Source organism: Vanellus vanellus, assembly GCF_965231255.1.
Source record: "Vanellus vanellus genome assembly, chromosome: 16".
Taxonomy (NCBI): Eukaryota; Metazoa; Chordata; class Aves; order Charadriiformes; family Charadriidae; genus Vanellus; species Vanellus vanellus.
Genome location: NC_138921.1, coordinates 15871515 through 16007391, shown reverse-complemented (window position 1 = coordinate 16007391; position 135877 = coordinate 15871515). Strand labels below are relative to the sequence as shown.

The window sequence follows — 135877 nt, the reverse complement described above, 5'->3', positions numbered from 1 at the left end:
CCCCCGCTCACCAGTCTTCCCGTCTTCAGAACCATTCTGCAAGACCCTCGCTGCCAGAAACGCAGACCACAACCCCGCGAGGCGCAACGAAGCCGGAGGGGGACCGTGTCGAGCCTGCTGCCTTCACGAATGGACTTGCCAAAAGATCTTCCGAATGACATCAGCTCCCCTGCTTCAAGGGGGGGCTTCGTAACGGAGGAGGAACGCGGCTGGGAACGGGAGGGAGAACGCCGTACCGGTAGGCAGCAGAGAGACTTTCCCCACGCCTGCTCCTCTCCAGACAATCTGGGGCCGCGCTGGGAAGCCGCCGGCTGTCGCCGCTGTTGGCGGCCCCGTCTCAGCCTCAGCAGCCAGGTCTGCCCTGCTCCCAGCGCACCCGCACAAGGCGCCGCTGGCTCTGGGATCCCACCGCCTGCGCCCCGTCCCGGCCTCTTCTCCGGCCGGGAAACAATGCGGGAGGTGAGGGAGCCGCAGAGCGCTGCCTAAGGAAGGATCTGGGCTGGGCTTTATTGGAGTACAGGCAGGGTTACCATGGCAACCAAGGGAACAGCATCTGCTTGCTGCCTAAGCAGGCAGGAGTCGCACAGATCTATTGGAATGATTCATAGTTTGCATATGTCACGTGTACTTACTGATTTTAACCCTTCCTGGGGAAAACGAGAGCGACACCTCTGCCAGGGAGCGCTTCGCACCCACACCGAAAGGCCTCTCCGTTGGGCCGGGGCGCGCTGGGGCACAGCCTCCCCCGTTCCCGGCGTCCGATGGGGCACTGGGCCAGTGCCATGCCTACAACTGTTTTATGCAATAGCCAAACTCAAACAAGGTGCTTTCAAGGCAGTGACTATGATCTCAGGGCAAGATAATGATTAAGCCAGGAGCTCAAAACGAACCTGAACAGGTCTGACGATTTAAAGCATATTTTTTTTTTTCCCCACTTTGACACACTGCTAACAACTTCGGCTGTCACCCCCCAGCCCCGCTCCCTCCCCAGCAGCCGGGAGACCGTGGGGTCGGTACTGCCGCTGTGAAGCCTGAAATGGGTGGGGGGAACGAGAGGAGCCCACGGATGAAAACAGGTGACACCGAGCAGTCGCACGTCCCCGGCCATGGAACTTGTTTGGGAGGACAGCAGAAATAAAAGCTAAGGTTTGAAATCAATAAACGTAAGTAGGTGCCCAAAGTCAAGACGTGACTAGTTTAGAACTGAGGGGAAAGAGGGGGAGGTACGAAGGTAAGAAAGGCATGTTGAAAGCTGCTCCCTTTCTTGTTTATTCAAGAGGGGGTTTGTTGCTGTTGCTTAATTTGCCATACAAAGTACCATAGTCTTGCATCACCCTCTCCTGCCCTGAACCTTTCAGGAAGAGACTGAATGGAATGAAAAATTTCTAGATAATATTTTATGAAATAGCCCCCTTGTGAGGTTTTATTGTAGCAGAAACTCTACTTACAAACATGCACAGAAGCATACGAGGCTCTGAGGAAACGGGCTGTCCTGCCTTTCAAGCACTGATTCTAAGAGTTGAACTCTACCAACCTGTAACTTATCGCCAAGAAAAACTTTGGTGACAAAATGCAGCTTTCCATATCTTACTCTTCATTTCTGAATACATTATATGTCTTGAACATTCTCAAATTAGCAGTCTAACAAAAACTCTCAGTGTTAAAAGGGAATCCAGCCAATAGAGAAAAACCTTTCCTCACATAGTTCTTCTTTTAAAGAGGTACAGAGGTGGTTTTGTATGGAAATGGAAAGATACTTTTGACCAGATGCCCCCAGAGCTGGATGTTTCTTATATTTTTAAAGAAACAGAAAAAAAATTAAATTTATTCTGATGCAGTTACAGATAAAGCTTCACGAACAATGGAGATCCTGCACCCAAGGTTGGAATTTAAGACTTACTACACATTTTTATGCTGTTTAATCTCAGATCTGTATTTCAAACATCTGCGCATTTGCAAGTGCAGCTCTGCGCTTGCTGCAGCACAGGGATTCTTCATGAGGCACTTTGCTATTTTAGATGGTTTCAGGCTCTGTCTGATTCAGCGGCCCCCCAGAATAGCAATGGGAGCGCTCTGGACTGTAGCTGCCATGCCCGTTAGTCAGCAGTCCCTTCACCTAAACGGGACAGGCACCGCAGAACTGAAATTTAACCAAATTTCTGGTATATCGCCTGTCGCAAAATGGGAGGAGATGCACGACCAGATTCAACCCAACATCCACAGAAGGCGGCTTCCTTACAGCTTGTGCGAGAACTTCTCACACACGTATGTGACTTGAAGGATCTGAAAATCCACTAGAGAACACATTCCATTTTTTTATTAGACCTGCCCTGAAAAGAACAAAATGTTACACCCAAGTTACCATTTTCATCCTTAGAAGATTGTAAAGCTGCTGATTTCAGTTTATCTGCAATGCTAAATTTAGTATCTTCTGGCTACCACATGAACATACTGCTAGGTATTTAAGTGTACTCAGCATCTAAATTATTGCTTAGATTTACACTTCAATTAACATCATGGTAAAACGCTTTAGAAGAGAATCAGATGCGCTTTCACCATCGAATTCAAATGGTTGAAGATTTTTCCACCCCTTCAGCTGAAACGCAGTGACTGCATGTTCTCCCGCTCTGTACCAAAGCCGGCCGAGTTCAGCAGCTGCCAGGAGACTGACAGACTACGCAGTCAAACTTAGTTTCCTTAGAAAATCCATCTAAAAATAACTGAGGTCTGAAAAAAGTGGATTAAGTTTTAAGAAAATTTGTAGGAATATTGCTTTATTACAATGCTTCTGCATAGCAATTACACAGACGCAGTGTCCTCAAAAATACCTCTCACTGGACACTGTAAGGACTGGATAGATTATTTCACAATACATAATACACCAAAAGCATAACATGGTGACCTCTGCCTTGATCTATGCAGAGTGTGTGAGTGTGTGTGTGCGTAAGGAGGGTTATTCTACTTTATTAAAACAGACTGCTTCTATCCCTTCTATTCTGGTAAGTAAAATAATCCACCGAAACCTCAGAGGACCCCGTTACATCAGCCAATGCTGGAGAACACTTGGAAAGTCTAAAGGATGGAGTTTTCAGAAGCTGTAAGAAACTGAGTAGCAAATCATGTTTCGGGCCTTTTCTGATTCATGCAAGGTTTCACCTGTATGAAAAACACAAGCCACTATTAAAAATAACTTTGAAAGACATAAACTTCACAATAGATTAAGGGCTAATTAGCCATAGAAGAGCACCAATTTCAAAGAGCACAGCGCCACGGCCAAGATCTCCTGCCTGTGGGCACACACACAAGGTATCAGTAAAGCCTGGGCTCCCTGGGGAGCACACCAACTCGTTCTCTTTATTTCTTTTCTAAGGCTCCCCAGAATATGATGTTCTGGAGGGCTGAACACAAACTTCCCAGCTGGCAAAAGCTCACAACTGTATTTTAATTCAATAACAGCATGTGGGTTACACACAGGCTGTATTTACTTCTTCTTTGGTGGATCCACGTATCGTTTTCTAACTATCAGCCTACAGAACATGGCTCAAACCATACAGATGTTCTATAGTTGTCTCCCAGTCACTTCAGTCCAGCAGTCTTTTTGGCTGAGCGAGGGTTTGTTTCTGAACAAGAACAGCACAAGACGATCTTCTGCCCTTGAAAAATACTAGTGATTATCTCATGCTGCAGCCACCCTGGATCCGTCAAGGGTCTGCAGCTTCAGAAAACAGAAAGCACACACTGCTAACCAGTACTGCATGACTAATTACCACAGCAGCAAGTGTTATTCAAACATTGCTGGATACTTGTATTATTAACATTTATTCCACCTACAACTCAAAAATACAGTCCTGCACAAAGAGGTAACAATCCCTATTTTTCCCTTCATTCAGTAGAAAACAAAATTCTATGGTTACATTATGGTTTCCAAAAGCTTCTTTCAGCTCATTTTGAGCTTCACCTGTTCTCAAATACATCTAATTATGCTAATGACTACAAAGGCTTGGAAGGTCAAATGAAAAGCAGGCCTGCATGTGGCACAGCACATAACGCACCCCGTGAGGGGCAGGTGGAACTGCGGCACAGCCCCACCACAGAATCAGAGAATCGTCTAGGTTGGAAGGGAGCTTTAAGCTCATCGAGTCCAACCACCAAGCCCACCATGAGCATGAGCTGTTCACAGGGTCCACAGGGTGCTGCGCAACGGCCGGGTCCCCCCATCACTACCTCCCTGCTGTGTGCATGGAAGCAGGAAGGCACTCCAGCTGGAGACCTAGCAAAGGATATTGGGGATTAGTTTTCACCTAGACTGGATCCCTGAATGACACTTTGTCGGCCAAGCAGATGTGACAGAAGGATGGCCAACGTTAGTTCAAAGCAACTGCAAAAACAAAGTCCCTGCTTGTCCCTTGTGGGACTCTCCATCAGAAACCCATTCTCCTGATGCTCACCTGCCTCACGCCCCATCGCTCCACGTAAGTTAGCAACTGTTAATAATTCACGCACTTCTGAAGTGTTTTCTGCGAGTCATCACCCCACATGCAAACAAATATCATGATCGAGTACTTGCAAAGATCATGACAGCTTCAATTCCATCTCGGGCCTCTGCGTGTGTCCATCTCAATTACGCTCAGTCTTCAGCAGCCACCGAGGAGCAAAGCCTGCCCTTGTAAGGCTGTTCTGGGCTCGCATTCCGCATCGACTCTCTTTCTGTTTCATTAGTAAGAGAACTTAATTTAACCTGTTGTGTTTGACATTATGGACTATTTAAAGACGCAGCACTGTGCTGAGCTTAGCTACATGGCTCCAGACTCAATTACTTCTTGGGTTCCTCAGACACTACAAAACAACTTTTTTTTATATCCTCCTTATTTTTGCCTCTGTATTCTCTATTTTGCCATCTGAATTGTCACGTCCAAAGAAGGACTAGCAAGCATTCCTCGCTACCGGCTGAAGTTCTTACATGTAACGTCCCATAATAAAAGTTTTTACCATGTCACCTTCAAATTCTCATTTGAAGTAAAAAAATAAATGTTTTGCTACTCAGCCATCTGAGATGCCAAGTAATATTCTCAAGGTTTCCCAACAATCTGCCAGTTTGCAGCAGTCCCACTCCCCAACCACCCCACCACCCCGGCCGGCTGGAAGGACCCCGGCCCCACAGCTGGCACCCACACAAAAGCCCAACGGCCGGAGCAAAGGGGGGTGGCTTTTTCTTTCATTCCAAACCAAGACCAACAGAACTACTATAAAACAGGTCCAGAGGGGGCCATGAAGATGCTGGGAGGGCTGGAGCCCCTCTGCTGGGAGGACAGGCTGGGAGAGGTGGGGGGGTTCAGCCTGGAGAAGAGAAGGCTCCGGGGAGACCTCAGAGCCCCTTCCAGTGCCTAAAGGGGCTCCAGCAGAGGTGGGGAGGGACTCTGGATCAGGCAGGGGAGCCATGGGACGAGGGGGAACAATTTTAAACTAGAAGAGGGGAGATCGAGATATCAGGAAGAAATTTTTCCCTGTGGGGGAGGTGAGCCCCTGGTGCAGGGTGCCCCGAGGAGCTGTGGCTGCCCCATCCCTGGGGGTGTTCAAGGCCGGGTTGGACGGGGCTTGGAGCAGCCTGGGCTGGGGGGGGGGGTGTCCCTGCCCAGGGCAGGGGGGGGACTGGGTGGTCTTCAAGGTCCCTTCCAATCTATACCATTCTATGATTCTATGAAAACAGTCTTAACTTGGGAAAACACATAGTTTGGCAAGAGCCTGGGCAGATAGACTCTGTGTTTTGCTTTCCACATAGAAAGAACAAACCAGTTTGTGTATCAAGTTAGTTTCTTTAAAATGCTCCTATCTACTTGCCAGTTCTCACGCCCCCCTTTCTCTTCAAAATGACTTGCTGTTACACAAACAAAAAAAAGATATATCCCCTGGGTACATTTGGTAGAATATCTGGATTTGGGGAAATGTGAAAAATGCACAAGTTTAGATCAGGTTATCAGATTTATGGGTAAAACTGTCTAAGTTTGCCTGCCAGGTTAAATCTTACTTCACTGGCAAGAAGTCAGACTTACAGAATTAAAGACACTTCCTCTGTTACTGTCAGCGAGCTGTCACAACTGTTCATAGAACAGTCTTACTGCACAGAGTCTTTAATTTTGATCTTTGTTCACAGCACACAGCAATCTCTTTCATTTAAGCTAAAAGAAAAATGAACACAGAGCTTACGTTCGACATTTAGGTCCATAAACAAAAGACTGGAATTGTTCAGGCTCCTGCACCTGTTTATACGACGGAGTTCAAAACACAGCATAATTTCAAACCCGTAACAAGCTGCTTGGTGCACGGGTGCAGAAGAGTGCTGTGACACGCATCGTCTGGGGGAAACAGAAAAAAACCCCAAGGTGTATTGTGAGAAAGAAAGGGATGATGCGATTCACACCGCAGCATCCATCTCTATCGCAGAGCCAGCAGTCCAGACAACCATCTGCTGCCGGCCGGGCACCTTGTCTACAGCACAGCGTCCTCCAGACTCACACCTTCCCCATCTGCTGCCAACGCGCTGGGCGCCATCAGCCCGGACACAGGTACCTCGCATGCCCACGCAGCAACAAATTTAGGACACGGGCCCCAACAAAATCAACACGGCTGCGCAGGTGCTCCGAAGATGACAAAAAACTTGCTTCCCCTCTGATTTTCACACAGTATCACATACAGCATCACGAAATAATTGACGCGACATGGGCTCAAAGCCAACCATTGAGGTAAGTTTGCTTCTGACTCCATACTTTTTCCCCATTTGCTGTACGTACCTTTCCCATCCCTCATATCCAAGATTCCCCATGAAATTTAACGCAGCCAAAGATGAAAGTGCTTAGTGGTTTTATCTGGTTTGAGGTTTTTTTTTCTTTTTCATGGCAGTACAATAAATACAACTCATTCAGACTGTTTCATCTGCCACAGTAACCATAAGCAGTCTATGGTCAGAATAAAAAGAAAAAAAAAAAAAGAAAAAAATAGTTGAATGGATGGAATGATTTCGCATGAGGACTTTGTACAGTGAAATCTCTTTTGTAACCTGTAACACTGGGTATCTCAATATTTACACTAAATATTTGTTTTCTATTCCTACTGTTGTTTCCGACTGAAACTAAGCAAATTAAACTCACATATACAGTTTTAATTTATACTTATCCAGAATTTAAGACAAGTTGCACAGAACTTGACATTACAGGCATTCCCCTTGTACACATAGCCAACTAAAAAAGAGACTGAAGTTCCACTTCCAGAATTTTTTCTTATATTAGTTTATTTTAAAAGCCCACAAAGGCCTCACAAACTAGTGGGCAAGGAAAGACCGCAGTAGCAACAGCTTCTGGATCAATGTTTGGAAAGTTTACACAAGCCCACATTAATACAAGAGACTTTTAAATAAGGGTGCTACAGTAGCTCATGAAGTATCTCATCAGTGTAGTCCGTAGCTATTTTTAAAATCTTTATTTTCAACAGAGGCAATAACAACTTAAGAGTAATACTAATTTCTTAAAGAACTAATGCATTTCAACCGTGGGAAAACAATTGCATTTTGAAATTCAGTGCCAGTAGCTTTGCAGACAGATACTTTAATTTATTCCTTCAGACTGAAGAGCAAAATAAGATTTCTTGATACTTATGCACCATAATTGCAAAAAGGCCTATATAATAACACTGTCTTTGCAATTTGCCTATTAACGGTTGGACTTGATGATCTTAAAGGTCTTTTCCAGCCACAATTCTATGATTTTATGAAATTTGAGTCTCATCTGATCCAGAACAGAACAAAAGAATTCTTTATTTATCATCCAGTCAAATTTGCTTCAGGACAACCTTTGCTAAGAAGCTAATTTGTGTTCCTTTGAAGACATCACATTCCCCAGTACCCACACAGGCCATGTGACATCAGGACAAATGCTCATCGTGCTCTCATCTCCCACCCCGCAGAGTAACGGACCTGTGGTGGCTCTAGGAGGAGACCCAATCACTTAGCCAGCCAACCGCTGAAAACAGAAACGATGCCACCCGCGCGCTGCACATCCTTATTCCACAAATGCCTTTTTCTTGAAGTTCACCTGTGATATTACTACTTTTATTTGATAACTGAGAGCTGAACCCACTTGGCTGCCATCATGCTATCCTGCCTACTCCAGGGGAGGCGTCCAGGGTAAGGAGAAAACAATGATCCCAAACAGCCCAACTCCCGGGCACGGGAGGGCAGGGGAAGGCTTTATTCTCTGCCGTGCTGTGTGCTAACCTGGTGATCTTCTCCAAGCACAAAAAGCATTATAAAAATAATCCTGTTTTACAGCAAGCACAGCAGAGTCCCATCACGCTGGGGCAGAAACGCAACAAGAACATTCCCTGCCGCAGAAAGGGGCTTCAGGGAGGAAACCAGCGACTTCCCCACAGGGCTATGGCACAGCCTTCGCCACCTCCCCAGTACAAATGAATACACTCTGCCAAGGGTACAGCAACAACCAAAGAGCTCGCAGTCACTGCACGTATCTTCTCGAATATCAGCTAAGAGAGGACAACAAAAGGGAAACAAGGAAAAACAAAATGAGAAAAATATACCCTTTCTCCAGGTCTCACACAGAAAGAGACTTGGTTGGACTACAGCAAGCACAAAATGGCAGTGAGTTAAAAAAAAAAAGCGTAAGAAGAAACAAAACCCCCACACCCCTCAGGTACAAGTGTCACCGTACACCATCAGTGGAATGTTCTGGCCAGAGGAAGGAACAGGTATGAGCTGTTCCCAGAGCAACACACAAGGGGAAAGCGGACACCCCGCTCCCGGGCTCGGAGGGGCTGAGCGCTGCTGCCCAGCGCGTGATCAAAGCGGAGCTCGCACCGGCCAGGGCTCCCGTCCTCGCTCCCAGTCCAGCTCCTCTCTCCCCCAGTGCAGAATGGGAGTTTTGTTTCCCAAGGGCTCCGCAAGCAGCACATCGCCTGTCTGGGGAGCAGGAAGGGAATTATTTTTCACTCTATTTTGTATCATTTGTCTTGAGTGCGGGCACTCCAGCCTTCTCACTCCACATACGGGTGTTTGCAGTAAGAATGGCTTGGGAGTTAGAAGCATGAAAACAGGCAGAAACACACATCAGCTGCTCAGGAAGTAAAGGTTAAAATGGCCAGCTCGAAAGAGAATTAGAGGATTCGGAAGCAAGTACAAGGGAGGTCCTTGACACTGTAACCCCAAGAAGGTGGCAGGAACGTTAAAGGGGTAAATGTCTCATCCCTATCTAGCGGTAATTTATTAAAGCTGAAGCTTATGCCTGAACATGGATTCCATCTCACCCACATCTTCTGACAAATAAAACATTCTCCGTGGCACACAGTGAGAATTGTCCAACAGCACACTGTGAAACCAGCAAACAGCTGTTGGAAGTGTTGCGTATGCAGCTGATTAAACTTCCCCGTGCAAGGTTCCAAACCCTTTTTATATACAGAGAGCTACCACCTTTAATGTCTTCTCTTCATCAATCTCTTAAAACAAAAAAAATAGAGTGACCCAGTCTGATCAATAAATTTGAAACACACAGTCAGACATCCACACACTTCAAATAGGACAACAAAAAGATTAGAAATTTTGCTGGGACATCATCTTTCCCCCTCTCACGCAAGAAGCACATTAGCGCCTATGAAATGAAGCTTTTTATCACAGAGAAACGTTTTGCAATGTTTACTAAAGAAGGTCAGATACAGAACATGGCTAATCTGCCTGCAGGTCCACCCCACAGCCTGACTCTTCTCCCAAGGAACTCTTGGTCCCCGCCGACACACACTCTGCCCGCTTTGGGAAGCTCTCCTCCACGTCCCCCTCTCCGCTACCACCGCCCTTCCCGACACGTTTCACGGTAGCACGTGGCTTACATCCGTTCTTTAGATGACGAATCTTTGAGGGTAGACTTGTCTTACTGTTTCTGTAAAAGATACGTAACACTCGTGTACACTGTAACAACAACAAAACAAACAAAAAACCCCACAGCACTATCACCTCAGTAAGATAAAATTCCGTACCTCATATTATTGTTCAACAAAAGTCACATTTAAGTACGGTACTGACACTTCTTATGGATTTATATCAAAGAATGATAACAGAAGGGGCAAGAACAGGGGAAATTAGAGGCACAGAGCGAGTCATTAAGTTCCAAATGCACTTGAAAACTGCACACAATATTAGAGAAAACAGATAAGAAGGAAAAAAAACTTAAATTTGCATTCCTGGTTTTCCCTACAGAACTACACTTGTGATAAAACACATTGATAATTTTCATGACTGAACACTCCACATACTTGTTTATACCTGCCAAAATAATTTTACCATTCTACTGCCATGGTCTTCCTTGATGGGATCAGTGAAAAACAGCAGTTTCCCAATTCATTTCTAATCTAAGTAGGAAGTCAGCCATCCTTTTCTCTGTACAAAATTCTGTGTAATTTTACAGTAATTATTTCATGATTAATAAAAACCTGTAAACAAAGGTAATTGTGAAATACAACTTTGAATCTAAGTTTTTAAACAATTTAAGTTTAAATATGATAACCAGTAATAATTGCAACAACTAGAGGGCCAAAACAGTTTTTTGGAAAATGTTAATTTTTTTGTTCCCCAAACTGTGTTTCTCTTGAACTTAAGAAAGGCCCAGTTAAACATCCTGAACACGCATAGTTTTTGTACCTTGAATTGTTTCAGTATAAGACAAAGCTATCAACGTTAAAGCTGAGGGAACAAGCTAAAAATATACTGTGTTGTTGGAAAGCCCATGTACATAATCATTCAGCACTTCCCTTCCATCTCAATGGAGGAGGAAAAACTGAAAAACAAAACAGAAACAGGAAATTCCTACAGCACAAATATTCTGGAAAGTACTAAAAACATTTTCTTTACATTAGTTTATGTCAAAAGGATCAAGCCAAGCAAAAGGTGGATTGTTACAGTTTTTTTCCACTTATACAAATAAAAATCCAGATGAAGAAAGTTTTTTTGTTGATAAACATTACCATACAACTACTAGACATTCCCTTCAATGTGGGCTGTAAAAATACACACGAATTAGCTAGAAGCTTAGCAATAAGCTAAACATTAGCTTTTCTATCACCTGAGAAAGATGCTATGGAAAACCAGGAGCTATCTTACAGCAGGGGAGATATCCAATGTCAACAAGAAACACAATGTGAAACTCATCCCTAAGAAAGCGAAGCTATTTGCACAGCGAAATGAAAATATGAGCATGTAAACACACACAAAGCAGGCTGAACACCACATGCTCCCTGCAAACGTGCCCAAACCTCTCAAGAGCGGTTCTGGTGTTTCGATCAAATACACGATCTCAACACGCGACTGATTCAATTTTCCCCACGGTCCCAGTCCTCAGGTCGGGAATCTCCCCGGCACGCCAGGCAGCCACCGGGCAGAAGCTCCCGCTTGCGCAGGGCCTCCTGGCACCGGGGAGGCAAACCAAAGCCGTGCCAGAGCCGGGGCTCAAATATTAAACCCAATGGGGGAACGGTCACTTCTCCACCACTTGATCCAATACACTCTCACACGTTAAGCACAGGTAACTGCAAAACATCTTTAACAGAGACATCCTGAGGACAGAACGTGGCCTAAAACACCTCCAACGGCTAAACTTTTCTCACAGGGTAAAGGCGGCAAGTGAAGTGCAAGACAATAAGCATGGGAACATGCTACTTCTGCTCAAAACGGTAACAGGAAGAAAAGGAGTTGGGAAATCTTTTGTTCCCATAAGAGTGAGTCAAATTACAAGCAAACAAGAAAGGACAATCCGATACGAAGAGACGTTTAAATTATTTCCTTCTCTTCGACAGATATAAAGTTTTACTGTCGATTCAGACCTGCCCACGAGCAGTCATTTGAACCCCCTCTCACCAACACCCTCTGCAAAGGCATCAAAATCCAACTCCAGGGATAATGCCATATTCACCAGTTTCGTTCCATCTCCTTAACATTTCGCCATGAAGTTCTGATTCATCTCGCTGAATGTGGTCTGAGCCGTTTTGTAGCATCGCAGCTCAGCCAGCATCTTGCTCTCCCCCCGAGGCAGTCAGCCCCGCTGCATAGGCTGGATGGGGTTTGTCACCCCCCAGTAACGCAGGAACCACCTTACGCGAGAAGAGCTCTTTTCTTGCGCACAGCGGAGCTTTCGGGGAAGCAGAACTTGGCCCACACATTACCAGTATTAAGCAGGTTCTAGCAGTCAGAAAACGTTCTCCCCGAATCTCACGAGTTTTAGCGTTTCTTGGTAATGCAAAACCTAAAGTCCGGGCCCATTTCAGCACTCTCCCCGGCGTCCAGCAGCGCGGGCAACTCAAACACAGCAAACACAGGCAGGCCAGTTTGAAGAAGTGACAGCCAGAGAGCCCGCATGCTACGCCGGGGAACAATGTGTTCTCTGAAGTGTTAGATACGGTCCAAAGCACACTGCTTTCTTAAATCAGTCAGCGAATGTCAAGTTTACTATTTCTTAAATAATGCATTTCTCTCATCCTTTTCAAAGTGATAAAATACAGAACTTTTTAGTACCGTCTGCCTGGAGAAATTCGGTAGTATTTCTCTTTCTCACAGAGGGTGCTCGGGTAATCTCCAACTACTGAAGGTTCAAATCTGACTTTCAGAACTCAGAGAACACGCCGAAAGCAGAGCCTGCCTTTTTGTGCGAGGGATTTCCTTCTTCAAAGAGTAGTAACAAGAAGCTGGAAGGTAAAACTGCATCTTAAATCATTTTGGCTATTCTCAGCATAATCCCATGCTGCCTAACAACTTACCCACCTACCTACTGCACAGCTGGGAAGCGCTGAGCGCCTGATTGTTCCTTCTATTTTCTCCCTACTAAACACTTCTCCACACATCTTTCATTTATATCAACCCCTGATCGCAGTAAGTAGAACAAATATCGGGTAAAAGTTTATACAATATGTCCTTCATCCATTTTATCTTGCAACATGTCATTTTTATGAAAAAACGCAATAGCATTTATTTGCCATCGCTGCGTAACACTGAGTGCATACACAGTTCCATTATTTCTTGGACTCTTTGCTCTTACTGCCTCCTCCTGTTCCTCCTCCCAGGCTCAGCACGTCAGTCCCACGTCACCGGACGGGAGGGTGACTGCACAGCCCAGCTGCACAACAGCCCCATGCTCCCACGTCCCCTGGGACACAGGCAGCGCACTGGGGGGGACCACAAGCCACCCGGTCTCATGCCTGCACCGAGCTGCACCCAGCCAACGCGCGTCTCTGCCGCCCAGGGCAGTGCCACGGTACAATACCCCCACGACGCTGCAGGCGGCTACATCTTAAATCGCTTATCAGGGTCACTGTTACAGGTGTGGCCTCTGCTTACATTTTTTAGATTAAGTGCATTATTTTCCTGCTAGGTCTGGAAGTTCGTGGAGCTTAAAGGTTGATTTGCTGACATTCCTTCTGCATTCTCAACTAGATTTCCTGCCCTGAACTGTGAAATACTGCCGAATTCTGGAATAAACGCACAAGTAAATCCAGTCTCATCCGACATCTGCAATCTCCAACCCCAGCAATCAAAATTTGCCAAATATGTACTGTGGTTAGCAAATAATCTATACTGCCTTCCTTAATGTGGCAGGTATTTATTAGCCTCAACCATGAATCACTAAACCAAATACTACATTTTTTCCAAGCTTCATGCAGCCTTGAGATTTACCTTAAGTTACTTTTTCAGAGCAGCTTTGCGCTGCGGTACAAAGTCCTGTCATACCTTGAGGAAAGGCCACTACAAAGAACTACTTTCACCATGCTCAAGTTGCTCTCTAAAACGCCGTTTCCTTTCAGTACAGTAAACACGCGCTGGCCGTATGAACAGCTCACGACTGCTGAAAGAACAGGAACAATAGTGGGAACTTGGCTGGCTCCCAGCATCAGCGACACGGGCAACAGCATGGGAAAGCAGGAACTGAGTCAAAACAACTTTACATCAAAATATTAGTAGGGAGGCAGCGAAGTTACCTCTGCTTTGTATGTATAAATGAGGTTTACCACTTCACTTTAGCCTCCTATCGGAAGCGTACTCATCGCTTCAGACCCAAATTAAAGGGGAGGGGGGCAGGGGCAGATGGTCCCCCAGTTCCAGCTGCTCCGAGCCCGGAATGACACGGTCAATCCCCCCAAAATTACCAGATCTACAAATGGTTACATCTTACTGAATGCAAACCTTATTGCCCTGAGTTAACCTAGAATGCACTATTTCATAAAAGCATTTTATGGTAAATTAAACTTAATACCACACCTAATTATAACAGACTGTGTTGGATCCTGCAGTGTTTCCCTTGTGCAAGCCCTGAAGCTGTGGGGACGAGTGGCCTCGGGCAGCACATCGGCCTCCCGCGGCAGAACAGCACTCTCTCGCGTTCCCGCCGGGAACGGGCTTCCTCGGCCACGTTTATTCTGTCTGCTCGCTCTGGACAGTGACACAAAAGTTAGACTTCCTCTGCCACAGCAGCATTCAGGAATTAGGAAAATGCCTTTCTGAACCGATTTTTCCCTGCAACAGGGCTTCGTTTACTCAGATTATTTGAAAGGAAGATTTCATCGCTGACACCAGCCCGGCACATACACCTCAGACACTACCTGGGTGTGAGGGATTTTTACGTCTTTGGGAAAAATATACAGCTGAAATGCCATTGCCCCATCGCCAAAGGTAAACCCCGTAACAAAACGGCAGCAGACAGCATCCAGAGGAAACCCCCGGGCAGCGCACACAACGGGAAGCCACACACCCCTGACACGGAACGCCTTCCCTCCCTTAAAGCAGGGTAACCGTCACCTGTGGCACACAGCAGGCTGATGATTGAGGTTTCCCTCCATCACCCATCAAAATGCTATCGCAGTGACATGCCGGGACAGCGTGGTTATTAACGAGCTGCCACTTCCTCTGGAGTCACTGATAAAGAGGTATCAAAACCAGTCTTAACAGGCAGCACTAAAACCTTGTCAAAACAAACTTCAGCTCTTACTTCTTAATTAAATGCCCCAATTTTGTTTTGATTTTGTAATTATTGTTTAATGACTGTCAAAAAAGAATAAGGTGGTCTTTTTAAACCATAACCATGCTGCAGGGCAACATTTTACATAAAACATGCCATTTTCTTTTGCATGCTTTCAGGATGCAGCATTTGTTTGCTATTTGAACAAGGACAAGTGCCACACTGAGAAGAAACAACTCATCAAGAATGGTACCTGGGAGACTCACCACCATCGTCCACACCAGAAGGCCAAAACTGAGCGATGAATCTGGAGCCCACTTTCATTTCCACTGTGTATCAGAGTATTATGTATGTATACCACAGAGCTACAAGATTTATGAGAGATTGATTCTCTGCTGCTAACAGGACACCAGTCTCCCATAGGCTTTTTGGACCTTCATTCTGCTAAAGTGGAGCCAAGGCCACTCTTAGACCATACCTATACTGTTTTCACGTTCTCAAGGCACCGTCAGCCACTCACCTGCCCCAGATGCTTCTCCTGTCCCACTCAGCTGAAACTAATGAAACTATGCATTTTATGAGGTGTCAGGATTTATGCATCTACTACCGGCACCCTGGGGGGATCCAGGCTGGGACAACATCTGGCTGTCAATAGAAACATCACATATTCTCTAGAGACCACAAAGTTCTCATATAAAGGGGTGCACTGGTCGCTGCCCTCAGCTTTTCCAGCTGTCTTCTCTCATCTACTGACTTTATCTGTCTTATCCGGATTGAACGACAGATTACATAGCTCTCCATCGAGCCACAAGGTTTTGACCGTTGGTTGTCTCAGCTACAGCCACAGTACAGCTGCAAGTCCTGCCAGAACTCTGAGCTGGGTCCCTCACTAACCATCAAACCGGCCAGGACCATTCTGAAGGCAGCTGTGACCGAAGTCACAGCTGGTTCCTGACCAAAGTACTAAGAACTGCACCTAGCACAGTTCACGTCCTGACACCAACCCTCTTCTCCCCTGCAGCGCCTGTTCAAAATCAGCCAAGGCTCCTATTCTTTTCCTTCAGCACCTATTCTGGAACAGACCCAGAGCTTTCCTACCCCTTGCCAGCCCTGCCCACGCTGCGAGAAGCCTGGCCTCCACACGCCGAGCTGGCTTCTCTTACCTGGTCCTACTTGTGACACAGAGCACTCATCAGTGCGCTTCTACAGTGGCCTCAGAGATTGTATCATCGAAACTGAAGCACCCCACAAAATACCCTGGGGCAGAGCAAGAATTGCTCACAACTTTGAGATGGCAAAGGACAGGAACAGAACCCAACTAAGAGTGTCCACAAGCAAGCTAAAAAAGCTGGTTATTGGACAAAGGGCATTGCAAAAGAACAGGAAACCTCACTGCTGTGGCTGCATACCTGTCACGCTGACCAGCGCAATGGTGAGACTGATGCAAGCAGCTGGACAACAGACTTAAGCTGCACTTAAAGGACTTCTTATGCAAGTCAGTCCTAAAGATGTCTTGTATCAGCTGCAGCAAAGCTCCTCGCCAGCTGGGAAAGGGATGATGAACACCCCATGTACCCTGGAAAATACTCAAATATAATACACATAGTCACATGGTCACTGAAAGACTGGCACTTGTGTACATAATTACAATAACTAACTAATTAAAGATGATGACAAGATCACAGCTGGGAGGCAGGTACATGGCAGAGCAGAGAGGGAAGTCATGACGTGGAACAGAGCTATGATTCAGGCTCTGAGTTGCAGCTGCTGAACTACAGATGACCACAAGGCATTTGGCGACTCCTGCTCAGGGCTCTGCTGTATGCTTATCTCAGTAAGTTTGTATTGCAGGTTGATGGAAAAGGCAGCAAGAGGAGTCAGTGCTGACACCAGCTGGACGGTAAACAGCAGCACCAGCAGCCTACAGGAAAACACAGGTAAGGCAGGACCAACCACCGGCAGTCCTACCAAGGGCTGCAGACAGGCTCAAGGGGCAGCCTGCACCCTTCTTCCCCTGTCACCAGCAAAACCTCAGTTGTATGCCATGCAGGTTATAATCTAAATGGTCAGAATCAAAGGACTGATATATTGCTGGACTCACAAACCCACAAGCTTCTGAGAAATTTCACCCAACGACAAGCATGTTTACAGCATGAAGAGACAATTTACTGAGAGTGAACCAAACACAGAGTGGCGTTCAAGAGTCCTGCTCTTCCCCGTGTCAGAGAAACATCAAACAATTTGACCAAAACCAGACTCTGTTATCACACCAGCCAGGAACTTCTGCATTCTTCAACAGCCATCCTAACGACTCATAAAAAGAAAAGCATTATACAGCAATCTGCAAGGCTCCATCAGCACTCTCAGTTTTCTCTTTATTGTTTTTTGGTTTTGGTTTTGTTTTTTTTTTTTTTTGCTAGTTGGTACAGTTGCAGCAATAGTCCTCAGTAGCTCTCATTAGTCTATCTTCTGTCATCAAAAAGTCTGATGCTCACTCTTCCCTTGGAACCTGCTTCTAAGTAACCCCTGTTTCCGCGTCATGTGTTACACTAAAGAAAACACCAACCAGGAGTGAGCTGCAGTATTTCAGTCCTGCAGCGTGCCTCATTAAGAGTGCAAATGATTCAGGTTTGATAAGCTCGCTCTTCTCCTCATTATTACAACTCAAACTGAAAAGGGAGCTCAAGGTTGAATTACAGGACGGAACTCTGCCTGCATCTAATACAACCTGCTGAACAACACACAAAGACTACTTTTCAGAAACTCAGAACTGTCACTCAACACACCTGACTACAGGACACAGACTTCTCGGTGGTCAGTCATCATTTCACACATACTCGGGCACACCACAAACTATGATGTGCTCAAAAAATACTGTGAAGATTTCTTTTGACAACTTTCCTACACATCACAATATCACATATCCTATTCGAAGATCAGAAGAGGAATCAGCAAGTAATTAGCCGATAGCTGGCACTGAGTGGGTCCACTGATGCCCAACAACTCCACCGCTGCGTAGGAGTAAAACAAATACACATCAGAAGAGATGCAACACATCAATAACTCAATATAGTAGCTTTAAAAATTGATTTTCATTATAATATTTTTTAATTAAGAGTTACAGCTTCTTCAGGTATGTCTACCTAATGAAGTATCTTAGCTCCCCAAGACAGATTAAATAACACAAAGCGGGACAACTAACCCCGGCATCTCTGGTTACTCCTGATTATAGAGAGAGCTGATTAATATCTCCTCAACACAGAAAGTGACAAAAGGCACAGCTGTGCTCTTCCCTTAAAAACTCTTTTTTTATATATATTTAATATCATGAATATCACAATTGTCTTTCCAATATTTTCTTGCAACATATCAGGAGAGCGTACACTAATGAAAACACCTAAGAAATACTTCAAGGCCTCTACAAGAGCATATACACACAGAAAATAACACGTACCTGTTCTGCCAGACTAAAACTGCACAATATGGGATATCATCTCAGTGATGATCTGGACAGATCAAAAAGTTTGTTTTGGTTTGTGTTTTTTTCTTGGCCTTATGGAAAATAACCAGGTACATGCGAAAGCAGAAGCGTTCAGAGATCCCTTTCAGAGTTTGCACTAGCAAACCGCCAGGAACATCCGCCCCCTCATCATACTAAAGTCTGATATATCTTGCTAAATTTTTAGCGTGCAATTTAAAGAAAGCTTGCCTCTTAAAAATCTAGCTAATTGAATTAAAAATCTTTAAGAAATTTCCAAAGACTTCCATGTTTTACAATACTGCAGGGTCCAACAGGAAAAGAGTTTTTTAAGAAAATGCCAAGTTCTTCAAGTACTATTTTCTCTCCCGGCTGCAAAAAATTTACAGGAGGGAATCTCATCTCACTACTACTGATCAAAGCACATACAAGGCAAGGATTGTAAAATTAAACTCTAAACGAGGGAAGCCAACTCTTTGCTACAGTTTCAAAACGCGCTAGCAAACAGCCAACATTAAAAGGTTTAAAGTGTCAGTGCTGATTACATGCTGAATTCACAGCTGAAAATTGCTCGATTAATGCAGACAATGCCACAAACAAAGCAAAACTGCTATCTGATTAGCACAGAAGAAATTAAAACATTAAGTAATAAGGTTCAAAGCAATATATTATCTATTCATAAAGGCTTTAAAAATCAAACTCATCTTTTATAAATGTGAAAGCAGCTGACAAATAGCACTCGCTGTGCAAAAGTAACCCTCCCAAGCTGGCAGCCCCGCACAGTCAGAGCGGCCCGGTAAAAAGAGCTTTTCATTGAAGGGGGCCCGAAGGATTGTTTGAAGAAGTGCTCACTGCGACAAGCGAAACCTGTTAACACAGTCAAATTAAAAATAAGTAAGGAACTGTAGAAATCCACACTCCTAAAGCCATTAGTACTGGCCACTTCACTTAGAGAGCAGTGCTTCTGGAAGCAGCAGGCTCCAGAGCCCACGGACAGCTTTGAAACAAATGGGAAAGGATATTTCTAACACACAGTATGCAAAACTACAACTCCTATGGTTAGGCATAAACAAGGGAGACATTCCAATTACCAAGAGGGTTTTCTGGGGCACGTTCAAGTAGTAGCCTGCAGTCACCTCATTTTCAGTGAGTATTAAAGATAAAAATAGCTTTTCTCACTCAAAATAAATCCCACGTTTAATGTTACTATTCAGAAAGAAACCGCAAAGTAAAAAAATTGCTACATATGAATGTTCTCAGGATTTCTGAAAACAGTTAAAAAGGTCCAACTTGGTAAGCACAATTACATTAAAGAGTACACTTACCCACAGATATTGCAGCAACTTTAGCAAACGTGGACAGTAATAATACTCCATCTTCCACAGCACAAAGTTAACGCCAAACCATCTTCGTTCGAGTCAGCCTTCCCGCTCCTCCCCGCCTCCAGCAGAAGTTAAAAGCAGACCGGAGCAATTAAAAGCAACATGAATAATGTACGGCGCGTGTTTATCCGGCCCCACGTCACCACGCTGAGCTCTGTGCCTTTAACGGATGCTGTGGCTACTTCTGAGCAGCAGCTGAGCTACTGCTGAGCTACCGGCACCGTGGGACTCAACCACTTGTTATTTAGCATCTAACTGCTCGGGCTTCTCCCATCTCGGTAATCCGTGATGTGTTAGTCGAGAATTAATAATAGTACTTAGGGTTTCGCACTAAAAAGCCCTTCATCTGGACAGAAACAGAAGCTTCTAAACCCACTCTGTTTCGCAGGCTGGGTTATGAAACGCTATTAACGCCACCACAGTTGTTGGGGTTGCGAGCTGACCTTATTTTTTGGTAATGTACAAGAAAAAGAAAAAAAAAACAAAACACACACATGAAAGAAAAGCTCCTGCTTTTAATATAAAAATGTCTTTTGTGCACGAGAAGAAATAGACACAACAAAGTGTCTTTTTATATACCACTGGAATGCTCCCAGCAAACGAATATTACCAAAAAAGGAAGAAAGCCTGGGCAACCCCAGTTATTAACCAACACTGGGTCGTCATCCTCCTCTGGGCTGTTTTTAGAACTAGGAAGCAGAGCTGAATGACCAAGTGATAAAAGGTATTTTGTGAAAAGCAAAAATAAGAATCGTAACATTTCTATCTGTTCCTACTTTTCTGACCCATGTCCTTTTTTGATGGGAAAAGGAAAGACGAGTGACAGGAGCCAGTCCAGGGAGGACCCCGACGGCCTCGCCCCCTCCCAGCACTCCTCCACTCTCACCTTTCCCAGAGGGGACGACACAGAGGTGTCACTAAACAGCTTCCAGGAGCCCACAGTCTCCTTTGATTGAAATTTGGGTTCTGGATGGTTAAGAAAAACACCCCCAACTTTTCTAATCGCCACCTATAAGACCTCGTACAGCTGACCAATGCTCTTGTTTTCCCTCCAGGCTGATTCAGTTTTTAGGCTAACAAACAATTCACATATGATGATTTTTTTTGTATGTCTGTTTCCATCTGGGAAGGAGTGAAGCTGCAACATTAGAGGCTTTATACAATCAGAAGATGAGAACACTCGCTTTTCAATGGGCAGAGACAGACCTGTCACGGCCAGAACTGGAAACAACTGGTGAACTGTGACAAGCCAAACTATAAATTCATCTGTACGTGTTTCTAAAATATTTATCTTCTCTTCCTTGCAGTTAATTTCCAAAATATTTTTAAGAGTCAGCTCATGATTTTCTTAAACAAGTCCTTCTCCACCCACACATCAGAGTCTCAAATAAGTACATCTTTATACGGATACCATTATGGATACCAGATTCTCCTCACCAAAGGAAAAAAACAAAGTTAAATATAAAATAAATAAACAAAATATATAACCAGAGGCTTCAAAATAATTCATGCCTATGCCAGTTCTACTACCAGAGTGCTTCATTTCAACTACATAAAGCAGCAATTTTGGTTATAAACCATAGTTGCATCGAAGCTGCTCTGTTTCCAGATGAGGGTGCAATCCCTTCAGCCCAACAGAGCAAGCGCAGTCACTTCTGTTTTGGGGATGAGCCACATCACACATTCCTCAGTTTTTAATTCATAACACTCCTATCAGTCTCGATGACTTCATCAGGAATTGAGGTTTGTGACCAAACGTCAAGAGAATTAAAGACCTGTGTCAGCTGTGATGGCATCACTACAAGTTATGAAAGACAACACATGAAAACATCTTCTGCAACTCAGGTGGTTTACCAGAGGACACTGCAGTTACAGTGCCTTCCGAGGCAGCACGGAACGCAGAATCACCTGAAGTCTTACCACAGGCTACACAAACCAAGAGCGTGTCTCTTTTACAGGTTGTCACAACAGACTCTCACAGTCCCTCAAATCGCACTGCGGGTCTGAAGGAAAAGGCCTTCAGCTTGCGTCCATTTAGAATTGTGTTCATCCATAAGAATCTAGTTATTAGCTGTCTTGGAAAATTTCAGTCAAGTAGTTGTTTATTATCATAGGCAGATGGGAAATAATGCAACAAATGCCAATTAATTTAAGTTGATTTGTCAAATATCAAAGAATACAGGATGGCTCATTACCCTAGTAGTGAATGTGAATGGAAGTGAATCTGTTATTCTACAATAAACGTAGCAAGTTGTTACTTCGAGCACTACAGTCTAATTAGAAAGATAACGATATCGGATGACCAGTGATATGTACTGTAGCATTTTTTCTGTCACTATGCCACAAGAAAAAAACAAGTAACTTCACAACTAAACAGATAAACTAGAAACTGTTCAAATAAAACAGTGGCAGTTCTGTTTCCTTCTAATCCTCTTTCAAAGATGGACTAAGCAAAACACAGATTGCATTCAAATTCAGAGGAAATATGTCACTTCGCTGTGATTCTCCTGTGGGTTTATCTTGACCTCTCACATCCCTCACACTCAAACACAACTACAGCACATCTCTCCACCAGAGGGAAGTATTGAAACGCACTGATGAGAACGGCGACTGCACAGCAAAAGTCTCTACTTTCTCCAAATGAAAACAAAGGTATTAACCCTGCTGCCAGAAGGAATGATTCAGTTCTACATAATCTTCTGCAACATCTATGTGGGGCTTTGGAAAACATGAAAGTATGGTGAGTTTTCCACCTCCCAAACGCATGTAAAAAATCGCTTCTCTGCACCTGCTCACTCACAATTTATACACACGAAGGCCAGACTGCCCTTCGTGCTACCATGGCACTGCAGAGCAACAAATACACCACGATTAGGCCTTTCAAAGCAATACAAAGGAGTAAAGCACTTGGATCTGACTGAATTCCACTGGATGCTGGGCATGGGAGCTTTTTAGTGGGGCTGACAGCCGTCTCTCCCTGCCTCAGGCTACACTCGATGAAGTCAAAGGTTTATTCTCAGTAACCTCACACTTAAGGACCAAGTTGGAGAACAACAGTCACATATTTACCCGAGTGCGCTACCTGAAGAGTTCAATTATCCCAGCACTATTTCTGACAGCACTTTCCTCCCACCTATTCTACCTTGTCAACAACATCTTTACGTATTTGCACTATAAGCTGATGGCATATGACAACTTTTAGGGACTGAATGATAATTGCCAATTCTGTAAATAACCTAAACTCCCCCTATGATGACCATTCAACCTCAAGTCCATGCTAAGAATGGGAAAGACAAGGGGATATCAGCCCTTGGATACCTTCCATGAAGTTTTAAGCCCAGAATTGGAACGATATGAGCCTATTTCCAAAACTGCTATTGGGAAACTTGTTTACAAAATCCTTATAGGTTTGGGCGTTTTCTTTTTCTTCACTAGAAGAGGGGGAAGAAAATCTCCCTCAGTTCCTTTCGTTTTTTATCTTTTTGTCTATTAAAGGGCTGTAAATAGCTGAATGAGCAAGCGCAAACCCAGGATCTCTGCAGCGGGCAATACGCTCGGTCACCACAGGAGTGTGCTAGCAGACTAAGAGGACAGACGAGATTTGACCTTGGGACAGCATAGTCACATCTTTCAGTCACCCCTTCTCCATACAAGTGGAAGAGTTTTGAAAAGACGTGGGACATCCATACGTTCAAAAATTGCAAATACGTATGTGTAGAGTTACAAAAAAGTGCACTCTGAAGTGACTACAGTACTGTTCCAGCGTATCAAATCTGTTTCCATGCACAAGGTTAAACAACAACTAACCCAAAAAAAAACCCCCCACAGCACTTGCAGTGGTTCAAAACAAGTTCTTCCAGTAAGGAAGGATTTCAGTGGCAGCAGCAATGTCTCTCTTAAAATTGTAGAGTTCTGTGCTGTTGATGTGCTCTTCAAATCCTTTATTTTCTGCAGAAAATTCTGATATTTCTTTTATTATGTAACTTTTGGAAAAATCCAGATCCTTGCTTTTTATTTCAGAATAACATCTGGACATAGGATGCTAACTATTTCCCAACATAAGTTCATCTGCGGACTGAAGTCCAGAAATCTTTCTGTAACTTAGGAGAACATCACCCAACAACTTTAAGTGGGAATTTACCCCAAAATTATGCATATTAGAGACAAATCAGACTGCCAAAAAAGTCAGCTGTGATTCTCCACTGTGTGTTGCCTACAGAAAGAAAATTAAACCCATCATTTTTCAGGCTATGACATGGTTCTATTTGTCTCCATGATTTTCCAGAAAAAAAAATTCTGGAATCGAAACAATTTTAATTACCAAAGCTGAGAAACAAACAAAAAGCATAATGATCTAGACCCATCTTAAGAGTTCAGGATGAAAATTCTTTGCTGAGAAAGACAAATGAACAAGCTGCATGGTTCATACTTTCTGTTCCAAGATTTGGCAGAAAGCAGTGTGGTGGAATCCCAGGGAGAAGCGTTCTCTGCCAGTTAAACTCCACAGAAAGCGCATCTGCTCCTTCTGCTAGGAAGACACATACTTTCTTTCACAGCTATTTGCAAAAAGGAAAACAGTGCAGACTGGAGTAAGCCAGGCTGCATCTCCCTTATCTCTTCCCTAGCCCCTGCCCAAGAACCTCCTCCAAAATAACATACCGTCTCGTTATCTGCCCTTCTGTCCTTATAAAAACTGTGGCGGCTTCTGTGAGTAGAAACCAAGGAAAAGTCTGTGCCGTCTGTTTTCTCTGAACTCTGCTTGGTCCACTCTTTCCTAGAAGCCTGTTAAAACAAAGTTATGTATGTTGTTACATATACATGCATACACATACATATGTATATAAAATACCCTTTTGAAAAAAAAAAAAACAAAAAACAACAGAGGAAGTTCAAAGCTGAAAATGTAAAATGGACAAACATTATAGCCATCAATGTCCAACTGGCTACATATTACTGCATTAACGTGTCACTGTGTTGAGGGAATCACTTGCATTTCACCAAAGTCAGTATCAGCAGTGAAGTTTCACATGCAAATGAGGGCCATTCACCCAGTGAAAAAAAAAAAAACCACCACCCAAACAAAAAGAACTCTGAAAAGATCACTGTTGACAATTATAAAATAAAACCAAACTACTACTTTTCAAATAATTATAAAATTGCAGAGTTAACTTAACATCCTAGGTTCATAGCATTAATAAAGTAACATGCACGCGTTTTAAAGCGTTTTCAAGCTCTCCATGGAAACATCAATAAATATTTATACACTTGAAACAAAAATCTAGTCATCTAGTACAATACAAATTCCTCAAGAAACTACAACACAAAAGGAAATGAACTCTCTTGAGAAGTACGTATCTGCTCACTTGCTGCACAGTCAGAGCTGACACTGAAAAACGGTATAGAGACGTAATAAAAGCTTCTCCCCACTTTCCATTTTAGTTACAGGGAACACATAGATACCATTTGGTAATACCTTATTATCCTCATGGAAGAATGATTCTGATGGAGATGATATCTTTTGTTTCCACCCATTGACTGCACTTTCCAATGGGAAGCTGTGCGTGGGTCGGTACGGATCCTTTTTTCCCCTTACTTCTTGCAGATGCAGTAGATTGTCTTTTCCTTGGCAGCTCTTTTCTGAATACGATCGTCTTAAATCTGGGGGTCCACTTGCCATACCAGACGTATAGTTCTTCCAATCAGTTTTACTTTTCACATTAGAGGAGTCATTCTCACACGTCATCTTATTTGCAGTGTCTTTATTCCTTGTTATAGAGCTCCTTGCTAGGTTTTTGCTCCAATCACCTTCTGGAGTCACCTCCAAGAACTGTTCTTTTGTGACCAACTTCTTCTGTACGAGGCCATCATCTGCCTTTATAGACAACTTGGAAGCAAAATTAACTTCCAGCCTTTGGTCTGTACCAACTGCGTTTATAGGCTGTACCTTATCAATTACACATTTTGAACTTTGGTTGCTGGAAGTTAAGTTCACTTCTTCATCCTCATCAATGATGAAAGTTTTCTTCCTAATGAACTCCACAGGTGAATTTACAAACTTATCTGAAAAAAAGCTGCTAGGATTTCCCCAGTAAGGAGGGCTGAACTTTCTGTCTTTGGATTTTTGTTTATCAAATTCAGGGCCATGTGATTCCAGTTTCTCTTTGCTCTTTTCATTCAGAATTAATTTCTCTGGCCTGTGGTACTCTTCTGCACAGTCACCTTGTTTGTTATTAACGGAATAGTGATCTGATCCCTTCCATTCTTTCCAGCTATAGGAAGAAGTCGTCCTATCTGACACATTTCTTTTGTTCTTTGACTTCTCCCTACTAAATGAACTGTGATCTCCAGAGAGCTTGTCTTGAACGTTACTGGCCTTCACTGATTCTTCTTTATATTCTGCCATAAGCGCATCAATATCAAGAATTTGGGATCTGTAACCATCCTCAGCCTTCCTTCCAGATAGATCATAATTATTTTCACCCTTTTTCTGGGGGACTAGTTCACTGTCTTTATGTAACTGTACAAAACGCAAGGGGGATCTGGGTTCATGGTAAGAAGAAACATTTCTTCTGCTACTTTTGAGCTCAGGCTGAGCTGTATTTTCCAGATCCTGTTTTAACAGGAAAGCATCAACATCTATAATTTTCTCTTTACAATGATCCAGACCTCTTTCATGATACTGTTGGTTATCTTTCCTAGATACGTGAAAATTACCAAATGCAATGCTTTTGGAAAAAATATCATCTTTGTCTTGTTCTTTGACCCAATCCTTGTTAATATGCACTTCCCGTGAGTCTCCTCTACAATTTGTACTTGTCAAATTTTTATTTGGTTGCTGCAAAAAAGGTTTGGACCTTTCAGGAAAAACAGGGTCCAGATTAATTGTTGCTCCCTCACTTGAGCTAGAAATTGTATTAGTTTCACCTGCACTAGGAGTACCAACAAAGCTTTTTTCCTTTTTGTTACCAGGAATTTGATAAGTCACTGCAAAATAAGTTGCCTTTGGCTCAAAGGCAGAACTCTGATTTTTCAAGTACTCAGGACTGCCAAGAACAGTTTGGTTTGCCTCATTCCCTTCCACCTCGTCTTTGCTTTTTTTGCTTCTCTTTTTAACTGAACCTTCATCCAATTGCAATGAATCTGTCCGACTCAGCCTTTTGGTATTTTCAGGAGTGAGCCAGACAACTTCTTCTGTCTTGAAAGAATCCTGAGGCAAGGTCCTCCTCCTCCACCTTTCAGAAATCTTCAAGTCAGAAACGCTACTTCTGGTTCTCCTGACTTTTTCTTCTGGATCTATTAGTCTGATTTTTTCACTGTTTTCACGAGCTGTACTACCTAAGCTAAAGTCTTGTTCTTTGCAATTTAAGTCTAGGCTTTTCCTCAAACCAAAGGCCCTAGATTCCTCTTTATTAGCGGTCAGCAGTTTTGCATCAGGATGGTAGCTACTGGAAGATTCACAAAATTGTCCCCTTGAAAGCACTGAAGAGGACTGGGCCTCATGTTTGCTTACACTTGTTGAAATGCCTTCACCATCAAAGTTGGGTCTGAATTCGTAGCTGTCTGTCCCACCTGATCTGAAACTCCTTTTCTCAGAGGAGCATTTAATCATATTAGACCCCTCTGTCTTCTCCATGGAGGAGACTTCACTCTTAGCATTTTTAATTTCAGAATGTGGTTTGTTTACTTTTTCATTCATACCCAAAAATTTACTTTTGTTTGTAGAATAAGTTATTTTCTCAGCTATTAATATCGGTTCGGTTTCAGTTTTATTAGAGTCTTTTTTCTGTTCAGGTAAAGTGCATTCACTGGAGAAAAAATCAGCAGGTTCTCTCAACGCAGACTTGCTTGTAAAAACTTTTGTATCTCTAGCTTCTGAAGTAATGTTATTTTCTTTCAAGTAGAGAGTTTTACTACTTTCTCTAGCCGACTGACCAGTGTGTAACACATCCTCATCGGTTTTATTCTCCTTCACAGACGATTTTCTAGTTCTGAGTGTCATGGCCTTTTTTTCAGGAGCCATTGTAATGGCTTCACTAAGAGCTCTTTCACCACACGTTTGAAAGATCTCATATCTCGGCTCTATTCTTTGGTAAATTAGAGAGTCTTCTGCACTTTTAGGAGTGGGTTTTTCATTTTTCTCAACCAAAGATTTTTCTAAGAGAATTCCTGGAGTGATTTTCTTGTCTTCACTTACGCAAGCTGGTTTTCCACTTTTTTCTACATCCACTATATGTTTTGATGAATCAGATTGCTTGTGATACTCCTTCTTTATACCAGTGGTTTCCTCCACTTCTGCCATCCATGATCGTCTGTTGTACCCCGAAGTCACCACATCGTGCTTTGCTTCAAGCTCGTTATTCATTTTCAGTGCAGAATCAGTTCCAGGATGATCAGCAGCAATATTATGCCTCTGAACATTATGGTCAAACATGGTGGCTCTGACAGTTTTAAAGTAGGTCTTTTCTGTAAGTGTGGTTGGGTTTAATTTTTTTTCTAAGTTGCTTGTGAATGAGACAGAGTTTTCACTTGGCTGAGAAAAATGCTGACCATCTCCAAGGAAGCTTCCTTTCCTCTCTACCTGATCTGGTTTATTATTTGTAATTTTTAAGATCTGCCGTGATTTCCAAGGGTTCCCAGTAGCGTGTGCTTCAGTGACATCCATGCCACACGCAAGCTTCATCTCCTTACTCTGGAACAAGAAAATCCAACAGTTAAAATAGTTTATTTAAAAGATGCATAACAAAGTTTATGTTAAAACTTACTTGCACCTACTCTGTGCAACACACTCTGCACAAGTTAAACACATCCATGTTCCCTGAACACAAAACCCACTGAAACCAAGGTAATCTAAGCAAACGTGTGGCTCCAGCTCCTGAATCTTGACTATAACAGAATTATCTCATAGCTTAATTTTCACTTTTAATACCAAAAAAAAAGAAAAATGTATGAAGTGTTGATACATGAGATATGCATGACAGTCAGTTCCTGAGCTCAGGCTTTACAAGACATTTTCACCTGCAGTGCGTTTACATCCACATCATACGTTGTGGGTATACCCACATCATCTGAAGTGCAAAACTTCAGAAGGTTCATAACCCCAGCTACCACAGAAACCCTTATGAACATTTACGTTGCAAGCCCTACCGAAATTCAAGCACAAAAGCAAAGCATAGAACAGCACCACAGGGACGTAGGCACCTTCAGAGGAGGTCTAAACTCCCAGGAGACACCAAATATACTGTACTTTGTCAAAACTGCCTTTTCAAAATGTAGCTCTTCACTAACTAGTGACATGGTTAGTAACTGCAAGGAATACGAAGATCTGAATAAATATCACTGCTGGAGCTACTCAGCCAAGAATAACGTTAAGGATGAGCTGAAGTAAAAAGAGAAAGTGGGAACTAATATTTATTGCCAGTTCTTTACTATTATCTACTTGCAGGAAATATAACTAGCATCCTGACAGCTGTTATTTTTAATAACATTCACTGAAAAAGCACAGCAATGCAAATAATAAACAGAATCACAGAACACTCCTCGGTTTACAAGAGGTCAATCTTTTTTTCAAGTTTTAAAAATGTAAAATTTGGAATTGACTTAAGTTTCTCTTTTAAAAAAAGCTGAAGAATGTCAGAAAGCGTACTCTTCACTGGACAAAAAACTGGCTAGAAGGCTGGGCCCAAAGAGTGGTGGTGAATGGAGTTCTATCCAGTTGGCGGCCACTCACAAGTGGTGTTCCCCAGGGCTCGGCGCTGGGGCCGGTTCTCTTTAATATCTTTATCAATGACCTCGACAAGGGGATCGAGTGCACCCTCAGTAAGTTTGCAGCTGACACCAAGTTGGGTGGGGGTTTCAACCTGCCTGATGGCTCTACAGAGGGATGTGAACAGGCTGGATCGATGGGCCGAGGCCAGTGGTGTGAGGTTCCCCAAGGCCAAGTGCCAGGTCCTGCACTTGGGTCACAACAACCCCGTGCAGCGCTACAGGATTGGGGCTGAGTGGCTGGAAAGCTGCCCAGCAGAAAAGGACCTGGGGTTGTTGGTGGCCAGCTGGCTGGATATGAGCCAGCAGTGTGCTCAGGTGGCCAAGGTGGCCAACAGCATCCTGGATTGTATCAGAAACAGTGTGGCCAGCAGGGCTAGGGCAGTGATCGTCACCCTGTCCTCAGCACTGGCGAGGCCCCACCTTGAATATCGTGTTCAGCGTTGGGCCCCTCACAACAAGAAAGACACTGAGGTGCTGGAGCATGTCCAGAGAAGGGCAACGGAGCTGGTGAGGGGTCTGGAGCACAAGTCTGATGAGGAGCGGCTGAGGGAGCTGGGGGTGTTCAGCCTGGAGAAAAGGAGGCTGAGGGGAGACCTTACCACTCTCTACAACTGTCTGAAAGGAGGGTGTAGCGAGGGGGGTCGGTCTCTGCTCCCAAACGGATCTTTTTAAAAATGGTATTAAACTACAGAAACTTTGTATCTAGCTGCTAGTTTCCTTGAAATATATTCCTATCTTAAATCTAGACAGAATAAAAGCACAGCACAAGAAATACCCTTAAAACTACATTAAATCTCCGATACTAAGAAGCGTCAGTGGAAAAGTTATGTTTTGCAACACCAAAGTGTTGCTTAGAAACAAAGACAGCCCAACAGCTTTTGCAGCAAACCAGAACTTTCTGCATAATACTTTATCATCAAAACTTTTAAGTTAAATGTTATTTAGGAGATTGACACAAAACATACAGCATGTATTTAATAAGGAGTTGTGACTGAGGTGTCGAAATGCACTACAGTAATGCTATGCTTAGAGAAAATAAAGGACAATCACTGCACAAAACCACAACAGCCATCATCGATTCACTATGGCTTTTCATGCCTTAAAAGTCCCTTTAAAATAGTATATAAAATACTTTTCACCTTATACTACTGCATGCGTTTAACAGCATGCATATTTAACTTTTAAAAGATCAACAGACATGATACTTCCATACTTTATCACTGTGTCCTAAAGACAGACAAGTAAACCTATTTGGATTCTGTCATTCTTAATACTCTCAATGCCCAGTGTAAAGCCACAGATCGATAAAGACACACGGGACACGGGAGAGTGCTCTCTGCCTTCTAAATGCAAACCTAACTGGAGACCACATCAGCTGATGCCATTTTCTTACTTTTGGATTTTCTTGCATTTCATAGCCAGAGTCGTTTCTAGTTTCAGCAGGTTTCTCAGGCTTTGCTTCACTGCTTGATGTCGGACTTGAAAACCTAAGACAAAAAGACTTCTGTTACTTCTTTTAGTCCAGTCAGTTAGTTAGCAGGTACACTTTCCTACCAAAGCAGACTGGTAGAAATTATCAAAGGAGGAACAACACTATTTCATATTAAGTAACTGTATTGGGTAGTATAATTGTATCTACACCAAAGGATTGTTGTTTCCCAATAAATGGTTAGTCGTGCAGCTTATTGTATAGCGTAAGATTTTGAGATACATAATAAGGTATAGTGAAAGAGATACTAATACTCTCATGCCTCAGTTAAACTTCTTTTATTTTGATTACAATGTTAAAAGACCAAGGTTTGCTGAAAAATTCTACCATTCCACTGTTCATGAAGTAGGTCCTGTCAGCCAAACATCTGCTGCATTTATTATGCAAAGCACGCTTCCTTTAAACTACCAAAAAACATTCTCTTTCTTTCCTTATCCCTTTGCCATCACATACGGAACATGAACCATCCAGGCGAGCACCAGGCCCTGCAGGACAGCCTCAAATAGTACTGCAAAGTGCCCAAAGCGCTATCTCATTCCTGTCACAAAAAATTGTTATGATTTTGAATGATCAATTACCCAACTTTGTACTGAGAGAATACATTTTATCTTGACTAAATCTCTTTATAATGGACAAGATTTTGTTTGTTTGTTTGTTTTGGTATGTAAAAATTAGCAGATCTCGTATTACTCTTACAACACTGCTCATTGTCACAGCTTAGGCAGAATAGACATCATAGATCTTTACGCTTTAATATCACAACAAAATAAGATTCCTGTCTGACTGAAAACCTGATACTCTACACCACTGTCAAAGACGTGGTACCCATTATTCTGCTTTCTCACAAATAGCTTGCAGTCTACAATGCTCACCTCAAGATTTCAAAATGCATGAAATTTTAGTAATAGATAAGACAGTTACAATAACATGCAAAGGCCACAATATTGATAGCATTTTCTTTTTCAGCTGTTGTCAGAGTATATTTCATTAAATTTCTTCTTTGGGGTAGGAGAAGGTGGGAAAGGGGCTCGAGAATAACAGTATAAGAATAAATTACATTTAGTGGAACCAAAATGATCAGTTATTGTACTGTACTGAGAGAGCAACTTTTACTGAATGAGATGAAGTTAAGAGGATTAAATAGAATTTCTCTGCAACCTACATCTTTGTTAAGTCTGCAGAAAGTGGTCGTGATTGAAGTGACCTGCGTAGATTCCCTGGCTTAACATCAGCATTTTCTGTTGTCAGTTCTTTGATTCTCTGTTGGATGGTCACACATCTGTTTTCCTTCTCAGCAGTTGATGGCAGAAGTTCTGTATCCACTGAGGTACTGGGATTTTCTGAAGTGAATAAACTAATGTGTTTTTTAACACTACCTCTTATGATACTATTCTCTTTTTCCGAGGAAGCTGCAGGGCTTTCACAGCCTAGAAACATATATGTTTCCTTTTGATCCGTTTTTTTTTCCCCCTTATTAGTTCTGCTTTCACTAGTGGTTTCATGACTTCTTTCAGAACCTTGCAAGTTAGTCGTTATTTCTGGTTTTGTCTCAGTTTGTTCACTTCTAGATTTAAGTTTTGTTTCCCATATGTATTTTCCATTATTTAGGACACCAATGTCCTGACTACTGTACTTCAAATTTGCTTTAGCAGAACTGCCTTTATTAAATTCTGTTTCTTCAGTTTTTGGCCCCATTTCAGACTGACTGTGACAGCCCACGTCAGTAAAAGAAATTATCGATACATTCTCCTTGCTTTCATGAGATGAACAAGTCTTCTTGCAAGAAGAAAGATCTTTATGTTCAAACCTAGCTGTCAGGTCCATGGACAAAGGCCTTGGTTTTCTGACCCAGGATTTCTCTGTAGGAGATTTTTCCTCAGAAGCTTCCACGGTGCGATGCTTTTGATCTCGTAATGATTCCAGAAAAATAGCAGATACTGGTCTATGTTTTGGCCTTTGCTGCACATCAGTAGAGAAATCAACTTTACTGTTAACATTATTTGAATCATCATTGTTTTTCTCCCCTGGATGAACTTCAGAAGCATCTTTTTTTTCCCCGCTTTTGAGGGAGTTCCAAGAGATTGGTCTAAGACTTGAGGAAAGCGATATTTGCCTATGAAGAGACCCTTCAGAATTCCTGGATGTCTCAGATGGTTTCTCCAGCTTCGCACTGCACTGAAGCTCTTTTGTTTGCATACTACTAAATACTCTGCGGTCATCAGCAGCCCTTTTCTCTTGGGCCAGGCTTACCTTTGATTGCTCTGTGCCTGCTGGCTCAAAAAGAATGACAGTATTCGCACTGGGACCAGTGTAGAAAGTCATGTTTGTGACTACTTCACTGCCAGCCTTATTTTCATTTTCAATTACTTTCTGATCTACTAACGGAGGAACATTTCCACTTAATACCTTAACAGATGATGTTTCTTCAGTGGCCTTTCTAATAAGACTACTTGATCTGAAAGCCGGAATAGGTGGTTTGACATTTGCAAAAGTATCTGAAGCTTTCTCTTTAGAAAAAGGCTTTGGGAAAAGTCTTGGCCTTGATCCTAGCGACGGCATTGTCGCTGATCTCAAAGTACTCCCAAACTTGTTCTTCTCTTCAAGAGTTAGTGATGCTGAAGCCTCCTTTGTCTTGTTACTTGCATCTGAAAGCACACTTACATACACACGCTGTGATTTATCCTCATTTCTGATTTCATTTAAGTCAGGTACTGTCGTCAAAGACGCCAAAGTAGAATTTATTTCTACTCTTGTTGCCATAGTTGTAATTACATATTCAACAGAACTGAAAAAATCCAACAAGGAAAAAGAATCTGCAAAAAAAAGAAAGAAAATGCAAGTATTGATGTAGAGTCAGCACGAACATCAAATAACATCATTCTAATTTAAATTCATAAGGTAGCTAAACTCAGATTAAGGTGCCTTTCAGATATGCTGTTTACAGAGTGTATCACATAATGAAAGACATAGTGTTCCTCCTCCTCTAAAAAACAGCAAGAAACACCATTACTCATTGATTAGACCTAACAACCAGAGAATAGATCACAAAATCTACACGAGCATCTGCACAGCACTGAGTTCCCATTAGTCAAGTCAGTTTCAAGGGCTGAGATACTTAAAAATAAAGAAATTAATTTCTTTTTTGAAGCTGGCATCTCAGTGTTGACAAAAAAACATCAACTCCTTTTTACAAGATAAATAGCTGGCCAGATGCATTGAGTATGTACTTTCAAACTAACAACAATACCAAAAGTGGTGCGACTGAAAGTGCGATTTGTTAGCTATTAGCTAAGGCCTACAATTGCACAATGGAAATAAACGCATATTCTACAAATCCCCAAAAGCTTTGCTACGACATACCACAATTTGCATTTTCTGCTGCAACCAATCCATACAACCTGATTCACTTCCCATAGTGAAAACAAGATCTGGGTCACCAAGATCACATTAAGAACAGGGGAGAGCGATCACTTCAGCAACACTGCTGCAAATCTCTCCTGCAAATAAACAAAGAGTGTTCAGAGTCAGGTATGGCACATACCCAGATCCACACAGGTAATAATACCACACGAGACAAAAATCCTGAGCATTTCAAGGAAAAAAAGCTGGCTCCTACGCTGAAGTATAAAGCCACCTGATTTAGCTGTATAAACCAAAAGAATGTTTATTTTTCATACAGTTATTAAAGAATCAACAAGAAATTATCACCTGAAGCCTGAAAGGTGGAACTGAAAGGTGAAGGGTAAATAACTTGGTCTGCACAGTAGACAGACCAAATTTGAACATAGTTAAAACCACATTTCAATGAGTCCTGTTTGCAAATTCAAGTGTTGTCAATCACTGGTTAAACACCGAGCTCCGTATTATTGTAATCTCAATTACTGTAATTTACTTTCTATTGTAAATCTCCTTTCTGTGACAACAGTATGTGAAACGCTACCTGAGAAGCTGACCTTCAAACGGCTGCCTTTCAATCAAAATATGACTTTTACCATGACAAAGCAGTTCTTCCAATATCTCGCCAACAAAGGCGGGAGATTGGCTTTGGCTTTAATTATATTCTTACTGCAGAGATGAGGGAAAACCAGCAGTAATTAGAACTCCAGCAACAAGAAGTAACCTGAATATTTCCTAATAAAAAGTATATTTCATCTTTGTAGCAGATGCAGATGGCTATGTAAGGTTAGCTGCATTTTTTTCTTTTAAAAGCTGTCATAATCTTAATTTTTAGGAAATTCATACTCTATTTCAGTCATTTACTCAGAGGCTCAATTTTGTATTGCCTACTTTTGGGCAGCCTTTGAAGGGGCAGCCTTCGGAATCCTCTCACCCAATCTATCTTGGCATGTATTTACCCTACAAATATGCCTGTTTGTAGATTCTGTGGAATATGGAGCACTCTGCATCCAGAATATTGCCTTCCTGAGTCTGCAGTCCGCAGAAACGGTTATTTCACCTTCAGCTTCCTTTGAACAGACCAACACCACACTGGCACCAGAAGCTGCAGAAATTTATTTTTGTCCCTCGCGTTTCTGCCTTCCTCTCTCAGGCAGGCTAATGAACTCTCTTCACCTTGCCCGTTCCCTTTCATCTTTCAATCCACTTGAAATTCTGTCTCAAGTACTTACATGGTATGCTGGTCCCCTTCGAGTCCACGACCTCGCCTTTCCAAAATAGTCACTAACCCAATCAGCTTATCAGCATCAATCTGTCCCTCCCACAATCTCACAGATCTTAATGACATCTTCTTCCCTCTCCCATTCCTTATTCTAAGAAACACCAGCAAAATCCGATTAAAACGCTCTCACATTCCAAGGATGCAAAGGTTTTGTGAAGAGCAGTTATGCTCCAAAAGTAAAATAGTAACGTTTAAATAAGGGTGATGCTCACAGAACATACAGCAAAGCAAAAAATTAAGCTGTAAAAACAGCAGCTGTGTTGCAGCATTTGATAATATGTTTGCTCCTATCATTCTGTAGCTCCTTTTCTTTGGAAAAGAAGAAGGGGGCACAGAGCTTCTTAAATGGAATAAAACTTGATCCTCAACGGAACGCAAGGCAGTGAGTATACAATGCGGGACATAATCCTTGCTAACAGCATACAACTCATTTCTCCAGCCAACATTCCTAAACCACAATTCACCCATTCTGATGATATTTATTCCTTAGTTTTATCACCCTACACTTCACCTTTGCAGGATCCCATTTTTTTCTACATGATCTAGCAAAGTTGGCTTTCAGGTTTTAAACTCTTATTGCTCAGAGACTCTACAACAGGTATGTGACCCATAACAGACAAGTATTCTAAAAAGGAGAACAAAATATTTCGGGGAAAAAATATCACTCAATTTTGAAAATTACAAAACTCCTGGAACTTCAAAAAGCTGTATGTTTGGTAAAAAGGAATTTTATTATCAATGCCATGTGTAGCATACACTAGACATTGGGTCTCAGTTTTGAAATACACCCCTTGGTGTAGGTAAACATGCTTCTCTCTAATAAAATACTACCTAGTCAAGTTGGCAATGTACAAGATTTTGGGCAATTTAAAAAAATCAACTGTAAACTAAATCACATGAGAATTTTAGAGGCTATTAATATTTAGTATTACTACTGTAATTGTACTATTACAGTTGTAAATCCCTCCTCATCAGCTACAGTACGTTATTCCGTCCCTGACCCGTCTCTGCCTAGGGACGGCCGGCCAAACTGCACGTGCTGCCGAGGCCACCGAGAGGGCTGCGCCGCCACTCTGTCCTTTACACGTCCCCACACTGTTCACCAAAGCACCCAAGCCACGCTGTCCCCTTTTCTGGGCAATATTTCTCTTTGTGCTCCCTAAGCTTCGGTCACGCCCCGCTCGGCTGTTCTGCGGTGCATTCCACGTGCACAAATGAAATTATAAATGGCACTGAAATAGCTTTTGAAATTCTTCTTGCTTTTAATGGAAAGAATGGCGCACAAAGGCCTGGCTCTTCCCCCGCTGCTCTTCTTCCTCAGCGTCAAAATGACGGCAACTGTGATTTTTCCTGGGTCAGGCCAAACCACAGGGTATCACAGAGATGCACACACAAACACCGCGCCAGGCTCAAACTGAGTCTTAAAAAGTTCATGTCTTGAGGTGTTGTTTGTATTTTTAAATAAACAATCTATCTTTACAAAGATTGTTAACATTGCTTATTAGAAATCAAAATGGATTATCACTTCACAGTGTTATTTTTGCAAAAATCATACAGGAAGGGCTTTACCCAAAACACCCCTTTTATATTTAGCGTTTGCCTGCCCTGCCTTGCCCACCAGCAGCACACAGAACTATTATTTACATCAGTGGTAATTCCTTTAAGCCTATTAGGACGACAGAGCAGCAGCCTGCAGATAATTTTTCCACCATGAGTCACGTGATTATCGCCAACTTCCTTGCTCATAAATAAGAATGTTTTAAATGACACAAGGCAAAATAATCTATGATCTGTCCCTGAACCTCACAGCAGATAAACAAGTCCATCTGTCTTTTGTAAGGATGGAAAGCATAAAAATTCTGCAGAGAAAGATCTCCTTGCTATTAAAAAAAACTCAAACCAAGCAAAACAAAAAACTCACCCAAAAATCCAGTTTATAAAATTGAAAACAACCAGAAAGCACAGCTCCAACAGTGAATTTCCATGTCTGTTTATACTAAGAATACTCCAGTAGATAACTACGAAATAAACACAAGGTTTTCTTCTTTAGACACAACTTTACCAGCAAATCTGCTACCCATATAAAAAAAATACTCCTTTAGAGTGTAAATACAGGAAGAGATTTGTATAGCTACACATATCAGCAGCTTCTGAACACACAGCTTTGCCAATGACTGGACATCCCTGTGTCCTGCAGGTTGTCACGGGTACAGGAAGCCACAGGAGCTACTGAAAACAAATGCAGTGACCATACAAGATTTATTTCATTCCTTCTACAAAGGCTTCCCCAATGCCTCAAATGTTTCAGTCTTAAAAAAAAAAAAAAAAAGGGGGGTTCTTTTTTTCTTCCTGTCCTCACTAACCATCTACTGGCATCAGCCTGCAGCAGTTCCTGTCAGTTATCCTGAGCGATCATCCTCCCGCTGCTTCTGACCACACTTGCAGAGTTGCTGATAGGATCCGCTCTGCTAATTCTTACTTAATCCAGTCACTCACTGTGCACATATGTAAAAAAGAATAACTTAACCACATGTGTGAATATTGTCATGAAAATAAAGATTTACTATAGCACAGTCAAAATAACATGAAGGGAAAAAAAACCCTCTTCTGAAACTTTTATAACTACATAGATCATGCAAATAATTCAGTAAAAAAAGGCTTTTTCTATTCTTGGATTTAAGCCTGATTCATGTTATTAGTACCGTCATTCACTGAAATGGAATCCATCAGTTGTATTTAAGAGGACATACAGGGCATCTCAAAGAAAAAGATTAAAAAAAAATACTGTCATACTTGCTCTAATTTTTAAAAATATTCCTGGACAAATTTATTCACAAAGTAAGAACAAGCAATAAAATGCATTTAAATTACCTTTTCCCAGAATTCACAGTGAGAAGTTCAGTAGAACAAGGCGCTTGTTCTGCTCCTCAATAATCAAAGTTAACATGTTGAGAGCTGAAAATACATATCCCAAATCTCACAACACAGGTATCTTGTAACCTGCGAAGTATCTTTAATATTAATATTCCACAGCACTGAAAAATTTAAAATATTCTTTCTCCATTCTCCACGCACAAGCCTATTTGAAGTCTCCAGTTGTCTGGGTTTTTATTTAAAAAAGACAAAGTACTGTTCTTTTGGATATTATAGTCCAGTCCCGTCACAAGGATGAAATACTCCACTCTGACATTTTCTCCCACTGCAGAGAAAGATTAGCGTTTCGTTAAATAAAGTGCCCATCCTATAAATAGCAGCATTTACAAGCACTTGTAAATCTCTAATTGCTATTGCCAGTACAATTGCATAACTCTCATCACTTGTTAGAGCTTCCCCGAGACCTAGACATGCACTAAAGAACAGAAATATTTTCAGCTATCCTTTTGATTGTACTGGCATCTCAGCACTCGAATGAAAACTTTACACCTTATATTTTAATACCCGTTATTTTAATAATTTAAATATTCTAACCCATGTTACAAGTTAAGATAGTTAAAAGGGTAAGAAATTATAAAGCACTACAGGCAATTAGCTTCAGTAATTCAAACTGGCCCCACACAAGCTATAACATTTATAGCAAACCAAAAATTCCATGTTAAATACACTGGTGTGTCCCCATATGGACAACATAAATCTAAGATGACATTCTTGATGTAGCAGGACAATTAATTGATTGAGATAATCATTCAGGAAAACTTGTTAATTTACGTTAAAATAGGATTCCACAGCAAAATGCAACTGTCCATAACTGAGATGGAAATGTACTGTGACAGCTGAGGGGCAGAGGAGTCATCCTCCAAATTTCCTTGAATTTGTGAGACAAAGCTTGGTCTGGAGGGAATGACTTGTGAAAAAATTACATGTAATTGTCTGCTTCCACAGCTGTCAATCCTATAGAGTTTTCATAACAATGTTTGAGTGTCACGTATAAAAAGTAACCAAACAGGATTAATTTACAAAAACCAGAGTCACCACTCACGAGCAGTAACATCCCTGGCCCGTGTCTGTCCAGCAGCGCGTCTGCACTCTGTTCAGAAAGAAAAGGTTCTTTCTAGAAATCAGTTTCAGAATTTCACCCTTTAAAAACATCTAGTTTGATTCTGGATTACCAGCCTGCTTGTTCTGCTGCTCTTTCCCCTCACGCAGCACTGATGGACACAGTGCCCACCACCCCTCCTGCCCAAAAAAACCGCACTTCTCCCCAGCAGTGCCAAATGCTTTCAAAGGAAGAATCTGTGATTCTTTCCAGCAAAGAGAGATCCCTCCAAACATCAACCACGACCATACTTTCCCTGCATGGCCATTATGATCAATCCTCCCCATTTTCAGGGTTTTCAGCTCTGAACCTCACCCATTTTCAGGGTTTTCAGCTCTGAAAAGATCTCCAAAAATTTCTGCACTGTGATTTTTTGGGGGACAAATCACCATCGTTCTACAGACAATTAAGGGCAACTACTTCTCTGTCAAGATAACCTTTGTCAAAACCAGACTCTTGGCCTGGGTTTCTCCTCTTTGTACATCATTGCCGGCGTGTCCTCCTCAGAGAGAGATCCACCAAGAACACACAGGCTGGAAGAGCACGTTAGGCATTTCCTCTGACCTGTACAACTCCCTTATTACATCTCATTCTTCCCTAATTTCATTCTCCGCAACCCTCTCATTGACAGTTTCAGAGTAAACACTTTTCCAAGTTTCACAGAGGGTCTAATTTGTTTTGAGTCTCATGAGACCTAGCTAGAACAAACCCTAACCAAAGGAAAAATGCTTTGAAATGTTGGTGACTCATCATTTTTTGGTACCAGATGCCATGCATCCTCACTCTCCTGAGTGAGTCATCTTTTATTTCCAGCTAGCATTCTGCATGAGGGGTTCCACCTGGCTCATTAGTGGGTGGGTATTTTCAGAAAATCCAATCCTTTCAGCAGCTAAAATAGAGAATAAAAGCAAAATCCTGATTTCTGCCAAGGGAGGATGACATTCAGCAGGAACAACATGAATTACTGGGTAAGGCTGAAGTCAGGCTAAGAGCATGTTTGTGCACAAGGTCGGTATTCCCAGCAGGCCTCAGAAAGCGCTGTTTTGTTTGCTTATGTCATCAAACATTTGCTTTTGTGGTCAGCTTCAACTCCTGTTAATATTCTTTTAGGTTTCATCCTCATAAATGCGTTTCACCCACAAACAAGGCCTGCAAATTACTTCCCCCCATTATATGCAGTTCAATGCGAAAAAAATAAATTCCAGAAGCAATTGCATTGCATGCCAGATGAAATATTAATGATCAGGTTTGACTACAAGCAAGAAAAATTAACTATGGAACTGCAAAAAGAAAAAGAAGTCAAACTAAGGCTCTTACAGGAAGATATGCAGTTGTTTCAGGTAGAACCCTATTCTATATGCAGTTCCCAAAGGTCAACAGGGTTACATCCCCAACACAACGTAGGGGGGATACTTTAATTTGCAACCTGGCAAGTTTATCCTCAAACCTTTTCAGAATCATTAGACTCCCTCCTGGTTAACTTGTAGGAACAACAGTTGTCTTGCTGCAGGAAGCTTAACTTCACTTTTAACTGTATTTAAAATAAATTTTGATTAGAATACATTTTTCTGCATGGATTCTAAGGAACGGGGCTAAATCTCCAGCTATATCTTTTTTGTACTCTTATGCTGTACATCACAAATACGATGAAATTAATCACATACTAATTTATTTACACCTCCTTTGAGCGTATGGACCTTGCTTTAGAAGAGGTGAAATTTGGTTCATTACCGTTTCAGAAATATATCAAGTAGCTATTGATCCCTCTGACCTCCAGCAGGCAGCACTTTGGACCATCCCCTTCTCGCTGGAGCCCACGGAGGCGAGGCAGGGCTATAGCTTCTCTAGAGGCTCCAGCTCCCAGGGGGAACGCTCTCGTTTGGCAGACACACCATGGCCGCGGCTGGGGGAGAGCAAGGAGATGGATGAGCCAGCTGCCTGCAGCACAGACAGAACCACAGGACTGAAGAAACACTTTGGCATTCTTCCATTTGATACTCCCCTACAGAATACCATGCTCAATACCAGGTTTCAACAGTAAAAGGAGCTTAGAGACCACCCACACCTGAAAATATTTACTGTAATTGCACGTACTTCTCATCCTCTTGGCAGTAAGGGAAGACAAAGGACAACTGTCTGTGATCTCAGAGCTGACAGGACACAGATATTGCCACTGGATTTTCTGTTTGGCTCACCCCACTGCTGCTTTCAGAGGTACCAGCTGCTGCAAATGCTCTATAAGCAGCAACAGTATCATTGGGACAGTTTCCTCCAAAAACACTGATGAAAACTACAGGGATGCCAACACTGAAACTATTTACTTCATGGAGCAAATACAAAGTTAAAATACCCCTCAGAAAATCCGCTCAGTGAAACGCCTTGCTAAGCTTGCCAGCCAGTATGGAAACCAGCAGAGAACTGCAGAGCTGCGACACTCCCATGGCTTGTGAGAGATGGGTCTGCCACTGACCCGCAGTGGCATGCAAGTCACCAATCCGTGGGCTTTGGTTTATTAAAAAAAATCCACCTACTTGTTACAAAAATAGGCAAGTGCCTTCACAGAACTACTGCTTGCAAGCAAAGGCTACGAAGCCTTCCGAAATAAACCTGACACATCACCCCCTGCACCCAGGCGGGAATCCGAGGGAACAGATCATTTCATACAAACCGAGCTTCTGAAGGTCACTATATTACAGAAATAGCGTGATGTGAGAAGACATTTCCTGCTTGCCTTTATGCGTGGCAGGTGCTTTTGTGTCAGAAGGGACTGTAAGAAAGGACAAAGCCCATAATCCTCTGATCTTCCTCTTCAAACTCTAACAGGATTTCCAGCACTGGGAAACGCATTTGTGACCTGGCCCGGTAAACCACCTTCAGAAAGCATAACCAGCTTGTGTTGTTCTGTGATTGACTTGGAATCTCCAGTACTAATTTTTAAATGCGATAGCTTTTATATATTTGTCTGATTGCTGAAAAAGAGATTAAGGTATTACCATACGGAGAAAAGAACAAAGTAGTTTCATCAGGACTTTAAGAAAACCTGAAGCTACTGGCCTTGGAGCACTGCCTTCCACACGCGAGGAGATGACTTCAACCGTTTAATCACGTGAAGAAAACCTGAACCCATAAAATGGAGGAAACAGTGTGATGAGATAGAAGACCAAAAAGAATCACGACAGGTTAAAAATTATATGCGTGTGTGTATATTTACATATGCATCTTTTCCAAGACAGAACATCTGGGCAAAGCTAAACTGCACAGTTTCCATAAGCAAGACAGCTTTCCTTCTGTTCTAATCCTCAAGGTTTGTTCTTACCATACTGGTTAAAAGCAGCTGTCTCAGGCCACAAACAGCTACTGCCAACAATTATTGAAGAGCAAAAACTAACTGACCCTGGGAAAATGTCTCTTGTAGTAGTTTTACCGCTGTACTTGTCTTGAAGGATAGACTCTGAGCTACACAATCACTAACTAGAAGACTCATTCACAAAAAGCACATGCCACCTACAGACGAAATACTTAGAACAAAGATGCTGTAATAGATTATGCTGCTTCTAAGCTTTCACCTAGCTAAAAAGAGACTTTTCATTGCCTATTCTTGTTCCAAGTGGTTGCTCTGCTTCAGCTCTTACAGCTATACCATTTGATGTCTTCACAAGTCTATTCTCATTTCGTTTCTTAAAAATAATACACTAAAAAGCTCTATGTTCAACAGCTTTGGATTTTGCTGTTAACCACATGTTTTCTTTCAACACAGCCAATATTATCTAGTGGCAATTTCCCCACTCAGTCCACCATTCTACTTTTCAAATATTTGTGTTAGTCATAACAGAAGCATGTAGCCTAGCTTGGTCAACAAGAAACTAGACTCAAGCCCAAAATACTCGTCCCAAGGACTACTCTAGAAATGAACTGCAGCGTAATGGGAGAAACACACTCTGAGCTGGCCCTGCTCTAACCAGGGGGTTGGACCAGATGATTTCCAGGAACAGATTTTTCTGTTCCATGAACAAATGATCAATTTCTAAGCCTGCTCCTCCAAGTTGTAGCAACCTTTGTCTTTAAGATCAAGCTTGCCACAAAGCTGCACCATGGCGGTACCTATTTGAAGTGGACAGTAATGATATCTCAGTGTTACCATTGGAAAAGACAAACGCTATGAGAACAGACTGACTGAGTTAGCATTAATAAACAACATGACTCCATCTCGCTACCCCCGTCCACATGCCGTGGCCGGCAGGTGGTCCCATGGCGCAGCTTTCAAGGCACTGCCAGCAGAGACACCGACTGCCGACACTGGAAACCACCACTGTGCACCAAGCTTTGCTTCTCCCAGATTCAGCTCAGAATTACCACAGAACGCAAATAAGTGTGATGGCTACAAACACTTGAAAAAAAAAGCCGTAGGCACTATCTAGTAAATTTTGCCTTAACAACATTCCTAATAGCTGACATTAACAACGGGGGCAGCACACAGACCACCAAATCGCCTGGAAAAGGGGCAGCACCTCAGTCCTGAGCCCCGGCTCCGCAGGCACGGGGCCGCTGGCACTGCCAAGACAAACCCCAGCTTCACCAACAAACCTCCTTTTGTGCGCCAGCAGATGCAGATCCCGACACGTCCCTCTTGCATGTGTGAATACAGAGGAGTTTTTATGACTGACCTTTTTATGCGTGGTCCTCATAACCCCAAAATATGTAAGGCAAAATGGAGGGAATAGTAGAACTGAAATTGGACTTGGGTTTACATGTCACTGGCATCAGCTCTGGGGGAAATTTTCCAGTGCACTCAGCAATGGCCTGACCACGTTGAAAATCCAGCTTCAGCACCAGTCCTGGTAGCCCAACACCACACAGCACAGAAAATACTGGTCTCAGCTGCTTTACCCAGCACTAAGTATGATGCAGGACAGGTTATCTGATAAAAACCCTGCTTTGCCCAAGCTGTTGCTCTTATAGCAGCAATTCAAATGCTTTACGTAAAAGATGACCCAATTTTGAACAAGCCAATTATCAACAATCTTCAACTGGATTAACTTTACTCTAGTTATGCCTTTCAGTATATAGATAGAGCCATTAAAACTCATTCAAATGGACACAGACCATCAGATTCACAATTTACAGTCACGTGCCATAAATACTGAAAAAATTACTAGCCTAGCGAGAGATGGGTGGATCTGTTTCGAGTCAAATAAAGTATTGTTCTAAAAGCAAAACACTTGATGGCATTTATCATTCTGTGGGCAAAAATCCCTTATGTCATCCTCTGCTCTACCAAACAATTACATACTTTGAAATTAATCTTTTTGCCTCTCAGGTTGTTAACAATTTTCAGACAGCTCGTTGATCTCTTCCTTGTATACTCAACACAGCACTCAGTTGGGCAGGACACGTTACTGCAGCAGGGTGCTGCCTCCTGTCAGGCATCAATAATCTGCCCCGAGCTGCATACCCATAAAAAAGCTGCTATGTCAAGAATGTTTTATGTGCCAGAGGAGCTACTGCTGCTACTGTGATGATAAAGCTCTCATTTTTCCTCCAGTGGCTACATCTAGCTTTGCACATATGCAGGAAATAGCCTATCTCCCCCAATGCAATTACCCATTTCAGAAACACTGGCTGGTTTTGCTAATTTGTACGTATTTTTCTTTTGTTACCTGCTAGCAGGTTCTTGTTATCAGCAATCCACAAAAGAGTTTCCTCTTCCTCCAAAAGTGATATGAATTGAACAGAGCATCAGAGAGTTCTGTATGGCTATACAGAATCAAAGCAGTGACATTTCTTCCCGTTTCTGAACTAAAGTGTGTTTAAACCAAGAATTCTGACAGCACAAAGCCTGCACGTGCACGTTAGCCATCGTTTACTACTGTGTTCTTCAGAAACATGATGTTATTCAGCAAAACCAAGGTCTGTAATGAATTATTGGTCAACACACTGTCTAGAAGCTTTGTGACTACAAAACAATCCCCTCCATCTCCCTATATGCTTGAGAAAGCACAGAAAGGGAAAAAAGGCCTATTAATTAAAAGACAACAGTTCAGACACTTAAAATGTTAACATTTTTATTGAGGGGGGTAGAAGAGAAAAAAAAATAGCAGAAGTGCAAGAAAACCAGCACTGAAATCCAAACTGTGGAGGCACCAAGAACCTGGAAGTGCATGGCTGTGAACTCGAGCATGTGCTCGAGTGGCACACACCCCGCACCCAGCGCACCGCGCTAGCGGGGGCACCGAGGGAGGCGAGGGGAAGCCTAAGTGGCTACTTAAGTGACATTCACAAGCTTTAGCACAGAAGTGCATTTTTAATCACAAGTGAACAGCGTTTTTAAAGTTTGTGATAAGTTTTAAGCCAGAAGCCACAGAACCACTTGAACACATTAAAATGATGATAAAAGAGTAACATAAAAACATCTAAAAAAACCCACAGACACTGTCAAAGAATACATGGCACAGTGTAGAGATTACCTACATTTTGAGGCAGGATAATAATGAATCGCTGACACAGGCATATTTTGGAGCTCATAAAAATTAGCAGGAATGAAAGATCACAGATATGTTTTCAGCAGTTCATCTAAATGCCAGAACCTAGGCATGAGCACTCACTTGCCTGGGAGCATCTAGACCGAGACGCTTCCCCTCAAATCACACCCACCAAACCACACTCACACCAGTATTACAGCAGCTCCAGAACCTAAACCAAATTTCTCAGGGCATAGCCAAAGAAGGGATTTTAATACCATTTTAGTGACCTGAGAATGATCTCACAGTGTACGTAGAAACATCATCTTTCCAAATTTATTACAAAGAAGGACGCTTTGACTGCAATCTGATCCAAAACAAAACCAGAATACACCGACTTCTCCCAGCTCCCCACCTCTGTCCATTCCTGCCCCGAGAAAGCAACACAACAAAGCGTGACTAATTTATCCTGGGTTTAGCTTCACTGTTAGTACCGCTGGATGCCTCTGGAAGGCACGAGGCACCTTCACCAACTTCAAGAGGCATGGTAAGTCCTGCAGCTACTGGGAAATCTGCTGAGCTGACAACTTCACTGGCCTTTTTGTTGCAGATCTGAAAGTCCAAATAGTAGCACGATGCTGGCATGAAAACAACGGGTAACTGACACTGCATCCAGAATTTCTGCAGGAGGAATTCCATCTGAATCAAATCATTTACAGAACAGGAGCCTTGCCAATCCAAGGAGCTGAATGTTAAGGCCAAACGTATCTTCAGCTTCCCAAAGTCGGCGGCAAACTTGGCAAGTGAAATCAGAGCATCCCAGCATCTTTCCTGAGATAGCAGCCAGCGGAGGATGCTTCAGGAGCAACATAGCCACAAAAATATAATTTCTTTCCAGTTTCCAGTAATCTATAGTGTAGAGACCTGATGAGCCAACATTCTGTTGACCGGGTGCCTGCTCAGTGAAGAAGACTAGGTGATTTTTTTCTTTTGTTTCATCAGCTATGCACCAACCAGCATACCATGGACAAAAGATACATCTGAACTACGGGACACAAACTCTGCCCAGGAACCACACTGATCAACCCGAGTTCCCCTCCCCAGAACTCTTCAGGTTCAAAAGCCAAAGTGGTAACAAAACCGGGGTGAACGAAAAACATATAGAGGTTGGGAGAAGAGATCTACCTAACCAAAACTGCCCACTGTTGAGACATTGTGTGGCCTGTTTGTTTTGCAGCAAAATGATAAACCCTACAGATTTTGGTGCCTAATAGAAGCCAGTCCAACTTATTAACACTGTCTCATACATTGGTTTAAAGCCAATATTGGCTAAATAGTTATAAACAACCTTCTGTTAATTATGTAGTTTAAAATATACACTCATGCCTCAACAAGTTCTTCACTCCAGCCTCCTCTCCAGTACACTCTCCAGATGTAACCGAGAGCAGAGCCACTGAATCTGGCCAACAGGACATTCTCTAATTACTCTTTGAAGACAAGCTCAGGTATTGACTCTCCAATGCATCAGCAGTCACTACCCCTGGGCTCAAACACAACCGACAGCTCCACAGCCAGAACCCGCCGAGTGCTGGCAGTGGCCACTGCATTCAAATCAGTGCCAGGGACTCGGACTGACCCCCCAGGCAGGGGCAGCTGAGCAGGAACCTGCCAGACGGCCAAGTGTCCAAACAGCATCCTTTGCCTTCCAATACGTGCTGTTACCAGTTTTAAAGCTCTCCAGATGCTAACCTGCCATCTGCTTCATTACCTCCTTCTCCACACTCCTGGAGATGTTCTCAAACTGCGGGGTTTAGGTGCCCCTCCCATATTCACAGGCTTTTTCCACACTCCCATCAGCAATTGAGTCCTGGTAGAACCAGTGCAATTAACAGGATGAGAGATGGAGATCTCCAGAACAGAGTTGCCTCACAGTATTTGAAGGAGCCAACATAAGCAGAAAACGGAGCAGGCCACAGTTTACAAAGGTTTTAAAGCAGTAAGAAAAATCAGACTACAGCAGCCCCGAGCAGGAGGTAGGCAGGAAAGTGGAAGTCTCCCTGCCCCGGGAACTTGTGGGAAGGCTCCAACTGATCCAAGGTATAACGATGCTTCCAATTCATCAGGAGCAATACCACTGAGTTCAACTCTCCAGTGTTATCAGAAAGGATGTAACAGACATACAAGCACGATCATTTTTAGAGCTAAGCTAAACAGAAAAGATGGCAAGATCTTTAACCTCAAAGCAACCATTTTCAGCATCTATAACGGTGTACTAATCTGGAATTAAAGCTGTTACATTAAAAAAGAAAAAAAAAAAAAAGAAAAGAAACTTAATGGAATCAAGATGAGACTTTTGGAGACAATTTGAAAAATATACTAACCTGCTCCTTACAAAGCCAAGCTTGTGCAAAAAACATCTTAGTCAACCATAGAATCATAGAATGGTTTAGATTGGAAAGGACCTTGAAGATCATCGAGTTCCAACCCCCCTGCCATAAGAAAGGACACCTCCCACTAGACTAGGTTGCCCAAGGCCACGTCCAGCCTGACTATAGTACAAAAAAACTAGATTCAAAATTAACTACTTTTTACATTGTGTGCAACAGTCCAATATCAACAAACATGACACTCTGTGTGATCATTACTTAACATGTATATCACATACGCTTTAACACATCGCAAATAATCTCTAAAGATAATACACATCCTGCTTAGGAAACAACAGTAATACACATTCTTAGTATTCAAGGCCAAATATGAGAGCAAAGGCTTAGCATTGTTTGCAAGAGGTGTTCGTAATGGGGCCTAAGTTACACATCTGCTTCAATACACACTCTCATTTCATTTTTGCATGCACACAAACAATGAATTCAATCATTACAGCTGCTGGTCCACCCTAGCTTTTTAGCCCAATATAAATGCCTTCAGGAGAGGAAAACATGTATTTCATCTTAAATAAGGCTTCAACCTCTCCATCAGGTATCATCTCCTTGGAGTTCATCCACAAGCACCAACATGACAGCGACACTAAGCAAGTACTTCATGTAAAGAACTCGATTCAAACAGATCTGCAGACACGCTTCTTGCATGTGATTACACTACAGCGTACAAGAAAGGTTCTCCCTGCCTAAAACTAACCCTCTGTACTCCAAGCGCAGAGCAAAGGCTCTGATGGAATCTGCAAGCACTGCAGAAGCAAAAGGAAGCGCAATTCCAATATGTTTAACGACTGAATTAGCATAATGCTCACCATGCAGAAACCAGTTTCCCTGACCTTCTTGAAATGCTGATCTGTAACTATTGATGAGTCTTTCCCACGTGTACTGTGATTCAACCATATTGAGGTAGAAAACAACAAAACATCCGTTGCCACCTTGTCAAGTTTAGTGAGAATGGGTCAGACACGGGGAACCATCTCCTGCAAACCCACACAACCACGTAGCAGTAGGGAGCACCTTTCCTACTAGGTAAAACTGTACTTAGGAGAGTAACAAAAGATCTGAAGCTGTATTAGAAACTCTATCGTAATCACATCAATTCATTTAATCTCTCCTTCGCAAGGCAGTAACCACAGAGAGATGCAGTGATTTGTTTTTTAAATACTAATTTTGTGAAGAACCTAAATTGAACATTATGATGACTAGTAAGAATTACAAGATACATAAATTAAAACATGTTTTAGAAATATTTAATATTATTTGCATAAATCAAGACACCTATTTTCTTGGACATAACTGTTATTGTAGGCTCAAACATGCAAAAGAAAAGCCCCGTTTCATTTGTACGTGTGTACTGCAAGAATAGGATGATATTTAGGTAAGTCTGCAACCATTATGTTGCTAAAAACATTCGAAGGGCAGATTATACTAATATCTGACATTTAATAGTGCCAATACAGTAAGAGCACTGTCTGACAACAAATACTAAAAATGACATTTCTTGTAAGGTCTCCAAGTAAAGGAACGAGCCAGCTGAGCTGCACAACTTTAGCATAAATACCCATTTTAGAAAGGCATCTGTGCTCATGTTATTCAATGAAGAATTTTGAGTGTTCTCATGAAATATCAAACACAATTATGGTGGCCAGAAATTCCAACCCTGTTTAGAATGTATCATGGCTTCGCTGGGCCGAATGCTTTCGTTACGGATGAGACAGCTTTGTCCATCGAAAGCCTTGTATGGCTGAACATATTTGCAGCAGATAAACATCCCTCTTAAATTTTGGCACAACTCACTCCCTACCAAGAGTTACTGATACTATGGCTGAATTGAAAAAGCAGCCAGACTTAATCCAAGCTGACTTCTGAGCTCATTAGCAGAACGGAATAAAGACAAACTTAGATTACATTCCTATTTATGTCTTACAAATTCTCATCACCATTGTAAAATAAAGATCATCCTAGTTTTACAACAGTAGGAATAACAAGTTTTAGAACTTCACATTCGTTAATAACACTTGTTGAAAGGCACAGAAAGCATGTATTTAACCAATACTAAGACCAGAAAAAACAGTCACTATGAAAACATAAACAGAAGGGGCTGATGTGTATGGCAACAACATTGTTTGCATCAGCAAAAGCACCCACAGATACTCATATTTTCATGCTTTTCACCAAAATACTGGCAGCTTTTTATTCTTAGAAACTACGAAGGGTAAAATTGTTTTTAACTATTACAGAAAAATTGACAAAATAAGGCATCTACAGTTCTTCACCTCTTCTCCAATGTGCCAAACCTATGTATTTTGAACGACAAAATGCAGCTAATTTCTTTTTCTTCTATTTTTGCCATCCATCTTATTTGCATCCAAGCGCTGCTCCTGCAGCGATGTTGACGTTGCCTATTCCTGGGCTGGCCCAGCTCAAAGCACACACACGCTTCCCAGTCACGCCAGAGCTCTGCGGACTTCGCTGCCCAACTGTAACTGGGTCAAGCCTGTAGCTGGAGTTAACAGGCCACACGGCTCGTGGCAATTCTCTCCCCAGCCCCCAACCAAATTAAAGGGGTATTCTGACCTGGAAAAAAGACTTAGATCTCCTACCATCCCACATTAAAGCTTACACTAATTCTGTAAAATAAGACAAGTAAAAATTACAGCAAAGCTAGAGCTGTTCGTATGCTGCACACATACAGTCTTTAACAAAACTGCTGGAACGCACGTGTATGCTTTTCCCCCTCTAAGTGAAAACCGTGTAGATAACAATTCAATTGCTGAAGGTTTGGTTATCTTTCTCTACTTGTTACAGCAGGCTAATGACCATCCTGACTCATAATTACTACAATAGTAAGAAGCTTTCAGTTCTCACACGACTACAAGTCCAACGCTTATCTTCTTTCAGGCACACAACAGCTTTATTAGAGCCCAAAACTGAAAGTTTTGGCACTTAATTCTGATAAGAACTTCTAATGAACTTTAAAGAAGCCCCCAAAAGATTCCTCCTCCCCCAGTGTTTAAGTCCATGTTCCTAGGACATGACTCAAAACAAAACCAAGCAATGTTTTGGATAATAATCCTCTGCAGTCCTGAACTGCTCAAATTGCATCACCGCAATCATACAAGCCTAAGAAAAATTCATTTCCTCTCCTCAAGCATGTTTGGTAGAGATGAAGAGTATAGAAATAAAATTCAACCTCCATTGTTTCGATTCAGAACTATGAAAATATCTACTAAAATACCTATTAAAAATCTCCTCTTTATTTAGATGCATTGAGAAATAACCCGAAAGAGCTTGCAAAGCCGTTTGAAGGCTTTCTTGCCTGCAAAGTTCCAGCATCACAGATTTCCAGAACAAACCAAAGACAGTGGGAAGCAAGAAAATAAGCCACCTTGATTTGAGAAAAGAATCTAAAGATTAAGCTGCTTATGGAGGTATACTTCTTTTAAGAGTCTAGATTATTTAAGCCTAGGCCTAAGGAAAATTATTATCCAGTAGACCTACATATCCCTTTCTGATCAGATGTTCAGGTCATATGAGTGTAAACTGATATCCAATCATGAGGAAAAAAGAAAAAAAAAAAAAGGAAACATTACTTTTTTTAACCAATAGCTGCAAAAAGATAGAACAGTCATCATACTAAATTTAGTGTGTTTTGCCAAAACTCAATACCCAGGTTTTCCTACAAATTTGTTTTTTCTGCCACTTAACAGAACCTAAGATGTGGAAAGTCCACTGTGCATAAAACTGCTTCACCCACAGAAGCCCATTCAAGGCAAACAGTAATTGACTTGCTATGATTTTGATTTGTTATTTTTTTAAAAAAAGTATTACTAGAATACAGCTTCAAAAGAAAGGCCTGAGAGTTCAGAGAAAAGTTTATGTATGCCCTTCAAACTTACTGAAGGTCAATCGAGGAAAAAAAACGAGACAATTTCTTTCACCTCTTTCAATCCAGCAGGTAGAGTACCTCCTCCAAACCGGCTCCTACAGTCACGTCTCATGGGAAGCACGCACATGGGCAACCCAACAGCAAATTCCTGTACATTTTTAGGAAAAGTCTGTACATTCAGCTGCACGGGACAGGTGCATCCAGAGTTTATCAAGCTTGGTGTCTTCCAGTTAAACTGTTAAGTCTACCAGGTCTGTGGTCATTCAGAAGGTTGCGATTAGGATTCAAGACAAGTTTGCTGTGGAGCTCTCCTGACACTGTTATTCCAGTCTCTTTGGCTGCAAACTCAAGACAACCACGCGGTGGTTTGCACTGCAAAGGCTACTACTGCAACCAGGGACTCTTCTCTAAATAGATTTCTGAGGCAAAAGCAAAAAGTTTATGGCTTTTCCCATATGATGTCTTTGGGTGATTCCTACATAGAAAACAACACACACACCTAAAACATTGCAACATTCTCAGGTTCTAGTCACCCTTGTGCATCAAACACAAAGAAGTGATACAGATTGTGCTCACAGCATCACTGCAAGCTTCATGCCTGGGCTTGCAGGATTAAGGAGTTTACTTCAGTCTCACTTTTACAAACAGCCTACTGAATACAGCGTGATCTCCCATTCCATGAACGTCTCTTTAAAGTATTGAATAGACACAGTGCTTTCCTCCCAAAAGCTGCCTGCTACTTAAGAATTGAACAAGGAGCCCCAAAAGGCTACACCTGTGTTAAGAAATAAATTAATAACATAAATTAGCAGAAAATCTAAGACATTGAATACCTCCCTGCAACCAACAGCATCATGTAAATTTACCAAGCTCTGAAAATGAAAGAAAGACTTCCAACTGGCATTATTCACATACTCACGCAGGAAAACATTCTATAAAAAGAAATAGCTTGAAAATAAGAAAAGAACAGTGGCATTACATGTAACTGGATGCAGAACATTTAAAACTTGCACTTAGATATGCATGCACACACTCACCCTTTTTGCTCGTCCCATTTTTAAGTAACTACACAGCACACAACTCAGCACGACAAACTCATCTGCCAAAGGAAACTTCCCCTGGCTAGTGAGCAGCACCACGTTCTCAACTTCAGTGGAACATCAACTTGAGAAAACATACCGAGTCTTAGGGAAAAATCTTGATATACGAGACTCCCCAGTAAGAAAACAGTACAATTTTTAAACACATGAACAGCCAAAGGTGTGAGAGAGGTAGTATTCTGCAGCCACAGCTGTACCGTGTCCCTAACCAATGTGCTCAGAGTAATCCTCCCAAATATGATTCCAAGTCCTGTGTCCCTCATCTGCAGAATACTCCCTACAAGCACTGCGATACTGAAATTTCCAAGACTACAGGAAGTTTTATTACCGATATTTAAAAACTCAAGGACAACAGAAAAAAAAAAAAAAAATCACCAGGAGTTCTATCAACTTGATTCTGACAATACTTGGAAAAGCTACCAGCAGAGAGAGAGCTCCGTGACCAAAGATCAAGCAAAGACTAATCCCAAGGAAAGGACTGGGCAGCGAATGCAGCAACACATTCTTCACCAAGGAGAGCGAGCTCATTTTTTACTTTACAGTAACTAAGCATGTGTGAAAGGGAAGGGAGGTGACAGGACTGGTTTCAAAATTATCTAGTAGCCAGAGAAACAGAAGCACTGAATGGAGCAGAGTCCAGGACAACACCCAAGCAAAATCACAGAGCCGTGCAGAGAACCCCGGGAGGTGGAATACCCAAGCTCTCCATCTGCCTTCCACCTGGGACCTGCTGGTCAGGACTTGCTTCTTTCGCACACGGTCTACATTTTACATTTAGTCCATAGACCAGTAAGGGCTGGCAAACTTTTCAAACATAGTCCCTAGGGCCTGAAATTCTTTCTTTCAAAAAAAAAAAACAATAATAAAAAAATCTATTTCCAGGTTCTAAATGGTATTTTTTTCCTTTGGGAGAAATCGGGCATTCGGGAAGCATATTACAACTGTCAGAGGAGTCTGCAGACACACAAGAGGCTCAATTAGCATCTAAGATGACAGTGCTACACGTTTGAATACAGTATTAAAAAAAACCTAAACAAACAAACAACACAATCAACACTACACATAGCTCTCAGTATGGCAATGATCAGAAGTAATAAATTGTTAAATCGTCAGACATTAAAATGTTCTTAATACATTGGAATCTAATCCATACAGAACCCAGGTCAGGAGGAACGTAGATGGGTACTCTGCCCTTTCTCCTCTAGCCAGCCTCTAGAACTGCAGCGTGAGCACAAACCTTGGGCTGGGGACAGACACATCATTTACTGCCATATATAAAAGGAGATAGTATAAAGTGACAAACGCCAAGTATTTGAATTAGCAAGCAGTCCTAGATTTGACTTCTCTCAGGAACTTTCCATGCTATGACACTCTAGAGTCACTTTGTTCTACGTTTATATATATTGGAAAAGAAACTTTGAGCTTCTTAGCATTGTCTGAAAGACATAGCATACAGTGAAGAAAATCCTACTAAAAAAAAAGTTTATAAATTCTTGAAAGATTATATTTTTTAGAAAGTCTTTATCTGGATTAATCTGCCAGGCAATTTTATTAGCATTTCTGCCACACATTGTCTGTTTCCCTACCACACCCTAAAAATGTCACAGGAAAACAAAGAAAAATAATATTTTTATGTGGTCATTAAAAAGATGCAAAGCCTTCTAGTTTATGGAAGAGAGACAAGGAAAAGAAAATACCAACAACCTTCAATTCTGGCAAAAAGTACCTCTGAAGCAGCTAAACAACTTCACAGTTACCCTGGAAACATAGTTTACCTCTTCAGCCTACCATGAAAATTGCCTGTAATTACCACAATGGAATAAAGCATCAGTTCTGACAAAATATCAATTGCTATATGCTGCAATTGCTTTAATGCAGTACCAGTATTTTATCATGAGCAATACTTTATCTTGAATAGAATTATATTACTAAACTGTGAAGAATGAAATCTGTAGGTATAATAAAAGGTTACAATATCTCATAATGGTATAGAACAGCTCTGCCATCTGCCAAGTGTGATTTCCCTTAATCCCACTCCTCACACACAAATCAAAATCACACGGATTACACCACAGAAATAGAAGTCAAGCCAATACCTGAACCCACAAGATTAATCTCCTACCTTCAGCCGGGGGAAACGCAAGAACAGTAACAATGCTGCAGACAGACTCACAAAGGCAAAGCCTTTTACACGACTCGACACAATACCACACAGGAAATAAAGTGATTTCACAGATTAGCTTCACCCTTTCAGAATCCCGATTTTGCTCCCTCCCAAATCCAAGCGCGGAACTCCATGCAAATCCCGGGAATCGGGAACTGACCTCCATGTGATCTTTTGGATCAGCTATTTCCACCCTGAAGGAGAACTCCACATCCCTCCATCCACAGATAAATCACTTATATTTGGAGTTAGGAAGAAAAATGGACAAATGAGTTGCATAACACAGAGAGCAACACAAATCTGTCCACCCAAATGTCAGGCATGCTTCTAAAATAAAAACATACACACGCATGGGCTGATATGCCAACGAGCAAAGGTATGGGCATCCACAATTAAAAAGAACCAGCGCGATGACCTTAAACTGGCACTTAAAACTAACTCTGGAGAGCAGATGCGTTTCCTAAAGTCCAAGGCATAAGAGAGTGACATACCGCACTTCTCAAACGCCCCTGTCCCTTCTGCAGGCTGCTGTTAACCCAAGTCGGCGCGGCTGTAAACTCTTCGCGGGAGGGGGGGGGAGAAGGGGGAGCATCTTTATTTGTACGTTTAAGAACGCCCAAGCACATTATCATCGCTAATCCAGAGGGGAACAGATAATTGCAGTGCTTAACAAAAGTCATCTTGGATTACAAAAATAAGGCTCTAATCTGCAGCGCTCGCCAGCAGAACGGTATACCCATGAGCCACCAAAACCACCGCCGAACTACCTACAACCCCACCACTCAAAGCACGAAGGGCTTTTTTTTATTATTATTATTCTTTTCAACGCGGGGTGCGCACACCCCCACACCCAAAAAAAAGAGACTCAACTTCTCCCCTCGCCCTTGGCTCTGACGCAGTGAAAAACAAGCAGCCGGACGAGCTCAGCACCACCCCCACGGACCCCCCCTCCCAGACCTCCACAGACCCCTTTGCCCCCCAAGATCCCCGTGTGTGTGTCCCCACCGCCGCCGGGGAACCGGGAGCAGCACGGACAGGGCCACCCCGGCCCCCCCACCTCCTTCCCCCGGGTCGGCTCTGAGGGCTTCGCCTCAGGAAGGAGGTGGGGGGGGGCGGCTATCCCCTGAGGGTGAGTGAAGGGGACCCGCCCGGTGCCTCACCGGGCCGGGCCGCCTTTGTTCCGCGCCCCTTCACCGGAGCTCACCACCGGCACTTACCCTGCCGAGGCACCGGCTCGTCCCTCAGGAGAACCGAGGCGGGACGGCGCCGACTCCGCCGCTAACGGGGGAAGTTGCTAACTAAGTTTAAAGCCGGCGGAGCCCAGCGGCCTGCCCGGCTGAGGTGGTGGTGATCGGCGGACCGGCTCCGGTCGGACACCCCCACCCCGGGGGCGGGGCGGGACGGGGCGGAGCGGGGGGCCGCCCCCTCAGAGCTCCCCGGGGCGAGGGGCTGCCGTGGGGCGGCGGAAGGGAGGAGTAGGGAGGGCCCTGCCTCGGTCCGGTCCGGTCCGGTCCCGCCGCGTCCCGGGCTTTGCGGGAGCCGCCGGTCCTGAGGCGCCGCGGGGCCGGGCCCGGCCCTTCGCCCCGGCGCCAGGAGCCGCCGCCGGCCGCCGCGCGCGCGCGCGCAGCCCGGCCCCGGCCGCGGCCCGGCGGGAAGCGCCTCGTGTTGCCATGGCGACCGCGCGGCTCCGCCGGGGGGGGAGTGGGCGGGGCCTGCCGCGCGCAGCCCGCTGGCCGTTCACCGGTGGCTCCACCCCCCCTTACTCACTCCCCCCACCCCCACCCCCCCAGCCACCTGCCCCCTCCGGTGCCTACGGGCGTGGCGCTGGCGGCGGGGAGGACGCGGGTTCGCGTCCCGGCCCTGGCCCGCGGCCAGCGGTGCCGCCCCGGCTCCCGGAGGGAGAGAGCCCGGATGAGGGGCTCGGCACGCCGCAGCGCTCTCCCCGCTGCCCTTCCTCCTCCCCTAAAGGGCGGCGGCACAACCCCCCCTTGCCCCTTCTCTGCAGCCCCCCCTCGGGGCCTCCCACCCTCCCTGGGCAGGCGCTGGGTGAGGGGCACCGCGGGCGGGGGTGGCCCTTCCGGGTGAGCTGTCTGCCACCATTGTTCAGGCTCTCAGCTTTGGGCTGTAGAGAGGGACCAGGCGAGAGCCTCCCTGCCAGAGCGGCGGCCACAGCCTCTGCACGGCTCTTAAATGGCAGCCTGGAAGGCACAGGAGCCCAGGCCAGGGAGGGCATCTCCTCAGGGGGGACGTTTATGCTCAGACCGTGGAGTGTTTCTCCTCAGAGGGGGAACATTTCTCCTCAGGCCATGGAGCTTTTTTTCCTCAGAGGGAGAACATTTCTCCTCAGCCGGACGCCCCCCTCCCTGAGGAATGGCACCTGAGTCATTGAGTGTGCCTGTGGGCACCTCAGTGGTCTCCGAGGTGGTGCCACAGATGTAGTAATTCAAATGCTCCCAATGTCACTTTTCGTCATTACAAAAGGTGTGGTTCTGTGGGACGGAGGAGTCCAAAGTCGGCCTCTGAGGCAGGGCGGGCGTGAAGGTTGGTGACTCGCAGCGGTGCCCACGCTGCGGCTGGCGAGAGAGGAGGGCCGGCTGGCAGCGGGTATGGCCGCGGGGGGCCGGGAGGGCCAACGCTGCGACATGCCGGAGAAGGCAGCTCCGCATCCTCCCCCCGGCTCCTAGCAGGCCCTTGAAAGGTCAGGCAGCAGGTCCCACCTCCCTGCCGACGGTGGGGAACTTCACTAATCTGCCGTTAACCGGCTCTCCAGGCAGCCAGCTGAAGTCTGGCCTCTTTTGCAGGCGTCCTGAGCAAACCCAGCCGACTGATCTCCCTGCGACCCGTTCCCGAGCTGCATGAGGGAGGTGATGCTTCTTGGCGTGCCTAAAGCTAGACGGGAGCACCGAAGCTGCCTGTCAGCAGGTGCGTGGATGGGGGCCAGCGGAAAGGCTTCGGCAGCAAAAGCATCCAGCTCTACAATAGCTGCACGAAGAAAAGCGCAGCACCTCCCCTCTGTCCCCACCCTTGTTGTGTACACCCGCATCCCATTTAAATTAAGATCCCTTTCCCACAGACCCCCCCCTTCCTCCCCAGTCAGGATAATATATGTGTTTTCCCCACCTTAGTGATCCTTTTATCTTCACCACACGCGCAAACACAAAGGATCCCGGTTCCCATTCATTTGCCTTTCTCTTTTCCAGAAACCGAGATAAAACCCACCCCCTCATCCGCCCGTTCCCCCCCAGCACCCCTCCCCGGCATGCCAGCACCCACCCTGCGGCTCAGGCCGCTGCTGGCGACTGGTACCTGCCCGTACAGAAGAGGGTGATCCGCAGCTGGGACCAGTGCCTCTGCAAAGAGGGTGTTACTGCTTCTTACACCTCTTTGAAGTGGTTTTTGTTCCACCCATGGCTTGGGAACCCCTGCTCTCGCGCATGGGGCTTTCAGCAAGTAATGCGAAACAATGAAGTTGTCTGATCAGTTATTCAGGAGCCTCTCTGATGGCAGCACCCTCCACAAAAACACCTACAAGCGGCGATGCAGCCAGACACGAGAGAACTGGCTGTGTAGCCTCTGGGAGGCTGCATTCAAATGGATGACTTCAAGGAGAGCAGACGTGTTCCCAAGAAGCTGCTGCCTCCTTTCCCACTGTCTGAGGAGGAACCTCAGCGTGTGGCTTTGCAAACGCCCGGGGAGATGAGACCTGGGAACTTCAAAGTGGCCACAAAAACTTTCGATGCTCCAAGCCCCAGCACGCCAGCGGCGGCAGCTGCACCTGTGGGATTGCAGAGCTGCGGGGTAGATGCAGTGGTGCAGAGCAGGCCTGGTCTCAACGAGGCTCCAGTGCAAAGCTGGAGGGGCCATGCCCTCACCCTCACTCGGCCTCTGTTGCCCTGGGGATATCCCAACCGTGTGGGAAAGGGAACGGCTGTGGTACGGGTCCAGCACCGAGCGGCGAACCGCAGGACCTGCAGTGCTGTTGCGGGGAGCCGGGTACCCCACCGGCCATCACGCTCAGCCCTTGCACCCCAGCACCGGGCAGGAGAACCACCACCCCACTGCCACCCTGCTGCTGCGGCTCTCCTGGGCCAGCACAGGACCTAACGTGGGCAGGCAGCCCTGGCTCCAGGAAGGATTTCTTCCCCATGCTCTTTCCGCGCCTGAGACCCTGTGTGAACCTTTCTCCCACTGTGTTTATCAGCAAGGATTAGACTAGAGTTAACCGCAATCTAGGGACAGAGTTAAAGGCAGAGTCCTGTTTTATCCCCCCATGTATATAAATTAGAGCTGTAATTCCACCCTGCGGTGTGGATGGCGATAGCAAACAGACACTGCCAGGCCCATCTCACACAGACATTTGAGCTTTGAACCTTTGGCTTATGATTTCACCAGAACTATCAGTGCAATGATATGTAAGCAATATACAGCGAAGGAGTGCCTGTACTCAGAAAAAATTACAAGCCCCGTATCACTGAGATTTTTTAAACACATTCTCTGCCGCCAAACCAACGAAAGGCTCAGTCAGGCTGATGCACCACTTTACTAGCCGCTCTACTTCTCAGACGGATAAGGCCACTGTTTCTCCTCTCTACCGTCCGGTTAACTTCCAGGGTGGGACCTTTTCAGAATTAAACTAAGAATCGCACGAAACAGTGAATAACAGCAAATGTTGTGTGTACCAGCGGTGCTGCTCCGGTGATCTGGCTCCTCTCGCGTAGTCTGTCAGTGCCCTATAGTGGAGAAATGGGTTAATTGCATATGCCACATGGGGCGACTGTCAAACTGCCGTGTTCCACTCTTGCAAACCTGAGGTGGGGCCACAGAAGTGGGGAGATCCCAGGCGAACACCACTGCCGCTGGCCTGCAGCCTCCGCAGGGACCAAAGTCTGCTCCTGCGCCCCCTCTGCCGTAACGGCACCCAGGCTCTGCCGGTCTTCACCCGGAGCAATGGTAAGATTCCCTCCTTTGTGCCAGCCATTAACAATCTTCGTCTCTTCCCACTGAGCAGGTTGCTCCTGTTCAAAGAGGTGGAGATGTATGCAAAACTGCTTCGTTGGGTCTGGGGAACAAGCATCTGCTCTTCTCGGGCCCATGTGGGTGAAATGCTCTGACCCTAAGCAGTGAAGCACTTTAATGTCCTGTCTTGCAACCCTTTGCAAAGTAAGAGCTCCCGTGAAAGGCAAAACTATCGTTCAAGATGAGGACCCAGGAGGAACCGGCCAAGACCTCCCTGCACAACCCAGGCATTAAGTACTGCAGGAAGGTGCTCCACTGCCAACTACAGATAATCTGCAAAAAGGAAAGCAGAAAATCCTCCTACTTCCCGTCACCACCACGCCAGGGGTCCTTAAAAGCTCCTTTCCCACCTCTTCGTGTTCATCCACCGTGAAAACCAGTGCAGAGCTACACAGAGAGCACTAAGAGCCCTGCTCAGAGTGCAGCGGAGGCCACCGCCCCAGTGCCGCTCTCCTGATAGAAGCCCCGCTGGCCGCGGCACCCCCCCGCATTGCTTCCTCTCCTGCCTCCAAGTTTTGCTCCCGATTTAAAGGGGAGCAGGGGTGGGAGAAGGAATGCAGAAGGGAGAGTCCTGATTTAAAGAGAAGGGTCTGTAAAACGCACAGGTCCGATGTCAGCCGCCTCCCTTTGAGCATCGTTCGCGCCCTTGTGAAGGTGGAGCCCGGCCAGGGCGCTGGGCAGCCCTGGCTGCAGGCCTGGAAGAGGCATCACCCCTCCGATGGGTGCGCGGTGCCGCGCAGGATTGTACCTTCAGTACACACAACGTACTTCTTCCTCCAGAAGGGAGAAATTCAGCAAGGCGGAGGTTGTCAAACCTCAGCTGCTGAAAGCTGCTGAAAGCAGCTGTGGCCAGAAATGCTTGACAAAAAAACAAGGATAATTGAGCATCAAATTTGTATGTATAATGCTCTTCAGTAGGAAGGAGTTGCTAGATTGCACTATAGTGGAGGTCTTATTGCATCAGATTAAAAATATCAGTGGGTGTGGAATTTTTGTCAATTATATAAACTCTGGCGGTTTTGCCTCTGCGGGTTTGGGCGAGGACACAGCCCCCATGCCGGTCGGAGGCCCGCCCTGTGCTATCAGCGAGCGGCACATGGTCAGACGTGGGGGGGACTGTGGTGAGAACAAAGGAAAGCAGATTTCCTGGGAGTCTGTATTTGTTTTCCCAAGCAGAAGAGTGACTCAGATTTCAGCTCGCGCTCCTGTAGCTCAGCCAACAACAACACGTTGTTACTCCAAGTGATAAAGGCAAGTATCCTTGTTCCATTTGCTGAACTAATAAAAGCTCAAATAAACTTGTCCGCCCAAAGGCCAGCTCAGTCACTAAACCAGAGACCACACGCTGAACCCTGAGCCCCGCTCGCAGTGACGACAGCGTCTTGGTTCTGAACAGCCTCGCTGAACTCCGGGAAGCTCCTCGGAAAATGCACTTCTGCCTAAACCAGCACAGAAGGTCTCAGATTGTGCATTATCACAGTTCAGAGCTTTCTGATAAATACCATGAACCCTTACATGCCATCCCAAGGCAGCTGCTGAACGTGTTGCAGAGATGCTTTCACTTTCTGAGAAATGCTCCAGGAAAAAGCGCTCCAATTCCTTGTGCTTAAGGGACGGCTTAACACATCCCTGCTCCTTTGCCTCCTGCATCTGAGCTTGGTTTTCATGGCTGTGAGGTACATCCACAGCTCATTGGAAATGCCGTAGCACGAATTGCTCCATCACAGCCACCGCAGACAAATCTAGTGAAAGGAGACTCCAAATCCCAGGCCGGCAAAGCCCGTCCCCGTTGCACAGACCGCCGGCTCTCGGCGCTGCCGGGCTGGGCGGGCACCCACGGCTGTCAGCACGGGTTGTGCTACTGCACCTTACCCTGCCAGCAGGGTAAGTTAGTGGCACCTGCGCAAACTGTGCTGTACTGGTGCAAAATGGGGCTCTCCAGAGGATTTGCCCAGGTACTGCCACAGCCCGCTGTGGGTACGCCTTTGTACACTGGCTGTAGTTTCCTCTGAAAAAGCGCATCTCTGAAGTACGTGTTAGAACACCTTAACAAGTCAGCTGCAGCTGGAGGTGGTAACAGGACAGAGCAGAAGCAGATGTTTAGACTGGAAGTACTTTGTTTGTGCTGGGATTTAACATGTTCATTCATGCACCTTAACGATGTGCTATAAATACACCTGGTCCTTCCCGGCCGCTGCGGCCACGGCCACGGCGCTGCACAGGTGCCATGTGCCGCGACGTCCGGGAGGGTGTGTTAGGGACAAGCGCTGGCAACCGTGCTGCCAGACTTCCCCACAGAGCCCCCCGGGTGCCCCCTCGCCCCGTCAGCCGCAGCCACCGCCTTGGGCCGCCCTGGGCACGCGCCAGGGAAAACTGGTTTGTCGGCCGCAGTTGCTGCATTCGCACAGGCAGCCTAAGGGCTCAGACTCATGCAGCAGAGAAAATACTGGGGCTGCCACCACCCTTCCCACCCTGGGAGGAGCTGCCACCCTCCGACACCACCGGCTGAGGGTGAAGCATCTCCTGAAGTGCCCTTGTTGGCAGCCCGGTGCTCAAGGTCGGGAACGGTTCTTCTCCCTGCCCGGGATAGAACGCTGCTGCGGCTCAGGAGCTGCTTCGCAGGCTGGTGTCTTCCTCCGCTGCACGGAGGAGGCAGTCCTGATGGAAATGTCAGTGGCTGTACCAACGTACGTGCACTTCAAAGCACAACCTCAGGATATCTGCTTTTGCGAGAAAGCATCCCGAGTTAAAAATTAATGAATTTCACTTTTAGGATCATTTACTTTCCTCCATCTAAACAAGCAGGATTTTTGCCAGTCTCTCCGCACCAGGAATGCAGAGCATTTCTGCTTTTGCACGTTGGGGACATAGCCTCTAGTGATTAGATTGCCAATTAATATCAGGTAATTAACACGTTCACAAGGGCTGGTTGAATCCCATCCTGACATTTTGCAAACCATGCGTGTTTGGGGAGTGTCTTCATCAGCCTTTTGAAGTTCTTAACTGTGAGCTCCCTGGCAATCAATTAGCCGGCGCTAAAAACTGGTGCTGTGCCATTAGAGCAAACATGCCCCAAGAAGCAAACATATTAAGGATTAATTAAATACCAGGTTTTATTTAATTAAGCCTCTTCTCCGAAGTACGTAGAGGCAGGACTCTGGAGCTAGCAGCCCATCTTGCTTTTACTTCTATCCCTTTTTTAGATATGCATTTAAACTTGGTTGGTGCTGTTTAAAACATGACATTCGAGCTGATGCAAATCTGTTCCGCCTCCCCAGTGCGAGCGCAGGAACCGACAAGCACAACATCGTTAAGAGGTGGCTGATGGCACCAAGCGCTCCCAGGGTCAGGGTTCACTTCCCCGCTCCCACGCACGACAACCTCCCCAGGGAGAGCTGGAAGCCCCCGCGAGCACCCAAAGACCTTCTGGAGTCTACAGGGATGACAAGTGCCAGCCCCGAGCAGAGGCAGGGACCCACCAGCGGCTCGTCCTCCCACTCTCCTCTCATCCTCCTTGCATTTTTTAATGAAAAACTACTCACTCCTGTCACCCGCTTACCTGCAGCAAGAAAGGCACCGCAGCCTGTCATATCGCTACCCGTTTAAAGGTCTAGAGATAGATCCAGGAAATATCAAGGCAAGCTGATGACATCAAGTCCAAGGTCACTTTACGCACTGTTGCAGAGAGCAATCCCTTCCCTTCTGCACACCCTGTCTGGGTTTGCGGAGGATCACGCGCAGATACAAAAAATCCCCACCACGTCCTGGCTCTGGGCTGCCCCACGGCCGGGAGCTGCCCTCGCACCAGGGCCCTCTGCCGTCTTTCCCTCATCTGCACGTTGATGCCATTCACTCACTCCACGCCGCAGCCGAGGATCTGGCCCTGCCGTTCCCTAGTGATTGGCAGCCTTTGCTCTCCTCTTTAAGTGCGCTATTTCACCTTAAGTCATCGGTTTAACTTCTCCACGCTACCAGGGGCGCACAGCAGGAGGAAGGATGGTGGTGGTGGCAGTCTCAGCAGGCTGAGAGCAGCAGAGGCAGGGAGGTGTCGCTGCCCCGCTGCACGCAGGCTCTGCCCGGGGAGGGAGAGGGCCAGGCAGCACGGCCGCCGGCTGGACCGAGAAGGCCAAGGGGTGCAATCAGGGAAGGAGATGACCACAATGCAGATCAAAACCAGCGCTGCGACAGGGCAAGGGGGGAGAAGTGGGAAAGGGAGAAGAGGTGACAGCGGGGTCCCTGGGAGAGGAGGGACTCTACCAGAGCAAAGGAGGGCTCTGAAAGCCGGGAGAGATGTGAAAATACAAATCTCCTCCAAAACGCAGTTCTAACATCAACCCTCCAGCGGCTGGGGATCCTGCGGTGCGCGCTCCTCACCTGGCTGCCTCCGTGCCTCCGGGACCCCAGGACACAGCCCTCGGCTCGGCAGAGCAAAGCTCTTCTCCTCCTGCTGCTGAGGGACGGACTGGCTCCAGGAGCGGGACCGGGTGTGTGCTGAGCTGCCGCGGGGTCTCCGTTTGAGAAAAGGTGATTATGGGGAAGAGCCACCCCCGGTGAGCTCGGGGCGGTGGGATGCGGAGAGCTGCAGTTTCCCAGCACTGGGTTGTGTCTCCCCAGCCCGGCTGCAGCCCCCAGTTCCCCTCTGCCTGCTGCAACCCCTGCCCACCCCCCCGCCGGCCACGCTGGCGCCTGCCCCGTGCCCCAGGTCCCCAGCTGTGGACCAGGGCTGGGCTGTGGTGGAGCGTATGCTGGCCCGGTGCCGTGCTGCGGGCCTGTCCCAGCACTTCTCCAACCCCTCCGATTCATTAACGCGGCACTCCCGCCTCCCCCTCCGGCCCAGCTCGTTTCAGCTCCCGTGTCCCACGTGCTGCGATTCTCAGGGTCTTGGTAAAACTCAGCCCTGGCCGCAGACGGGTCACTCGGCTGGCGAGCAAGCGGAGCAGACTGCAGCCCCGTGTGCTGGGACGGGAGCCCGGACGGCCACGGTGCAGCTTGTCACGCCGGCATGACCGGGAGGCTGAAGCAGAGCCAGGAGCCTCCTGCCCTTCCCCGGGGGGTGAAGGAGCAGCAGCTCTGCCCGGCTCCATCTGCCCCGCCGGAGGCCGGGACTAACGGGATGCTGAGGAACATCTCACCCTGCGCACACGCAGCTCCCGGCAGCCCTCTGCACAGCCCGGCAGCGATGGGGCTCTCCTTGGAGTCGTTGTGGAAAGGGGACGCCTGGGCAAGACACATACGACCCCCAGCACCGCAGGGAGCCTGGGATCACCCACACGGGCAGAGACTGGGAGCTCTGCTGGACTGCAGCAGGCAGCCGGGCTTCCCAGAACATCCCCAGAGCTATTCCCCACCCCACTCCCTGCGGCTGTGACAGCGCTCCCCTGCACAAGGCAGCCTGCAGCCCTGCTCGCCTCTCCTCCCGCAAGACTAATGCTGAGGGACCTCTGCCGAAAGTGGAGACCAGTCCAAGTGGCCACCAGTGACAAGTGGTGTTTCTCAGGGCTTGGTACTGGGGCCAGCGCTGTTTAACATCTTTGTCAGCGACATGGGCAGTGGGATTGAGCGCACCCTCAGTAATTTTGTGGATGACACCAGGCTGTGTGTTGTGGTCAACATGCTGGAGGGAATGGACGCCATCCAGAGGGGCCTGGATGGGCATCAGAGGTGGGCCCGTGCGAACCTCATGCAGTTCACCAAGGCCAAGTGCAGGGTCCTGCACGTGGGTCAGGGCAATCCCAAGCACAAATTCAGACTGGGCGGGGGGTGGATGGAGGGCAGCTCTGAGGAGAAGGACTTGGGGGTGTTGGTGGATGAGAAGCTCACCATGAGCCGGCAATGTGTGCTGGTGGCCCAGAAAACCACCTGCACCCTGGGCTGCATCCCCGGCAGTGTGGCCAGCAGGGCGAGGGGGGGATTCTGCCCCTCTGCTCTGCTCTGAGGAGACCCCCCTGCAGTGCTGCCTCCAGCTCTGGAGCCTCCAACATAAGAAAGACATGGACCTGTTGGAGCGGGGCCAGAGGAGGCCCCGGAGATGCTGGGAGGGCTGGAGCCCCTCTGCTGGGAGGACAGGCTGGGAGAGGTGGGGGGGTTCAGCCTGGAGAAGGCTCTGGGGAGACCTCAGAGCCCCTTCCAGTGCCTAAAGGGGCTCCAGCAGAGCTGGGGAGGGACTCTGGATCAGGGAGGGGAGCCATGGGATGAGGGGAAGTGGTTTTAAACTGGAAGAGGGGAGATTGAGATGAGATATTAGGAAGGAATTTTTGACAGTGAGGGCGGTGAGCCCCCGGCGCAGGGTGCCCCGAGAAGCTGTGGCTGCCCCATCCCTGGAGGTGTTCAAGGCCGGGTTGGACGGGGCTGGGAGCGACCTGGGCTGGGGGGGAGGGTGTCCCTGCCCGGGGCAGGGGGGGGACTGGGTGGTCTTCAAGGTCCCTTCTGACCCAAACCATTGGATGATTCTATGAAGCGGGAAGAGGGCAAGCAAAAGATTCTGCTCTGGATCTCAGGCCATGCACTGATTCTTTCTTGGAAAAACTCCTTGTCAGCAGCTTGGCGAGCACAGAAACAGCTCAGTGCAGATTAACTTCATTGGAATTACTATGCAATTCACAGCCCCAGTGAGCATTTACCAACGTGCATTCAGCAATGGGAGGAGCTTTTCCCAGACTGAAGTTGTTACAGACCCAGTTACTTTGCTGTGGCTTTGAATGCTCATTAAAAATTAGCCTGATTTTGTCTCGCACCAAGGAGCACGGCTTCTGAGGTGGGGAGCAGAGGTCCTGTGAAGAGCACCCAGATTATATTGGTCAGAGAAGTTTTATCCCGGGACCCCAGGAGCCTCACCCCTGTGAGGCACGGCTGATCCGGCTGTGCTCAGCAGCTCCCTGCGGACATGCTGCGAGCCCGGCTGCAACCGCAGCTGCAACCGTGCGGCAGCACCAGCAAGGTGGGACTGGGACACGGCATCCGCAGGACAACCACGGCCCTTTTCCCGTGTTGACCGCTGCAAAGGCAGCAATGCCTCGAGGGGAACAGCATGGACACAGTGACAAGGAGCACAACAGAGCAGATTATAGCACATTTTTCAAACTTTTCGCACACTTTTTTTTCCTGGAAGTGTTTTTCCAAGATGTGTCCCTCCAGCGGCTGTGCTCCAGCCGGCTTCTGCAGCCACGGCCATCCCCACCTCAGTTTACCGCTCAGAAAAAAACCTGTCACGTATTTACCTCTGTGCCTTCACAGGGCCTTTAAAATCTCAAGTCTCATCTTCAAGAACACACTGAGCTTTAGCTGTTCCGCCAACTCTGCGGGGCCGTCCCCGAAAAACACCACCAGAAAGGGCCCCGTCCTCCAAGCAGCCATGCAGAATGGAAGGCGGTGGGACCCCTGGGGAGCCCCACTGGGCAGCACTGGTGGGGCCCTGCCGGGGCTCCACTGGGAGCAATGGAAGAGGTGAAGCCTGGTACCACCCACCACCACGTATTTGGGCCCAAGGGACTCGATCCCGAGTCCACCGGGAGAGGTTTCCCTCTCCGCTGCGTGCTTGGATCAGACAGAGCAGAGCCGGGTTTCTCCTACCAGTGCTGCCTCCGGGCTGTACCAGTTCCTCAAAGCAAGAACAAAAGCACCCCGGCATCCCCCTGCGCCTCCAGAGACCACCACATTTTTGGGTGCAGCAGCGCAGGAACCCCACCAGGCTCTCGGGCGCAGCATTTCTGAAGGCGTCAGCACTGCCTTTTCGGGGTACTCCAGGGACTGCGCAGCCGTAAAGAACAACCAGGGGTTTATTGATCTGAAAATACATTAACCATAGAGAATAGAGCTTTAATTTTTTTTCTTTCTGAACAACAATAAGGAACAGTTTACATAAAAAACAAAAAGCATGGATAAAATAATATAAAACAGATATTGTACCACAGTGTGGAATTCAAATAATCTAAGAACATTAGCAGCACTTCTACAAATATATTAAAAGCTATAGTGCTCGTTAAGCTCAGATAGAGCGACTCCCAGAGACCAAAATGGCATCCAACATAGAAAAGCAGCAATTCAGTGTAGGGCAACATAAAAGTCTAACGCCAGTACATGGGATACATTCATGGCCCTGCTGTTGAGAGGTAATCCCGTGTCCCGCAGAGCCTGGGGTGGTACCCGTCATCTCCGCGACAGTTACAGCGGGGTGACAGCCCGGCGTCACCCGCGCACCCGCCGAGCTCCCAGGAACACACCTTAGCACTGGGGAAGTGACAATCACGGGTCTAAGGTGACATCCGAGTTGGATTTTCAACAAAAGTTTTCCTTAATTCTGTTTGTGAAAAGCAGCCTTCTCCTTTCCTGGCTCCTGGGAATTGCTCTGCAAGAAGAGACTGAATTTCTGAGAATTTAATTAGATCTCCTTACGTAGTCGGGAAAATGAAATTTTTAGTATCTCACTATCCAGCGATTGGATTTTCAATTCTTTATCTTCCCTAGCAGTGAAGCCACAACGATTCTTAAAACTTCCATGTACTTTTTGAGGCCTTGTGCATAGTTTAAATTTTAGCATTGATTTATTAAAAAAAAAAAAAAAAAGAGATAAATGGTGCTTTTTACCCCTTACAAAAAAGTCGATGCAAAGTGCCCTCCCTCCTGCCCATCTCCCACTTCAGCGGCGCTTCGTGCCCGTCCCTGCGGAGCTCCTCAGAGGCTCTCCCCGCCGCCGAGGGCTGCGCAGAAGGGAGTGGGGGCTTTCTGCAGGGCCCCCGGGAGACTCAGCGGCCCCGTCTGGGACACAACCCGCCTGCTCCGGGCACGGCTCCGCGGGCAGGACGGAGCCGGCTGCCCGAGCCCCGGGCACAGGCAGAGCCGATGGGGGACACAGACCCTTCGCGTGCCATCGCCCCCGGCCGTGCGCCAGCGGCTCTCACCTGCAGCTCCTGCCCTGGGCTCCCTGCTCAGTCTCCATGTGCAAAATCAATTTAAAAAGAAAGGAAGTTATGAAACTTCTGAACGAGAATTTAAGGTTGAATATGCTTATCACTGATCTAAAATTAGACACATATTAAAAGATTGCTATGGCTATTCCAACAATGTACATTCTCCAGGAAATTCAGGATTCAGACAAAGTTTAGAAGAAATCCCAACACTCTAAGCTGCAGAAATGCACGGCCATGGCACCAAACCAACCTTAACTTTGGCCCCCACTGCCACCGTAAAACATGAAGGTGAAGAGTGTGACGGGGGACCACAAAGACTTCAGGTGCCTTAATCAGCGATCTGCATTTACTTCAGGGCAGGCAACGAGGATAACGACCTTGAGTGAAGATGATTGGAGTGCTTGAAACAGTAGGCAACAGTAAGTGTCATTTTACCTACTTGAGGGTATCTGAAAACTTTTATAAGAATTTCTGAAAACTGGTTCTGGTGAGTTACAACCCTTCCGTATTGCTCGAAAATTGTCACTTCAGCTCCGAGTTGTGCTCTTTTCACTACCAATTTGTGCTCACGCGATATTAAAATGCTGAAAATGCGCCCAGAACTGCTCAGTACCCGTGAAAATTCCCAAACGGAGTGAAAACTATTTGACCGATGTTTTGATGAAATGACAATGATTTTGGCCCCACTGATGAACGGGCTCAGAGGCTACCACTACCCAAACAGCGATGCCACAGCAGAGAGCAGCAATTGAAGACAGTATAAGATATTTTTAAAAGCAAACTTTGCTTTGGTGAGAATCCTGAAATTGGTCCCATACCTGTCTTGAGGACTGTTTGCCACAGTGGCTCCCAGCGCGGAGAACTAGCCAGCTACTCAACGTGAATGGGGAAAGAAAGGAAAACTAGGCAGCCAGATTAAAATAAGTAAACAAATAAATAAAGACGAAAGAGTAAGAAGAATCTCATGCCATGCTCTTGGCCACCAGCCTGCCACAAGGCTCCTGTGTCTCCACGGTGGGATTCGGGGATGGGCTCAGCTTGCCCAGGGATGGGTTCCCGGCACAACTGCCATTCCAAGCGCCCGCATCAAGAACAGCCACTTCTCTTGATCTGATTTTTACTTCTCGGTGCCAATGGTTGCTGACACCTGCATTTCTGCTGCTGGCTCCAGTTACAACAGAAGGTGTACCTGGAGATGTTGAGGGATGTTCAAAACGTAAGAGGCTGGACGGGAGCAGAACAGGGCGGCAGCCAGAAGTTCCCATGCAAAAAATCCTCTCAGTCTTCACGGAAAACGTTAATAGCAAAGCAAGTCGGAGACTCACCACAGTAAGAGAAAAACTCCTATTAAAATCACACATTTAGGAACAGAGACAACTTCTAAAGTGTTTACATGAGTAACACTAAAAGAGACGGGTACCACGAGTTATTTGGTAGGGTGCATCAACAGAAAGCTCAAATGCAGAAAGAGGATCCATTAGTAACTCTCTCGGGGGAACGCGGGGCCGGGGCACAAACGTTCACTGTACTTAAACGTACCGAGATGATCTGTGAGCGGAGCAGCTCTAACAACAGATGAAGCGAAACCCCCACCACCACCTCTGCCGGTGCTCAGCGCGGGCGCGCCGCGAATGGACCAGCTCAGCCCACGCAGTCCGTCCTTCACTCGGGCTCAGCTCTGGAGCGACCCGGAGCAGAGAACAGGGGCTGGGGGCACGAGGGAGGCAAACCTCGCTGCGCCCGGCAGGATGGATGCGGCAGCCTGGAGCCCGAAGGCAGAGCAGCTGGAGGCCCTGTCCCACAGAGGGAACAGCAGCGGGCTAAAGATAGTCCCTGGCTTGGAGTGCCATTGCTCGGGGTGGATGTCAGCTGCACGGAGCTGCTGGGATGAGACATTCCTCTCCCCCAAGGAGCCAGACAAGATTACTGTATATGGGCAAGCATTCCCCTGCGACGGGCTTCTCCCTCCATGGTAAAGAGACGATCCTCCGGCTGCGCAGCCCGGGGGGATGAGGACCATCCTGCAGGGCCCCAGGGAGTCACGCTGTTGGAAACCCGGAATAACGCCTTCACCGCAGGGCAGCCTAGCGCAGGGGCAGAGCCAGGCAGGAGCGGCTGAGGCAGGAGAAGGGCTAAGAACAGCTGGACAACAAAAACCTTTTAGTAGCTTTTACCATCGAGTAGATCCTGAGCCCCAGAGTTTCTTTGCTACGGGTCTCCACAAGCACATAAACCCGCCGGTGGGACAGCGGCTGCGCCGGAGGGGTCAGGAGGAGCACAGCCGCTGCCCACTGCCACTTCTGATAAGATGCTCAAAACCGAGCTGGGCCCACGCGTGAACATGAGCTGCGGGAGGGCAGAGCACAGGGGCCGTCACAGCCCGTTCCTGACCTCCCGCAGCCGCCCTCCCACCTGCTCCCACGCTGCCAGCACGGCCAGGGAGGGACGGGCAGGGCGGGCGGCCGGGGCACCGTCCACCAGTGCGGGGTCTGGAAACCCTTCGCGTCTTCTGTCTCAGGTCTGCAGGGGAACACAAAGCAGACCTTCCAGTTCAGACTCGAGTTCCCACGGCAGTATTGGGGAGCAGATGGTTTTTGCAGAGTTTTGCACGAATTGGCGAGAGCGGCGCGTGGGGCACGCGGCCTTCAGCAGGGCCAGTTGGGACGGGCACTGGTTAGGAGAGCAGGTCAGCTCGGCAAGTGCTCTGTGCTCCCTTCCTAACAAAACAGTACCATCGGCTGCGAAGGAGAATGACTTCAGTCCCAATTTAAATGACATACCATATTCTATGGACTATCCAATGTCTTTGCAACCCACACCAAGGCTCAGCTCTGCAACTGTTCTTACCCAGCGCGGCTCGAGCACAGGTTGGCTCCCGCAGGCTCTACTCAGCGCCATAGCTAGAACAAAGCTTTTTTTTCTATTATTTTTTCCTCCTTTTTTTCTTCTTTTCCAGATTTAACATCAGAACCAAAATCAAGCCAAGCTGAGGTCATGATGGTGGTTCTGCTCTGAGCTTCCTGTTGCCGTACCGGAACTATTCGCACAGTACAGGGACAGTGACAGATTGGCACATCATGGAATAGGTGCTATAGAAACCACACAGTTCTTAGAAGCAAAAGATTTTTTCTCCCCCCCATCAAAAAATAACCCACTTAATTCACTTATTTTCTCTCTATACTGTATATATATATTATATATAGACACAATTTTCTGGTAAACATTTACAAGATATTGTAAAGAACATTGAAAAGATATATCTCCATTTGCATAACAATACTCACTCACATACTTCAGCATACGAGGACACACAGTAATGTACAATCAATAAATAAATACTTTTTTCCCCCAGAAGTTATTCAAAAAACACTGCTATCGAGCGGCCCAAAGACACTCTCAGTTAATACAGACAGCAAATATTGTGCAGAATTTCTTGGCTGTTTTTGTTTAAAAACCAAGAAAAGAAATCCAGAAGCTTGAAAGATAAAGTGTCAGCGATGTTGCTGGATAAGACTGTGTTTAAGTTGACTTATCGGTTCCTGTCCCTCGGAAAGGGGAGGACAGCGCACGTCCCCTCCTCCCCTTCGGAGAGGGCGACGGAGGCAGACCGTGCCCTGTCCTGGGAGCTGGAGGGAACAGGAACTGCCTGGCAGGGAGGGCACGAGCCTGTCGCTCTGCTTTGTGGAAAGACGAAAGATTCATTCACACGGACGGGCAGATTTGTAACTCAAACGCCTTTGTTTCCTGTGCTACTACAGACCAAGCACTCTTTGGAGATTTAAGGTAGAAAATTGCTTCAAAGAATTTCCTACATTGTTGGTACACGTTCGCTTGTTGGGGTGATGAGAAACGAAAGGCTGCCCAGCGCTCTCAGCCCCCGCTGCCCTCCTCTTCCCCAAAGCCTTCAGTGGGCACTACTGCTCCCTGGGCATTCTCGCTGCGCCCCCCGTCCCAGTACCGCGGAAGGAGAGGCTGATTTGCTCAGAAGCTGCAAACCGCTCCACTGCACTCTGCAGAACTTCTCTGAAGCAGCAGTTTTCTCTCCCACAGATTTACATCTGCCTTTTTTTCTCCAAGCAACATCTGACACGTGCCACAAGTAAATACGAAACGCAGTCACCACAGACAGATGTTCCACAGAAGAAGGGAAGGGCCCCTTTTCCCTTCTGGTGAGCAGCACTGACAGCAAGAGAAGAGCAGGGCCTTGTCTTGCAGAGGGGAGGAGGAGAGCACACACACACCACCACACATCGCATGGAGGGGGAACACAAATTTTTGCAGCAAAACTTGAGAGAAAGTACCCTTGTAGAGAGCTACAACACAGCATCTTCCCTGCTGCTGAACGCACATGTTCATGGCAGCTCTGTGGCCATGACAAAGCCCTCCCTGGCCGAACCAGACCTACCAACAACCTACACCTCTCCTTTTCCTTTATTGTTTTTACCTGAGTTGAAAATTGAATCCAAACCCTCCGTAGTGCAGCCTTAGCATGACACAGCAGCTCAGCTCTCGCGCTGGTAGTGCTGGAGAGGCACTTCGTGCAGTGTGCTCCAGGGGCTGCAACGCCGGAGAGCCACTGCAGTTCAAGTGGCCACAGAAGTGCATCTTCCAAAAGCAAAGACCACTCGGGGACCTTGGGCTATTTTCCTTTTTACAGGCATGTGAAAGAAGCCCACCAAGACCTAACTGGAGACTTTCAGTGGACTTAGGGGGCTCTGCAGCCAGCCCCAGAAGCACACAGAAAACCTGCAGGCACCAAGGGGATTGTCCAGCTTTGAGCAGCCGGTCTTTTCATTACCAGAGGAAGAGACGGGCACCTTCAGAGGGAAAGTCAGGACAGTCACTGATGTCCGGAGCTCTGACTCGCCTTCCAAGGAGCTCTCCCCCTAAGAGGGCTTGCAGAGGAACAGCAGGGAGACCGGACTCCTAACGCAAGCAGCTAGAGTAAGGCAGGTAAGAAAACCTCAAGTCTAGAGTTCCCAAAGGAAGTTTGGACCAGATTTTTCCAGTGTTCAGAGAGCATTACAGAGGCTGGATTTTGAAAGAAAAACCCAATGCTGAATTTGGAGCTCTTCTGAAAATCCATCCAGAGATGAAACTCTCGTGTGCTCAGATATCGTAGTAACAAACAACATAAAAATCGCAGGGAGAGAACAGAGCCCTAAAAAAATACTAAAGGGGATGCTATGCATCAAGGGACAAGATCAAAAGAAGAGGAATTTCTGTGATCAAAGTCCCTCTCTGTCACCGGCAGAACCTCATAATGGTAGTAAGAAACTGAGTACTGGCAGCATCGCCCTCTTGTCCAGGCATGCAGGGCTGGCAGCTTCCCCGTGCCACGGGGTCGCGGCCGTCTGAGGAAGCAGCTTGATTTTCTTGCAACGAAGGCTGCCGAGCCCCAGTCGGCCCCCAGGAGCGCTGGCAGCGCTGCTCTCCCACACCCCGCGCCCTGCCCTGGCATGCTGGCAACCGCCTCGGCAGTTGTGGCGGTAACCACGCTTGCTGCCCTTCTGCCGTGGCGAGGCAAGGAAGCAACTGCCTGGGTTCTGCTTCCAAAGCAAGTCCTTAGCAATAAAATGCAATCGTACGGATCTTTGGCTAAGTCACTGAAGAAGGCTGCGAAGATCTGAGCCGGGGCCCCCGGACCTAACACTGAACACAGCACTCGGAGAGCTAAGGGTATTTCCAGTTTAGACAGCAGCATGTGTCCAACTACCTTATTTCCACAGGTGTGGCACTTCAAGAAAAAGGAGAAGGGGAGGAAGCATTGAAGGGGAGTCCCGGCTCTTTGTCTGGATGCCTCGTCTTCCCCGTGGCCTTCATTTGTTCTCGATCAGAGTCTGGACTTTATAGACAAGGTCCCGAGCCAGCTTCAGGATCTGCTTGGTGTTGTGCCGCTCAGCCATTTCTGGAACACAGACAGAAGGAACCCCCAAAGAGGCTAGACCCGCAGAGCCCGGCGTCTCAAGGAGCCCCCCAACCTCACAGCTCTCCACTTCCCAGCCGAGTGCCAGGCGGGAGCTGAACCTGCGAATTCCTGCCCAAGTTCCCAAGCACCATCCCTCGCAGAGACACCTGACTCTGAAGAGCCATCATTAACTGGCTCATCTCGGGGTGACTACGGCCAGCAGGAAGCACAGCCTACGCTCACAGATCCCTCCAAGCATGGCAAGGGGGGCTGGTGCCAAGGATGGCACGATGGCTTCCCCCAGGCACCATCTGACCCCCTCAGAGCCTGACGGTTTGGGGGCAAGGGGTCTCGTTACCATCATGTTCCAAATATCAGCATCCCACAACCATACGCCGCTCTGTTTGTTTTAAACATTTACCAGTATAGCCCGGACGTGACTGTCTGTAGCCAGACAGACATGTGCTGCCCACATCCGAGCAGCTGCCACAAATTCAGCCCAACAGAACACAAACTGTACCGTTGAAAAACTTGATGATGTCTGTAAAATCCATGTTGTTCTCCAAGATTATGTCCCGGTACATTTCCACCAAAGCCAGGGCTATGAAGAGCACATAGTGCGCAGAGGAAACGTGTGCAGCTGCCCAGATGGTCTCCCAGACGGCGAACACGTCATCATACACCAGCTCTGTTAACAGAGGAAGAAGCCCAGCAGTTACTACACCAGCCACGCGTTTACAATCATCCTGACTCACAGACTTCACAGCGGCACTGGGAAGACACGCTGGGTGGTTTCTTCCCACAAGAACCTGTTCCAGTTGGAAGCAATAAGTCAGTCATCTGTGGAGACAAATATTCTGGCCTGCAGCAGGTGGCAGAGGCTCCAGGACACAAACCCAGTGGAGGCTCACCAGCCGCTCTGGAACAACAGGTTCTGTATCTAGACAGAAAAGTCAGCCACAAATCTCCCAGGGAAGAGCAAAACAGGAACACGTGGTAAAAAGTTATGTTCAAACAACTGAAGTTGCAGAGTGTATTGAGAAGCGTGGAAGCATGGCAGACCTTGCCTTCCCTCCCCTTCGCTGGTCTCAGCTGCCTCCCTCCCAGCACACACCTCTCTTGAAGTCCAGGAGAAACCATCGGTAGCAGAAGTAGAAATGAGTGTAATCACCGTTCTGGTGCATCAGCTCGAAGAGCTCAGAGTCCAGAATCTGCCAAGAAAAGCAAAAGGAAACCCACTTGGTGCAGACGAGAGGCACCAGCCATTCCGCTGCCTGCCTTCCTCCAGTCCCACTGCTCCCCTACCGCACCACCACATCTTCCACCCAGCTTCTCCCTCCCTGGCAACCCTGGCACATTACTGCCAGGCTGTCTTTACAGCCCCCTGCTCTCCCTCCTGCTTCCCACCACTGAAAGCTCCTCTAAGCCCCTCCAAGACCTCCATCCCAAGAACAGCTTTCCCTCTCTGCTTTGAGATGCTGCTGACCCTGTGCCGGGACCCCTCTACCTGGATCAGCGATCTCATGTTGGCAAAGTGGGTGTCCATGGCTCCTCCGTGGGGGAAGTTCTGATTCATCCTCTTCATAAGCTCGGTGAAACAGCTGAAAGCCAGAGCCTCTGCGCAGGGAAGAGAGACGGTCACTGCTGGGCTGCACGGACACTGCTGCACCTGCACCCGCATCACCGCACCCCAACATCCACCCACGGCAGGAACATCCCTCCCCGCTCCACACACAGTCAGGGGCACGCAGCAGGGACCGGCCTCGGAAAGACAGCTCACGCTGCAAAACGTACACACTGTCCCCAGGTTGGGCTCCTGAGCGTCAGACAGCACCAAGCACAAACGGGATCCTGCCACCAGCTGCTCCGCACCTCTCAGCGTGGGACCTTCCCACCACAAAGGGCCACCACCAGCCCAGCAGATCCCACCACGCGTTCCCACAAAGGTATGGGGAAAGCGGAGCAGAGCCACCTACTCACCGTCATCCAGGATGACCAGGAGAGGGGCTAGCAGATCACACATCCCCTGCACGTAGCCGATCTCAATGTGCTGCCAGATGTAGCTGTGGGAGAGAGCAGGAAAGGTGGCCCGTGAGCCCTTCCCTTGCCACACACGAGTGCCACAGCCTGCCACCTTGCTTGCCCATGCCCTGCCTCCGTTCCTGGGACGCTGGCGTTTCCTACAGGCTGCCACCACCGCACGGTGGCAGGCAGGGCAAAGCAGACCTGTTTATTCTGTTACACCTGTGCTCCATTCCTCTACAGCTGGCTTGTAAATGATTAAGTTCCCGTGATGACTCTCAGGTAAGCCATGCATGGCACAGCCCTGGATCAACACCCTGCAACGGCCGTGGCCATGACCATGTCAGGGTGTTGATGAAGGGCTGTGCCATGGCTCTTGCATGAAAATCAGGGGAGGGAAAAGTGAAATCAAAAAGTACGGCAGGCAGGGTGGTCGGGCAAAAGGCAGAGACTGATAGAGTTTGTTAATTTAGCTCTCATTTCTCCCCCTTCCCCCGGGATTCACCCTTTTGGCTCTCTCTGCCCGACACCGCCTGCTTCGCCTCTCTGGACCCAGTGTCCCAGGAAGCAACCAGCCCTGCAGAGATATCTTCCCATATTTGGTAGCAAGTCAAAATGTGTTCAGAAAGGACTCAGATCCACTACTGGCACAAGGGAATGATCTTTTCCATCCTGCCCACAAGCTCTCCAAAATCTGCTGTATTGCAGGTCTCATCTCAGCAGAGATCTCCAACTCCGGCTGTCAGATAAAGCGACCGCTCTAATGAAATAGCAGCTTCTCCTCATATTCGCAAGATGAGTAATAATATTTTAGCCTTCGCTGCCCCTGAAGCAGCCGCAGCTGCTGAGCTGGAGTTGGTTTGAGTCGGCGAATGTCACACAGCAACCTCTCAGTCACAGGGACTAAGCAAAGCGAATCAGAAACGCACCCGGGTACGGCTCCCTCCCGGGTAGGCGCTAACCACTGGGTCGCCTCAGGCGCCGCCTCATTAGCACTACGGCTCTGCGGGCTGATCCTCATTAAAACATCTTCCAGCCATATTCCAGAGAGCAGGTGGGCTGCGCCGGGCTCAGCCCATGCAGCAGCACGCCTGGGCAGCCCCGGGGAACCCTCTGCATTGGCCAACGACCCGACACACGGCAGTCACGGGGCAGAGCAGCACAAGGCAGGACTCCTCGGTCCCCCGACCATGAGCTCCTTGGAGCTGCGGCCCCAGTTCTGGGATGATGACGGGAGGAGGAAGTCAACGAGGTGAAACTCAGTAACCAGAACAAAATTTGAGGCTCCAGCCTCAAGGTGAATTCAGGGAAACCAAGCACCAGTGCCAGGAGCCCGCTCCCGTCGCGGGGAGGGCTGGCGGGCCCCCGCCCTGACCCCCGTGGCTCCCACCTGCACATGATGTTGCGGAGTTTCTCCAGGTTAGCAGGGGTGAAGTACCAGTAGTTGCGGTCACACCGCTGCACGTCCTTCTCAATGCGGTGCAGGTTCACCGTGTACATATCCAGTAGCTCTGGCTGCCCAAAACAAAAGCAAAGTTGATTTGTTTTCAAATAAAAACCAAAAAGAAAGTTGCACGGGCAACAGAGCAACAGGGCAGGGTTTAGGTGGAAGGCGGAGAGCCCCTGTACACACACACAACTGCAGGATTCGCACGGGGCAAATAGGGAGGCACCCAGGAAGAAACCCACTCAGCAAACAAATAGATACTTACAGAGTAGGTGACACCCATGGAGCAGACAGCAGATGCTTCACTGCTGGTCAGGTCAGCCACAGCCAGAGAACCCAGCTGCGGGTACAAGCTCTCCATCTCCGGCTCCTCAGAGAGGTTACCTTCACTCTCCACCAAGCTTTGCTTTTCGGCTTCGCTGTCCGCCCAGCTCTCTACCACAGTCAGGGCCACCGGGTCACGATCACGGAGGACCTCTGCTGAGCTGTCACCCACAGGAACAAAGTCCACGCTTCCACCGGTGGGGAATTCACCTTCCAGGCTGTCTTGGCCCTGCAGCTTCTCCTCTCGCTGGGCACCATCCGGGTCCGGTGGGGCTGGCACGTCGGACCCACCGGCCTTTCCCTGAGAGCTGGCCGAGGATTTGTTGGTTTCCAGGGCACTGTCCTCATTGCTGAAGCTGCGCTCGGAGAAACCCGACGCGATGGAGAAGTTCTGGGAAGAGGGGTGGCCAGAATCAGGGGAACACGTGCCATTGGGAACGGTCCCATTAGGGATCTTGCTCTGTTTGCCATCTTCCAGCTGAGAATCTGCTTCAGTCTGCTCCACTTCATCAACAGATTCAAACACCTGCGCAGCACGAGCAGAGAGCCACGTGAGAGCGAGCAAACCCCCTGCATTCAGCAAACCGTTGGGAACGCGGGCATTATGTCCCCAAGAGCCGCATTCAGCAGTTAAACTGCTGAATGCGGCTCTTGGGGACATAATGCCCGCGTTCCCAATGGTGGGGAGGGATGAGGATCTGCTCTATATGTGTAGGGCTCATACAAGCAACCAGTGGAAGAAAGCCTGGAGGACTTGAGGGCATTTTAACCCACTAGTGCTGTGCCTGGCTGTGGCTCCACATCTTCACTATCATGAGAAACAACTTCAGCCTGAGCATCTAGCTCTCTGTCCCATTTTAACCAGACTCTTGGAGGAATTTCTGGGCACGGTCCTCAGCCTTTAGGTTCCCCTGCCTGGATTTGTCAGGTCAGCGCTTGGTGATTTGCACAACTCGGAGCCCACGATCCCTGCTCCAAGGGACGACGCTTTACTCAGCGTGATATATTGGGCAGAACATCATTTAAACACGTTGGTTAAACACACGGTTACTAACATACGGAGCAGCCAAGGGCCCTCAAGTGTGAAGGCCACATGGGGGTTGGTCCTTTGAACCTGGGCAGAGCAGACTGGGAAGATTAAACACCGCCAAGCGGTGCGCAGTGCTGACCTTGGTGGCTCCAGAGTTAGGTCTGCGAGTCATTTACCTCCTCCAACTACTGTTTCTGTTTGCCAGAAACCATTATGGTTATCAACTAGCAATCAGCCCAAGCCGGGGCAGAGAGCCATACGCTGTCGCGTGGCCGGTGTCTGTATGAGCAAGAGGGGACAAAGCACTGCCACTCACCTGCGTGCTGGAGCTGGAGTCGCTCTGCAGCCGGGCGTGATTCTGTCGGCCAGAGCTGCAGCTCTGAGAAGACTGCAAGAAAGAGGGAAAAGGCCAGTGAGAAGGGGAAGAGCATGGTGTCTGGAGCAGGGGGAGACTCAAGCCGTGCTATCAGAGGCGGGCACATCTGCATGTAAAGAACAAGCAGAAAATGCATCCAGTAAATTCTCATATTCGCCCCATGAAAGATGTTCCCATCACATCAACTCTTCCGTGCACATGTGTCACACAGCGCAGCACCCTGCCTCAGCCCGCCACTGACATTTACTGCTGGAGATGACAAAAAACAAAGTCCCGGGCCAATCCAGTTGTTCAAACACTGTTTGTTTGGGTCTGAAAGGAACTGCTTTCTTCTGGCCTTCAGAGAGGTCACACTGTCTCCCTGGAGTGCAAATTTCTACAAATCTCTGTCCTAATTTGGCAGCAATGCGGCTCACCCCATCTTAGTTTACATAAACGATGAAGTCACAGGCTATAAAACAATCCCTCTAAGCATATTAATGCTTTTTCCTTTTCTTAAAGGACAAATATTGATGTTTTAAGCCAGACTCAGTACAGGCAGCCCCTCTAAAAGTCAACAGCACCCTTTTCTGGCTTCCAGCTGAAGCACAGAAGGAAGCGTCAGGCTTTGCAGCAACCGGTTCAGTGCTCTGCCTCGTGGATTACCTCTGAGCAACGAGCCTTCACTTAAGCGCGAGTCCTCCCTGTTACCCCAGCCACCCCTGCGCCAGGCTGATTGCGGCGCAGCAGCCCGCGGCTGCTCAGGCTGCGCGTGTCGGGATGTACCGAGCATTGCAATGACATCACACACAAACAATAGGGTTTTAAGAAAACACGGCGCTTTCAGAACGGCAGCAGGAGTCGTCCCCACCCCAGTATTGTGGGTGTTTGCTGGGCAGGGCTATGATGGAGAGAGGAAGGGCGACAGTTTTCCTCCATTGCCATGGGAGCGTTTTATAACAGGAAATCTCAGGATGAGATGGGAAAAGGGAGAACCTTTGCGTGCATTAACTCTGCCAGCTCCCCTCCCAGCGCGTGTTCCCAGAACAGGCGGACATGGATACTAAAGAACCACCGTGGCACAGATGCTGTGGGGATGGGAATGATTCATGGGGCTTCAGCAACACCGACCGCGCAGCCCACCTCTGCACCCCTGCGAGAGCTGCATCATCCAGCTCTTGTGCACGGATCCGCTTCGGACTTGCCTTCCCTCCACCTCTCCCTCTCTGTACATACACGCAACTCGCAAGGTTGGGGCTGAGCTCATCTCTTTCCGAAAGCATCCATGCAGTCTCCCCAGAGGAAACCAGATGAAGTCTCCAGTGCTGCACCTACCGGGCCCTTTTTGGCTTGGCCTCCGTTCGCCTCCGGTGCAGCAGCGTGAGGTCAGATAACCCAGCGCTGCTTGCCATGCTGCGCCGGGCTGTTCTCCTCCAAGGACAAAACCCACGCAGAAACACTCCCTGCACTCTGTTCCCAGAACTGCCTTTCCTTTAACAGGCTTTTCCCTCCACACCCTTTGGTTCAGGCTTTGGATCTAACTCCTCACTGTGCTGCTAAAAGCCAGTCCCATGGAGCTGGGAGCTGGGGCATGGTGGCCGAGGCTGCCCCAAGCCCCACAGGCTCCTTCACAGCCTGCCCTAGAGCCACCCCACTCCTCCTGCCCACAGGCAGCAGCCCAGGCTGCTTCCATGCTGAGCAGCTGACGGAAGAGCGAGCCAAGAAGCCCACTGACACGTTCACAGCCCCTCAGTGCCAAAAACATAGTCTTCCTCCCTCCCTCTACTTCAACACCAACTTCCAGGGAGCTAATCCTGATGTGTACCAGGAGTGCAAACTGGGTAACGTATCTCTCTTGTTCTCCAGAAGTACCCACAAGGAACATTTCATGGGACTGGTGAGAGCGTCTGGATTCAGACATGTGACTCCACAAAGGAGCTCTGGGGTTGTGGCTGACCTGTTGCCCTCTGCCCAGACCTCTCCCTGCTGTCCCCCCCTTTCAGACCTCCTGTGCCCAGCACCCTCACCCGGGGTCACGGATGCAGCGCTGTACAGTGCCGCTGCAAATACTGCGGCTGCAAGCATCAAAGCCAGTTTGTTAGACCTTCAATACACCGCTCAGGCTGCAGACCAAAACCTCTCGGTCAGTGCGGTACCACATGGTACGGAAACTGGGCTCACACTGCAGGAGATGCCCGCTCCTACTGCTAAACGCTTGGGAAGAGCAGACGGAAGAAAACGGGTCAGAAAGCTCCAATCCAAACTTGCACAGATTACAGCGAGTAACTAAGCACAGAGACGGGCAGAGGTCAGGGAAGGAGAGTGAGCAACAACAGCACCTCCATCCCACCCTGTAGCACAAGCCGAGATGGAGCGTGGGCGGGCACAGCCCTTCCCGAGCCCCCGCACCCTCACCTCATTGCTGATGGTCGAGTCCCTGTGCATCATCCTCTGGATGTGGGAATCCAGACTGGCCCCGGAGGAGCACTTGGCCAAAGCTGCCGCGTGCGACTCCTTCTCCCGCTGCCGGACGATGGCCTCGCAGCCCAGCCACTCCGCCATGGTGTGCTCGTAACAGCTGCGCATCTGGTCATCAGCCTGCAGCGTTTGGAGAGACAGAGGGTCTTTGAACGGATGCCCCTGGAAAAGCCCCCAAAACCAGTGCCTCCTCCAGCCCCAAACAGCCCTGCACAAACAAGTCCACACTTGCATTAACCATGGCTATATGGGGCATACAGTCACCCATCTCCAGCACAGTGACAGCCAGAGCATGACACGCAGAACTTTTTGCAAAAATTGGGACAGAAAAATGACCACCCATGTCTCTCCTGCCTTCCAGAGGTGCACGGGGCACTGAACGTGCGCAACCAACAGCTGCACAGGGGTGCGTCCCGCTTGGGCCTAACCAATTCCTGAGTTTTTCTCCCACCTCCTGTCTACAGCCGCAGCACAAAGGGGACACAACGCCCAGTGGGTTCCCAGGGCGGACTCTGGCATATGGACAGTTCGAGCTGTGAAATATCCCGGGCATATGAACGCAAAAGACCAGCCTGCTGAGCTGGCAGCACACCCACACCAACCTCCTTCCTTTCTGCCTCCGTCATCCCAAACTGATAATGGCCCAAAAGGAAGGGCCAGACAGCCTTCCTGATCTCGTGCTGTATCCCGCCGTAGTAGATCAGCCGCAGCAGCTCCTGGTCCTCGTAAGTCTGTGGGAAGAGCTCCGAGTCAGCGCACAGATGCAGGCAGGACCAGAGCCCGGCAGATGGCAGATGACAAGGACAACCCCAGCCTGGCCGTGCCACCCTTTAGCACCCAGAGTGCTGCCCGGACACTGACCACCCGCAAACTCGCTCCCCATTCATTGCAGATGATCTCTCAGATCTCTGCTTGGGCATAAGCAGAGCCAGAGGGCCCCGCAGGTGGACATTTTGGGAAGCACTGGCTCACTACAACCAGAAAGTGGCCCACCAAAGTCACTCAAGGTCACTGCTGTGCCACTGATAACCGTCAGGACTGTGACACTGGCCACTGCTCTCCAGCTATCCTGCCATAACAGCGTGCTGGGACCCCGCTCAACACCACAGTACTCAGGGTGACAGACACTGCTGCAGAGCGGCTCTGAACAAAAGCACATTAAGGAGAGCAGCCTTTATTTCCCGGCTTCCACGTGTGGAGGATTAGGAGCGCTGGGCTCTGGGCAGCCTGGGGCAGGCTCTGACCTCTTCTCAGGGAGCTCTGAGGGTGGTGAGCCCCTGGCGCAGGGTGCCCCGAGAAGCTGTGGCTGCCCCATCCCTGGAGGTGTTCAAGGCCGGGTTGGAAGGGGCTGAGAGCAACCTGGGCTGGGGGGGGGGTGTCCCTGCCCAGGGCAGCGGTGGCACTGGATGATCTTCAAGGTACCTTCCAACCTAAACCATGCTATGATTCTATGAACTTCTCAATGTGCTTTACCTTACCACGCTACAACCGTTTAAGTGACACTGCCCTGGACACCGCAAGTGCACCACAACTGACACATCCCCAGAGTACCATCCCTACCGTGCTGTCCTGCAGGTATCTCTGCCATATGTCCACAGTCAGTCCCGAGCTGGCACTGCAGGGCACATCAGGAGACACGATGTTGTGGTTAACCAGCGCAGATAGGTGGGTTCGCACCGTGGAGAGGTGTCTGCAATACGCCAGCCCTGCAACAGGCAGAAGCAAACATTCAGCTGGGAAACTCAAGGAGCCATGAGGATGAAGCGCAGGAGAAAGCTCTGATGAATCTCGTCCCTGATGGACATCCCCTGAAGCCACACTCAGCCCAAGCAGCAAAGCAGGGAGTCTACTGGGACAGGTCAGTATCTCATCGTCTTGTGCCACCAGCACTGCTGCTCGCTGGGCTGAAGTCCAAGGGTCAGAGTTCAAAAGTTTGCTCCCAATCTGGAGCATGGGTACACAGGGCCCTGCATGCAACAAACTGGTCCCAGTACCCTTGGCCACTGCCTTGCCGCCTCAGCACCACTGCTAGCCCAGAGGTCAAGACCTTACCCCTTGCCCATCACACATCTCAAGGCATCGTGGATGTGACAAGTACTCACAGCCGTAGAACGCCCGGGAGAGGATCTGGTACTTCATATTGTCACACAGGAGCTTCAGTGGAGCTCTGGCAATAAAAACACACTGGATGTGGGGAGAGGAAATGCTCCCACGCATGCCCTCAGCCCCTGCTTTGATCTGACCATTCCAGCTTTGCCTTCAGAGGTGCACCATGGGACCTCTGCTCAGCTTGGGAGTGGCAATTCTTGCTGCCAGGACACGGCCACAGAGCAGCCAAGATGTCCCAGATGAGGGACGCAAGCCTCACTTTAGCCCGGACATGTCCCACTGGCACCTGCAAATGGTCCCTGGACAACCTAGCCAAGTGTGAGGCTGGAGACACCACTTGCACCATAATTGCTCTAGTTGAGCCATCTAGCTGGGCTTTCCCTGGAACCTTGGTTTCATTTCACCTGTATTTCTCAAAGGAAGCAGCAGCAGAGCTGTCATACCTTTCGTGGCTGCAGCCGTTGGATGGCCCACCATCAGAGGAGCCACTCTGAGAGCAGGAGGAGCAGGAGGACTTGCGGGTGCTGGGCTGCCACATGGGAGGCAGGCCAGCACCTGACGTGTCCATCAGGTCCTGGGGCACTGCAAGACAGCAGAGAGAGGAGCATCAGCTACCGTCTGGCACTGCCCCGGCGTCAGGTGAGCCACAGGAGGTCAACAGAGAGGAGAGTTTTGATTAGCAAAGGCAGCATCCCACACAATTCCCAAGGAGACTCCAGCAACCAGGTAGGACCCACGCCAGGTAATCACAGCACTGGTGAGCTCAGGAGAAAGGAAAGGAAACAAAAGGGCATTGATGAGAGAGAGCAAGAACCATCTGCTAATTAACTACAGCACCTTCAGCAAGCTAATCTTAAACTGCTGAGTGCCGACCAAGGCAGAAAATGAACACCCAACCCAGAGTGACTCGAGAGAAGGGGCTGCAAGAGGCTGTCACACAGATGACAAATAAGATGACTGAAATCAACTGTTGTCCCAGGAAGAGTGGATCACCAAAAGGGAACAGCCCCCATCTCTCAAACATTAGGATCCCATCCAAGATTCAAGACAAGAGCATCCAAATCACAAGACAGGAGATAAAGACTTAGACGAAGAAGATGAGAGGGACAGCACGAGCAAGTAGCTCTTCATGTTGTCACTTGCTAAATCCCCGCTTAAACTCCAAAGTGCTATTGCAATGGCTTCGGGTCCTGCTCCAGCATCGCCCCACAAACCGGCCGGGCACAGAGCCAGCACGAGGGGACCGTGCGGCCCCGAGAGCCGAGCCGCCCCCACCCTGAGCAGCTCAGCACCATGCCTGGCCTGGACCGGGCCGTCGTGATGAGGGTGAACTGTGGGATGCGGACAAAGATTAATGAAGAATAATCCTATTTGCTCCTCCTTGGAAATAAAATCATGGTAGAAAATCCAGCTTGAGCTGGGAGAGAGCTTCCTCACTCACCCTTGGACTCTTCCTGCTTGTGATATTGAATAACTGATGCTAGCAAGAAAAATGTTAAATATTCCTATTTCCCTCATATTGAGCAGGTGCCGATAGGTCAGTGACGGTCAGCAGTGACAGGGGACACCTCTGCAGGAATTGTCAAGTGACAACACAGGCAAGCAGTAGTACCAGACAGAAACAACAGTCGCATTACACTGATGCCGAGTGGCCCCCAGAGCACCAAGGGGACGTCGGGACGTGATGGGGAGACTCAGAAACCATTTAGGGATCACCAATATCTTGCTTGCAGCTGCAGTCCTCGCGATCTTCCCTCTCACAGCAGTGATGGAGATCACAGACGCAAGGAATGGATGAAAATTACCATTAATGGTAACTAGGGACACAGAGAGAGGACAAGGGCACAAATGAAAGGGGAGAAAGGAAGAATCTGTAGAGAAGAAAGAACTGGTGCAGTTCCACCCCCCTCTGGGAAGGTCCACAGGAACTGCAGACTTTGATGATGCCAGCTAAGGAGATTGCAGCAATTCATTTCACAGAAAATCTGGCCCCCAGCATGGAATTTTAAGGGATAGATCAAAAGAAAGCTACAGAAAGGAGCATCTCTATCTGCTATTTTAGCCTCAATCAGATTTTTATCTGACTCACTGAATTGTGTTAGTCAGCTAAAGGCAGGGAGAACTACGTATAATCTTAACTGATGTTATGGAGGAGTCACAGGAGATGTGATTGCCCCCTTCTAGCCTCAAAAATACAGGAACAAGTTTTTAATCAGATTTCACAGCTTTTTAAAAGTGCTCCACAAATCTTCTATTGTACTCTTGGTTTTCCCCCTTATAAAGTCACCTATGATGTTCCCAGAGGTCAAAAATTTGTTCTTAGTATCCTGCAGAAGAGTGAGGACAAATGTGCAGCCAATTCAGCCAAGCACATTGTTCAGATAATTCACACCCAGGCACTAAGAGATTTCTGGTTTGGTGAATCCAGCAGCGCTCTCTCCCCTGCCCTGTGAGCTACGGAGCGAAGACACATGAGCCAAGCCTGGCAGTACAGAGAAGGGTGCTGTCACCTCTCCTTTGCGCTGCAGAAGCAACGCTGAAGAAACATCACTGGATCTAACGCAGCACTTGCCGAGTTGGCCTGGTGATAGTAAGAGAAGCATCAGCCCTGGAGGCTTGTGGTGGTGAGAAGTGACGCCCAAGGAACATTACCAAAGTGAACCTTACTACTGAAATTATGTGCAAGATTTTTTTCCCCAACCCTTAAGGCAGTCCTGGCCTGTTGTGCAGCTGCAGAAATGAAGGACTCAGTAGCAAGCGAAAGGTTAAACCAAAAAAATAAAACCCCAACCCATACGTGATGTTGAATAAAAGGCAGTGCTGTTACAAGCAAAGCCCATTTCTCTGGAACCATTTGCCGGGGTGAACTGCCACGTGCCTGTCAGTGCTGCTCTGGCTGCTCATACACCCCGTCAGAACCCACCTCAAACGCTCTCCGCCAGTGCACTCACCAAATTCAGACTGTGTCCCTGGGTAGATTATTCTGAAAACGTAATCCGTGGCTTCGTCATCTTCCTTGTCGGACGCAGACTCGGAGGAGCCCTGGGGACTTCGCTTCCTCAGCTTGGGAAACACCTTCCCCTACATGAACAAAACCCGCTCTTCACAAGCCGCCCCGCGCCCGACCACGCAGGACAGCGCGGTGACCGCCTCGCTGGCGGAGCTCCTGCCCAGCAAGAGCCCGTGCTGTGTCAGCCCAGGTGACGTTTGCAGGTTCCCTGTGCTGGAGCAGCCTTTGGATTAAGCTTTCAATCACAGAGCGAATATATATTGACCCGTTTGTGCGCAGGGTATGTATTATCCGTGCAGCATGGCCAGGCCCATGAGAACCACGCCTACCATGCCCATGGCCAGCACCCCCATACCACATCCCTTCTGACTGGCCCAGAAGGGTCTGTTCAGCGATGAGGGCCACAAGCTAAACCAAAGTGCCGTATTTCAAGCCCACCTTCCTTCTTGGTTTTGGGAGGGGGATTGTTTAAAATGCAGCAGCCACTGATGCCGGGCAGAGTCCTCCCCATCAGCCCTGAGACACTCCAGCAGGAACCCGCAGTGCCGCAGGCTCAGGAACAAGCCCAGTTTCGGGGTGCCTACCTTTCCCCGCTGCGACCAGAGGGGTGGATCCAGCTGCCCATGGGGCAGAAGGCCGTTCTCCAGGCAGGACAGGAACTGCAGTAAGTGCCCTCCTCTGGGGAACCGCAGCGGGGGCCTCTGAATCCCATCCTGGCTCACCAAGACAACCGTTCCACCGCTGTCTACTATTAGCAACAGTGAGAGCAGAGAGAAGACACATGAATGAGGGAAACATTACCAGTCAAAAATGCAGAGGACAGGCAAGAAAGTTCAAGGAATTGTCTTTCTGGTGTGCGAAACAAAGAATTTCTTCCTTGTTGGATCCTTCCCTAAATCCATTACAAGTCTGGAGCCCTGGAGAAGGCTTGCCTGGGAGATGGCACCCTTGAAAACCACCCAGCGTCGCTCTGCAGGGAGTTCTTCCCAGTCAAGGACCACAGCCAGGAGCTGGTTTAAAGGTTTTCCTAGAAGCACTTATATAGTAGTGACCACCCAGAGCTCTGGACATCTGCCCTGGAGCCGAATCAAAACGTACAGGCACTCCCCAAAGATCTAATGAAGCAAACGTCAGGGTGACAACACCCTCCAGCAGCCCCCCACTCTGGCCTTACCTTGCTGGTGGCAGTGCAAATAGACAATCTCCTCCAGGCGAATAGTCATGGCATAGTCCCAGTACACACTGGAACAGAGAAAGAGAGGAAGTCGTGAGCTTCAGGGACATAAGAAGCTCTGCTTCTGTCCACACCAGCTCCAGATCCTGCCTCCAGCTCTCCTGGTGCCAGAGGAAGCTGCAGAAAGGACGAGGTCCCAGCAGCAGTGTGACTGCCACAAAGCCAGCCCGAGTAAGTGACAACACCCCTCCAAAACCAGTGTCCCTGCCACTCCAGCTTAATCAGGGCAAGTCCAGTCCCACCTGCCCCGACACGGACAAAGTGCCCATGAACCCTGGCAACTGCAGGGAGGGACGCAGAGCCCAGCAGAGCTGAGCGCTCTCCTCTGGGCACCCCAGAAGGGACTCCTCATCCTGCTGCAGTGCTGGGAGAACCTCTTGAACCTGGCAGGAGCAGCTCTGGAGCCCCAAGGGAATGTGCAGCGCAGTCCACGCCTGGGCGGCGGTTTGCTGAGCTCCTGTCCCCAAGAGAGGGGAAAACAAACCCTCGCTATTTGTGGGGTTTTTCAAAGCTCAAAAGGGATTTGGTCCCGGTGGCTTCTGGTGGAGAACTGCGCTCCCTCAGCACAGGCACCTCGAGGTGACGGAGCACATCTAGAAAATGCTGGAGAGCTGTTGGTCACCAGGCGGGGCAGAGGGCCAGAGAGACGCCAGGAGGAGCCGGGGACGGGGATCTCACCAGGAGACACCTGGCCTGACGCAAGGTCTCCTTTCTGTGGAGGGCCTACCAAGAGCACTGCTCTGTGAGGGTGTCGGCGTTTAATAACATCCTACTTCTTTGCAACAAAGCAGTTTCCTGATTCTGAGCAGCATTATCTGTCACTTTACAAAAACACTGCTTAAAATAAAGGCTCATAAAGACAGTTAAGGGCGGGAAGGGGTACATTAAAGTCATTCCTTGTAGATTCATACTTACTTTGTCATCTGACTCCTCTCTTCCTTGGTCACATCTTGACACTGGGAAGTTTTAGAGCTTAGGCTAATGCCCAAGTCAAGAACTCAGAAAAGTAGCATAGAGATGAAAATAGCATTTCAGGGGGAGAGTACCAGGCATAACAGAATGGCCCAGGGGCCGAGAAGTAAGGGGAGATGAAAAGAACATAGGTAAAAAAAAACAAAACAACAAACAAACAAACAAAAAAACAAACCAAAACTACAATTGAGACTAAACAAAACTGAGAACAAGTTTTGCTGAAGAAGATCTTTACCCTAGGTCAAAGAATCACTGTCCTAAACACTCAGGCTTTCCTGGAGCGTTTGCTGATGGAAAGGGATTTTGTTTGCTTTGTTTCATTTCTCACGCAAATTGGGATTTGGCATCATTCTTTCATTTGTTAAAAGGATTGCCGCTATCGAGAGAAATGCCAGCAGCCCGTAAGGCAATCCCAGGCAGAAGGGCACGGCAGTACACCCTGCCAAGCAAACTAAGCAGACTTCAGGCCCCCTGGAGGAACAAGCTCCAGGGACTCTGTTAAATCCAAGGGACTTTAAATACCTGCACACAGGATGAGCTGCAGACTGCAGCGAAACAGCACTACAAAACGGCACAGGCTCCGTCACCAAGGTAGGGTTATCTGGGAACTGCTCACGTTCCCCCTCTGCAGATGCTCTTCCCCTGTTTATGAACCCCTCAGTTCCCCAGACCAAAATAACCACAATAAACCGGAAAGCACTGCGTAGTGTGTATAGAGGGCATTCTCCTGAGGAAATTCCCGAGGGCAACAAATGAAACCACTTTGCGTCTTTCAGAACGAGCACCCTCCCGTTCCCTTGCTGAACGCTTCCCAGCAGAGACGGGCAATACTACAGCATCCCACACCATCTCCCGCAGCCCACCTCAGGCCTCTGCCCCCTCCCTTCTCCTCTTCCAGCCTCAGGGGTGATGGTTTTGCTCTGCAGTCAGTGGGAAAACTCATGGGTGGCCTTGGACACCAGATCCAGGCTCTGAACCCGGGCAACATTTGCCTCCCCTCTGCCCCACATCAGGACGCACTCAGAGAGAGTCACCTCTTCTCATAGTCCAGATCCCCCACAGAGCCGTTCATCAGCTGGTTGGGAGTCCACTTCAGCGCCATGATATCTGCTGTCTGGTGAAGGGACAGATACCCCGGGATTGCCTCCATGTCGTCTCGCTTGAGGAGAGAAGCACAGGGAGAGAGTGAGCTGGTGAGAGCAGACTGGAAGACACCAGAAGCACGAAGCACCACCTCAGGCGACCTGAAGCTGAGCCATGCCCTGGAGCACAGTCCTGGACCGTAAGGCAGCCCTGCCTGCTGCCCCGAGCCCATCCACTCACCGGCAGTGAGACCCCCACAGCGGCCCTGCAGAACCCCCAGCAGAGACAAGAGGACACCCCACCAGCCTGTAAAGGGGCCGAGAGCAGCTGCCCGGCGGAGGCAAACTTAACAGCTTCGTCTGCTAACTGCAAGCAGTCTGCACTTCATTTATTTGACTACAATAAGCAGGAAGGGACAGCAGGAGGCGTTTTGTGGCCTCTGGTCAAGAGAGGAGCCTGTTTCTACTCAGACAGAAGAGCTCTTCCATTCAATTGGGGGGATCCATATCACCAGGACCTCAGCAAACGCGGTCCAGTCGCTGCCTTCCCAGATTAGAAATGAGCCTGTGCTTTTCTCCATCAAAGAGCAACTTGGGATAGAATTACCTGGCGGGGAGCAGAGCAGTATTGTAAAACCCAGATGCACCAGCAGGTACTTACCGGCTGCACCAGGACGTTGTTCTTGCCGTAGAGCAGCGTGGCTCGGGAATTCTGGTGCAGCGACTCCACGTAGTCCCTGGCAGACAGCGACGGCCGGTCATCCATACTGCCACTCGAATGCCTTTTCTGAATCTGGAAGAGATCCACCTACAAACGTGAGGTCAGCACAGATGCCTCTTGCTTTCAAAAAGCTTCTCCTGAAAGCTCATTCCCTCCGCACTTATACACTTAAGAAAGTCACTACTAGAAATGTTTCCCTCTGTGTCCTCTAAGAGGATTCCTGGCTCTGGCCAAGCTTGATTCTGTACTTAGAGAAGCCCCAGGAGTGTGCTTTGTTTGCAATAAACAGAGCAGACTTCAACTGCCTTTGGTTTTTGTTCATATATGCTGTTCCCAAAGGGTGGAGACCCCATGATGTGGTGCTGCGTCGGTCCAGCACGCCTGCAGTCTCCACGGCCCATGTTCCCGGCACTTCTGGCTTGCAGACTTCAAGTAACTGCATTTTTCTACCTTTTCAAACAAATAGATCCTTGAGCCTTGACAGCACTGCCTGTGCACCCCAGGAAAGGGCTGCCAGGGACTGTCCCTCCCAGCCTGGCCGTCCCCGACTCACACAGAGTGCTGGGCGCTTGGTGGGTGAGTCCTGGCGACAGTGCGAGCTGTGGATCCGGTGCCTCTGAACCAGCTCGTCAGCTGAGGGGTCTGTCCAGAAGTGGTCAGCGGTCTTCATCTTGGTATACTCCAGCGCACAGGGCCCCACTGCACAGAGAAGAAAATCACGAACATGAGGAAGTCATTGGTGGTGTTCCGATGACTGGTGACTTCTCAGATCCCTGGAGCCCAGCATCTCGGAGCAGGGGTGGTGGGACTGCAGGCACCAGGCTTAGCATGCATTGCTGCTGCATTGTATGACAGCGGTGAAGGACTCAGAGGGGTCAGTCAGCCCCGGCAGCGAGCGATAACCCACTGCCTGACCGGCCACGTGCATCCCGAGCCCTGCGTTGCAGCCCCACGCTGCTTCCCAGAGCCCGGCCTCAGCTCTGGATTGTGCCCACCAGAATTACTGAAGCCCATGCAAGAAAAAGGAAACCCCAAGCTCAGCCTTGACACTCCCCATCTCTATTCAGCGCTCAGCAGCCGGGCATCACGTGGCTTTTATAAGCACTCCACAGGGCTACCTGTCCAGGGCTGCTCAGTTTTCTGAAGTTCTTACTAGGAAACAACTGCATTTCACATCCCAGATCACAGAACCAGGAACACAGGTTTGGGAAGCAAGCCATCAAAGTAGGGTAAGAGGAAAGTGTTACCCAATAGAGATGCAAGAATTGGCCCATCCACAGGATCCATCAGGAGAGCTTCTTTCTCATAGTACTTACTAGAAGAAAGAAGAGAGCAGAATGCTGTAGCATTTCAGCCCCCTGGGACTGCAAAATGATAGAGACAGTAGTTTTCAATCACTGTAATGCCCTTCTCTTTCTGCATCATTCCTTGATGGTGAGAGGGCAAGAAACCCTTAACAGGCTGCTTCTGCTAGCTGTGAAATTCCGGGGGAAGAGACGCCCTCCTGCACCACGTTGCAAGCACCACTGTCTCCTAAGAAAACATCCCGAGGACTGGAGACGACACCTCCCCAGGACAAGACACCACAGCATGGAGTTTTGAGAAGACAAGGATGATGCAGTCCCCAACAACCCAGCTGTCAGCAGAGCAAGCGTGGCCTGTCTTTATTTTAGGAAGTGTACAGTGGCCACCAGCAGCAGGGAATCAGAGTCCCCATGCTGGGCACAGAGCGACACAACTGGCCTGTCCCATCCAGGGACTTCTCTGGCCCATGTGGACGCAGCTCAGCCAGCAACACCTCAAGGACCATCTGAAGGGGCAGATGCTGGCAGTGAGTTGGGAGGGGCAAATGGTTGGCCTGTGCCAGCACTCACCTGCTGTTTTCCACCAAGTAATGCACGATTTTATCCAAGACCTTTTCAAAGAGGGCTGTGCGGATCCAGAGGTGCTTGATGGCTTGAGGAGACAGGTTGGGCAGCTTCGGCATCTTGCGCACGTTCTCTGGGATGCCCTGGACTTGATTTCGTCTTTAGAGGTACAAGGCAAAAGACAACAACATCACCGGCTCATCCCAGAGCACCGCAGGAGCCTCGCAGCACCTCGTGGGGCACGAGGACAGGGTTCCAGTGGTGCTGACTGTGGTGGCTGGGGGATGCCCAGGGAACTGCAGGGGGAAAGGGCTCTGCAGACTGCTCCCTTCATCTATTCCACCCCTACTCCAGAGGCCCATATCTGTATTTGAAAACTGACTTCAGTAATTAGGTTTCCCACTGTAAATGCACCCTAGAACAAGCCTCTGCCTCAGCAGAGTCCTCCAACCCACACACCTCTTCCACTGGTGCCCAAGGACAGCAGTTCACAAGCAAAGCGCAGCGTAAAGATTCCTGCCCCCAGGTAGTTGCACCATCCATCACCCTGGTTCCTGTCCAAGGATGAGTAAGCCACTCTCAAACAGAAGTTGAATTACTGCAGGTTCAAGCCCGGTGCATTGAGGCAGACCACATTTGGTTCCAGTTGGCTTAGCGCACTGGTTCATAAACCGTGACAGTTCAGGAGCAAACACGCTTAGCTGCTCCTCAGCATGAGACAAGGGGCAGAGGAAGTAAGAGCCTTTCCATCCTAGCTTAAACCACAACTGCAACTTACAGTCTCCTAGAAAAGCAGCCGGTTCTGTCAGGATACCAAAAGCCCAAGACAGGACTCTGCTCCACTGAAAGAGCAATTCCTCCTGCAGAGGCTCAAGTGGGACATTGCGATCCGCAGCCATACCCAAACCACGCACCCACACCGAAACGCAAGCAACCTGCGGGGTAACGCCAGTGCTGGTGCCTTACGCGTTCTCGATGAGCTGCTCCAGGTCTTGCACCTTCTTGCAAAGCTCCTCCGCCAGAGGAAAGCTCTTGCCCACCTTCATGAACAGAGCTGCTATCTTGTTGCTGCGTAGGAATCCCGCTGCCCTCCGCTTCAAGCCGTACAAGACACAGGCTTCCACAGCAGCTGCAACACAGCAAAGGCGTTACTGAAGCAGCAGGAGAACACGGAGCCCACGTCACAACAGCCAGTCTCCCGCTGCATCCATGACCTTAACTCCACAGCAGAAACGTTTCCCAAGAGGAAAGCAGTGCCATGTTCTATTCCTGCCTAAGCAGACAGGAGATTAGGGACCCCAGATGTCTTTTGAGCCAAAGCAGCAGCCAGTGGTACGGCTTTTCTGCCTGCAGAGTCCTCAGTTCTGCTGACTATACAGAGGGACAATTTCAGTTTTGTAAACCAGAAAAATTGAGGTTGGTGACGTCTATTAGAAGTCCGGCTAATCTCAACAAAAGGGCTACCTTGATGGAGGTAAACGTGAACCGTGGGTGGGCAAAGTACTTCAATGGAGAGTTAACTTGTGCTGTTAAAGTAGATCCAGAGCCTTCCTGAAATCACCTAGGAGTCACCACTAGTCAGGCAGAATAACTTGTCTTGGACTCACTTCTCGGACCAACCAACAGCCTAAAGAGCACCACTAGATTAGCGATGAAATAGGAACGTGCAGCTTTCGCCCCACAGAGGTGGTATCTCTGTGCCACCACCAGTGAGCAGTCTGTGCTGCCGTGCCCAGCACGCAGCCTGCATTAGGATTCCTCAGAGCACTTTTTGGTCATTCATAGAACAGAGCAGGAGAAAGGATTTGGACCACTGTGCTCACAGCCCTTTGTTCCGAAAACACCAGGATCCGGCTCCACTACATGATATCCTGAATGCAAACCAATTGATGCCAACGCTGGGAAATCTCAGCATGCACGGAGCCCGCGATCCCGCTTCCAGGGCTGTACCAGCACGATCGCTGTTACCGGAGGGGTGATTTTCCCAGCAGAGGAGCAACTGGCTCATGGTGTGGCAGTAATCACATAGATCAGGAGCTGCTAAGAGCCTGCTCACACAGAGTCACTCAGGTTAAGCCTCTGGGAGTAAACAGTTTATCCGTGGTTTAACAGCTGGAAGTTAAGTGTGGCCGTATGCCGCACAGTGATGCACGTGGCGCTGCTCCCCTGGCTAACGGGGTCTGAAACTACTTCAGGTGACCAGTTTGTCTATGGGGCCAGCACCCCAGCCAAGCCTGGGACAGAGAGCAGGCTTTTGCAGTGTCATTGGGGAGGGCACTGCCAACAGCGCACCAGACTTGGGTCCTTCTGCAAGCTCGGCGCACGAGTCTCTCCCCTTTCTCCCCAGTGTGCTCATCAGTCCAGCCACCATCTTTAATCAACGGGCTAGATGGAAGGATAGCATGCAGAACTTCTCAGACAACATATTTTAAGGCAGAGAACGTTCCCACCTGGCCTTCAGGAAAATGTCCTCATCAGACATGAAACAACTAACAAGCAAGAGCACTGCATCTTCTCCAGGCAGGATAATTGCTTTGCTCTGCAGACAAACAGGCTGACACGCTCCTCGCAGGTTTCTTGAGGATTGTAGAGAAACCAAACAACTCACAGAAGTTTTCCCTTCGGCCCAGTCTGAGGGATGAGTAAGGCTGGAATAAGAGATTGCACCCGCTGGTCCCCTGTGCTGGGATGGTCCAAGCAAGAAGGAGAAAGGTCGGGAGCGAGAGACAGGCACGCTGAGGATTTCTAAAGCAGCAGAGGAAATGGGGCATTTTTTTCACACAAAAATCTCAGTCTTCACACAAACGTTTTCACCAAAAAACTAAAGGCAATAGAGAACCTGGGGATAACTCACAGGCAACACCAGTGGCTCAGTCTGGCTTGGGAGATCCTCCCAGCTCATGGTGACTCGGTTGGCTCCTTGCAGCTGGTACTCGGCAGTAAAGTCCCTGTGCAGAGCTTCGCTTAACTCCCTGCATGGGGCTCTGCCGAAAGGCAGCGTCAGGCGCTCCCCAAAGCACAGCGAGCGCCCAGAAAGCACCGACCGCCTGCCCTCTCCTGCCAGGCTCCCTGCCCGGGCACACGGCGAGCCCGGGGAGCCGACTCCGCTGGCGATGGGAGACGGTGATGACTCCACAGAAAGACACGCACACGTACAGGCTCCACTGGCAAGCTGTTTGCCGGAGTCCCCTGGGAGGACTCAGGATGGATGTGTAGTGTCAAACACAGACTTATTAAACAGGCTGATCAAAGCACTGGAAAATTACACAGACCCACAGTTCTGCAGGCGATCGATCTGGGTCTGACAGCAAGCTTTCTGGCACACCGGCACCCCTCCTTCCCCAGGAACGCGACGCCGCAGAGCCAGCCACGCTGAGCCGCCCCTGCAGCAGCCCAGCAGATGCCGATTCGCCTCTCGCTTGGAAAGACATTTTTTCCTACAGCTGAACAACTCTATGGAGACATTTAAAAAGACATTTCATGCAGACCCATCACCATCAGCTCCTCGGGCTGAGAGATGCTCTCGTTATCTCTGCCCCGCTTAGTGCCATGCCCGAGTTCACCGCTGAGCAGGCAGAGCTGGCGCGCAGCATCTGAGGTGCTGCGAGACACGTCCTGTGCTAACAGCAGAAAAGCAACACATTTGGGGCAGCCAAGTCCTGCTCACCCAAACCCAGCCATTCAGAGCCGCTGGATGGATACGTATTTTTTAAACAAGCCCTGCACAAACTCTCCTGAAGCCCAGACACGCTACAAATAGCACAGCCCACGCACGGATGGGTCTTCCTACCAGTCCCAGAGGACAATTTGCAGCTGCAAAGTAAGACCAGATGGCTTCGTGGCTTTGGGACCAAATGCTAGACGACTCACCTCTTCCTCAACACACACTGAAATCACCCCATTGCACACCCCTTCATTCCTCTGTTCTGTGCTTCACGCCTGAAATACGAGGGACGGGCACAAACAACTCCACATGCCTGAGACTGCACCCAGTCGTGCCCATTTCAGAGTACCCAGCCATGGAGCAGGCACCTCCGGAAAGCTCAGGCAGGTCTGAGCTCCTGCGGCGGAGCAGCAGTCGTCAACCCCAGTCAAGTGAGTTCAGGAGCCAGCTGGAAATGAATTGCAAGCATAAAAATCACAGTTTTGTTTATGGAATGTAAGGTTATGCTGACATACAGCAAATCACAGCAGCACCTTCAAAACCTGGGGAGGTTTCCCTTCTCCACCAGGACTGAACCGAGGGTGAGGTGTCTGTGGGACCACACCACCAACATCAGCTCTCTACTGATGGAGCTGAACTTCAGCCCCACTGCCTGCTGCCAGCACTGGGCCGGACACCGTTACCCCCTCCTTCAATTTGTATTTTTGGGGATTTTCCTGTTCTCAAGCAGCCATCTCCAGCTCTTCGGAGGTGGCCTCTACCTCCACCGCGCGTGGCAGCCTGGCCGGGCTCCAGCACTCATCTGGTGCAGCTGGGCGCCGGAGCTGCCGGGCACGGTGCAATGTGCCATTGGTTCCACTCTGAATTTCCAGCAGACGAGTGAGAGCACTCATGCTCGCGCAGGAGAGCAGCAGACTGCTTTGCTCACGTTACGGCCAGCACATCACACCTCCCTGCCAGCTAGGGAACAGCACGTGGGAGAAAACCCAGACTGGTGAAAAGCCTCCCAGCACGCTCCAGCAAGATGGAGCGGTCATCAGCATCTGTCCTCATCACCGTAGCCTGAACCTCTCCAAAGCACTACTCCTGCTGGCAAAACTACAGGGAAATGGTCAGTCTCCATAGGAAAAACTCTCCCTGTGCTCTCCCGAGGGCTCAGAGGTTTGAGCACAGCAACTAAGAGCACTTTGTCTATGCTAAATGCAGGGGGAATGGTAGGTTTGTTTTAACTTTACAATTTTTTGAGCCCACTTCATAACTTACCATCACCACCGCAAACAGACACTGTGAAGAGATTCTCCCCATCCCTACGGATATAACCTACAGCAGAGATGCACAGCGCAGGGGCTCTGTGCAGCAGGTAAGGTGGAAGTTTTGATTCTTGGCAAAAGACTAAAGATATTTCTGAGGACCCGAGTGCGCTGTGGCCTGGCACGATCCAAACCACGCAGGGGTTGAGCATAAAGGCAGCCTTAGCACTGATGTGGACAACAAACCCCTCGGCTCCCACAGCCTCCAGCCCTGCTGCCGGCTCTCCATCAGCCTCCCAGGGCAGCGTGAACGTGACAGATGCCAACTCGTGTTTGTCGGCTTCAAACCCTTCCCTTGCAGGAAAAACAGGGCAGCTGCCCTTTCCTGCCACACCACTGGTTTCATCAGAAGGGGTTTGCGGTACGCTGGCTACACGGAGGACGAGGAGGGCTCCATGAGGAGGGCTCTGGGAGGAAGGCGGCTCGCCCCTGAGGAAAGGGCAGCTCTGCCTACCCAGAGCCAGCCCGGCAGCACGCTCTGCTTGTCAGGGAAAGGGGTTATTTATAAGCTCACCCGGCTCACAGAGAGCCACAACACCAAGGAAGGTGCACATACCATTCAAACGAGAGCGCAACAGCAGACCGACCAGAAGGTGTAGACACCAGAAGGCAGTGAAAGTGCAGTAGCATCATTAAGAAGCCAGAAGGAACCAACGAGCCCTTCGTGCCTGGATGCCTCAGCTCCGTGTCGCAGGAGGCTATAAATAATTGCAGGCTGCGAAGCCTCGTGCTGCACAGAAAAGCAGAGAATGAGTCACACCTTGAAGTCTGTTCTGCTCTTTCGATGCCATTCGGTCGACAGCGTACAAAGGCACACGGGCCTGAAACAAGCATCTGCACGTATTTCATGCGAGGGCACCGGAGTAAAGGAAGGCGGCAGCCTACGTGCTCTCCAAAGCAGAAAAGGAGACCTCTCAACTCCCTTCTCTTTCTTTTTTGTGCCTGTCTGTGGATGCTACAGCCTTACTCAGCGGCGACAGTGCTGCACGAGCCTTCTCGGAGCAACTCCTTCAAAAGCTAGTTGTCATCACTGCTGTCATTTTCTTCCCAGCCTCCAAATTAGCAAGCTGCCCTTCAGCTATTTGTAAATTGAGGAGCGCTGCTTCCCCTCCGCAGGCTGCCTGCAGCGTTTGCTCAGCAGCAGCCGCACGGCCCCAGCCTGGGCGTGCTGGAAGCGCAGCTGACTCTAACTCAGCAAACATCTCCGCTGAGAGCGACGGGCAGAGCAAGCAGATCAGGCTCCGAACGGGCACGGGTTGCCACCCCCATACCTGGAAGCCAGGGCTCGTGGTGTCAGGGCTGAGCAACACAGAGGTTCCCCGGCAGCTTCAATTCCAGGGCTGAGCCACGGGACAACAGGGGAGTTTAGTGCTTTGTCCTTTAAAGAAACTTGCTCAGCCGAGGACCCCGCGAGGTCCACCTCCCTGCCCCAAATCCCCGGCCGTAGCCATGCCGAGCAGGCACCCGGCAGCAGCGCAGCCAGGCTCCTCCGTTGGCAGGAGCAACGCCTCCCCTTGCAGCTATGCTGGGCTTTGAGCAGGGGCCACAGGGCTGGCTAGCTGTCACCTGGGGAGGAGAGGTGACAGCAAACAGCAAGCCACAGATAAAACCGGCACGTGGCTTTTCCGGCAGCTGGTAACAGCCTCTCCTAAGGTCCTTTCAGCTGTATCGTTTGCAGGGCACAACAGCCTCCCTCCCTTAACACTGCTTCTTTGCAGAAAGCAGGGAAGGTTTGTCAGCAGCTCTGTGCCCTGCAGAAAGGAACACAGGTTGTTTCTGCCATCTAAGCACTTTGCAGAGGCAACTGCAAGGCCACTGGTCTCAGGAGTTCACCACTGCACGGCAGCAAGGGCCAAGGAGGTGCCTGAGATCTCCTCCAGGAGCACCCAGGCATATTGCAGAGGCCAGGCTCTGCCCAGCCGTGCCCGTGGGGATTCCTCACAGACCTCCAGGACCGTGACGAGGAGGAAGGCTGTGGCTGTTAGGAAGGCTCAGGCCATGGGAACCCACAACGTCACCTCCACTACATGGCAGAGCTGGGCCCAGACTCCGGCCGTGCAGCCGCCGGCACTGCAGCCCGCCTGCTCAGCCATCGCCCTGCGGGTTGCCATAGACACTACCGCGGCAGCCGGGAGCAGCGAGAGCCGGCACGTGGCGGATAGCACAGGCGCCAGGGCTGCAAAATTGGTGAGTGGGCAGAGAGGGAGCATAGCTTCTTCCAGCAGAGCTGCGACGATGCCTCTTCTGTCCATCTTCTCAGTAGAAATGCGTGAAACGGAGAGGGCAGCAGGCGAGCACAAGCGCGGCAGGAGATCACCGCAGCCTAAACGGCCGGGGAGGCACGGCTTTCTCAGCAGCAGGGCACAGGCAGTGAGCGTGTGAGACCAGACCGAGCCAGGAGGAAGGGCAGCACCCACCTGCAGATGGGACCTCTACCCTTGCCAGAGCTCTGCCGGCGCACAGGCACACACACCGCACTCCCCAAAAGCCCCGTCCAGGCAGGGACAGATGCTGCGCTCCACAAAAAGACATCCTGCCCTGGGAGTCAGCGGGCAGAGGGAACTCTTCAGCACTTCCATCTGGAGTCCAGCGTATGAGCTTTGTCTCGCAAAACTCCGGAAACACCCCAGAGAGGGCAATTCCACCGATTTTGGTGGATGGATCCACACCTCACACACGCAAGAAGGGAAGCCCAACAGGGTAAGACACAGCACAATCACTAGTCCTCAGCAAGCCACCTTCAGCAAACTACCTCCACCATTTGCCCAGTGCTGTCAGTGACCAGCAGCAACAGCTTTTGCATCCACATGGCCCCAAGAGCAGCTCCTGGAGGGAGAACCACTGTGTCTGGCAGGAGTCTGGCAGAGCAGTCCTGTGCAATGGTGACTGCTGCTCTACATAACACTGCCAAGGGAGGAGGCTACGAACGGATTCCAAAACAAAGGCACCCGGGAAAACCGCCGTGGTGCAAGCCTACTGCCAGTTTGGAGGACAGCAGGGGACTTATTCTTTTTCCATAGTGGTCACTGATATCTCCCAAAACCAGTGTCCATCTCTTAGACAGCTGCTAGTGAGAAGATAGAGGCAGATGGAGGGCACCAGGCACCTTGCCAAAGCACGTTCTCGAGCTCTGGGTGAGTGGGTAAACACTTGACACTGACAGGGCTGCCGAGGCACAGAAACCACAGCTCACGTGCCTGATTAATGCTGTCCCTTTGTTTCCTTGAAGGCCCCATCTGGCTCCAGCTCCATCCCACCTGCACCCCCGAGGGGCTGAGGACTTTTCTTATCCGCACAGCACCGAGCACAAAGGGGCTGATTGCACACCAGGGCTCCTGGGCCACAACCACCTCACTCATCCCACAGCCTGAACTGCTTGCCCTGCTACCAACAGACTAATTGGTTTCTGCCTGGGTTTGAAATTCAAACACCCCCCCAGTCCACCAGCCAGGTCTCCCCACTTTTGCAAACGCTGACCCTGGCAGTGCTTGGCAGAGTGGACAACTGAAGCTGCTGAAGAAGCTGCTGTACCCGGGGCATTAACCATGTCCAAGGCAGATGCTTATTCTCCCATTTGAATGGGTGACCAAAGCTGCACAGAAAGGCCAAAACAATCGGAAGAATCTAATTTTGCCACCCTGATTGCAAAGTCTCCTCTGATGATCAGCAGTGATCTTATTAAAGGGAGAAATTATGTTTTCATCTGTCGGAGAAGAGATGGGGAACCAATGTGTTGGACCATTAGCACTGCTCTGTGGGCTGGTCCAGCCCCCAGAAACCTTCTCCAGCCCCCAGAAACCTTTCCCAGTCCCGAGCAGTTGCCGAGAGGAGCCTGGGCACCACTGCCAAGCGAGCTCACCAGCTGTGCCGTGCATTACCACATCGCAGTCGCAGTTTAGGCTGCTGCAAACTGTGCTGCCCCATGGGAGCGGGCAGGCTGCCCCAAATGCTCCTCCTGGGATGTGCTGGCCATCAGAGCTCTGCACCAGGCAGCATGCTGAGACCTGGCCTCAAACTCGTGACATGTGCCACCAGGAACAAGGCTGCCCTCTCCTGCTCCACACCACCTTTGGGATACAAATACTCCTCCTCTCCTGCTCTGCAGCCTTCGCCCAGAGTCCCCCCAGCAAGTATCACAGACAGAAGCCAACAGCTCTTCAGGGAGGTTTTTAAAAAACACTGTGTCAATATTTTGATGGATCCATTCTGAAACACTTCTACATTATAAAATTCTCACACCAGTAGAAAAAAAAAAACAGGTGAAAAAAGCAGGTTAAGTGAAGAGCACAGCTGCCAGAAAACAAGCCCGAATCCTGCACAATATCAGAAGAGATCTTCCACAAACTCCATTTAAAATTCTTTAGCAGCCTCCAGCCTCTCTGCTCCTGCACTCATGCAGACTGAAGACTCCCTTCCATGAATTCCCATTCCATAATAGCGAAGAAGTATTTGGACTTAACAGACTCTCTGTTGAATCAAGGGAATTAAAAAACCCCAACTATTATTTCTAGTATTTCTTAAGTGACTGTATACACTGCCAACATCCCTCCCTCTTTTGACACATCTCAATATATTTTAAGCCCAGAGCGAAGGCCCTGGGGACTCAGATCGCTGCCAGAACAACTCATCCTCTGGTACTAAGCACCTCCCCAGCCCCAGCACAACACCCCAGAGCTGGAGCGTGCTCCCAGGAATGCTGCATCCCGCAGCCCCAGCATCCGGCAGGGAAAGCCCAACGTGAAGAGGGTGCTCCAGCCCCCAGTTCACGTCAACATCCCGCCACCAGAGACTCACCACAGAAGGAGATGATGTGGCTGCTGTCCTCATGCACAAACTTCCTCGTCACCGCCTCCTCCATGATCTGCTTCACCTGTTGAACAGAGGCCCAGTTAGAGAAAATGCTGAATTTCAGCTACGGATCAGAGTGAGGAGACCTGCAGTGGCATGGGCATGAGATGTTCTGCTTGCTTCGTGTCTGTAAGGAAACCTCCTCTGCTCTCTAATCGCCCCTAACGGCACAAGAGGTCTCATGGAGCATCACCAGCTATTTCAAAGTCAGGTAATAAAAAAGGGATGGTTTGTTTTTGAGAAACTTCAAAGCAGGAAAATTATGAACAGAAAATTAACTGGAGGAATGAAGCAGCATTCAGATAAAAGACATCTTAATAAAGGTAACCGAATCTTATCTTCAATGCTTTTACAGTATTGTTATGGTCTTTCATTTTATAGGACTCTGACAAATTTCATGTGACTTAGCTGTCCCAAATGACTGTACCTATCCATCAATGCCAAAGTCAATGATCACCTGGCACCAAATGTGACCAGAAATGCTATTTGCATAGCGATGCAATCAGCGCTGCCCTCCAGCTGCTGAGTCTGTACTGCTCGTGACACGTTACTGGCACTCATTTCAGTGCAATTAATCAAAAGGAAGCTGTCGTGTAGGTTGCACATCAGGGGCACAATTATGGGAAGAAAACAAATAGGAACCCACATAAATCAGGAGCATAATTTTTGCAGACACGAGATGGGAGGTTAGACCTGCCAGGTAAGCAGGCTGCAGACTCTAGCCTCGGAGAAGCCCCCAGGACTCCCTGGCTACTCCCCACCAGTAGCTCAGAGGAGCCTGAGGAGCCAAGGACTATCAGAGCAAGAAACCCAAGTACCCCCAGCACTGGTGCTCTTCCACTAGGACCTGTCCCCGCCAGCACTGACACTGCCCAGCTCTCCCCTTCCCGCTGAGGACATCCCTTTCCTAGAACACAGACCCGTTTGGGAGATACGGCAAGGTCACCCTGTAGGTGCTAATGAACTCGTCGTGCCTTAAAGCTGTCTGTCACACATGCCCTCAGAGCCAGCAGGTACAACACGCTGCCGCGAGATGGGTTCCCTGTGGCTCAGCTGTAGCAGCCCAAAGAGAACAGGGTTATCCTGCAGGGCTCACCCTCGCCCTTCCAACGCAGCGCGCTTCCCGCAGTGCCCGCAGCCTCAACAGATGCGCCTGAACCAACCCTCAGCTCTCCAGACCACTCTCCCACGCAGCCTGCGTTCTTTCCTCGGTATTTTAGAGCTAGAAAACGGGGCTAGACCAAGCTTTGTTCCAACTCTATGCAGGAACTGCAGGTTACAAACTTGAGTCGCTGTCAAAGGAGAGGATTTTTTAGAGCGCCGTGAATTCCTATGGTGGATGAGGTTCTGGTGCAGGCTATTCAACGTCTCCTGTTGGAAGCATGTTGTCCTCCCTCTGTGTCTCCCACTGCTCCTGGCAGCTTCCTTGCTGGTCTGCTGGACTCAGTTATTCTCCACAAGGAGGACATTGAAGCGAACACCAAAACACACACCGCTGCTAAACAGTAACGGTTCTGGGCACCTCAAGCAACCTCACACTCTAGACAGAAATGACTTCTCCCAGTGCCCGCAGGCTGGGGGAATACAGCTGGGGGAGCTCTGATTTTCAGGGCATGAAATGCCCTTAAAGCTGGATGATGTGGGGGAATATGATCCCGCAATCAGGGCCAAAGCACTGCCAGGGAACACAGAGCAGGTCTGAGAGCTGCCCCGGCTCTCAAACAACGTCATCTCCGTTTGCCCCCACACCTCAGCAGGACGCAGGACCTGCACACAAGAGGTGAGGAGTTTAGTGCTCAGGAAGGTTTGAGCCCATCTCAGAAAGCACTGGAGGAGTCAGTGTTATTAATGAAGGTGGCAGCCCCAGACCGATGGCCCCATGAACCGCCCTCCATCCAGATCACACCATGCCCACCACAGCCTCACCAGCTAAGCCCTGCCAGCTCGTACCAGCAGACCACAGGTTCTGCCATCCCTCTGCCGGTCCCCCCAACACCCCACAGCTCTGGTGCGAACGCCCTTCCAGGCAGACCCCGGCTCCCAAGGTGCCGTGCCTCTTAGAGCCAGCCTGCCCTACCCCGCTCAGCGCAGCGGTGACTTCCATCCCCAGCTGTCACCCTCCCTAATCCTGCTGAAATCAGCAAAAGTCCAGCTGGATGTTTGCTCCTTAAATGTTCAGTTCCTAAGCGTTTTGCCTTTTAAATACAGAGCTGCCAGCGTGCCCAGATCTCATCTTCTAGCACCTCTGCAACATCTTGCTTTTTGCTCTTTGGTTTCAGAGAACGCAGGGGAAAGGGCTCACAGTGCAGAGATGTGGGCGTGAGAGAGGCTCTGCTTATCAAGATGTTCTCTCTGAAGGCACAGGGAAGAGGAAAAAACAGCAGGTCAAGACTCGGCCAAGCAAACCTCGCATGTATGAGAGACCTTCAAAGGCATCATTTTGAGAAGTAAACTCCTTTGCAAGACATAATCAAGGTCAGTTATGCACAGCTCAGTAAAGGAAATCCTGTTAAGAATGTGGATTAAGAAAAAAGTCACATCTAAAGCCAAAAGGATCTCCCTGCATGTCAAAGCAATCAGGTCGGCTCCCTGTGCCGCTCTGCTCGACGTGCTGGGTGACGAACAGAGCCCGCCTGTGAACCCAGGGGGGGCAGGACCTGCACAGTGATTCCACCCGCATCCCGGCAGCTCAGATGAGCTGACAGTGAGTCAGGAACTCGCAGCAGGGAATGTCACCGAGATGTGGACCTCGGGACCAGCGGTGGCTCAGAGCACTGGGAAATTCCCCTAGGCACAGCACAGCTCCTGCAACTCCCACGTCCCAACTCTGTGCTTGGAGCAGCGACTGCAGCTGCAGGAACATCCCAGGAAGGGAGGGCTTGGCTTCCAGAGACCCTCTGCCTCAGCGTTTTATTGTGGCAAGTGGCAAAAAAAATGCAGCTGTCCCTTCTCAGGGCACCTTCTGGCGAGGCAAGGCCAGGGGAGGTTCGCAAGCCCTTCATTTCATTACGCCCGACGCACAGTTTTGCCCACAGTGCTGAGCACCGCGGAAGGGGAGAGCTGCGATCCTCGCTCAGGCTTCCTGGCTCCAGCACTGCTTTATTTTAAACTTCAACAACAGAAGGAACACTGTGAAACAGGAAGAGGGACAGAGCAAGTCCCAGCAACAGGAAAGAAGTCCCTCTGTTCCATTTGCTGCATTATCATAGAATCAGAGAATGGTTTGGGTGGGAAGGGACCTTGAAGATCATCCAGTGCCACCCCCTGCCCTGGGCAGGGACACCCCCCCCAGCCCAGGTTGCTCCCAGCCCCATCCAACCCGGCCTTGAACACCTCCAGGGATGGGGCAGCCACAGCTCCTCGGGGCACCCTGCGCCAGGGGCCCACCGCCCACACAGGGAACAATTTCTTCCTAATATCTCATCTAAATCTCCCTTTTTCCAGTTTGAAGCCATTCCCCCTCATCCCATCACTCCATGTCCTTGGAAAAAGTTCCTCCCCGGCTCTCCTGGAGCCCCTTTAGGGACTGGAAGAGGCTCTGAGGTCTCCCTGGAGCCTTCTCTTCTCCAGGCTGAACACCCCCAACTCTCAGCCTGTCATTATAGCAAGAGGTATCCCTTGACCGTGGCTGCAGTGGTGAACCAGAGACAGGATGCACACACCTCTCATCCACCAGCAACCAGTGGCCCGGCGCACACCCGAACAGAGTTCCTCCTTTTCCTCCACCTGACATTACAAGTGTCCCACAAAGACATGCCAACCCCTCCTTCAGAAACCCTGATCGGCCCAAGAACCACCACTGATCACCCCCTCGTTGCAGCCCTGGCAGAGGCCCAGCGACGCACCCCTTGGGGCCTTCAGGGAATCCCCAAAATTCGGCTCTCCCTGCAGGTTGAGCTGCCTTCGCCCAGATGGCCCATGGCCCTCACCTGGCTGGGCTGAGCCTCCTCTGTCGGCGGGTCCTGGGCACTCCTCCCTCACATATCCATCTCATCTACCAGAAAACGATGAGCACAGGGATATAAAATGAACCCTCATGACCACAGCAGTCTGCTCGCGGTCCCGGGGGCTTGTTCCTGCCTCCCTTGAAGGGATACAACTGCTCGTGGGGCCATGCTGCTAACCACAGCAGATACTGCTTAAAAAAACCCCAAACCTGGGGATTTTAAAACTCCAATCAGGTCATCAGTTCTCAGGATGCAAAACTTCTTCTGCAACATTGTGATCAGGAGCCACCAGGGAACTCAGGCCCTCTCTGAATCACCCACAAGCGTAAACCGAGAATCCGTATTTTAAACCCCCTGAAATACACTTGGGAATCAATGCCCCCCGTTCGTTACCAGCTTCTGATTAAAATCAGGAGCATATTCAAATTAAAGCAGTATATTCAAATATTTGTCAGCCACCTTTCACGCACGCCGTCGTCTCACTGCTCCGCCGCAGCGCCCGCAGTCACACCTACCGCAGGACGGCCGTCGGAGGGGCAGGGACCAGATGGTCACTCGCTGCCGGCGGAGCAACCAGCACAGCGGGGTCGGGCTCTCACCGCCCATCTCGGTGCCAGCACAGCACAAACCACCTGCGCTCTCAAGGAACACAAAAAAAACACCCTTCCAAGAGATGCAGTTTAGTGGAAAATTACTCCTTAAAAGAAAAAAAAAAATATGCACTGTATTGATTGAGGTTATCACACTAAACAAAAGAAGTCAAAGGTATCTAAAGAGATAGAAGTGGAAAGGGCATTGCCACAAGGGCACTCACCCGACACGAAGGGCTAGCGCAGACCGGGAGCAGCCGTACAATAAACAGAAAGCCCCAGCAGGTAGGGCCAGGCAGATAAATACAGTCTCCTAACAGAAAATGAGTGTTATACTGAGAAAAATTTCAAACAAAACAATCTTACACTTGCCCATAAGTGGACATGGCTGGTGTCTGTAGGACAGCTCTGACCCAGAGAACCCCAAAACTCTTGACAGGTTTCCTGTGCTGTTGTCCGCAGATCCCGACGGACTCCCCCACCCGGACTCCCCACAGCCGGTTGGGATGACAAACGCCGCAGCAGCCATCTGCCGCCGTGCTCCTGGATCCCCTCCTGAAAGCGCAGCGGGTTTGTGACACTGCGGGGACGGAGAACGCCAGCTAACCCACGTCTGGCTCACTCCAGAGAGAAGACTTGAACAGCCACTGAATGTGCTGCATTCCGGCATTTTAATGCTAATTCCCATATTGTAGGCAGAACAATCTCAACAAATGAAGCTGCCCACTCTTCATCCAAAGCCAGTCTAAGGAAAATGAGATGTTTGCTCCTCTTTTATTAGAAAGGAAATTAAAACAGCAACTAATAATCTAGCTGTAGGTAAACTCGAGAGGAATATCACAAAGTATTCCACAGCAAAGAACCCCTCCTCCTGGCTCCAGCTGTGAGCACGGGACAGTCACCGCCTGGTCCGGGAGAGCAGGGTCACAGGGACACCCCACAACAAGGCGCCCACACAAACTCAACAGCATTAATTGTAGTTCCAAAAATACAACGGAAGACAGGCTAGTCTCGACATTACCATCTGAATCACTGACCTGTGCGTGAACAAGTGAGCTAGCCTTTCTTTGCTTCCTATACATGCCTGAATTACAAGGAAAACAATTTTTATTCCTCCTCGCCCTGTCTCCAAAGCCGGATCGAAGAGCCACAGGCACTGAGAAGACTCCTTGGGTCATGGCATTCACCAGGAGAGTCAGCAATCCCAGCACACCCGCTTCAGACCAGGGATTTGAGCTTGCACCCCCGTACCTCCAGTGAGGCTCCTGGTCCCAGAGGTCTCAGCCTCTCCTTCGGTTCCCCTGGGCCGGCCAGCTCCATCCCAGCTCAAACACTGCTATTAAAATTTTGTTTGACAAGCTTCTTTTTGCCCTCCCCCCCCTTCAAAACCCAATGAAAACAGAACCTTACCCACCCAACAGCCCCCAGACCCCTACGAGGGATGAAGGCTTACATCTCTCTGCTGCAAAATTCCCAGGGTTACGCTTCACCTCCAAGTCCAATTTTCCCATAACAGAGTTTCATAACCGTACCCAGTCCCAGCTGTCATTTACATTGGCGGAGCAAGCCAAATATTACAGCAGTTACAATAACCACTGAGGTGCAGAGATCAGGAGCCAACCAATATCTCTGGGTTTAATTAGTCTAAGGCAATATTGACTCACAACTCTGCTTTACCTGGCTGGTTTTTCTCAGGCAAGTCACCCTACAACCTTTATTATTCAGTGATGTTTATGGTCACAATTTTCCCTGCTGTGCTTCTTGCAAAGCCTTTCGCTGGTTATTAAGGCAATTTGTATTAAAGCACAGCATCTCCCATATATTTGGCCACGCTGGTAACTCTGGAATTGTTTATAGCAAGCCAGATGGAAACGGAGCCCCCAGCTTGATCCTTTTCCCAGTCCTGTTTCGAGGTGGAGCTCGGTCACTTTGCCAAAAGGGCTGTAGAATAGCGAACTCCGTGCAATACGGCTGTGGTGATGCTCCCAGATACGGGCCTGTTTCGCAGACCCCGTCTTGCGGGTGCCGCTGGTCGTTCAAGTCTCCTCACTAAACCTCAGTGCATTTCCTTTCCATGAACTTGTTTAATCTGCTCTTCTACATGTTAAAAAAAAGCCCCAAAACTAAACCAAAAAAAAACCAACAAAACAAGCTCCACATTGATGATACAGGCTTTAAACTTGGTTTGCTTTTGTATGTTCGCTTTTCAAATTCTTTTATGAGCTGGTGTCTTCCCATTCTCATTGCAGTCTTTAAGTGTTGCTTTGATTATGTATTTGGAAGTTAATTCTAGCACTTAAAAATCCCATTTTACATGTTAGTTTTGGTGCAACGAGTCCACGTGGGCACTCCTTGATGTACTCTGAGCATTTGTTTAATTGCTTCTCCGAATCAGGGTCTCTTTCCAGGAATAAGCTCTGGTTAAGCTCGACAGGAAACAGTTTCACACACACCGTGTAAGACGTGTCCATGTACCGTAGTATCACTTCTCAGGTATTATAAAATGCTAAAGGATCACTTGGTGAAGCAGATGCACAGGGCACTGGGGATGGTGGATATAAAAACCAGTACCTCCAGTCACACCGCCTGCACTGCAGCTAAAAGTCACCTTTTCAGCTAAAGCGGAACTTCTCAGCCCAACATCTCTCACGAAGCAGACGTATCTTCTCATTTGAAAACGAAATGTCTGGCTATAGCCTTTTTGCTTTAGCCGACAAAGCTACAACATCCTCTTTTAGCAGACTTGTTTATAAAATTCGTACCATCAAACTCAGTGTTGCGAGATGCAGTTTCTTACCTTTCCAGCAACAAACACCCTGATTATTCCAAAAGCAGGTGCCACACAGACCTTTCCAGCACCATCACAAGTTGCAGCCGAGCTCTTGCCACTTACCTAAGACTTTACTACCTGACCATTAAATAATTCCAATTAATTGTGCTCCAATCAGTTAAAATGCTGCCAGCTTCAGAGTACCTGCACCATTTATACCCACCAGCCGTTTCGCTGGAGCGACGGGGAACACAGCCCCCTCGCACCGCAGGGGGACAGCACGGGGACAGCTCGAACGGCACCAGACCCTTCACGTGCCGTTCGACAGCTCCATATTCTTGCTGCCACAGAAACATTGATCGCAATCCTACCCACTGAGACCTTTGGCTTTTCTAAAAGTCTTATTTAATTATTTATCCCCGCTTACTAAATAAAACATAGCACCTTCTGCAGCTGGGGTACCACCCATGTGACACGCGTGGGATTTCCAGGGCAGCCAGCAGACCTTCCCCAGGAACCATGTGTGTTCACGTTTGGGAACCGGGCTGAGTTTCCTTGGGAGGTTAAGGAGGAAGAAGGTGTTAATGCATATAAACTCTGAATATTTGGACAGTTTGCTGGGAAAGAAATCAAAAAGACATTAAATGGAAGGGTCTATAATGCAATATTGTACCCTGGGGGAAACAGGGATGATCCTAGTTACGTGTATTTGCTGACAGTATTTTGCATCAGACTTTCTTCACAGGGCAACAACTTTTGGCCAAAAATCCATACATGCAACGCTAATTTAAGATCACGTAAGATCATGTTATAGCTGATTCTATTCCTGTTGTGCTTGTCAAACGCAAATTTCCATGCCATCTGTTGGCACTGCTGGTACTGCTCGCTGTAAGACGCTCAATAAAGATGCTGCAACATTTCAAGAAAAACTTTAGTCATTTCTCTGTTTTCAACGCCTGATCTCAAAGCTTTACCCTGTTTTGTTCTGCACCCATCACACCACAAAGCTGCTGTTTCCCACGGTGCAAAACGTTACAGTGACAAGCGTTTTGGATTCAATTAGCAAACACGGCAAAGACTGACACTATTTGCACTGAAACCAGGTGCAACTCCAGCCCCGAATTGCTTTGAAGTCCTGAATCTGTTCGAAAACAGGTATTTCCATGGCAACAGCCAGGACGCCACAAGGGGAGGAGGATGACATTTTGGCAGCAGAGAGGAGAAGCTGGGTGGGGAGGAAGGAGTGCTCCTCTGGCACAGAGCTCTCGTCTCCCCGAACACTGAGAAGGAAGATGAAGGACGGAAGCGGCACGAAACCTCTTCTGGGTATGAAAGATGCAGCCAGGGGTTTCTGGAGGATGAGAGCACTTCTGCACACCCCTGCTTTTATCTTCAAAAGGAGAGAAAATGGTCCCCAGCGATTAGTAATACTCTCTTCAGAAGAGATCGATGCAGGCAATCGAGAAATGCTGCATTAAAGCCATCTGTTTACTTTTGATATAGGAACATTTGAAAAAGGCTGACCTGGGTGCTTGAGAGACATCAGACGGTCCCTCTGCAAACAGCAGCTTTCATTACAAATCTGCAGCTTATCATCCTCATCTTCATTTTGCCTGAACAGTTTTGACAGCTACACAAAGGCCTTTTTTTTTTTTTTTAAATTGGCCTTGAGAACATTTAAAGCTATCAACATTAATTTTTCAAATCCTAATAACACTAAATTAATTTACAATTTTCTACCAATCCAGAATGAAATAGCTGGCATTGACACCCGCAATCTGATATTTTGGAACCGCAGGCGTACAGACACGCTCCAGAAAAACAAACCCAAGCTGCAAAAATATTGCTCTTACCAGTCACTCTGCGTTACTTAGCCACGAACCAGACAATATGGCTGCGTAGCGGGGGCACCTCATTTACAGGGTGGGAGGAAGAGAGACTGACTGTTGTCCCTATGATATAAGATGATGGAATTAGTCAACAGCTGAGCAGTGACAACCATCCAAGCTATTAAAAAATAAACAATATAGCCGATAGAAGACCGCAGGACAGCAGCAAGCAAGCAGGTTGTGGTCAATCAATAACAGTTTTTAAAAAAAATTCTCAGAACAAGCAGCAAAATGTTCGATACAGACCCAGCAGTTATTGATGAGTAAAAGACTTAAAGCTACCTGCTGAATGGCAAGTTAAACATAAACTAAGTCGTTGCAGAATAATCAGCAAGGCAACTGTTTACTTTCATATTCCATTCAGCTTTTCGCACAACTCATTTTCCAGGCACGGCGTAGCACAGCCTGTATTTCCCGGGTGACACCTGCTTCCCCACCTATTTTTGTATGCAAGGCAATTACCTGGAGGCAGTCAAAAACACACTACAGGATTTGCCTCTATTAAAAATGAAAATTGCAAAAGAAAGGGAAGAGTATGGGTTGCAAGAAGAATATTTTTAGTTGAGAATTCAACACCCTTTTAAACCTGGGTATTTCAGGCTCTGAGTTTTTAAAGAAGCCTCATTCCACCTGATAAAAGCTCAAAAAAAAATCAGAGAGGATTTGGTTATGCTTCTTATCCTGCATAACAGGAAACAGGATTCCTCAGAAAGTCTTATTTCCACTCCTTCCATTGCAGTCTGCTGACAAATAGTCAATTTTGCAGCTTTCGGGATTAGTTGGATTTATTATAACCATTTGGCAGGGGGAGATCGTGATAGCTGATATTCAACCTGCAAACCTTACTAAAAATAAAAATGTATTAACAATGGCATCAACCAAATATTGAAGTCCATTTGCTCATTGTGGTGCTTTTGGTAATTTTGATTTACTGTTTATCTACCTTGTCTAAGCAGACCTCGTCTTCACAATATTTTATTCCTCCAGCTATCGCACTAGGAGGACAGATGTTGTGTGGCTTCCCAAGTATGATCCATGGCTGTCCCAAGTCAGTCACGGTGGAGGTCACCTGCACTTGAGGACGGCAGCAGATCACACAGAGCCACGGCTGAAGCAAAACCAGACATGGTTTAATAAAATGAGAATATGCAGTTTTGTGAAAGGTAAAAATTCTGGGGGGGAGGGGGGAAGGAGATTTCTGCAGTTGGTCCTTTCTACCACTCCTTGGAGTCTGCACAAGCTCCTGACTTATCCTGAAGTCAGTCTAGAAGAGGAAGAAAAAACAAAAGCAAAATGGGCCTAATGAGCAGGGAGCAACAGGCAAAAGAACACCCCACCAGTTCCCGGCTTCAGGGATGCTGCTAAATAATGAGCTACATCACCTCTGGGATCATGTTGCCCCAGGTGGTTTTTTTAATCCTAACTGAGCAAAACACAGGCGGAGAGGGTGCAGAACAGGGGTCTGACACAGAACTCACCCACCTGCGCGGCTGCGCACAAACAGCCCCACCTCACTGGACCAAAGCCCCTGCCGGGTCTCGCTGCTTCCAGCAGGCACCGAGCTGGGAGAATCCCGAAGGAACGTGCAACCCCCCCGCATCCACACAGACGTCCCGAGGCAGAGCCCAGAGCAATGAGACCACCATAAAAAAAAAAAATCTCTGCTCTGCGTCAACAGTGCCCTCGCTAAAGCGCTGCTGGAGGGGTACCAGGCTGTGTCCAGCACCCGCATCACGGCATCGTGATGCATCGGCACGTGGCACTTCACCAGGGCAGAAGGGCTTTCCCCGTGCATCACCTCTCTCCTTCAACCTTTACTTGCATTCACCAAACCCTCCTACAATACGTTTATTTTACCAAAAAGCCAGCAGAAGGGCACGTCACAACCCTCAGCTCTCCCGCCCTAGGCACAAGCTGCACTTTCTTCGAGCACGCAGCCCCCAGAGGAAGAGCAAAGGGAGAGGAGGCCGGTACTGAATGCCAGCGTGGAAGATGCTCACGTGTAGTGACAGCTTGCGGAGGCCACAGCGGTCTCCAGAAGGAAGCTCCCGTCTGCCAGCTGAGTGGTTTAACCAGCACACTGATGGGCAATCCTCGCCTCCCATCCTGCAGCGGCAGTCGAGTCGTAGTCTGCTGTTTTGTCTCTCTCCACTCAGGAGTCGTGGCAGACAGACAGTAATAATGAGATGTCAGCTTTATCCAGGATGCTAAATAAATGTCATACCCTTTTTCTGGTTTAATAGCTGTTGCCAAGGCAACAAGTAGTATTCCTTACCACCACACCCGGCACAGAATTAAAGGTGGGAAGTGGCCTGGATGAACAGTCAAACGCACTGCGCTGTCACCCTCCCCAGACCTACCGCCCATGGGTCTTGTTCACCCTACTTGGGGCAGCGATCCCAGCAGGGACGTTCCACTTCCCATAGCCCGTAAGCTGGTTATCAAGACGCTTGTAAGACCAGAAAACAAAACATCACACATCACACCCTCCAAAATCCCAGGAGAGGTGACCTGTGGGGACAGACCGCAGGCAGGAAATGACAACAGCTCCTGGCCATCCAGCGCTCCACCACACGGCAGAGCAAGTCCGGGTTCCCCTGCAGCGGGTCCCACGACATTTAGCCGCTTCAGACTCAGCGGCCACGGACGGGTGGCTCAGACGGGGCCCATGCCGCCCACTGCCACACACAAGCAACACACCAACTACGTAGCAGAGCCGTGGGACTCTCAGCTCCCCGTCTACATCTACCCTCAGCTCACTGCGTTACCGCTACGCGCATTATAAACACTAAACTCTACAGGGAGAGCGGGAGCTTGAGGAAGCTTAGCATAAAAAAGCAGTATAAACTAACAGAGAGTGAAAGATGCTCAAGAAGCGAGACCAGAGGAGGCAGATGTAAACCACCATGGCATCGCACTGGCCACACTAACACTCCCGGGCACATTCCCCATTTTCTTGGCTGGCTGCGGTGCACAACCCCGTCCGCGCCGGGCTCTCCACCAGCCGGCTGCCCCTCGCCCTGCGAAAGGAGGGCTCCATCCCATCCCCGCTCCCAAGGCCGCCAGCACCGGGAGTCACCCCCTTTCCTCCCTCCCCCCCCCCCCCCCTCCTGTGGAAAGCCCCAACTTGCGAGAGCCGCTCTGCCAACAGCAAAAGCCAATTTTCAAAAGACAGAGGACACCCGGGGTGCCAAAATCCGGCGGTGCTGCGGGGATGATGCTCCTCCACCTCCCCAGGAACCGGGCAGCTGCAGCCCCCGCCGCGGGGGCGGCCTCACGCTGCCACCCCTTGTCCTGATCGGGGTTGGGGGGATGGGTTTTTTTGGGGGGGGACTGTTAAATCCGCTGCAGTGGCACCGGCAGGAGCCAGCGGGATGCTGCGGGCGGCGAGCCCGGGGCCGGGGCTCCCCTCTCCGGGGAGGGTCCCGCCGCAGACGCCCATCACCGGGGGGTCCCCGAGCCGTGATAGGGGCCGAGGCTTCTCCCGCGGAGGCCGCCGCCGCGGTCCCGCACCCACCTCCTTCTTGACGGTGCGCAGCAGCCGCTGCCGGGTCTCCGCCTCTGTGGGGAGAAGGGGGAGAGGCCCGTTAGTGCGGCCCAATCCCGGTCCCGGTCCCGGTCCCGGTCCCGGTCCCGATCCCCGTCCCAGCCCCGCCGCCCGCCCTACCCGCCGGTGCCGCCGCCATGGCCGCTCCGCTCCGCAGCGCCGGTAGACTGGCGGCGGGGCCGGGCCGGGCCGGGCCGGGCCGGGGCCGAACGGGCCGCACCGCCCAACCGCGCCCGCCGGGGAGGGGCCGCCGCCGCCGCAGCCGCCAATCCGCGCCCGCCGCCGGGGGGGGGACGGGCAAGCGGCAACCCCGGCAACCGGCCGCCATCGGGGGGCGACCCCAGCCAGGACACGGCCACCGAGGGAGGGGCCCCGACCGGGCACGGTCCCGAGGGGGGCGATCCCAACCAGGCCCCGGCTATCAAGGGGGGACCCCAACCAGGCCTGGACCCTCAGGGGGGACCTCAACCGGGCCCCGGCCATCAAGGGGGGGACCCCAACTGGGCACAGACCCTCAGGGAGAGCCTGAACCAGGCCCAGCCCCTTAGTGGGGGGACGCCAACTGGACCCCGACCACTAAAGGGGGGGGGGGGGGGAGACCCCAACCAGGCCTGGACTCTCAGGGGGGACCCCAACTGGGCACAATCCCTCGAGGGGTAATGGGCCCCAACCGGGCCCTGGCCATCAAGGGGAGGACCCCAACTGGGCACGTTCCCCCGAGGGGGGGGATGATAACACCGACTGGGACCCAGCCAACAAGGCGGACCCCAACTGGGCACAGTCCTGGGGGTGGGGGGGTACCCCAGCTGGGCCCTGGCCACCAAGGGGGGACCCCAACCAGGCGCGGACTCCCAGGGGGGGTTTGAATCAGACCCGGCCCCACAGTGGGGGGACCCCAACAAGGCCCGGCCCCTCAGTGGGGACCACAGCCGGGCCCCCCAGCGCCCAGGGGCTCCCCACCACCAGGCACCCTTCAACTGAGACACCCCTTCTGCCCCAGCCAGGCCCCAGCACCCCCCGAGCTGGGGCCGAGGTGCCCTGAGGTGCCCGAGGATGGCGGCCCACGGGGCTGGGTGACACGGGTGATACAGGGATGGGGCTCAGGCTGCAGCCCTCGGTTCGTCCCCACACACAGGGTGGCTTTGTGGTGGGTGCAGTGGGCCATGTCTGGCGTCGTATGGGGGTTTGGGAGCTCCGGGAGGTGCCAAGCGGCAATGTCCCAGCAGCCACGCACCATCCAGAAGCTCTGGTGGGCTCTTCCACGCCAGGAAGGTGATAATGAGCTGAGAAGACGTATTGACAGGAGACCCCAGATGCTTCCTATCAAAATCACAGCCCCTTCAGAGAGCACCCTGCTGAGCAGCGCCCATTAACATATCTTCTGTTTTTCTCTTCCCTCATTTGCTGTTCCAGGACATTTCCATAGAAACAGGATCCCGGCTCCTTCGCAGTCCAGTTTCCAATAACTACAAACCACATTAGCGTGAGGGCAGTGGCGCCCGGCCACGCTGCACGCCGGCACATGGCTGCCGGCCGCCGACACAGCCCTGGCTGGTCCTCGCTGCCATTGCTTGGGGTGGGACTCGCTTCCACTGCTTGGGAAAGGGCTCACAGAGAGCAGGGAAGGTCCAAGTCTGTTCCGAATTCCCAGCCCCCGCAGCTCTGCGTACCGCTCCGCTGCCGCACCGGGGTCTGGGCTGCGTCCTCTGCCTCCCAGCAGCTGCCTTCCACCCCGTGCTGGTGGTGGGTGGCCCTGAAGACAGCAGGAATCAACCATCCCAACAGCTCCCCTCTGCCACCCGTGCTGGGTGTTCATCTGCTGGGAGAACAGGAGGGAGCTCTGGACTGGGGATTAACCAGAATTCAGCCCCTTCTGTACTTTACCGCTGCCACAGGGACCAGGAGAATCCTTGTGCCATATCCATTGTAGAGAAGACCTATTTCCTTGTACACTGTTTGCTTTTCACTGTTTATTTGCTTGCTAAATACTCTGTTAACAGAGGTGGTGGCAGCGCAAATGTTACTGAACTGCAGTGACAGGACCGGCTTGCTTGGGGATAGGTGACTGCTGGTCCAGGCGTATCCCAGAAAGGTTCTGGCATCCACGGGAATCCAGCCTGGGCATCTCTGGGTGCTGCTGGTGGGGGTCACAACTCCCGTCTGCAGTCACTGAGTGTTGACTCGACCCTTGGGATGCTGACCTCAGGGGAGTCACCCCTGGCCTCAGGTTGGGCCAGTGACACAGGACTTGGTGTGCCACGTCGGGGGTGTCACGCGTGGTTTGTCCATAGGGCTGCGTCTCCGCTCCCCACGACCATCAGCTGCGGACCCCCGAGGCAGCGTGCCCGCCTGCCCGGTCTCACCAGGTGGCACCATTGCATCTCTTCTGCCCAAGAGCCTGCACCAGGGGTCTGTCCATGGAGAGCCTCTGAGGATGGGGTCCCCTTCCTCCAAAAGGGGTGCGGCAGGAGAAGGACCGAAGGTGCTAAGAGGCAGGAGCCCAGGGCTTGCCAGGTTTGACCCGAGACCCTCGCAGCTGGCCAGGAGTCAGGCTGTGCTCACAGTCAGCCCCCTCGGCTGGTACCGAGCTCTGCTGCTGCGCAACCCTGCCTGTCATTTACTGATGACAGTCTTGAATGGGCAATTAAGACAGGCTAGTAAACACTCATGATGAAGGCATCGCAGCCTCATAAAACACCACGTAGGAGCGCCATCAGATATCAACAGTGAACAAAACTACCATGAGCAGAGGCAGCCTACTGACTCCCCTGTCCCTGGGACAGCGCAGAGCCGTGGCTCCACGTACCTGCGGGTGCTGGAACCAAAAAGGTGCCAGGTTCCCAAGGAGCCGGGGCACAGCGTGAACGTGTCACGCATGGCACCTTGCACGGCTCTGGTCTCTGTAAAGCTTCCCCAGCTCAGGATGACTGTCTGACGTAAACCAGCCGGGAGAGCCTGGACTGACCGACAAAGCTTTGAACTCGGGCTCGGACAGGCAGGCGAGTTTCTCCTGCCCGTTTCTCGCTTTTGCTATCGTGAAAATGATGTTGGAGACATTGACCTGCCTCTTGAATGACAGGGGACATCAGGAATTGTTCAGTTTAGCACCTCAATCAAGAAAATGAGCTGAGCTGAGCCAAAACAACTCTTTTAGGACTTTGCCAACAAACCCCACTTATTTTAAGGGCCAAGATGAGCCCAAGCAGCTTTTACAGCACCCACAAGACCTCGGCAGCTCTGCCGTAGCGTTTGTTCTCTGACAAGCGCTGCCTGGTTCCCCCCGCGCTGGTGCCGGCAGGATGCAGCCGAGGGGTGATGCCGAGGGGACCCGCACTCCTGCGGGGCTCTGCCGAGCTTGGGGGAGTAGTGCCCACCCGGTGAGCCTGACCCAAATGCACAGCACTGGCGGAGGGAAGCCCAGAGGAGCGAGAAGATCATTTTGATTCCTGTTAATGAACCGTGCTGGTTTTGTACAATCTTCAGTCCTGTCAATCTCTCCGCGGTACCGCAGGCTCACTAACACGGGGTGGGCAGCGTCCGCATGCCGAACGAACCCAGAGGGGTTCTGGTGGTTGGGGGTGCCGGCACTTCTGTGGGACCACATGCCGAGTAAGGTGACGCTTAAGCCATCACAGAGGGACCACAAGTGATTTGCCTGACCTCTTCCCAGGAACAGCAGTGCCACAGAGGGAGTGGGAGCTATTACTAATATACTACCTTCCTTTGGGGAGAAATTAGCCGAAACAAGCACAGGGATGAGCTCTCCATAAGCCTCGCTGCTTCCTTTTCCTTGGAAAATTCTGCTTCTCCCTGGATTAAAGACAGGTGGGAGATGATTGGCCCCTGTTTTTTGAAGTCTGGAGAGCTTAAATGAGAGCACGTTGATCTATACTTAATGTGATTAAGTTACATCTCTGAGTATCATGCTAATTAAATTAAACTTCCCACTGCTGCCTCTGCGGCTTAAACAGGGTGGTTGTTTTAAGACCGCAGTTCACTCCTCTGCATTTCGTTGCACGGATGAGCAGGTAGGATAAAAGCAATCTGCTAATCAAATAATCGTACTGTTTAGAAACACCTTCTAACTCGATGGAAATTCAAATTTAAATCTGAGTTGAGCTAGATTTAAACTCCACATTTTAAATCTAAAGTGATTTGTGCTTTGAGTAAAGAAAATAACAGGAAAAAGCGAAAATAACAGGAAAAAGCGAAAACAACCTGGTGAAGGGAGCGCACAGAGTATGTCTGGCAGCGATGTTGCAGGTATTTGGACAGCAGGATGGCCGGAGCGCAGGGGACCAGCCGGCTTTCAGCACGTGAGCTGCAGTAAAGAACCGGCAGAGACCCCCGTCGCAGCCGCCTGCCGCTGCCCCTTCCCCCTCGCTCGGATCCAGCGCCGCTGACTTCAGCTGTGTATGATTTCAAACGCTATGTAGCCTCCAGAGCCTCCTCTCTGAACAGCTTCTAATTGAATGTCAGATGATGGACAAAAATATTTGGCTACGATTGGCAAAATAACAACATTTTACCCAGAAAACTCCCCCGTCCGGTGTGTCAGTGATGAGCACGCTGAGCCCCACGTGGAACCGCTGATGGGTGTTATGGTTTGAGAAACCCACAACAATTTATTGTCGTTTAGACAATTTTTCTCATGGCCCCTCCCCACCCAGGAAGGGGAATCAGGAAAAAACAAGGAAACCCAAGGGCTGAAGTATAAACAGATTCAAAAGAATAAGACTGGATAATTAACATTAATAACAGTAGAGAACCAATATTGATCCCAATGCCAATATAGAATATACCAGGATTATCCTCAGTCCCTTCTATCCGTAGAAGCCGTGCGCTCCAGCAGCGACAGCCGGTGTGGGACACTGCGAGCGCTGCAGCTCTGGGAGGAAGGGAAGGGCTCAGGGCTCCGGCACCCGTGCAAGGAGTTCTCTGGATCGCAGCCATTAAGGAAGAGAACTTTGCAGCAAAGTTTCTAATTTATATATTGAATGGGACGTTCATGGTATGAAATAATCCTGTTGGGCACTTTGGGCCAAGTGCCCGGGTCTCGCTCCTCCTCATCCCAGCACCTGGTGAGCTCAAAAACACAGAGACCTTGAGACCCACACACCATAGCCGGCTATAAGGTAAATATTTTCACAAATTCAGATACTAGAGTCTTCTAAAAGTGCGATTTTCCCAGGCAGTAGGAGATAAATTAGTCCTGTGTGGCTCAAACCAGGACAATGGGCCAAGCTGGAGCAACACACCCAGGTCCTTACGCGGGGGCTGGAAAACTGTGATTAGAATAAATAAAACTCTGGGGAAAACTCATCTCTCCAGCAGGTTGCAGAGCCAGGATCCTGCTGGGAGCTCGGCGTTCGCAGGACCCCAAGACACCGGGGCTGAGTCTGGGGAGCACAACTCCTCGCAATGAAAACCATCTCCCAGAGACACCTCTCCCTCTGCCCTCCTCCCATCTCCAGCAGCCCTGAGAACCTGCAGTGGCTTTTCCAGCTTGCAGCTTCTAGAAAAAAAAAAAATAAAAATTGAGATTTCAAAGCTCTCTCCTTATTGACTTGACAGCGGCAGCCTTGACCCCATGCCGGAGAAGAGGCAGCCGCATGAGCGGGTCGGTGCGGAGAGGCAGTGGGCAGCGGCACGGGTGGGCGATCGGGCACCCAAGGAGAAGGGGGGAGCAGGATGGGAGCGCTGGGTGCATTCGCGGCTCATTCCCCAATGAGGACCCCGGGGCGGGGGGGGGATCTGTCACGGGTGGAGGATGCTGGAATGGCAACAGCAGCATCAAACTGACGGTGCAGCACATCGGCTGGGCTGGAGCGGAGCAGCACCGGCGTGTTGGGACACTGATACCCGTCGGTGCCTCGGCGCAGGGAGCTTTTAGATGGCAGCGTGCAGGCTGCGCATCCCCGCGTTGCCAAACCACCGTGCAGCTCTGGCGTGGAGATGCTGTGGGAACAGCCACGGCCATTGCCGGGCCAGTGCCGCTGCTGCGAGCCCTGCTTAGCCCAAGGTGCGAGTACAAAGCCCACCTCCTGCAATTTAAAAGATCAGTGTGGAGAAAAAAAAGTGCTCTCTCTCTCTTGAGGAGAGCAAGGAGCTTTGTTCTAAAAACGATGCCAGTGTTTGAACTGCTGCTGCTGTGCACCCGGGAAGTGGCTTCATCCTAGTGCCCCCCAGTGAGGGATACGGCGGGGGGACCTGCTCCCCACAGACCACCGCAGACCACCATTCCCCCCTTCCCCGCCAGCGCAGCCTCCTGTGGGGACTGGGACTGACTCTGAGCCCACCTATTGAGGCTTCCTGGGCAGGGAGCAGGGTCTGGGTGCAGGAGGGTCTCCACACTCGGCACCCCAAGCCGCTGCGTGTGATCTACCCAGAGAAAAGCAGGGTCAGCTACAGAGAAAGAGCTATTATTTTTTCTACAGTTGCTATGGCACCAGCCATCTCCGTTCTGTCATTTCTGCCCTTAAAATGGTCCTCGGTTGGGGGGATTAAACCTTGTTCCCCCCAACACTCTCCTCAAATCGCATCAGCAGCAGGGATTTCTCACCTTCATCCCGTAGAGGGGACACGTGCAGCCCCTCCGCCGCCCCCCGCAGCCCCAGAGCACAGCCTCGGCTTTCATTTCCGAGGGCTGCGCCCGCACCCCCACTGTAAGGAGTGCAGCTGAAATTCACGGCTTTGCAAAGTCCCAGGAGTGACACAAATCCCGTATAAACCTGCAGGAGATTAATTGTCCCTCATCCGTGTGCTGGGTCTCGGCTCAGGGGAGAACTGCACCGGCAAAGCCGTGGGGCTCATGGAGGGGGGGGGGCTTTGCCTGGCCGCGACGGGACCCCCCCAACCTCCTCTCGCTCCCCACCCAGCGCAGGGACCGGGGTGCAGGATCAGCCTCACACCCTCCGACTGAACCCCTTCGCTCGGAGAAAAGCACGTGCGGAGAGTTGGTACCCGCCGCTCCTCGAAAGCGCACAGGCAGAAAATCGTTGCATTTTCAAAAAAGAGGTGTTAAAAGGAATGATAATTTCACAGGCGGAGAGGGAGAAGCCGTGCCGAGCGCAGCCCGCCCTGCGCGGGGACCCACGGCAGGCGGGTGGCCGGAGGGGTCCCACCACCCATCGCTGCCCGCCGGGAGGGGGCAGCTCCGGACTGGGCACCCCAGTTTGGCCGTCCACTGCTGGGGTCCCCGCTCCAGGGCAGGGAGAACCTGGGGACACACGGCGAGGCGCTGGGGGCAGCCAAGTGCAGGGAGGCAAGGAGGGGGAGCTGGTGAAGATGCCAAAATCCCGTTCCCAAGGGCTCTTGTGCGGGCGAGGAGCTGGTGGGGTGACATCCCCGGCAGAGCCGCGTCCCTGCCCCAGGGTGACTGTGCCACCGTCGCCTGGACTAAGCCCACCGTGGCACAGTCTGTCCTGCCCACCTCACCGCAGCCACGCGGAGCACCGGGACGTCCACCCGGGGGATGAGCATCAGTCCCCCCCAAGCCGCTCGGGTCCCCCAGCCCCGACAGCCAGCGCCAGGCACCCCAAAAAGAAAAAAACCCAAATGTGTTTTTAAGTGGACGTTTCTAATGGGTCTCCATGCGTGTGCCTGATGGATTAACAGTGTCCAGAGGTTTCCCGTGCTGGGTAGACGCTGGGTGACTGGCGTCACGTCGTCACAGCAACCCGCGAACCGTGGCCCTAAGAACCACCGTTCCCGGTTTGATCTCTTCTGTAGTTTCTTGTAATTACAGATGAGGGTGCCTGGAAAAGCCGGTGCTGGAGCACCCCGGAGCACTGGGTGGCCCAAGGCAAGGGCTCGCTCAGCACCGGCCCCCGTGTCACAGCCAGGGACAAGACCCAGGGACTTGCCAGGGCTGCAAGCAGGCCATAAAATTCACTGCTGAACTGTCAAACTGAGGAGAGCGATGGCTTTCGGTACGCTGCCATCCCCTCCCTCATGGCAGCTGAGCTGCAAAAGTTATTTCGCTTTCAGGCGGCTTATTGGCAACCACTCGCCCCCCCTGGGCTACGGAAAGACCCAGCAGGTCCATGAGGACAGACGGGGCGATGTGGGATGGCTCGGACCGGGCGGCTCTGCGCGAGCGCCGCTGGCTCCCGGCAGCACACAGAGATACCCCCAGACCACAGCGGGTCCGGTGGGCCCACGGCGAGCGCCGGTCGCGTTCGTGCCGTGCACTTGCCTCCCGGCCAGGGGGCATCTCCAGGGCCCGCTCGCTCCGCAGAGTTTCCCCTACAAGAACGAGCCGCCATCATTTTGGTGGGTTTAGTGTCATCATGCGCAGAGCGGTAATTGCAAAATACAGCGAGGAGAAAGAAATAACTCTTTGTCAGGAGGGAAGGGGCACCTCTGTGTGCGAGTACGGTTCCGTTTCACCGACCCCAACCCCAAAATGCTCCCGCCCGGGCGCAGACCCAGGGAGCAGAGGGGACAGACACCCGTGCGGTGATGCTGGTCCCCGCGCCTCAGCCCTGCGCTCGGAAAACCGCTCTCCCCCCTCCTGCCTTTGATCAGAGGATGGGTTTCTCCGCCGGCTGCTCTCGGTGCTGTGGGTTTCCAGCGGGAGGTGGGGAAGCGCAGTCAGCCTGACCCTCCCCTCCTCGGATCTGTCATCAGCAACAGAAAAATCCTTCCCGGCCCCAAGTTACTCAGCCTGAATCCTGCAGGATTTGCCGGGGCGACAGGATGGCAGAGCAGCCCTGCCCGGCGCCCGCTGCCAGCCCTCCCCGGCAGGGCACGGCCCCCCACCCCGGTCCCTCGCCCGGCCCCGCACCCCCGCGACCCCAAACCCACCCCAGGGACAAGTGGAGCAAAAAAATGGATTTCCTCCTCTCGGTCGTCGGATTCGCTGTGGATCTGGGCAACGTCTGGCGGTTCCCTTACATCTGCTACCAAAACGGAGGGGGTAAGGACACCACTGGGATTATTTAAGTCTTCTTTTGGAGAAAAGAAACCTGTTTTTCACCTTTCCCATGCTGAAAAACTCGCTGTTTCTTTTCTTTCTTTGTCTCTAGCTGCTCCTCTCCGGACGGGGCACTTTAGAGACAAACCCAACAACTTCTCCTGACATCTGTCTCTTTTCTGTTTTGTGTCTTTCTTCATTCAAAATCCTCCTCCATTCACAGTTGTCCTCCTCCTTCCTCGGTGCCATTCACTCCCTCCCCGGCACGGTTAGAGGTGCGGTAGCAGCTCGAGGGTTGCAAAGAGAAAACTAGCGCGGTCCAGACTGCGTAAAAGGATTAAGAATCGGCAAATTTGGGGTGGGAGGTTCGTACCCTTTGTGACCTTTGCGAAAGCCACCCTTTCTGACGGCTCGTGTTTTAAAATAATCCTCACGAGCGTCCCAGCCGCCCGCCGCAGATCCCAGCTGGATGCCGCCGAGCAGCCCCGGCTCCCCGGGACCGCGCAGCCCCGCACCGCGCGGGGCTCGGGGCGTTCCCTCCTGTGGGTCGTCGACAGAAAGTTAAGACACAAAAGCCCCGTGAAGGGGAAAAAAACCCGGAGTAAATGACATCTAAATAAATTGCTTTAAGTAGAGCAGAGGAGAAAAACCCCTGGCATGGAAATTAAAATTGAGGAATGAAGATTTTGTGCTGTTTGCAAAAGCACAGTGGGTTTAATTGCGGAAGTCGGCAGTCGGGTAACGTCCTCTGCTGCTTGGGAAAATTAGAAGGAGATAATTAGTACCACACTCAAGGCTAAAATGTGGATCCCAGGTGCCCACACTGAAGCACAGTTATTTGTGATTTACTCCTGTGGGACCAGGAGCGAACTTTACCTGCTCTTCGTCGGTGTGGTTCAGGGAGATGCTCTCCCCACCCGCCCCACGCACAGGGGAGGGTGAGAAGTTCGGACGGCAGCTCTTGGAAAGGACAGCCGCGGTCCACGCAGGGCGGGAGCGCTCATCGGGGCCGGTGGTGGGCTCCGCCATCAGCTGGAGATGTTCCTAGAAGAGAAACCCTGGAGGGGTTGAGGGTGGAGCGCGTGGAGGGCTCGCGGAGAGAGGAGCCGTGGGGGTTAAATTAACTAATCCCAACAGGGCTGTTCTGACGAGCGCAGAGAGCAGCTCCGGTTCCAAAACCTCCATGGGGTACAAGTGTAGCCCTGGTGAGGACGACACTGTTATGAATAATGCAGATTACGGCGTTAATTACTTGTGTCTTGGCGTGACCGTGTAGAAAATCAGTGGGATTTTCTCCAAAACTCTTCTAGACCTGAGAGGTGCTCGGTGTGCCATCCCCTGTGCCCTGATGGTTTCTATTGCTCTTTCTACCGTCCCGGCCAAACGATCCCCCCCGGCGATGCTGGGACGCCAGCGGGGACTAACACCGCAGCGCTGGAGTCCGGGACACCGGGTCCTCACATCTGTGACCCCCCCCGAACAGATGATTTGTAAAGCACCTTACAAAACACATGTCCAAACCCTTTGTCTGTGCTCCTCCGTGACACCTCGCTGCAGCGGGAGGGGGGGGGGGCAGCAGTGGCAGCCCCCCATCCGCAGCTGCCTGCGCTCGCTGGCCGGCGCGGGGCCGCAGTGGTCACCGCCGCTCTGCTCCTCGTCCCACAGGAGCCTTTCTCATCCCGTACACGCTGATGGCGGTTTTCGGAGGGGTGCCCCTCTTCTACATGGAGCTGGCCCTGGGGCAGTTCCACAGGACAGGCGCCATCCCCATCTGGAAGCGCATCTGCCCCATTTTTAAAGGTAAGAGACCCCCAGCTCCGGGCCACCGCCGCGGGCTGGGGGCCGTGCAGCGCTGGTGTTGGCTGTGCAGGCGGTGCGGGTCCCCACAGCCGCGTCCCAGGGGACGGGGAGAGGGCTGGACCGGCGCGGGCTGCTGAGTCTGCCCCTCTCTTTGCCCAGGCATCGGCTTTGCCATTTGCATCATTGGCCTGTACGTCTCCTTCTACTACAACACCATCATCGCCTGGGCTCTCTATTACTTCTACTCGTCCTTCTCGGGCACCCTGCCCTGGGCGAGCTGCGACAACCCCTGGAACACACCCGACTGCACCAACTACTTCGGGAGGAGCAACGTCACCTGGACCAACTTCTCCCGGTCCCCCGCTGAAGAGTTTTATACGTAAGTGCACGTAGGTGGATGACGTGTTGAAGCTGGGGCACATCCCCGTGGTGGCACTCGGGTCTGCTGCATGGGGCATAGGACGGGGGTACCTGGGAGCAGGTACGCTACTGCCCATGGCCGTCATGGGGGGATGCTCTGAGGAGCTCAGGGCCACCGTACCCGGTGCTCCAGGGGAGAGGTGAGCATGGCACTGCCTGCCCAGGGCTGAGCCCGCTCCCCAGCTGCCTGCAAGGGCAGAGCCAGCAGCACCGCGCTGCCTGAGACCCCCTCCCCGGCCGTGGGGATCCCTGCCCGCAGGAGGAAGGTCCTGGAGATCCAGAAGTCCGGGGGTCTGTACAACGTGGGGGGGATCCACTGGCAGCTGCTCCTCTGCCTCTTCCTCATCTTCACCATCGTCTACTTCAGCCTGTGGAAAGGGGTGAAAACCTCCGGGAAGGTAAGAAAGAGGGCTCCGGCGCCAAGCCCTTCCCGGGTATGGATGCGCCAGAGCCCCGGGGCACGTGGGGGCTCGCAGCCCGGCATGCAGCATCCCCTCCGCGACCGGGGCCAGGCGGGAGGGACTAAGCCCTGGTGGGGTCTTGCAGCTCACCTGGCTGCTTATTCACGGGATGTCACCTCCTCCCCATGCCCCTACCCCTTGGCCACCCTGGGCAGCCGCGAGCGAGCCGGCTGTGCCGGCACGGGTGGTTTGGGTGCTCGGTGGAGCAGCTCTGCCGGTGCCGGGGGCTGACGGCTGCCTCTCTGCAGGTGGTGTGGGTGACAGCCACGCTGCCCTACGTCGTCCTGCTCATCCTGCTGGTCCGGGGGGCCACCCTGCCCGGAGCCTGGAGAGGGGTTGTCTTCTACCTGCGCCCAGACTGGGGCAAGCTCCTGAGCACAGCGGTGAGTGTGCGGTGGGACGTGTCACCCCGGCTCTGGCTGCCCCCAGACCCCCTCCCCAAGACGCGCACCCACCCCTGCCCACGGGTCTCGCCCCACTGCCCAAGCCGCAGGGCGATGGGGCACTTGATCCTACAGAAACAAGATGCCCTGGACGGGCTCTTGGAAATGTAAATCTATAATTGAATCACCCATCTCATTGCCGCCGGGTTTTGTTCATGCTGCGTTCTCGCCCCGGCCTGACAATAGGCTTCCTGTGGGTAATTACCAGGCAGCACTTGAGAATTCTCATTAAAGGTAATCAGGGCCCCTCTGCCCAGCCGACTGGGCACGGGGGTCTCCAAGCTCCCCTCGGCTTCGTCCCCCCTCTGGGCACGGGGCAGCACAGATGTCGTTGCTTCACCCTGCTGCTGCAGGACCCCAGGGTGGAAACGAGCTCCCTCCGTCCCGCGGCAGCTCCACTGCTCCGGGCACATCTCATGGGGGGACGGGGCAGGCAGGAGAGGAGGTTTGGTGGCAGGTACCAACGAGGACCCCATCCCTCTGCCGTGGGGTGGGCACACACACCATGGAGTGGGCACACCGTGGGGCACCTCCCAACCCCGTCCCAGCCCCGGGGACCACATTGCCTATTCTCCAGCCCGCCTGTTGCTTCTCTTGCCAGGTTTGGGTTGATGCTGCTGCACAGATTTTCTTCTCCTTGGGCCCTGGGTTCGGTGTCCTCCTTGCTCTGGCCAGTTACAACCACTTCCACAACAACTGCTACCGGTGAGCTCCCGCAGCCGTGGGTCCCCGTGGGCACGAGGGCTGCCGTGGAGCCACATCTCTGCGCCCCGTGGCCGCAGGCTGAGCATCTCTCCCCATTTTACTGGTGGCTTTGGTACACGGGGCCGGGAGAGGGAACTGGTGGGGGTGCAGGCGACCGGAGCAGTTGAGTTGGGGGGGAGCGCCGAACCGGAGGGGGGTTTCTGCCGCAGGACATGTTCTCCCTGCTTTCTGCCTTCCAGGGACGCGCTCGTCACCAGCGCGGTGAACTGCCTCACCAGCTTCCTCTCGGGCTTCGTCATCTTCACCGTGCTGGGCTACATGGCCGAGATGAGGGACGTGGAGGTGGAGGATGTTGCGAGAGATAAAGGTTTGCCTCCCTCCAGCGCGACTGCCCCATCTTGGCCCCGCAGCAGCCGGCTGCCCCGGGGCTCTGCGTGCCCGTTGTGGCTGAGGGGGGGCAGGGTGATGGCCGGCCCTGGGGTCTGTCGGGGTGCCTGGGAGCAGTTCCCCGGAGCGGAGGGCAGCGAGATGTCCGCCCCCTGCATCTCAGCCGGCGCCAGGCACAGCCACTCTGGCTTTGGGGCATCTTCTCCAAGCGCGTTCCCACAGCACCCGGGGGCTGTGCTGGAGCAGCCGGGGAACAGCAAACCAAACCAGTGTCATCTCCCAGGGCCGAGCCTCCTTTTTATCACCTATCCCGAAGCAATCGCCAACATGGTGGGATCCACCTTCTTTGCCATCATCTTCTTCCTGATGATGATAACGCTGGGACTGGACAGCACGGTAGGTGCGCGACAGCATGGCCGTGTCCCCAGCAGGGACTGGGGATGGCCGTGTCCCATGGCTGATAGCAGGGTGACAAGGGGAGCTATGGCCTTAGGAAGGAGGGCCACCAAGCATGGGGACGGAGGGAGCTCTGCACCGCCATCTCCGGTGGGTCTGAGCTGGTGTCATCCAAAGCCTGTTGGAGGGGACGGTCACCCTGGAGGGAGGGGACAGGATGGGATGTCCCCACTCTGCTCATTGGCAGAGGGGTCCTTGGGGGGAGCAGGTTTTCTCCAAGAGTGTGACTGTCCCCACATCTCATTTCTCCACCCCACGCTGGCATCTCCTTTGCAGTTTGGGGGTTTGGAGGCCGTGATTACAGCCGTGATGGACGAGTACCCCCAGGTCCTGGCGGGGCGACGGGAGCTCTTCGTCCTCGGCCTCATCACGGTCTGTTTCCTGGGCTCCCTGAGCACCCTCACCTACGTGAGTACCACCGAGCACTGCTCCGCCCCCATCCCCACCACACACCTACTGGTTTCTCCGATGACCCCCAGTGCGGGACTTTGCCTAAGACCCGCTCCGCACGCCCACGGGGTCCGCAGCCACCCTCCCCTCCCTCGTGCTCTTCCAGGGGGGAGCCTACGTGGTAAAGCTCCTGGAGGAGTTCGGCGCTGGCTGCTCAATCCTGGCGGTGGTGCTACTGGAGACGATAGCGGTCTCCTGGTTTTACGGTAAGAAACTGCCTCTGCTATGAAAAACGCCCTGCGGAGACCGACACAGGTCTTTAACCTTATGCCCGTGTGTAAATGCCGGGGGGGGGCTGGGGGAAGAAGCCCCAGTGTGACTCCTGAGGAGGATGGGATGGGGAACGGAGGGCGTCATGCCCACATCCCTGTACCCACGTCCTCGCGGGTCTCTGGGACCGTGACGGCTCTCTCCTCCGACAGGGATACAGAGGTTCTCCCACGACGTGAAAGCCATGCTCGGCTTCACCCCGGGGATGTTCTGGAAGGTGTGCTGGGTTGCCGTCAGCCCTGCCTTGTTAGCCGTGAGTATCTACGGCCCAAATTAAAGTCAGGGTTGTCAACCCCGCTCTGAGTGCCCCACAGGGGAGCTGCTCTTCCCTCCATGGCTGCTGCTGCTGCCGATTATTCCCCTCCCGCTTCCCCGGGGTGAACAAGCCACCGGGAGGGTGGATCGGGGTCCTGGCCAGGGCTGACAGAGCTCGTGGCAGCCGTCGCTGCCAGCTCCCCACGCTGCTGCTCCGGCTAAGCTGCCCGCAGCCCCTGGGACAGCGGGTTTCACCCAGAAAAGGAGCTGGAAGTACATTTTCCAGCCTCTTCTGCAGCTCCAGGGCAAAGGCGGCAGCTGGGCGCTCACACGGGGGCAAGAGCAGCCTCATTTCATCCCCCCAGTCCGCAGCGTCCAGCGCCGGCACGGCCAGCCACGGGTACGCCTCTGACGGCACTGCCGCGCTGTGCGCCGCGCCGGATCTGTCCCCTTTGAAATGCCGACTCCCCCGGCACTTCAAAGGCTGCCGTCTGCAGAGGCAGAGGGGTCTAATCTCGCCGGATCTGGAGGAGAAGAGGCCTTGTGAGGATTAATTACAGCTCTAAGCGCTTTGCCCAGGTTATTAAGAGAGAAGTATTATAATCAAAGCAGACGGCAAATGATTTCATTTCAGCACGGGGACGTGCAGCCCTTGCAGGACGCCGTCCCGGTGGGGTTTGTTAGACGGAGACCTCCCAGCCCACACCTGGCGAGGGGCGGCAGTCTGGGAAATGTCACCGCGACGTCCACGCTGGCCTTTCCCGGTTAGGGAAGCAGCGGTGACAGCGGGATGCAGGTGGTGTTAACCTACGGGATGAGTCGGCATCAGTGGCGGGGCTGGGGAGGTGTCGCAGCTGATCTGCTCTCCATGAGCAGCCAACGGGGCTGAATCCACCGGGGACGCCCGGCTGTCATGAAAGAGCTTTCCTGGCCACCCGTGGCATGTGCACGTGGGCTTTGCGGGCTGTACAGCCCCGCTACTGCAGTGGGGCATGTCCTACTGTGGTCCAGCCCCATGAGCATCCTTCCCTAAGGGGCTCCGCTTTGTTCATCGCAGTTCATCGTCATCAGCTCCCTCCTGGACCAGCCGCCTCTGACGCTCTTCGACTATCAGTACCCCGAGTGGAGCATCTCGGTGGGGTACCTCATAGGAGCATCGTCCTTCATCTGCATCCCCTTCTACATGGTGTACAAGCTTGTCTGGACACCGGGGTCTCTCAAGCAGGTCAGGAGTGGGACAGGCAATCCTGTGGCCCCCATGTGGGCTGGGGGTGGGCAGGGACCCCCGCTCGGGTCAGCCGGAGATGGGGGCCAAGGAGCTGGGCAGATGGTTGGCGTGTCCTCAGCATCTCTGTTCACGTGGCAATTAAATCACGCCTGGTGAGCCGCTTGGAACAGGGCTCAGAGGAGCGCGGCTCGACGGCCTGATCATTTTCAATTGTATTTCTGAAGCTGTGAATTTGTCCAGGAGGCAGCGGGGCTGCATCAGCATGGCCCTGGAGGCAGGACACTGTCCCCAGCTGTCACCCCTCCTTCTCAGCACGTTTTTGGGACGCCTCCTGCCCGCTGCGGTCTGCTGTGGGCTGACACAGCCCCCGGCCCTGCAGCAAGCAAGATCCTGGTGGGGATGGCTTTGGCACGCCAGGGCAGGCAGCCCTGCACGTGGCACCGGGTCCTGGTGCGGGAAGGAAACCCATTGCCTGTTTTTCTTTGCCTGCTTACACCCTCCAGCGCCTCGCCGTCTGCATTCGGCCGGAGAAAACCACACGAGACCCCCAAGCAGAGGCGGTGTGCATGTCACCTGTCCTGTAGCCCAGCGGCACATCCAGGGGATGCAGAGACTGCTTCGGCTTCCTTCGGCTCCTGCTCCGACGAAGCAGCGGGGCGGGCAGAAGAGAAGCCGCTGTCACCTTCCTCAAGCAACCGGCCCTTTGCCTCTCCCCCGGCGGCTGCACGTGTGGCGGCACCTCCCCGGCCACCGGCTCTCGTCCTCGTGTCTGACCATCTCAGCAGGAGCAGCACCGCCAGCACGCGCTGACAGACCGGAGCCCCTTCTCGCTGCGGGCAGGAAAACCTCTGATCCACAGCAAGGGAGAACGGGACCCGCCGCTGAGTCCCGCCGGCCTGGAAGCGAAGGGCCAAACTCCTCCGGTTTGGAGGTGAACCCCAACTCCTGGTGAAGACGGAGGCGCAGCAGCGAGCGCCACTGCCGAGGGATTGCTGTGCCGCGGTGCGAGCCGTGAACACGCTTCGAGATGCTCGCGACCGTGCTGGGCGAACCTGCTTGGCGCGAGCAGTGCATGCCATTAGCCGTGCCGTGAGTGACGTGTGAAATAAAGCTGATATCAATCGTTAGGAGATCAGACGAGGGAGAGGAGCTGGAGCTCACCACCACGGGTTCCTTGTGGCTGAGAGCACGGGGCTGGGCTGGGGGAGGCAGAGGGGGGCTGCCACTGTCCTGACACACAAATACCTTCTTCTGGTGCAAAGAGCAGAAAGTCCGGTAGAGGTAAAAAAAAAAAAAGTCGGAGAAAAGTGACGGCCTCTGGCATTTGAAGAATAAAAGACCTTAATAGATGTCATTTTAAAAAACAGTGTGGGGGTCAGGGCGAAGCAGCCCCGGCGCTGGCGGGAACCACCCACCTCCCATCTGTCACAGCTTCCCAATAATGTCACATCACTTCCAGTGCAGCCTCACCAGTTCTCAGCAGTTATTAGGACCGTTAAACGCTTCCCAGCGCCCGCGTTCACCACAGCGGAGGCGAAGCAGCAGCCCCCCGCCGGCGTCTCGGCCATGTGCTGGTCAACCCCGGTGACCCCTCACCATCCCCTCCCGGCGGCTCCCGCTCTCCTTCGGGGTGACACAGAACAGAACATCGGAGTGCAGCCGAGAGCTGGGGGTGGGCATGGGGCTGGGGGGATGACCCGGGGCTGGAGGATCCACATGGGGCCGCGGGACACACGTGGGGCTGGGGGGGGACATGGAGCTGAGGAAGTACACGGGGATGGAGTATGCACATGTGGATGGGGGGGCTTACACGGGGTGGGGGGACATAGGGCTGGGAGGGCAAACGGGGAGCGGGGGGGGGGGGGGGGGGGGGGGAACCAAAAATGAGGCTGGGGGGGGCACACGGGGCTGGGGGGGCTCATGGGGCTGGGGGGGCCACAGGGCTGGGGGGGGGCACATGGGGCTGGGGGGAAACGGGGCTGCGGGGGGACACGGAGCTGGGCGGGGCGAATTTGGGGCTTAGGGGGACGAACATGGGGCTGGGCGATGCACACGGGGATTCAGAGGCCACCAACCCCGCTCCGCCACGCCCGCAGCTCCCGGAAGGCCATCGCGGGGCGGGGAGGAGGAGACCGGAAGGGGCGGGACGGGGGCGGCAGGAAGGGGCGGGGCCGGGCGGAGCGGGGGCGGGGCGGCAGGAAGGGGCGGGGCCGGGCCGCGCGGGGGCGATGGCGCTGGCGGCGGTGCGGCGGTGGGCGCTGGCGGCACTGGCCCTGCTGGCCCCGGGCCCGCCGGAGCGCGGCCGCCCCTACGCCGTACTGCAGAAGCAGAACCTGGGTAAGGGGCGGCGGGGGGCGGTACGGCAGCGCTCGGGCGCCTTTCCGCTTGGGTTCGCCTTTCTTTTTCTTTTTTTTTTTTTTCTTTTTTTAATTTTTTTTTTTTAAAGCTAATTTTGGGGAGCGCGCGGGGGGGTGGGCTCAGGCCCTAACCTGTCGTTCTCCCGCAGTGCTGCTGGGCAGCATCCTCAGCGCGCTGCTGCTCACCATCATCCTCATGGCCATCTGCGTCTACAAGCCCGTCCGGCGGCGGTAACGGAGCGGGACCCGGCGGGGAGGAGGCGGGGGGAGGGAGCGCTGCCGGTCCCCGCCGGGCACCTCCCGGCCCGACCCGGCCCGCCGCCCCTCCTGCCAGCGGCCGGGGATGCCCTGATGTCGCGTGCAGCAGGGTGTGGCTCCATCACGACGTCGCTTTCCGTGACAGTCCGGCTGGGTGCTGGACCCCCCGGCAGCACCTCGGCAGCAGAACCGGGTGGGTGTGAGCAGCGTCTGCAGCATCGCACCCCCGTCCCATCGCACCCCCGTCCCATCGCACCCCCGTCCCATCGCACCCCCGTCCCATCGCACCCCCGTCCCATCGCACCCCCGTCCCATCGCACCCCCGTCCCATCGCACCCTCGTCCCAACATACCTTTCTCCCATTCCGCCCTTGTCCCAACACACCGTTCTCCCATCGCACCTTCCTCCCATCACACCCCCCTCCCAACACACCTTCCTCCCATCACACAGCGTTTCAGCAAGGCTGGTCTGACGCGATGTGCTGCAGAGCATCCCTGGGGTGTGCAGTGCGCCCCAAAGTGCGGGAGGCTGCGGGGAGCGCCAGCGGCCACGACGC

At 50.2% G+C, this 135877-nt stretch overlaps 2 protein-coding genes and 1 long non-coding RNA gene across 3 annotated transcripts; 1 reads left to right on the top strand and 2 right to left on the bottom strand.

Annotated features, from left to right (window-relative positions):
- Nucleotides 1-67939: 67939 nt before the first annotated feature.
- Nucleotides 67940-69336, bottom strand: LOC309678460. The gene is made up of 2 exons (XR_014269756.1): nucleotides 69103-69336; nucleotides 67940-68666 (listed from the first exon to the last, which is right to left on the bottom strand). It is a non-coding gene; the product is annotated as an uncharacterized lncRNA (long non-coding RNA).
- A 5951-nt stretch (nucleotides 69337-75287) lies between these two features.
- On the bottom strand, nucleotides 75288-117094 carry SGSM1 (small G protein signaling modulator 1). Its single transcript, XM_082491659.1, has 25 exons — nucleotides 117035-117094; nucleotides 116885-116928; nucleotides 104118-104193; nucleotides 95316-95478; nucleotides 94356-94508; nucleotides 93729-93796; nucleotides 93035-93180; nucleotides 92422-92553; nucleotides 91713-91837; nucleotides 89647-89714; nucleotides 89057-89220; nucleotides 88414-88543; nucleotides 85906-86044; nucleotides 85456-85520; nucleotides 84914-85059; nucleotides 83956-84084; nucleotides 83291-83473; nucleotides 80837-80908; nucleotides 79432-80016; nucleotides 79110-79234; nucleotides 77678-77760; nucleotides 77205-77314; nucleotides 76812-76908; nucleotides 76218-76385; nucleotides 75288-75697 (listed from the first exon to the last, which is right to left on the bottom strand). The coding sequence occupies exons 1-25, from the start codon at nucleotides 117051-117053 to the stop codon at nucleotides 75609-75611; spliced, it is 3279 nt and encodes a 1092-aa protein (XP_082347785.1). The 5' UTR covers nucleotides 117054-117094; the 3' UTR covers nucleotides 75288-75608.
- Nucleotides 117095-125614: 8520 nt separating this feature from the next.
- LOC309678783 (sodium-dependent serotonin transporter-like) lies at nucleotides 125615-133290 on the top strand (the record flags this gene model as incomplete). The annotated part of the gene is made up of 13 exons (XM_082491932.1): nucleotides 125615-125834; nucleotides 127497-127631; nucleotides 127791-128010; nucleotides 128311-128449; nucleotides 128761-128895; nucleotides 129557-129660; nucleotides 129900-130027; nucleotides 130331-130443; nucleotides 130780-130911; nucleotides 131060-131159; nucleotides 131376-131476; nucleotides 132536-132703; nucleotides 133210-133290. 13 exons carry the CDS (start codon nucleotides 125615-125617, stop codon nucleotides 133288-133290), a joined length of 1776 nt encoding a protein of 591 aa, XP_082348058.1.
- Nucleotides 133291-135877: the final 2587 nt, after the last annotated feature.

What these genes read in the sequence shown, in the direction of transcription:
- SGSM1 (XM_082491659.1), bottom strand. An exon ending in TGCGCACCGTCAAGAAGGAG is followed by an intron (nt 104,194 to 116,884) that starts GTGGGTGCGGGA and finishes TCTGTTCAACAG; the next exon opens with GTGAAGCAGATCATGGAGGA. An exon ending in ACTCGACCATCAGCAATGAG is followed by an intron (nt 80,909 to 83,290) that starts GTGAGGGTGCGG and finishes TCTTTCTTGCAG; the next exon opens with TCTTCTCAGAGCTGCAGCTC.